Source organism: Zea mays, chromosome 3 (assembly GCF_902167145.1).
Source record: "Zea mays cultivar B73 chromosome 3, Zm-B73-REFERENCE-NAM-5.0, whole genome shotgun sequence".
Taxonomy (NCBI): Eukaryota; Viridiplantae; Streptophyta; class Magnoliopsida; order Poales; family Poaceae; genus Zea; species Zea mays.
The window spans coordinates 199,067,440-199,211,138 of record NC_050098.1 but is presented as its reverse complement, the minus strand read 5'-3'; the positions used below and the strand labels follow the sequence as shown (position 1 = coordinate 199,211,138).

Genomic DNA, 143,699 nt, shown 5'->3' with positions numbered 1-143,699 from the left:
AAAAAAAGTACAAGACAACATGTTAAATATTAACACAACAACTTGTATTGTTTTTTGTATATTAGGTTTTTTCTCTATTTTTAGAGAAAAAACTTGCGTGTTTATTATGACCATTAGATCTTGATCTAGTGGATATGAGATGTGTGTGTTTTGTGTTTGCAAAACGCACAGATTTTCCTTAAAAGAAATCTGCGTGTTTTTTCAGCTAAAAACACACGTGTGTTTTTTGGGCAAAAATTGCCCATGTGCTGTATAGACAGCCCAAAATACCTAGACTCTGCACAACCCAAAAGAAGCAGGATTTAACCTGTCTCCATCGGTGTCACACCTCAATTGTTTTGAATTGTACGTGGAGAACCAATGCATCTTGAGAATAAAGCTCTAGAGATGCAAAATATGTTTATACTAGCTAGTTACACGTGCTTTGCTACGGTTGTTATATACCATACAAATATGTATTGAGATATTTATTCAAATATAATTATTATTTATTTCTAAACACTAAGGCTCGTGTGGTCTGGTGGTTACCCCCAAATTTCTTGAGCAGGGGCATGGGGTTCGAGTGCTCACTTTGCACTATTTTTTGCGCTGCGTGGTAGCTACGCGAGCGGGGTCGGGTGCTGGGCAGGTGCAATAGCTGGCTGTCTAGGGGTCCACATGGCAGTAGCTGAGAGAGTGCTACGTGGGCGCTGGGCGTGGGGCCCATAGGGCACAATGCCGAGACGGGTCGCGTGGGGCGGGAGAACTAGTCGGGGCGGGTGGGACGGGCCCAGAGTGTCAGCGCGGAGGGTGAAGTTGTTGTAGCACCAGGTGCCCACATTAGATTCTTAATAGAGTAGTATAGATAAAATGGAATGCAATCTATAGCTCGCTAAACATATGGCACGTGTTTGCCGCCTCTCCACCAGACGGTTGTGAGAGCACCTAGAGGGGGGTGAATAGGTGATCCTATAAAAATCAAATACTTGTAGCCACAAAACTTGGTTAAGAGTTAGTGCAATAGAACCAAGTGGCTAAGGACCGAGATTTTGTGAAACACGATGATCACAGAGAAGAACAACACAAAAGACACGGTGATTTATCCCGTGGTTCGGCCAAGTATAACACTTGCCTACTCCACGTTGTGGCGTCCCAATGGACGAGGGTTGCACTCAACCCCTTTCAAGTGATCCAATGATCAGCTTGAATACCACGGTGTTTTCCTTTCTTATACTCTCCCGTTTGCGAGAAATCTCCACAACTTGGAGCCTCTCGCCCTTGCAATTGATGATCACAGAGAAGCACAGAAGTAAGGGAGGGGAAAGCAACACACACAAGACTCAAAGCAAGAGCACAATCAAGCACACAAAGCCACAACTTGAGCTCACAACACAACTCGAGGAGTTCTCTACTCAAATGGTGCTCAAGTCACTATCTCAAAGAATCGAATGCGCGAGAGTGGAGTCTTGGTGCTTAGGAATGATCAAGGAATGCTTGGGTATCTCCTCCATGCGCCTAGGGACCTCTTTTATAGCCCCAAGGCAGCTAGGAGCCGTTGGTGGCAATCTGGGAAGGCAATTCTTGCCTTCTGTCGGGTGGCGCACCGGACAGTCCGGTGCACCACCGGACAGTCTGGTGCACCACCGGACATGCACTGTTCAGTGTGCGGTGTAGATCGCCTTCCTAAAATGGCACAACCGACCTTTGCAGAGTTGTAGCCGTTGGCGCACCGGACACTGTCCGGTGCCTCCTGCCGACCGTTGGAGCGAGCCACGCGTCGCCCGCGGATTTGGCGGCCGACCGTTGCGCTGGTGGCCGTTGGCTCACCGGACAGTCCGGTGAATTATAGCCGTACGCCGCCGATGAATTCCCGAGAGTGGCCAGTTCGCCAGAAACCAGCCTGGCGCACTGGACACTGTCCGGTGTGCCAGACTGCGCTGAGTCTTGGCTGCTCCAGCCAAGTCTTTTCCTTTTTCTCTTTTCCTGATTCTAGCACTTAGACAAATATATTAGTACACATAAACCAATGTACTAAGTCTAGAATCATACCTTCCTGTTGATTTGCACTTCTTTCATCATTTGACACATAATTACTCACTCAATATGTGTTGAGCACTTAATCACCAAAATATACTAGAAATGGCCCAAGGGCACATTTCCCTTTCAATCTCCCCCTTTTTGGTGATTTATGCCAACACATCAAAAAGCAACCAATAGAAGTGCAACATCCATATACTTGAGAACAAAAATTGTTTTTGATTCAAATTTGGCATATTTGGATCATTCTTTGCCACCACTTGGATTGTTTTTGAAATCAACTTCATTTTCCTATCTCTAAGTTAAACACACTTGTTTAGGCATAAAGAGAGATATTCCAAGAGAAAATTGACCAAGAGCCAAAAACTCCCCCTTTTCCCATAATCAAATATTCTCCCCACAAGAGACCAAATTTTGCACATTACGAGTATTTTGACAAATCAAAAGTTCTAACTCTACTATTTTCAAAGTTCTCAAGAGGTAGCTGATCCATTTGCTTTGGCCTTAATTTCTCCCCCTTTGGCATTAAACACCAAAACGGGATCATTACTGGCCCTTAAACCCCATTGCCTCACCAAAATCGTCAATTAAGAGTAAAAGGCAATAAGAGTATGGAGATGAACTTGGAATAAATTACCCTCTCATCGGAGTGCAGTGGAAGTCTTGCATGGACCAAGTTCACCTTTCCCTTTCAATCCACCTTTGTGACTAAATTAAGTAAACTCTAGCATACAGTTAGTCTCAAAGGGTCAAGTTGTAGCATTTCTCCCCCTAAATATGTGCATCATTCACATATGGACTTGTGAGGTCCGGGGATCTCTTTCACAAATTGATCACCATAAGTAAGCAATAATATGCATAAAGGAACATGATCAAAGACATAAAACACAAGCATGCTATAGATCAATCCAAGTTATGTGAATCTAAGACATTTAGCTCACTACGCAGCCTGCAAAAGGTCTTCTCATCTAAAGGCTTGGTAAAGATATCGGCTAGCTGGTTCTCGGTGCTAACATAAAACACTTCGATATCTCCCTTTTGCTGGTGGTCTCTCAAAAAGTTATGTCGGATGTCTATGTGCTTTGTGAGGCTGTGTTCAACAGGATTGTCCGCCATGCAGATTGCACTCTCATTATCACATAGGAGTGGGACTTCGCTTAGATTGTAGCCAAAGTCCCGGAGGGTTTGCCTCATCCAAAGTAGTTGCGCGCAACACTGTCATGCGGCAACATACTCGGCCTCAGCGGTGGATAGGGCAACGGAAGTTTGTTTCTTAGAACTCCAAGATACCAGGGACCTTCCTAGGAATTGGCACGTCCCTGATGTACTCTTTCTATCAACCTTGCACCCGGCATAATCGGAGTCTGAATATCCAATTAAGTCAAAGGTAGACCCCTTTGGATACCAGATCCTGAAGCAAGGCGTAGCAACTAAATATCTAAGAATTCGCTTAACGGCCATAAGGTGACACTCCCTTGGGTCGGATTGAAATCTAGCACACATGCATACGCTAAGCATAATATTCGGTCTACTAGCACATAAACAAAGCAAGGATCCTATTATAGACTGGTATGCCTTTTGATCAACGGACTTACCTCCCTTGTTGAGGTCGACATGTCCGTCGGTTCCCATTGGAGTCTTTGCGGGCTTGGCGTCCTTCATCCCGAACCGCTTGAGCAAGTCTTGCGTGTACTTCGTTTGAGAGATGAAGGTGCCGTCCTTGAGTTGCTTCACTTGAAACCCAAGGAAGTAGTTCAACTCGCCCATCATAGACATCTCGAATTTCTGTGTCATCACCCTGCTAAACTCTTCACAAGACTTTTGGTTAGTAGAACCAAATATTATGTCATCGACATAAATTTGGCATACAAATAGATCACCATCACAAGTCTTAGTGAAAAGAGTTGGATCGGTTTTTCCAACCTTGAAAGCATTAGCAATTAGAAAATCTCTAAGGCATTCATACCATGCTCTTGGGGCTTGCTTAAGTCCATAGAGCGCCTTAGAGAGCTTACACACATGGTCGGGGTACTGTTCATCCTCAAAGCCAGGGGGTTGCTCTACGTATACCTCCTCCTTGATTGGCCCGTTGAGGAAGCGCTCTTCACATCCATTTGGAACAACCTGAAGGAATGGTGAGCGGCATAGGCTAATAGAATGCGAATAGACTCTAGCCTAGCCACAAGAGCAAAAGTCTCCTCGAAATCCAAACCTGCAACTTGGGCATAACCTTTTGCCACAAGTCGAGCCTTGTTCCTTGTCACCACTCCGTGCTTGTCTTGCTTGTTGTGGAACACCCACTTGGTTCCCACAACGTTTTGCGTTGGACGTGGCACCAGGGTCCAAACTTCATTTTGCTTGAAGTTATTGAGCTCTTCCTGCATGGCCAACACCCAGTCCGGATCTAGTAAGGCCTCTTCTACCCTGAAAGGCTCAATAGAAGAGACAAACGAGAAATGCTCACAAAAATTAGCTAATCTAGAGCGAGTAGTTACTCCTTGCTTATATCGCCCAAAATCTGGTCGACGGGATGATTCCTTTGAATCGTCGCTCGGATTTGAGTGGGAGGGGCCCGTGGTGCTTCTTCTTCCACAACTTGATCTTCGTGTGCTCCCCCTTGATCACACGTCTCATCTTGAGGAACATGTTCATCATCTTGAGTTGGGGGATGCATCGTCGTTGAGGAAGAAGGTTGATCTTGCTCTTTGTGTTCCTGTGGTCGCACATTTCCAATCGCCATGGTGCAAATTGCATCCGTTGGAACATCATCTTCATCTACATCATCAAGATCAACTTGCTCTCTTGGAGAGCCATTAGTTTCATCAAATACAACGTCGCTAGAGACTGCAACCAAACCCGATGATTTGTTGAAGACTCTATACGCCTTTGTATTTGAGTCATAACCTAACAAAAACCCTTCTACAGCTTTGGGAGCAAATTTGGAATTCCTACCTTTCTTCACAAGAATGTAACATTTGCTCCCAAATACACGAAAATATGAAACATTGGGTTTGTTACCGGTTAGAAGTTCGTACGACGTCTTCTTGAGGAGGCGATGAAGGTAGACCCGGTTTATGGCGTGGCAAGCTGTGTTCACAGCTTCCGACCAAAACTGCTCGGGCGTCTTGAATTCTCCAAGCATCGTCCTTGCCATGTCTATAAGCGTCCTGTTCTTCCTCTCTACCACACCGTTTTGCTGTGGTGTGTAGGGAGCAGAGAACTCGTGCTTGATTCCTTCCTCCTCAAGGTACTCCTCCACTTGAAGATTCTTGAACTCGGACCCGTTGTCGCTCCTTATCTTTTTCACCTTGAGCTCAAATTCATTTTGAGCTCTCCTTAGGAAGCGCTTAAGGGTCCCTTGGGTTTCTGATTTGTCCTGCAAAAAGAATACCCAAGTGAAGCGGGAAAATCATCAACAATAACAAGACCATACTTACTTCCCCCGATGCTAAGGTAGGCGACGGGTCCGAAGAGGTCCATATGAAGTAGCTCTAGAGGTCTTGTCGTGGTCATCACGTTCTTGCTGTGATGAGTACTTCCCACCTGTTTACCTACTTGACAAGCTGCACAAGGTCTATCTTTTTCGAAAGAAACATTGGTTAGACCTAACGCGTGTTCTCCCTTTAGAAGTTTTTGAAGGTTCTTCATCCCAACATGTGCTAAACGGCGATGCCACAGCCAGCCCATGCTAGTCTTAACAATTAAGCATGCATCTAGATCGGCCTCCTCCTTCAAAAAATCAACTAAATAGAGTTTGCCGTCTAGTACACCCTTAAAAGCTAGTGAACCATCACTCCTTCTAAAGACAGACACATCTATATTGGTAAACAGACAATTATATCCCATATTACATAGTTGACTAACAGACAATAAGTTGTATCCTAGTGATTCAACTAAGAACACATTAGATATGGAATGCTCGGATGAAAAAGCTATCTTTCCTAGACCTTTAACCTTGCCTTGGTTCCCATCTCCAAAGATGATCAAATCTTGGGAATCTTTGCTCTTGACGTAGGAGGAGAACATCTTCTTCTCCCCCGTCATGTGGTTTGTGCATCCGCTGTCGATAATCCAGCTTGAGCCCCCGGATGCATAAACCTGCAAGGCAAATTAGGCTTGGGTCTTAGGTACCCAACTCTTGTTGGGTCCTACAAGGTTAGTTACAATATCCTTTGGGACCCAAATGCAAGTCTTATCTCCCTTGCATTTGGCCCCCAACTTCCTAGCAACCACTTTCTTATTTTTACATGAAAGTACAAAATTAGTGTTGCAGGCATGAAAAAAAGTAGCAGATTCATTAGGCATTTTCTTAGGCACATGATGAATAACATTTCCCTTCCTAGGCCTACTCCTACCATGCACAAAAGTAGAACTTGAAGCAATCATAGCATGTGAATCATAAGCACCATAACTCCTGTTATAATGAGTATTCCTAGAAACTTTTCTATCATAAATGAACGCATGATTCTTTTGAATGCAACTAGCCATAGGGGCCTTCCCTTTTTCCTTGTTGAAAATGGGAGCCCTTTGGCTTGTTAAGTTCTTGGCTTCCTTCTTAAAGCCAAGCCCATCTTTAATTGAGGGGTGTCTACCAACAGTGTAGGCATTCCTAGCAAATTTTAATTTATCAAAATCACTTTTGCAAGTCTTAAGTTGAGCATTAAGACTTGCTACTTCAAAATTTAATTCAGAAATGGAAATTAAATGTTCATCACAAGCATCAACATTAAAATCCTTGCATCTATTGCAAATTACAACATTCTCTTCACAAGAACTAGATTTAACTACTTCTAGCTTGGCATTTAAATCATCATTAATACTCTTCAAGCTAGCCATAGTTTCATTGCAAGTAGATAACTCAGAAGATAGTAATTCATTTCTCTTTATTTCTAAGGCAAGAGACTTTTGAACACTAACAAACTTGTCATGTTCCTCATACAGAATATCTTCTTGCCTCTCTAGTAGTCTATCTTTCTCATTTAAGGCGTCAATCAATTCATTAGTTTTATCTACTTTTGATCTATCTAAGCCCTTAAATAATTCAGTATAGTCTACTTCATCATCACTAGATTCATCATCACTTGAAGTAGTATACTTAGGAGTTTCACGAACGCTTACCTTTTTCTCCTTTGCCATGAGGCAGGTGTGGCGTTCGTTGGGGAAGAGAAAGGACTTGTTGAAGGCTGAGGCAGCGAGTCCTTCGTCGTCGGAATCAGAAGATGAGCAGTCTGAGTCCCATTCCTTTCCGATGTGTGCCTCACCCTTTGCTTTCCTATAGCTCTTTTGCTTCTCTTTCTTCCCGCCCTTTCCTTGTTCCTGGTCACTAGAGTTATCGGGACAATTTGCTATAAAATGACCAGTCTTACCACATTTGAAGCAGGAGCGCTTTCCCTTTGCCTTGTTCTTGTTTGAGTACTCCTTGCGTCCTTTCAATGCGGTCTTGAAACGCTTTATGATTAGAGCCATCTCATCCTCGTTTAGTCCGGCCGCCTCAACTTGTGCCACCTTGCTAGGTAGCGCCTCCTTGCTGCTTGTTGCTTTGAGAGCAACGGTTTGAGGCTCATAGATGGGCATTGGGCCATTCAATGCCTCATCAACATATCTTGCTTCCTTTATCATCATACGCCCGCTTACAAACTTTCCGAGTATTTCTTCGGGCGTCATCTTTGTGTACCTAGGATTCTCACGGATTGAGTTCACAAGATGAGGATCAAGAACAGTGAAGGACCAGAGCATAAGTCGGACGACGTCGTGGTCCGTCCATCTCGTGCTTCCATAGCTCCTGATTTTGTTGACCAGGGTCTTGAGCCTGTTGTACGTTTGTGTTGGCTCCTCTCCCGTGATCATTGCGAACCTTCCCAGTTCATCTTCCACCAACTCCATCTTGGTGATCATGGTGGCGTCGTTCCCCTCATGAGAAATCTTGAGGGTGTCCCAAATTTGCTTGGCATTATCCAAGCCGCTCAACTTGTGGTACTCGTCCCTGCACAAGGATGCTAGCAAAACAGTGGTAGCTTGTGCATTTTTATGGATTTGCTCATTAATGAAAACGGGGTTATCAGTACTATCAAAAAGCATTCCGTTTTCAACAATCTCCCAAATACTTGGATGGAGAGAGAATAGGTGACTACGCATTTTGTGACTCCAAAATGAGTAGTCTTCTCCATCAAAGTGCAGAGGTTTCCAAAGTGGAATTGAAAGTAAATGAGCATTGGAGTTAAACGGAATACGAGAATAATCAAAAGAAAAGTTTGAGTTAACCAGTTTCTTTTTCTCGTCGTCGTCGTCTCTTGGGGAAGAAGAAGACTCATCGCTGTTGTAGTAGACGATATTCTTGATGCGCCTTTTCTTCTTCCCGACTCTTTTCTTATGACTCGAGCTAGAGTCTGAGGGCTTATCATCTCTTGGCTCGTTGACGATGGACTCCTTTGTCTTGTCGTTGACCACTATCCCCTTTCCCTTAGGACCCATCTCTTCGGGCGATTAGTCCCTAGAGTGAAGAGAACGGCTCCGATACCAATTGAGAGCACCTAGAGGGGTGAATAGGTGATCCTGTAAAAATCAAATACTTGTAGCCACAAAACTTGGTTAAGAGTTAGTGCAATAGGACCAAGTGGTTAAGGACCGAGCTTTTGTGAAACACGATGATCACAGAGAAGAACAACACAAAAGACACGGTGATTTATCCCGTGGTTCGGCCAAGTATAACACTTGCCTACTCCACGTTGTGGCGTCCCAATGGACGAGGGATGCACTCAACCCCTTTCAAGTGATCTAATGATCAGCTTGAATACCACGGTGTTTTCCTTTCTTATACTTTCTCCCGTTTGCGATGAATCTCCACAACTTGGAGCCTCTCGCCCTTACAATTGATGATCACAGAGAAGCACGGAAGTAAGGGAGGGGAGAGCAACACACACAAGACTCAAAGCAAGAGCACAATCACGCACACAAAGCCACAACTTGAGCTCACAACACAACTCGAGGAGTTCTCTACACAAATGGTGCTCAAGTCACTATCTCAAAGAATCGAATGCGCGAGAGTGGAGTCTTGGTGCTTAGGAATGATCAAGGAATGCTTGGGTATCTCATCCATGCGCCTAGGGACCTCTTTTATAGCCCCAAGGCAGCTAGGAGCCGTTGGTGGCAATCTGGGAAGGCAATTCTTGCCTTCTATCGGGTGGCGCACCGGACAGTCTGGTGCACCACCGGACTGGCACTGTTCAGTGTCCGGTGCAGATCGCCTTCCTAAAATGGCACAGCCGACCGTTGCAGAATTGTAGCTGTTGGCGCACCGGACACTGTCCGGTGCACACCGGACAGTCCGGTGCCTCCTGCCGACCGTTGGAGCGAGCCACGCGTCGCCCGCGGATTTGGCGGCCGACCGTTGCGCTAGCGGCCGTTGGCTCACCGGACAGTCCGGTGCACCACCGGACAGTCCGGTGAATTATAGTCGTACGCCGTCGATGAATTCCCGAGAGTGGCCAGTTCGCCAGAAACCAGCCTGGCGCACTGGACACTGTCCGGTGCACCACCGGGCAGTCCGGTGTGCCAGAATGCGCTGAGTCTTGGCTGCTCCAGCCAAGTCTTTTCCTTTTTCTCTTTTCCTGATTCTAGCACTTAGACAAATATATTAGTACACATAAACCAATGTACTAAGTCTAGAATCATATCTTCTTGTTGATTTGCACTTCTTTCATCATTTGACACATAATTACTCACCCAATATGTGTTGAGCACTTAATCACCAAAATATACTAGAAATGGCCCAAGGGCACATTTCCCTTTCAGGTTGTGGGTTCTCGCTGACGGTAGGCACTAGGGTAGTATTTGGTTCACCATGGTAATGGTATCGTAATGAAAATTAAAAAGCGGTGGATTCCAAATCAATGAATGCCATTGCATGCTTTGCTTGGTTGAGTTTTGTAACACTTTTTGATTCCAATACACTATTGTTTTGGAAACCAATGTAACGTAATGAAATTAAGAATGTGAGTTTTATAACAATTTTTTATTCCAATACATTTTTAATATAAGAATCCATTCAACAACATTCGTGAACATAAAAATCCAGTATTTACCATCATTCAACATCATTCCCTTCGTGAACATTCAACAACTTTCAAAACTCATAAAAATTTAGTTTTTACCACATTGAAGCTATAGACATTCGACAAACCACATTGAATGGTACTGACAGATACAATGCCACATTCAACGCCATTTGTGAACATTCAACATCATAAAATTTACTTGTTACCATCATTCAACAGCAACATATGAAGAACACTAAAGCTAAAAAGATTGAGACTTACTAAACCAACAACAACTTCCAAAGCTCCATCATTCAATAGCAAGACCAGCACCTTCACTTTGACCTCTCTCTCTCTCTCCTTGCTGCTTCATCTGCCACAAATGAAACTGAGAGCACCTAGAGGGGGGTGAATAGGTGATCCTGTAAAATTCAACAACTAATAGCCACAAAACATGGTTAAGTGTTAGTATGACTAAGTAGCGAGCTCTTGCGAACACAAGTATCACAGAAAAACAATCACAAAAGACACGCGAGTTTATCCTGTGGTTCGGCAAGTATAACACTTGCCTACCTCCACGTTGTGGCGTCCCAATGGACGAGGGTTGAACTCAACCCCTTTCAAGTGATCCAATGATCAACTTGAATACCATGTCTTTTCTTTGCTTATCTCTTTTCCCGTTCACGAGGAATCTCCACAAGTTGGAGCCTCTCACCCTTACAATAAAGATCTCGGTGAAAGCACAAGAGTAAGAATGTGAAGCCACACACACAAATCTGCAGCAATACACACGCACACAAGCCAAGACTTGAGCTCAAAATAAAGCACAACGAGTTCACTACAAGAACAGAGCTCAAATCACTAACACGGTCGATCAAGTGCGCGAAGACGGAGTGTGGAAGACTTAGAATGCTCAAAGTATGCGTAGGTGACTCCTCCATGCGCCTAGGGGTCCCTTTTATAGCCCCAAGGCAGCTAGGAGCCGTTGGAGGCATTCTTGGAAGGCAAATCTTGCCTTCTGTCAGGTGGCGTACCGGACAGTCCGGTGCACCACCGGACAGCCACTGTTTATGTCCGGTGCGTGATTTCCTTCCATTCCTGGCGCAGCCGACCGTTGCAACTTCGGGCTGGTTGGCGCATCGGACACTGTCCGGTGCACACCGGACAGTCCGGTGCCCCCAGCCGACCGTTGGCTCGGGCCACGCGTCGCCCGCGGATTGCGCGGCCGACCGTTGCTCTGGCGGCCGTTGGCTCACCGGACAGTCCGGTGAATTATAGCTGTACGCCGCTAATTTCTCTCGAGAGCGGCTAGTTCGCCGGAAGCCAGCCTGGCGCACCGGACACTGTCCGGTGCACCACCGGACAATCCGGTGTGCCAGACCGAGCAGAGTCTTGGCTGCTCCAGCCAAGTCCTTTTCTTCTTCTCTTTTCTCTGATTCTAGCACTTAGACAAATATATTAGTACACACAAAAACCAATGTACTAAGTCTAGAACCATACCTTTGCCTTGATTATTACTTCTCTCTTTATTTAGCACATGAGAGCATATTTAAATGTGTTGGGCACTTAATCACCAAAACAATATAGAAATGGCCCAAGGGCACATTTCCCTTTCAATCTCCCCCTTTTTGGTGATTTATGCCAACACATCAAAAAGCAAATGCAAAACATGCAACATTGATTCAAATTGAAGACCAAATTGTTTTTGACTTTAATTTGGCATATTTGGATCATTCTTTGCCACCACTTGGTTTGTTTTTGCAAATCAAAATCATTTTCCTATCTCTAATCCAAACACACATGTTTAGGCATAAAGAGAGATATTCCACTTGAAAAAAATTGACCGAGTACCAAAAACTCCCCCTTTTTCTCATAATCATAGATTCTCCCCACAAGAGACCAAATTTTGACAATAAGAGTATTTTGACAAATCAAAAGTTCTAACTCTACTATTTTCAAAATTCTCAAGTGGTAGCTGATCCATTTGCTTTGGCCTTAATTTCTCCGCCTTTGGCATTAAGCACCAAAACGGGAATGTCAGTACCCTGGAATAGGGGTACCCCTTACTATAGTAAGAAACCGCGCCTTACCCCACCACGTGGACAACCCCGAGACCACCAGGTAACCTCGGAGTGGTAACATATACTTTGGTATCATCAAGTGGATCCGGACCCCCGTGAGAGAATGCCGGACCCCGGCATACCTAACCGGGGCTTTGGCGGGCCCGAACCCCCTGAGTGAGGTCCGGACCGCCCACGACAAGACCTCGGGGCAAAGAATACCCTGGCCTGAGTCAAAGGCATATAGGGGTCCGGCACAGACACTTGTCTTGATCTTGTCGGGCACGCCTGTGCTCCCCACTCAGGAGGGACCCGGTGCTGCCACGCGGCCTGCGGCCAGTGATGTGGGACAGAGGGTAGAGCCTGACGTAAGGCCTCGGAGCCACGCGATCTATGCATTTATTACAGAGATCGCGCGCCGCCTGACCGCCCTACAGATAGGCAATGTGCTGACTCGGCATTTATTGTGCCCCGTCCAATCTGATGGCAGGCGGCGACCAGACCAGACGGCGTACCTGTCCAATCAGGCAACAGACAGTACGCCAGCGCCACAGCACACGTGCAGTGGTCGTCATGGCTTAGACGATACCAAGGAACCTTCGGCAACACGCCAACGGTACTCGAACGGTGGATGTCGGGGGATAGGGGGATGGTGCAAGGTGACCGACATTAGTTGCTCCAGTTATCTCATCTGTTATGTCTCTGAGCCCACGTGTCGGGGTTCAGAGTCCTTTTGTACATGCCCCCCTTCAACTATAAAAGGGGGAGGCATGCGGACATCCAATCTCAGACTCACTCAGACATTCACAAGTTCATACAAACTCTCAAGCAATACATCACACAGTGGAGTAGGGTGTTACGCTCCGGCGGCCCGAACCACTCTAAATCCTTGTGTGTTCTTGTGTTCTTGTGTTCTTTCCACTTTTCCAACTAACAAGCAAAACGCTTAGGCCCCTCCTTATCTTAGGATTTAGGGCGGGTGCACTCCGCCACCTGGCCGGAGATTTAATCTCTGACATTTGGCGCGCCAGGTAGGGGCCAGACATTAGGTTTTTGCTTGTTACCTTGCCCAAGGATGATGGTGCAAATCGTTGAACACCACACTGAGACTTCCATGGATTTCCTGGTGGAAGAAGAAGTTGTTTCTTCCACACCACAGGTTTCCAACCGCCCAATGATGGGCGCCGCTGTTGTGCATGCTGCACGGCAGCATATGCCTGCACAGACCTCACAGACTCCATCGAGCGCGGCCCCGGAAGCATTATCAGCGGCCAGGGAGTTGCTGCGCCACCCTCCGAGCTCCACGGCCTCACCAGGGGCCATGAAGCAGTGGTGGGACGACGTCGATCGACTACTCAGCATGGCGCATTCTACCTCGACCAGGTCAAGGCCACGGTCATCCCGGCGCCAACATGAGGTGTCGGCATCTGTGCGTTTGCCCTCAGTAAGGGGCGCACAGACTAACGATCTCCAGGCTGAGCTCAACCGCAGACACGCAGGAGAGGACGCCCGGATCTCTTTAGAAAGGGCGCGCGAGCGCCGCCAAAACATCGAAGGCCGCAACCTCGATCAAGACTTCGTCGCGGCAGCACCGCAGACACCAATGGGCACCCAGACCCAAGTGGGTGTCCCCCTGGCCGGCGTGGGCTGCACTGCTCTCGCGGACCATCTCCGTGCAATGTCTTGGCCGCCCAAGTTCAGGCCACATCTGCCGAAAAAGTACGATGGAACGTCAAATCCGTCAGAATTCCTGCAGGTGTACGTCACTGCCATCACGGCAGCAGGTGGAAACACCGCTGTGATGGCAACATATTTTCACGTCGCCTTGTCTGGACCAGCCCGGACTTGGCTCATGAACCTCGCCCTAGGGTCAATCTACTCCTGGGAAGAACTCTGCGCGCGGTTTGTAACAAACTTTGCCAGTACTTACCAGCAGCATGGAGTGGAGGCCCACCTCCATGCGGTGAGGCAGGAGCCCAGGGAGACTCTCCGGACATTCATATCTCGCTTCACCAAAGTGCGAGGTACTATACCTCGCATTTCTGATGCTTCCATCATCACGGCCTTCCGTCAGGGAGTACGTGATGAGAAGATGTTGGAGAAGTTGGCCACGCACGACGTGGAAACTGTCCCCACACTCTTCGCTCTAGCCGACAAACGCGCTAGAGCCACCGAAGGCCGTGCCTGGCACTCGGCCCCACAAACCGGGGCTGCCCAGTCAAGTGGCTCAGGTGCCGTCTCCCAGGATGGCAAAAAGAAGAAGAAGAATCGCGGCCATAAGAGGCTGCCGTTTGCCGCCCCGACTGCCGCAGCCGCGGCTAGGGGACGGGGCGAGCACAGTAAGCGCCCTCAGCCATAGGGAGGCAATAGCGGCTCGTGCCCCATGCATCCCAACGCTCACCACGGCGCCTCGGAATGTCGTGAGATTATCAATCTCACGAAACGCGTCAGTGAGCGACGCGTGCACCGTCCAAGGATGACTCCCTGCCCCGTCGTTGGCCTGGTAAGAAGAGGGTCGACGACGGTGAAGTAGCCACGGGAGAACGAGAGCTCGGGTATCAATCACCCGAGGGGGACCTCAAGGATGTCCTCACCGAAGGTTCCGACTCCGGGGATGACAGCGACCGCCGCAAGAAATTGTACGTCATGTACGGCGAGAGCTGGGAGCTAACCTCCCGCAAGAACGTCAAGTCCTTACGTCGTGAGGTCCTATCGGTAACTCTAGGGGTCCCGAAGGCTGCTCCCCACCAGCGATGGAGGAGCACCACTATCTCCTTCGAGGCACCCGACTGCCCTGACAACATGGCGGGGGCCGGCGTACTGCCGCTCATCACCGCTCATGTCATCGCCAACATGCGACTGCACCATGTGCTGATTGACGGTGGAGCGGGCCTCAACGTCATCAGCCATGCTGCGTTTAAGCAGCTGCAAATCCCGGGATCCCGTCTGGGACCCTCACGCCCGTTCTCCGGAGTGGGCCCGCAGCCGGTGTACCCCCTGGGGAGCATTGCACTCCCGGTTACATTCGGAACTGAGGATAATTTCTGCACGAAGAACGTCATCTTTGACGTGGCAGAAGTCAACCTCCCCTTCAACGCCATCATTGGCAGGCCAGCCCTGTACCGGTTCATGGCCATTGCCCATTACTGGTATTTGGTCCTCAAGATGCCATCCCCAACTGGGGTCCTCACCGTGCAAGGTGACCGTGCCGCCGCACTGGCAGCTATAGAAAAGTTGCACGCCATGGCGGCAGAGACTGCTCGCCCAGACGACGGAAGAAGGGATCCCTCGACCTCTGGCACCAAGGCGCCCCTCAAGGCGCCAAAGGTACAACCATCCAGAACGGATGGTGTCCCCGTCAAAGCCATCCGGCTCGCTGCGGACTCCACCTAGACCACTCGCATTGCCGGTGATCTGGACAAGAAATAGGAACTCGCGCTCGTCGCTTGCCTCCAGGAAAACACCGACGTATTCGCATGGGAGCCGTCGCAGATGCCTGGGATCCCTAGGGAGGTGATCGAGCACTGCCTGAAGATTAACCCCGATGCCAAGCCAGTAAGCTAGAAGCCTCGCAGACAGTCTGTTGAGCGATAGGACTTCATCTGAAAGGAGGTCCAGAAACTGCTGGACGCTGGCTTCATCGAAGAAGTTCATCATCCGATATGGCTGGCCAACCTAGTCATCGTCCCCAAAGCGAATGGAAAACTTCGGATGTGTATCGACTACACCAGCCTGAATAAGGCGTGTCCCAAGGACCCGTATCCACTGCCACGTATAGACCAAATCGTAGATTCTACCTCTGGGTGCGATCTGTTATCATTCCTGGACGCTTACTCTGGTTTCCACCAAATCCAAATGTCTAGGGAAGATAGAAAGCATAATACTTTCGTGACGGTGGATGGGTTGTACTGCTATGTTGTAATGTCGTACGGTCTAAAAAACGCCCTGCCAACCTTTGTGCGGGCGATGAGTAAGACTTTCGGGGACCTGATTAGGGACAAACTAGAGGTCTACGTCGATGACATCGTGGTCAAGACTAAGAGAGGGTCGACCCTAGTGGAAGACTTAGCCCTGGTCTTCGACAAACTGCGGGCAACCCGCACGAAGCTGAAACCGGACAAATGTGTTTTTGGCATTTCCACCGGGAAGTTGCTTGGATTCCTAGTTTTGTACCGAGGCATTGAAGCGAACCCAGAAAAGATTAGAGCAATCGAAGCAATGAGGCCCCCAGCCCGAGTCAAGGATGTCTAGAAGCTTACGGGATCACTAGCCGCCCTTAGCTGCTTCATTTCAAGGTTAGCTGAGAGAGCGCTGCCTTTCTTTAAGCTGCTGCGGAAGTCCGGGTCTTTCTCTTGGACCGAAGAAGCGGAACAAGCCTTCCAGGAGCTAAAGCAACATTTGGTGTCCTTACCAATATTGGTAGCTCCGAAGCCAGAGGAACCGCTATATTTATACATCGCGGCGGTCGCAGAAGCGGTGAGCATGGTGCTGGTCGTCGACAGACCGGCACCAGAAAGCCAGGAACCTGGGGGCTCAAGACCGACTGTGGGGGGTCCGAACCATTCAAAGAACAGTCTACCACGTCAGTGAAGTCCTTCATGAGGCGAAAACCAGGTACCTTGAGACACACAAACTCCTCTATGCTGTGCTTGTCGCGTCCAGGAAGCTGCGCCATTATTTCCAAGCGCACAGAATTGTGGTGGTGACCTCCTTCCCATTAAGGACTATCCTCCACAACTCCAACGCCACAGGCAACATCGCTAAGTGGGCTGTGAAACTCGCTGAGTTCCAGCTGGATTTCTGACCACGCCACGCCATCAAGAGTCAGGTCCTGGCTGACTTCATCGTAGAATGGACGCCCCCTGCAAGCGTCCCCAAGGGTCAGGGCCCTGATTCGGACCCCACGCCTGTGGAACCCAGTGGACCAGTCTTCACCGAGCCCCACTGGACGCTCTACTTCGACGGATCTGCCCGCCAGCAAGTTGGCGGGGCCGGAGTGATCCTCACTGACCCAAGCGGAGATCAAGTGAAGTACATGGTGCACCTTGAATTCAAGGCCACCAACAACATGGCAGAGTACGAGGCACTGATCTTCAGCTTATCGGTGGCCCTGTCCTTGGGGATCCGCCAGCTCCTAGTAAAGGGAGACTCCCAGCTAATTATCAAGCAAGTGCGCGGAGAGTGTAGCTGCAATGAGCCCAGGCTCGCAGCCTACCTTCTTCATGTAAGAAGACTGGAGAAAGACTTCACAGCCCTGGAGCTACAACATGTTCCTCGGGCCGACAACTCAGCGGCAGATGACCTCTCCGTGAAGGCATCAACTTGGGCACCCGTGCCCGAAGGCGTCTTCGAAAGGCGGCTGTTGAGACCCACCGCCCAGCCTGCCGAACTAGGTGAAGGGGGCGATACTAGCACCTCAAAGCTAGCGGTCCTGGTGGCGTCCCAGTACCCACCAAAGACTATGTGCACTACAGGGGGGCCTGCCAGCCTCTTAGCGCCACAGCCAATATCTCAGAGTAGTCCCGATGCATGGATCTCCAAGATCCGGGACTACCTAAAGGAAAATATCCTTCCTGAAGACCATGCGTTCGCAGAACGCATAGTGCGGTTGGCTAAGCGTTACGCGGTGGTGGAAGGGGATCTCTACCATCGCGGCGCCAACGGCATTCACATGCGATGCATTACCCAGGAGGAGGGCCGTGGGTTGCTCACGCAGATCCATGGAGGAGAGTGCAGAAGTCATTCATCATCCCGCACATTGGTCGGTAAGGCCTTCTGGCATGGCTTCTACTGGCCAACCGCTCTCCAGGATGTAGCTGAGATGGTGAAGTCTTGCAAGGCGTGCCAGTTCCACGCAAAGCAAATACACACACCAGCTCAGGCGCTGTAGATGATTCCACCCTCTTGGCCATTCGCCGTATGGGGGGTAGATATCCTGGGACCTTTCCCCAGGGCTATTAGCGGGTACCGGTACCTCTTCGTCGCCATCGACAAGTTCACCAAATGGCCAAAGGCTACCCCTGTGGTCAACATCACCCAAGGTGCCGCTGTCACCTTCCTAAGGTCCATAGTCTGTAGATTTGGGGTCCCAAACCGTATCATTACGGACAATGGAACCCAGTTTACAAGTCGGATCTTCCAGGAATATTGCGAGGGCATTGGCACCCAGCTCTGCTTTGCATCCGTTTCCCACCCCAGAAGCAATGGCCAAGCAGAAAGGGAAAATGCAGAGATCCTCAGGGGACTCAAAACGCGCACCTACGACTGCTTGAAGAAGCATGGTGCGAATTGGGTCACTGAACTCTCCTCCGTCCTATGGGGAAACCGGACAACACCCAGCCGAGCCACCGGGGAGACCCCGTTCTTCCTGGTATATGGGGCCAAAGCCTGCCTTCCCCTGGAAATCATCATGGGCTCCCCGCGGGTCCAAGCCTTTGAGGAGTCTATGCAGGGACAGCTACGACGTGAAGACATGGACTTCATCGACGAGCGGAGGTGGCGAGCAGCCATCCGAAACGCACGGTACAACCAAGCGCTCAGGCGCTACCACCAACGGTTCGTGCATAGTAGGGAGCTCAGGATCGGGGACCTAGTCCTAAGGCGAGTACTGAACCGAGAAGGGCTCCATAAACTCTCCCCTAGCTGGGAAGGACCCTTCAAAGTGACGGAAGTGAGCCGACCTGGGTGCGTCCGCCTCGCCACAATCGAAGGAGAGTCTCTGCCAACCCCTGGAACATAGAACACCTCCGTAAGTTCTTCCCATAAAAGAAAAGCTGGGGGATATAGTTTTCTTCCTTTGTAGCTAGGTAGCACACATATGTACGCCAGCCCGGGAAGGCCCGCCCTTACAAGCTCAGTCTGTCGGTTTGCGCTCATGAAGCTATGAAAAGAAAATTCATTCCACCCCCAGATTTACTTTGTGGTGGCCTTATCCCGTCCAATCTTGCAACCATTATTTTTATCTAACCCACCCACTCGGATTCCCTCTATTACTGGTATATCGCATCCAGATTGAATAAGCATGGGGGCCAGCCCAAGAGAACGGAAAATCGTCCACGGGGAGTTTCGGGGCCGGGTGACCGCTTAGCTAGGTCCAGTAGCCTAAGCCCACCCGCCCCACCACCCCATGACGGGTGCCCTAGTACCCAGGGCTATAAGTCATGTAGGTCTGAAAGCCCGAGGTCCGGCTTCAAAGAAAGGTCACGCGTCTCATAGGGCGGATTGGAGCTACATGACTGCTTAGCCCGGTCCTGTACTCCACCGCCATGCGACGGGTAAGCCGGGGGTCCAAACACACGGGTCGGCCCCCCAGTCCAGGCCCTATAGGTCATGTTATGTAACTCAAAGGATGAAGGATACCAACTAATGGGTCCAATGGGTGCACTACTGAAACTCCCTAGCTAAGACTGTGTGCAGGTCCCCAACTCCTTAAGATTACTGGCATCTAGCCTCGACAAGTCGAGACCGCATCCTAGAGGGGCCAAGTACTAGGGAAGAAGTTGACAACAACATACATAACAAAAGGAAAGTAGCATACAGATAAGTTATAATGTTGCATGACAAGAAATACTTAAATGTATCTTAAAAAACCAGAATATGATAAGCCGATCCCAGTGGAGTCCTTGCTTTCTTTCCACATAGTCGACTACCCATCAGAAGGATCTCGCTAGAAACGCTTGGCCACCACGTCTACAGCGTCCTGCATAGTCCCCCGGGCGGCGTCTTCGGCATCGGCCACCGGACCGGCAATCACCGGTCCTAAGGAAATGGCCGGGTCGTGACTCCGGAAGCATATCAGGATGTATTCTATCACCACCCGGCAGAGTCTGCTGCCCTCAGCCTCCAAGCGGGCGCCAAGGACCTAATCCAGGCATCGGAGGCGGTCAGCGGCGGAATCCAGCACCGGGAGCACATCGGAAATGGACACCGACTGCTTCGACACAGGGATGGGGCTCACCCCTAGCAGCACCATAGCTGAACTCGCCTCGTCGGCCCATGCGGCGATACGCTGGACCCCGATGCGATGCTCCACCCGGAGATCCTCTAGCGTCTTCTTCATCATCTTCGTCGCCTGAGAAACCGAAGCCGCATGCGCCATCTGGGCTACCTGCGCCGCCTGCCCCGCTTGGAACCAGCGGACCCGCTCCTCTAGGTTCTTCTCCTTCTTCTCCGCCTCGAGCTCGTGCTCGGCCAGCAACTTGTCCTGCCTTTCCCACATCTCCTCCCTCCAGGCGAGGTCCTTCTCCTATCGGATGAGATCCATCGCCCGCTTCTCCAGGAAGGCATCCTTCACCCTAAGGTTTTCTTCGGCAAAAGAGATTTTGCCAGCCTTGTCATCAAGCTCCTGCTGCAGCTTCTGCAGTGCCGCCTCGGTCACGGCCTGCTTATCCCGCTGCTTCTCCAGCACTGCATTATAGGCTTTCAACTTCTCATGGAACTCGGTGATGACCACCTCCCGTTGGTCCAAGCGCTCTTTCTTCTTGGCCAGCTTCCCCTCCTCCCGGTTCGCTTTCCGTTCCCGTTCGATCACCTCCTCCAGGTCCTCCTTTAGGTCCTTACGCCCCTGCTCAAGCTCGAACCGCTCCGAAGCAAATTGACAGGACACGACTTTGGTACGTTCCTCCAACTGGGTGCCCCAATCGCCAAGACGCTGGTGCTCAGTCTCGAGCGCCTCCCACTCCCGAAGGATCGCCGCTTCAGTCTCTCGAAGAGCCTGACGGGCACGGGACAGCACTTGAGAGAGGGGAGGCGGCGCTGTTTCTGGCCCGGCGCTAGTCTGGAGCCGCCGCCCAAGAACGACCTCTGGCAACTCCAGAACGGGCGGCAAGACGGGATCGGGCACGCCCCCCATGGGTTCCGCCATTACCGAAGGTATATCCGTCGTCGCCGCCGTTGGGTCTGCCATAGCCGTTGGCAGTGCTGCAGCTGCTGGACTCCTGGCTGGAGTCTGGGGTCCCGATGGCACTGCCTCAGCAATGCCAGCCGGAACCTGGGGGCCCGGCGACGCAGCTACTGGACCCCCGGCGGGAGCCTGGGGGCCCGGCGACGCAGTTAATGGATCCCCGGCGGGAGCCTAGGGGCCCGACGGCACTGCCTCGGTAGTACGAGCTAGAACCTGGGGGTCCGACGACGCTGCCACGATAGCAGCCGGAGCCTGGGGACCCGATGACACCGCCTCAACAGTGGCAATCGGAGGAAGGTCGCCGGCATAAGAGCCAGCAGATACATGCTGCTGGGAGCCGGAGTCGCCAATGGGAGCGACTTTGGAGGCGGAGGAAGAAGAGGTCTTGATAAGTAGGGGATGGGTTAATACCTGTCAACATGGAAGCTAAACCAATAGGGGAAAGGAGAAGGGGGACACTTACTTAGGGCCCTGGACCTTCCAATGACCTTGGAAGCGGGGCGTCCGCTGCCCTTGTTGCTGTTGTTGTTGACGCCGCTGCTCCAGTGGCGGTGGTAGGCCAGATGATGGTGGCGGCAGTGGCGGCGGGACTGATGGTGGTGCTGGTGGAGGACTGGCGCGCCTCTGCGAGCCCTGAGCTGGGGAGCCGGCCTCCCCGGCATCGCCAGTTGTCCTCTGGCGCTTCTGAGGAAGGCCCGAATCAAGGGGCGGATCCCCAATGAAAGATCTGTCGGCACGACGCAGTCGGTGCCGCCTCTCTCCCTCTGACCTCCCGGAACCACCCGGGACAGAAGAACTGCACGGGGCACCCTTGCCCTTGTCAGAGGGGCTGAGGGTTGCCGGGGGAGCTCCGGAGCCGGCATCAGCAGGCCGAGAACCTCCGTCCTGTACACCAGAGATCTGAATCCCGCGATGGGGGTCCCGACCGCCGGTCTGGCGGACCGCTACGCTGCTCTCGTCAAGGGTCGACAGCCAGCCCAAGGTCGCTGCTCTCAACCCTTGGTCATCGCAAAGCGGGGGAATACCCTTGGGAGGAATCAAGGACTCAGCAACGAAGGGCTCACCAGTGATCCCCTTCACCAGAAGCTCTAGCTCCTCCCAAGATAGGTCGGTGTCTGGCCCACGTTGGATCCGACCGAGGTCGTTCGAGCCAGTGAACCAGCAGCTCAAGCATGCCCTTGCCTGCAGCGGCGCGATCCGACGCTGCAAAAAGTCGCCGACCACATGCATTGACGTCAGACCATCGGTCGCCAGAGACTCGATCCTGCCCAACACGGGCTCGAACTCTGGAGCCAATGACGGCTTGGCTCTCCATAGCTTCTTCTCAAGCCTCAGCACGTCACTCGGAAGTGCGAGGCGGTCGCTAGCCTCGATACTAGCAATCACCCATTCGGCCCGCCAGTTTTCCCACCTCGCGCCGCTGAGGGAAGAGATATAGGCACCGGCCGAATCCGCCCTTGACTGGAAGTAATACGCACCGAGATGGTCCTTGGCCTTCCCGGACTTCACCAGCACGAAAAAGTGGCGAAAGAGAGAGGTGCATGGTGCCACCCCCACGAACATCTCGCACAGGTGAGCAAAGATGGCCACCTAGAGTATGGAGTGGGGTGTGAGGTGCTGCAACTGGAGATCGAATTCCTCCAGCAGTAACATGAAGAAGGGGGGAATCGGCAACGCCAGCCCGCACGAGATGTAGGAGACAAAGAGCACAAATTCCCCAGCGGCGAGATCGCCAAGGGGGGAAGCGTCGGCCCGGATCCTCTGGGCGTGCGACGGCGCACTCCACCCGAGCAGGCAGCGCACCGTGTCAAGCCTTCTCTCGGTCTGGTAACGCTCGGGATGAACCAGTGAAGCCATGGCTGCTACGACGGCGAAAAGCAGAGGAATGCAAGTGCAACAGAAGGATAGAGGATAAAGGACGCGGCAGTTGAAGAAAAGTGTGGATGTGAAACTGCTGGCCGCGGAGTGAGTCCCCTTTTCTCAAAGAGGGCTCTTCCGCGTGCGCATCCCAACCCCATCCAGCGCGCACTCAGTACTCACAGTGACTCGGTCCCCGACATTGGGGCCCAGGTCCACATGACACACACCCGGAGAACCAGCCTCCGAGTGTATGGAAGACGGGTCGTCCTCCCGAAAGTGAACCGTCTCGCACGACCGCACGTTGCCTTGGGGCCAATGGAAGATATTTTTTGGGCGGCGGCAATAAGATGCCCCACGCGCACCCCGATGAAACCGGCGGGAGCGGGGGCCACATACTTGCCAGCTGTGGGAACAGACGTGGCCGGCGGCATGACTGAAGATGGATTGGCGACGGTTACGACGGCAAGTGCCCGAAAATAGCGCGCCAACCAGGCTTTGGCCCCACCTGCAGGCTTGTAACCTCCCTGAGGCGGGCCGGGGGCCACTGTCAGTACCCTGGAATAGGGGTACCCCTTACTATAGTAATAAACCGCACCTTACCCCACCACGTGGACAACCCCGAGACCACCAGGTAACCTCGGAGTGGTAACATATACCGTGGTATCATCAAGTGGATCCGGACCCCCGTGAGAGAATGTCGGACCCCGGCATACCTAACCGGGGCTTTGGCGGGCCCGGACCCCCCTGAGTGAGGTCCGAACCGCCCACGACAAGACCTCGGGGCAAAGAATACCCTAGCCTGAGTCAAAGGCATACTGGGGTCCAGCACAGACACTTGTCTGGGTCTTGTTGGGCACGCCTGTGCTCCCCACTCAGGCGGGGACCCGGTGCTGCCACGCTGCCTGTGGCCAGTGACGTGGGACAGAGGGCAGAGCCTGACGTAAGGCCTCGGAGCCACGCGATCTCTGCATTTATTACAGAGATCGCGCGCCGCCTGACCGCCCTGCGGACAGGCGATGTGCCGACTCGGCATTTATTGCGCCCCGTCCAATCTGATGGCAGGCGGCGACCAGACCAGACGGCGTACATGTCCAATCAGGCAACGGACAATACGCCCGCGCCACAGCACACGCGCAGTGGTCGTCATGGCTTAGACGATACCAAGGAACCTTCGGCAACACGCCAACGGTACTCGAACGGCGGATGTCGGGGGACAGGGGGATGGTGCAAGGTGACCGACATTAGTTGCTCCGGTTATCTCATCCGTTATGTCTCTGAGCCCACGTGTCGGGGTTCAGAGTCCTTTTGTACATGCCCCCCTTCAGCTATAAAAGGGGGAGGCATGCGGACATCCAATCTCAGACTCACTCAGACACTCACAAGTTCATACAAACTCTCAAGCAATACATCACACAGTGGAGTAGGGTGTTACGCTCCGGTGGCCCGAACCACTCTAAATCCTTGTGTGTTCTTGTGTTCTTATGTTCTTCCCACTTTTCCAACTAACAAGCAAAACGCTTAGGCCCCTCCTCATCTTAGGATTTAGGGCGGGTGCACTCCGCCACCCGGCTGGAGATTTACTCTCCGACAGGGATCTTATTGGCCCTTTAACCCCATTGACTCACCAAAAAATGTCAATTAAGAGCAAAAAGGCAATAGGAGTTTAAGAATGAACTTGGAAGTTAGTACACTAATACCGAAGTGCAGTGGAAGTCTTTGCATGGTCCAAGTTCACCTTTCCCTTTCAATTCACCTTTGAGACTACATCAAGTAAACTCAAGCACAAATGTTAGTCTCAAAGGGTCAAGTTGTAGCACTTCTCCCCCTAAATATGTGCATCAATCACACATGGACTTGTGAGGTCCGGGGATCCCTTGCACAACTTGAGCACCATAAGTACACAATAAATCTCCTAATTGCATAAAGTAACTTGATCAAGGGCATAAAACACATGTATGCTATAAATCAATCCAAGTTACGCGAATCTAAGACATTTAGCTCACTACGCAGCCTGCAAAAGGTTTTCTCATCTAAAGGCTTGGTAAAGATATCGGCTAGCTGGTTCTCGGTGCTAATATAGAACACTTTGATATCTCCCTTTTGCTGGTGGTCTCTCAAAAAGTGATGTCGGATGTCTATGTACTTAGTGCGGCTGTGTTCAACAGGATTATCCACCATGCGGATTGCACTCTCATTGTCACATAGGAGTGGGACTTTGCTCAGATTGTAGCCAAAGTCCCGGAGGGTTTGCCTCATCCAAAGTAGTTGCGCGCAACACTGTCCTACGGCAACATACTCGGCCTCAGCGGTGGATAGGGCAACGGAGGTTTGTTTCTTAGAACTCCAAGATACCAGGGACCTTCCTAGGAATTGACACGTCCCTGATGTACTCTTCCTATCAACCTTGCATCCAGCATAATCGGAGTCTGAATATCCAATCAAGTCAAAAGTAGACCCTTTTGGATACCAGATCCCGAAGCAAGGCGTAGCAACTAAATATCTAAGAATTCGCTTAACGGCCACAAGGTGACACTCCCTTGGATTGGATTGAAATATAGCACACATGCATACGTTAAGCATAATATCTGGTCTACTAGCACATAAATAAAGCAAGGATCCTATCATAGACCGGTATGCCTTTTGATCAACGGACTTACCTCCTTTGTTGAGGTCGACATGTCCGTCGGTTCCCATCGGTGTCTTTGTGGGCTTGGTGTCCTTCATCCCAAACCGCTTGAGAAGATCTTGAGTGTACTTCGTTTGGGAGATGAAGGTGCCATCCTTGAGTTGCTTCACTTGGAACCCAAGGAAGTAGTTCAACTCGCCCATCATCGAAATCTCAAATTTCTGTGTCATCACCCTGCTAAACTCCTCACAAGACTTTTGATTAGTAGAACCAAATATTATGTCATCGACATAAATTTGGCCCACAAAAAGGTCACCATCACAAGTCTTAGTGAAAAGAGTAGGATCGGCTTTCCCAACCTTGAAAGCATTAACAATTAAGAAATCTCTAAGGCATTAATACTGTCGGTACCCTGAATCAGGGGTACCCCCTCCTACAGTATGAAGGCGCTGCACCCGTACGACACCTCCTGGTCACACGGAGAGTGACACCCGACCCCACCACATGGGCAGGCCTAAGGGCACCACGTGGCGAGGAAGGATGATACATCCCAGGAAGCACCGTTGGGTCCGGACCTCCGCAGAAGAACACCAGACCCCTGTAAGTACGAGCCCGGAGCTCTCGTGGAGACATGCCAGGTCTCCTGAGTGAGGTCCGAGCCCCGGCAGGGTCCCAGGACAGAGAGTATCCCGGCACAAGCAAGGGTCCGTTGCCGACACGTGTCCAGGCCTTGCCCTACACTCCCCGCTCAGGCAGAAACCCGCCGCGACCGTGTAGCTTGTGGCCCGTAACGTAAGCCAACGGGTCGAGCCTGATGAAGGGCCCATGCGGCTGTGCAGTCCTTGCATTTATTGCGGAGAGGACGCGCCGCCTGCCACCACGCTGACGGGTGACGCGTCCCCTCAGCATTTACTGGGTCCTGTCCAATCCGCTGGCAGACGGCGACAGGGTCATCTAGCAGACGGCGCGCCTGACCGGTCTGTGGGCGAACAGTGCGCCCGTGCCAAGCAACACACTGAACTCATCATCCCTTCTACAAGAAGCTTCCCCTGCACGCTGAGGATACGCAGATCTCGGGCGTCAGGGCACAAGAAGATTGCCCCAGCAGCAACATTTGTAGCTCCAAGCGCTATATTCTTTATGTCCCTGGGCCCACATGTTAGGGCCCAGTACCTTTGTACATGCCCCCTTCAGCTATAAAAGGGGAGGCATGCGACGTTACACACAGGCTCACTCAGACACTCACAAGTTCATACAAGCTCTCAAGCAAATACATCACACAGTGGAGTAGGGTGTTACGCTCCGACGGCCCGAACCACTCTAAATCCTTGTGTGTTCTTGTGTTCTTCCCACTTTTCCAACTAACAAGCAAAACACTTAGGCCCCTCCTCATCTTAGGATTTAGGGCGGGTGCACTCCGCCACCCGGCCGGAGATTTGCTCTCCGACATTTGGCGCGCCAGGTAGGGGGCTAGGCATTAGGTTTTTGCTTGTTACCTTGCCCAAGCATGATGGTGCAAATCATTGAGCACCGCGCCGAGACTTCGGTGGATTTTGCGGTGGAGGGAGAAGCTACTTCCTCCACACCACAGGTTCCCAACCGCCCAGTGCTAGGCACTGCTGCTGTGCACGCCGTACGGCAGCACACGGCAGCGCAAGCGTCCCGGACTCCATCGAGGGCATCACCAGGGACGTTGTCGGCAACCAGGGAGTTGTTGCGACACCCACCAAGCTCCACGGCCTCACCAGGGGCCATGAAGCATTGGCGAGACGACGTCGACCGACTACTCAGTATGGCACACTCTACCTCGACCAGGTCGAGGACGCGGTCATCCCGGCGCCAACACAAGGCATCAGCATCTGTGCGCTCACCCTCAGTTAGGGGTGCGTAGACCAACGACCTCCGAGTAGAACTCAACCGCAGGCGTGCGGGAGAGAATGCCTGGGTCTCTTTGGAAAGGTCGCGCGAGCGCCGCCAAAACATTGATGGTCGCAACATCGATCAAGACTTCGCTATGGTTGCACCGCAGACGCCGATGGGCACCCGGTCTCAAGCGGGTGTCCCCTTGGCCGGGGTGGGCTGCGCCGCTCTTGTGGTTCATCTCCGCGCGGCGTCATGGCCACCCAAGTTCTGGCTGCACCTGCCGGAAAAATACGATGGAACGTCGAACCCATCGGAGTTCCTGCAGGTGTACGTTACCGCCATCACGGCAGCAGGTGGAAACACCGCTGTGATGGCAACATACTTTCATGTGGCCTTGTATGGACCTGCTCGAACCTGGCTCATGAACCTCACCCCGGGGTCAGTCTACTCCTGGGAAGAGCTCTGCGCATGGTTCGTTGCGAACTTCGCCAGTGCTTACCAGCAGCACGGTGTGGAGGCCCACCTCCATGCGGTGAGGCAGAAGCCCGAGGAGACTCTCCGAAAGTTCATCTCCCGCTTCACCAAGGTGCGAGGTACTATACCTCGTATTTCTGATGCTTCCATCATCACAGCCTTCCGACAGGGAGTACGTGATGAGAAGATGCTAGAGAAATTGGCTACACATGACGTGGAAACTGTCCCCACACTCTTCGCCCTGGCCGATAAATGCGCCAGAGCCGCCGAGGGCCGAGCATGGCACTCGGCCCCACAAACCGGAGCTGCCCAGTCGGGTGGCTCGGGCGCCGTCCCCGGGACAGAAAGAAGAAAAAGAAGAAGGATCGCGACTACCAGAAGTCGCGGTCCACCGCTCTAGTGGTCGCAGCCGCGACCGGGGGCCAGGGCGACCACAACAAACGCCCATGGCCGCAGAGGGGTAATAGCGGCACATGCCTAGTGCACCCCAACGGTCGCCACAGCGCCGCGGAGTGTCATGAGATCATTGACCTCGCGAAACGCGTCAGTGAGCGGCGCGAGCAGTTTTCCAAAGATGGCTCCCCACCTCACCGCCGACCTGGCAAAGAAAAGGTGGACGATGGCGAGGTGGCCGCGGCTGAGTAAGATCTCGGGTATCAGTCGCCCGAAGGGGACCTGAAGGATGTTTTTGCCGGAGGCTCCAACTCCGGTGAAGACAACTAGGCGGACCCCAGGGGGACCCCGTGCTCTCTAGACTACGGAGCTGAAGCATGCCTTCCTCCGGAAACCCTTCTGGATCCCCCGTAGATCTAGGCAGCCAACAGGTACATGCAGAAGTGACCACAACCAAAGACAAGGGCTCTCGTGTCAAATGCAGGTGGGGACCCAGGGTCGGGACCTAGCCCTACGGCAAGTACCAAACCAAGAAGGGCTCCGTAACTCTCCCCCAGCAGGGAAGGACCCTTCAAGGTAATGGGAATACACCGACCCAGGGGCAGCCATCAAGCTATGACCGGAGGAGTGCCTTACCCCAATGCCGAAACATCTCTGTAAGTTCTATCCATAAAGCAAGTCTGAGGGGTCCAATATGTTTTTTTAACTAGGTAACGCATACGTGTACGACAACCCGGTGGGGTCTGTCCCCATAAACCCGACCTAATGATCTGCACACATGCATGACGAGTTATAAAGAGAAACTACCCCCTCAGTTGTGCTCTTGTGATAGTACCATCTTGCTGCTCTGTGGTCCTACCTTGTAGTCTTTCAGATAGTACTTTTTAGCTAACCCACCCGTACGGTTTTCATCTGTCTGACATAATGACATCCGAATTGAGCAGCCAGGCTTGCAGTTTAGGGCCCATGATACGAAAGTAGGGAGGTCTGACAGCCTGGGGGCCGGATCTAGAGAACGGGACCCCGTTCCATGGGGTGGTCTGGAGCCCATGTAGCCGCTCAGCCTGGTCCCGTACCGTGGGCCTGCATGCTCCGCCACCCCGGGACAGGAACTTAGTATCTAGAGTCATAAGTCCTGCGGGTCCGACAACCTCGGGACCGAAGCTAGAGAATGGACATTAGTCTCCTGGGGTGGTCTGGAGCTCGTGCAGCCGCTCAGCCTGGTCCCGTACCGTGGGCCTGCATGCTCCACCGCCCTGCGACAAGTGTCCTAGTATCTAGAACCGCGACCCAAGGGGGTCCGGACACGCAACTTGGCCACCCGAACTAAAACCTGTGAGTCCCGAGCATATATCAAAGGACGACTAATGTCAGACGGAGAACCTTATGAGGTGTACTGCTAATGCTTCCTAGCTAAAAGTTGTGTACAGATCCAGGTCCCGGCGAGTTTGCCTCCCGAGAATTGTTGACAACCTTTTCAGAAACGCTGGTATCCAACCTCAACACATCAAGCCTGCATCCCAGGCGGGGCCAGGTACCAAGGAGGAGTCAACAATATCGCACACAGTAGGAAACAAGTTGAAAATAGATAAGTGCTAATACTGCTTAACAAATAGTACTTTTGAGTACCAAAAGCGAAAGTATTACATCTGTTTTCAAATGGATCCCTAGTTCCATTTCTACTCTGCAGGTATGAACTACCTCCACACCAGTAAGGGCCGCGGGATAGCTGGCTCCAAGAGCTCGCTAGCACCGGCGACGGCGACCACCTCTGCATCGACGACTCGCCAAGCAGCGGCGATCATCTCAGCATGTACGTCGCTGCGAAAGGGTCCTTGCCTCCGTCTTCCTACGGGGGGTGACAACGAGGCCATGAAAGCCAAAGAGCCGGAGGTCCGGTGGCAGGTGGCACTGACGGTCTCGCCGGCGGAGGCAACCACCGCTGTAGTGGGGAGCCTCACCAGCGGCGGCGACCACCTCAGCACCGACGACAGCGGCCACCTGTGCACCAGTGTCGTACCAGCGAACGGCGGCCACCCCAGCGCGCACGTGAAGAGGTCCTCGCTCCCGTCCTCACTGCGGGAGTGAGGACAAGACCATCCAAGAACGCCGCCATTGCCCCCACGGCGTACGACGTCTTGTACGACCCCCCGGTGCGGCCAGCGACGCGAGAGAAGCCATGGGTGTGGCCGACCTGCGCACGGCGCGACCGTCGCCCGTGCGGTGGACGGATAGCCACGCCCCGTCCAAGCGGCAGGAGGCAGCGCCAGAGGCGTCACCAAAGCCACCCAGGCCGAGGAGCCAAACACGCGGCAGCTGACGGCGCCTCAGACGGTCGACCCCGCGTAGCCAAAGTTGCCTCCTTCGCAAGGCTGGCGAACGCCCTTCTCTCCCGGACACTGAGGGAAGAAGCGGGCCGTCAGCCCATGCGAGAGGCGGGGCCCCAACTCGGCGCGCCCTCCTCCCCAGCACGGATGATGAACATCCTTGAAGCTGAGAGCAGGAGGGAGGTCGCAGCCCGGCTTGCTTCTCCCCACCACAAGGCTGGTGGTCATCCCTCTAGATGACCACCGGTGGGAGATCGCAGCCAGGCTACGTGATGAAAATCCTTGAAGCCGAGCGATGGCGGTAGGATGCCAAATCCCATGGAGTTGCACTCCTCTAACAACAACAAGAAGAAGACAAGATCGGTGGTGCCACCACGAGCGCGAGCTCTTCGGCAAAGATATCGCCGAAGGAGATGGCCCTGACGCGGATCCCTCCAGAGAACACTGGCGCACCCCATCTGGAGGCCCGGAAGGTGGAAGGGCGCGGTGGATGCAAGTGGAGCGAGGCATGGCTGCTACCCAGGAGATCGACCCCTTTTTAAAGGCAGATCTCCCCACTCACGCCCCCGAAGCGCCACGGGCGAAGTCTCCTCCGACGTACACCAAGGTTCCCACCTTTTGACACGGGGGCCAGGCCCCACATGTCATACAGACTGACCCGAAGAAGGAGCGTGCAACTACCCCACAGTTATATGCCCCTCAATTTTCGGGGCAACCGGCGGACAGGAAGGCGAACTGCCGCACAAGGGGCATGCAACTGCCCCGCGGTTAAGCTCCCCTTCATCTTCGCTGTAACCGGCGGTCAAAGAGGCGAACCGCCGCGCAAGAAGTGTACAACCGCCCCGTTGCGCGCCCCCTCAGCTTCGCTGCAACTGGCGGTCCAACACGGGGGCCCAGGCCCACATGTCATGCAACCAGCGCGCCGGTTACTGGGTGCAGAAAAATCACATTGCTGCTTGCGCCAATGCCACGTTTTCTCAGGGCTGTAGCGGAAGTCTAAAAAGTTATGTTTTTCAGAACCAGTGCAGCGACTCGAGGCGCCCCACGCATGGCCCAACAGTGACATTAAGTACGATGGTCACGGGCTAGTCTGCCGTGGGAATAGGCGAGGCAGACGGCATGACCATAGGCGGGCCGACAGTAATTACATCAACAGGCGCACAGGTGCAGCAAGCCAACCGCCAATCGGACTCTGGCCCCACCTGCAGACTCACATCCTCCTCTGAGGCGGGCTCGGGGGCCACTGTCGGTACCCTGAATAAGGGGTACCCCCTCCTACAGTATGAAGGCGCTGCACCCGTACGACACCTCCTGGTCACACGGAGAGCGGCACCCGATCCCACCACATGGGCAGGCCTAAGGGCACCACGTGGCGACGAAGGATGATACGTCACAGGAAGCACCATTGGGTCCGGACCTCCACAGAAGAACACCGGACCCCTGTACGTACGAGCCGGAGCTCCCATGGAGACATGCTAGGTCCCCCTGAGTGAGGTCCGAGCCCCGGCAGGGTCCCGGGATGGAGAGGATCCCGGCACAAGCAAGGGTCCGGTGCCGACACGTGTCCAGGCCTTGCCCTACGCTCCCTGCTCAGGCAGAAACCCGCCGCGACCGTGTAGCTTGTGGCCCGTAACGTAAGCCAACGGGTCGAGCCTGACGAAGGGCCCATGCGGCTGTGTAGTCCTTGCATTTATTGTGGAGAGGACGCGCCGCCTACCACCACGCTGACGGGTGACGCGCCCCCTCAGCATTTAATGCGTCCTGTCCAATCCGCTGGCAGACGGCGACAGGGTCATCTAGTAGACGGCGCGCCTGACCGGTCTGTGGGTGAACAGTGCGCCCGTGCCAAGTAGCACACTAAACTCATCATCCCTTCTACAAGAAGCTTCCCCTGCACGTCGAGGATACGCAGATCTCGAGCGCCAGGGCACAAGAAGATTGCCCCAACAGCAACATTTGTAGCTCCAAGTGTTATATTCTTTATGTCCCTGGGCCCACATGTCGGGGCCCAGTACCTTTGTACATGACCCCTTCAGCTATAAAAGGGGAGGCATGCGACGTTACACACAGGCTCACTCAGACACTCACAAGTTCATACAAGCTCTCAAGCAAATACATCACACAGTGGAGTAGGGTGTTACGCTCCGGTGGCCTGAACCACTCTAAATCCTTGTGTGTTCTTGTGTTCTTCCCACTTTTCCAACTAACAAGCAAAACACTTAGGCCCCTCCTCATCTTAGGATTTAGGGCGGGTGCACTCCGCCACCTGGCCGGAGATTTGCTCTCCGACACATACCATACTCTTGGGGCTTGCTTAAGTCCATAGAGCGCCTTAGAGAGCTTAAAAACGTGGTCGGGATACCTGTCATCCTCAAAGCTAGGGGTTGTTCCACGTACACCTCCTCCTTGATTGGCCCATTGAGAAAAGCACTCTTTACGTTCATTTGAAACAATCTGAAAGAATGGTGAGCGGCATAGGCTAACAAAATGCGAATAGACTCTAGCCTAGCTACAGGAGCAAAAGTCTCCTCAAAATCCAAACCTGCGACTTGGGCATAACCTTTTGCCACAAGTCGAGCTTTGTTTCTTGTCACTACCCCATGCTCATCTTGCTTGTTGCGGAACACCCACTTGGTTCCCACAACGTTTTGCTTTGGACGTGGCACCAGGCTCCAAACTTTATTTCGCTTGAAGTTGTTGAGCTCTTCCTGCATGGCCAACACCCAGTTCGAATCTTGCAAGGTCTCTTCTACCCTGAAAGGCTCAATAGAAGAGACAAAAGAGTAATGCTCACAAAAGTTTGCTAAACGTGAGCGAGTAGTTACTCCCTTGCTTATGTCACCCAGAATCTGGTCAACGGGGTGATTCCGTTGGATCGTCGCTCGGACTTGAGTTGGAGGGGTTGGTTGTGCTTCTTCCTCCATAACTTGTTCTTCTTGTGCTCCCCCTTGATCACACGCCTCTTCTTGATAAACCTGTTCATCGTCTTGGGTTGGGGGGTGCACCATTGTTGAGGAAGAAGGTTGATCTTGCTCTTGTTGTTCCTGTGGTCGCACATCTCCAATCGCCATGGTGCGTATTGCGGCCGTCGGAACATCATCTTCATCTATATCATCAAGATCAACTTGCTCTCTTGGAGAGCCATTAGTTTCATCAAATACAACGTCGCTAGAGACTTCAACCAAACCCGATGATTTGTTGAAGACTCTATACGCCTTTGTATTTGAGTCATAACCTAGTAAAAACCCTTCTACAGCTTTGGGAGCAAATTTAGAATTTCTACCTTTCTTCACTAGAATGTAACATTTGCTCCCAAATACACGAAAGTATGATACGTTGGGTTTGTTACCGGTAAGAAGTTCATACGAGGTCTTCTTGAGGAGGCGATGAAGGTAGAGCCGGTTTATGGCGTGGCAAGCTGTGTTCACAGCTTCCGACCAAAACTGCTCAGGCGTCTTGAACTCTCCAAGCATCGTCCTCGCCATGTCGATAAGCGTCATGTTCTTCCTCTCTACCACACCATTTTGCTGGGGTGTGTAGAGAGCGGAGAACTCGTGCTTGATGCCTTCCTCCTCAAGGTACTCCTCCACTTGCAGATTCTTGAACTCGGACCCGTTGTCGCTTCTTATCTTTTTCACCTTGAGCTCAAATTCATTTTGAGCCCGCCTTAGGAGACGCTTAAGGGTCCCTTGGGTTTATGTTTTATCCTGCAAAAAGAATATCCAAGTGAAGCGGGAAAAATCATCAACAATTACTAAACCATACTTACTTCCCTCGATGCTAAGGTAGGCGATGGGTTCGAAGAGGTCCATGTGAAGAAGCTCTAGTGGTCTTGATGTAGTCATCACATTCTTGTTGTGATGAGTGCTTCCCGCCTGTTTCCCTGCTTGACAAGCTGCACAAGGTCTATCTTTTTCAAAACATACATTGGTTAGTCCTAACACATGCTCTCCCTTTAGAAGTTTGTGGAGGTTCTTCATCCCAACATGTGCTAGACGGCGATGCCACAGCCAGCCCATACTAGTCTTAGCGATTAAGCATGCATTTAGATCGGCCTCCTCTTTCGAAAAATCAACTAAGTAGAGTTTGCCATCTAGTACACCCTTAAACGCTAATGAACCATCACTTCTTCTAAAGACAGATACATCAACATTTGTAAACAAACAATTGTAGCCCATGTGGCACAATTGACTAACAGACAGGAGATTATAGCCTAGCGACTCTACTAAAAATACATTAGAAATAGAGTGCTCATTTGTGATGGCTATCCTACCCAAGCCTTTGACCTTGCCTTGGTTCCCATCTCCAAAGATGATCGTATCCTGGGAATCTTTGTTCTTGACGTAGGAGGTGAACATCTTCTTCTCCCTCGTCATGTGGTTTGTGCATCCGCTGTCGATAATCCAACTTGAGCCCCCGGATGCATAAACCTGCAAGGCAATTTACACTTGGGTTTTAGGTACCCAACTCTTGTTGGGTCCAACAAGGTTAGTCACAATGGTCTTTGGAACCCAAATACAAGTCTTGTCTCCCTTGCATTTGGATCCCAATTTTCTAGCAACTACTTTCTCATTTTTACATACAAGTGCAAATGAAGTGTTGCAAGCATGATAAATTGTAGAAGGTTTATCACATACTCTCCTAGGCACATGATGTGGGGGATAGATATCCCCCGGGTCCACTAAAAGAGTAAAAGACCTCACGAAAGGCCCAGGGGCCCAATAAATCGTAAGGTCATTCTTTCGTGGGCCTGGGGAGGGACAATCAGCAAAGCAGATCGACGTGGGGCCGGATTGGTGCAAACCCGGACGGTCCACAACGCCGAGCGAGCGACCACAACGGAGATCCGACTTTCCCGCGCTGGAGCCCCCATGCAACGGAGCCATGCGAGGATAAGTCGGCAGAACTACAAGGAGATAAACTAAAACAGTTCACTATCTTTTAGCTATACATTGTTATCATATCCACGTGTATTGCCCCACGGTCGAGTATATAAGGCCTAGGGGGCACCCCTTCAGAACGATCGACCCTATTACTTAGCCACCCACTTCGTCTCTCTGCATTCTCAATTCAGAGAGCTCTCTTGTAACCTCATTCACTCAGCATACTCATCAGGACGTAGGGTGTTACGCATCTCTAAGCGGCCCGAACCTGTAAACCTTGTCCAATGTCCCTCGTGCAACTGGCACAAACCATTTTGCTACAGTCGTCGACACCGTCCTACTCCTAAAAACACCTTGAGGGGCAACCCCGGGTGTGCGGTCGGACCCAAAACACCGACAGCTGGCGCGCCAGGTAGGGGTTGTGTCGACGATCCAAGCTAGCTCAATGGCTGTCACCTTCCACAGCAAGATCACCCTCCGTCCCGGATCCGTATTCTGCTTCGGAACAATCTCATCCGTAGCAGATGAAGAGGGAACTCTACACCGCATTGCGGACCCGCCGGAAAAGAAGTCTCCTCCAACAAACTCCGAAAATGTCGGAGAAGCGCAACCTCCAGCCCTCCGAAAAAAGATCGTCTCCGGAAAGTCAGGGGTCGAGGGCCCGCTGACCCGGAGAACTCCACTGTCTACTTCCCCGACAAAAGAATGGACACAGATCGCGAGGAAGAAGGAGACCAAGGGGAAGCAAGTTGTTCTTTCCGTTCCTCCGCCCTCAAAGGAGAACGAAAAGAAGGTCGCAACGACAGCAGCACCATTCTACCCCGACGTCCTCTTCATCGGGAGAGTGGAGTCGCCTACCGTCTTCGACGACGAGCCGACTGCACCCGGAGAAGAACCGCCTCAACGAGAATCCCGCCGACGGAGGAACCGGCGCAGGAACGTTCGACGACATCACGCGGCCGGAGAACGGGATCCGGAGCAACCTGTCTCGCGAGACGAGGTCTCGGAGATAGGAGAAACTCTGGAGGAACGCGTCTTCAGAGAACGAAGGAACTCCCGACGACGTGATCGCCGCCGGGCTCAGGAACAAGCCGAGCAAGACGCGAGGCAACGCCGGGAGAATCCATTCTTCGGGCGCAACCTGAACCCCGACTTCGCCCGAGCCATGAACACGTCGAGCGAGGTCGGAGGAGTACTAGCTCGGATAGCTGATGGACTCCCTCGGACTCCCGACGCCGAGGGCTACCGACGACTGTTCACCCAGGCGGCCAACCATCTTCTACCGCTTGCCCACCCGCCGAATGATCTACGACACGCCATCAACAGTCGCCGAGACGCGCGAAGCTCCATCAATGCTTCGCATGAACGGCGGCATGAGAACGAGATCCGCCGCCGGGAGGAGTACGACAGGGATCATGGCATCCCAGCTCGGAGCCAGGCCACCAGAATTGAATCGGCAACGGCCTCAACTAGCGGTACTACCCGGGGACGGTCGAGGAACCACAACAACTACTCCCCTCCCCGGGACAGACATCATCCCCGACGACAGGAGGACACATGCGGAGTGTCTGCTCTAACTCCGCGCCTCAGGGCCATCCAACGGCCTCCCAACTTCAAGGTATCCAATGTCGACAAATATGAACCTAAGCAGGATCCAGGGGGCTGGCTAGCCGTCTACACCACCGCTGCTCGAGCTGCCGGGGCGTCCGAGGACGTGATGACCGCGTACTTACCCATTGTCCTTGGGCAAGACGCGCTGCAATGGCTGCGACATCTACCCCGACACTGCATCGGCGACTGGGGCGACTTTAGTCGACGCTTCACCGCCAATTTCCAGTCCCTCTCCGACAAACCGGCACAACCGTGGGATCTCAAATCCATCAAGCGTCGGGGGGACGAAACTCTCCGGTCGTACCTCAAAAGGTTCCAGACCATGAGAAATCGTATCCCCGAGGTCACGGAGGCAGCCGTGATCGAGGACTTCTACCGAGGATCCAATGACTCGGCTTTCGTCCGAGCTATATTACAGAAGGCGCCGACTACTTCCGAGGAGCTGTTCCGGGAAGCCGACCTCTACATCACCGCCGATGAGAAGGCCCAGGACCTGATCGGAGGAGCAAAGCCCGCACCGGCAGCACCACGACGCGACGCGAACCAGCAACCCGACAAACGCTGGGAGAAGAGGCCTCGCGAAGAAGTGCACGCCGCCGGACCACCTGCCTCTCGCGCCCGAGGAGGACCTCGCGGAGGCGAGCGCACGCTGGACGACATCCTCGACGCCCAGTGCCCGTACCACAAGGACATGCGCCACACTCTTCGAAACTGCCGGGACTTCAAGCACTCTGTCGGGCACGGTCGACCCTTCCAACCTCTACCTCCTCCGTCGCCGAGAGGAGGACCAGATGAACCACGACAACCCCATCAGCAGGAGGAGGGAGGAGGAGGAGCTTTCCCGCGCGTTGACAGGGAGGTCAACGTCATCTTCGGCGGACATGGGTCGCAGGAGAACAAAAGACAACAAAAGCTCAACGACCGCCAGATACTGGTGGCGACCACCGGTCCTCCCGCCCCATATCGGTGGTCGGAGCACCCGATCACTTTCACTCGGGAGGATCAATGGCTCAACTTCGACCATCCAGGCAAATACCCGCTCCTCGTCGATCCGGTGATCCGAGAGAGCCGGGTGAAGAAAGTGCTAGTAGACGGGGGGAGCATCATCAACGTCACCTTCCCCCGAACACTCCAAGGCTTGGGAGTTCACCTCAAAGAGCTCCACGAGTCGGACACTCCTTTCTTCGACATCGTGCCGACGGAAGGAGAATACCCGCTGGGCCACATCTACATGCCTGTCACCTTCGGAACTCCGGAGAACTACAGAACCGAGTTCCTGAGGTTCGAAGTGGCGAACTTCGACTGCGGGTACAACGCCATCATCGGGAGGCCGGGATTGGCCAAATTCATGGCCATTCCACATTACACATACATGATACTGAAGATGCCAGGACCGCAAGGAATCATAACTGTGCGCGCCGACTTTCAAGGCGCCGCAGAGTGTTTCCGAGTGGCCATCCAAGCAGCCCTCACCACCAAGCCGTCGACGGTTTCTTCAACACAGGCGAACTCTAAGCCTAAGGAGGACCTTACAGTACCTGCAAACGAGGCTCAGGCCGCGACCTCTATGCGGTCGACTGAAGAAACCAAGAGGATCAACCTGGGGTTCACTGATGAACGCAAGAATGCCATCATCAGCTCCAGCCTGGACGACAAATAGGAAAGCGCGCTTGTCCAATTTTTGCAAGATAACCGAGATGTATTCGCATGGCAACCTGCGGATATGCTGGGAGTCCCAAGAGAATTGGCCGAGCACAAACTGAAGGTCTATCCCCAAGCAAGGCCGATTCGGCAAAAACTACGTCGTTTCACGCCCGACAAGAGAGAGGCCATTCGCGCTGAGTTAGCTCGCTTCGTCGCGGCTGGATTTATTAGAGAGGTGTTACACCCCGAATGGTTAGCCAACCCTGTTCTTGTACTCAAAAAGAATAAAGTGGATTGGCGCATGTGCGTCGACTATACTGATCTCAACAAACACTGTCCGAAGGATCCCTTCGGGCTCCCAAGGATAGATCAGGTGGTGGACTCCACCGCTGGATGTTCTGTGCTGTCTTTCTTGGATTGCTATTCCGGATACCATTAGATTAGTTTGGCGAAAGAAGACGAGGAAAAAACAGCGTTCATCACTCCGTTTGGTGCTTTCTGTTATACCTCCATGTCGTTCGGCCTCAAAAACGCTGGAGCGACTTATCAGAGAGCCATTCAAACGTGCTTAGCCGATCACTGGGGCAAGCGTGTGGAGGCCTACGTAGATGATGTGGTAATCAAAACAGAGAATTCAGAAAACTTCATCGAAGACTTACAGCTGGTTTTCAACAGTCTGAGACGGTATAGATGGAAGCTTAATCCCGAAAAGTGTGTTTTCGGGGTACCAGCAGGAAAGCTACTCGGGTTTATTGTCAGCCACCGGGGAATCGAGGCTAATCCAGATAAAATTGAGGCTATCATGAAGATGGAAGCACCTCGGTCACAAAAGAAGGTTCAGCGACTTACTGGATGTATGGCAGCTCTGAGCAGATTTATATCCAGGCTGGGGGAAAAAGGTTTACCATTTTACAAGCTACTCAAGAAGGTGGATAAGTTTCAGTGGACTTCAGAGGCACGGGAGGCTCTAGATGCACTGAAAAGATTCTTGACAACACCGCCAGTACTAAAGCCGCCACGGCGAGCCACATCAACTCAACCAGCTGAAGATCTGCTACTATATATCTCTTGCACGACTCACGTGGTAAGCGCCGCGTTGGTAGTCGAGCGAGCAGAAGAAGGACATGCCTACCCAGTGCAACATCCTGTTTACTTCATCAGTGAAGTTCTAGGCCCCTCAAAGAAAAAGTATCCTCAAGTTCAGAAGCTATTATATGCAGTACTTCTAACTGCCCGCAAGCTACGTCACTACTTTGATGACCACAAAGTCATAGTAGTCACTGGTTTTCCGATAGGGGATATTCTTCACAACAAGGAAGCCATTGGCCGAATAGCCAAGTGGGCTTGTGAGCTGGGATCTCATGACATCGAATTCCGACCTCGTACCGCCATCAAAACTCAAGCACTGGTTGATTTCGTATCAGAGTGGACTGAACAGCAAGTACCAGATAACCCAGAGACTGCAGAAGTGTGGAGAATGTATTTTGATGGCTCGCTGAAATTACAGGGAGCAGGAGCGGGAATTCTCTTCACCGCACCTGGAGGCGAGCACCTCAAATATGCCCTCCAGTTGCTGTTTCCGGCCTCCAACAATGCAGCCGAGTACGAAGCTCTGATCCACGGATTGAACATCTCCATATCATTGGGCATCAAGAGATTGATGGTGTACGGGGACTCTCTGGTAGTCATTAGCCAGATAAACAAAGAATGGGATTGTTCAAGCGATTCAATGGAAAAATACTGCACTACCGTCCGAAAGCTGGAAGATAGATTTGAGGGCCTGGAATTTCATCATGTAGAGAGAGATCGGAACACAGCAGCCGATGTATTATCCAAGCTAGGATCCAGTCGAACTCAAGTCCCACCTGGAGTCTTCGTGCAAGAAGTACTACAGCCGAGCATCTCGATGGATCAAACAGAAGAGTGTAATATTATAGATCAACCCGAGTCAGACTCTGACGACTGGAGGAGGCCAATCATCAATTACATAAAGAATGAAGAGGAACCAGATGACAAGAATTCAGCCGAGCGCACTGCCAGACAGTCAGCTCACTACACACTCATTGGGGAGACATTGTACAGAAGAGGTGCATCAGGTGTCCTCATGAAGTGCATTCTCTCATCTACTGGGAAACGACTTCTGGAGGAGGTCCACGCTGGGCACTGTGGAATACATGCAGCATCCAGAACACTGGTCGGGAAGGTCTTCAGGTCAGGATTCTATTGGCCAACAGCGAAGAGTGATGTAGCCGAGTTAGTTCAGAGGTGTGAAGCTTGCCAATACTTGTCAAAACAACAACATCTGCCAGCACAGCAACTGCAGACCATACCAGTAACTTGGCCTTTCGCATGCTGGGGACTGGATATGATTGGACCTTTCAAGAAAGCTCAAGGAGGATACACTCATGTATTGGTAGCAATCGACAAATTCACTAAATGGATAGAGTTCAAGCCCATTGCCTCTTTAACCTCTGCTAAGGTCGTGGAATTCATACAAGACATAATATTCAGATTTGGGATACCAAACAGCATCATAACTGACCTAGGATCCAACTTCACAAGTTCAGAGTTCTTCGACTTCTGCGAGCAAAAAAGCATTCAGATCAAGTATGCATCTGTAGCACATCCAAGAGCCAACGGGCAGGTTGAGCGAGCCAACGGGATGATACTGGAGGCACTCAGGAAAAAGGTCTTCGATAAGAATGAAAAATTCGCAGGAAAGTGGATAAGGGAATTGCCTTATGTCGTTTGGAGCCTAAGAACCCAACCTAGCCGAGCCCTGCATGGAAACACTCCTTTCTTCATGGTCTATGGGTCGGAGGCAGTGCTACCCGCCGATCTCAAGTTCGGGGCGCCAAGGTTGATCTTCGAAAACATAGCAGAAGCCGAGGCCACCAGGCTGGAGGACGTTGATATACTTGAAGAAGAATGGCTGAATGCGGTAATTCAATCGGCACGATACCAGCAGACTCTAAGGCGCTATCACGACAAGGTTGTGCGGCAGCGATCCTTCTCAGTAGGAGATCTCGTCCTCCGCCGAATTCTAACGGGGGAGGGACGGCACAAGTTATCGCCCTTATGGGAAGGACCCTTCATAGTAGCAGAAGTCACTCGGCCCGGATCATATCGTCTCACTTAGATGGATGGCACAGAAGTCGGGAACTCCTGGAACATAGAACACCTCAGAAAGTTTTATCCCTAGCTGTATTTCAAAAGCTACCGGGACAACGATGTACTCTGTAAAATGGAAATATGTCATCAATAAAAAAGGGGTTTCAAAGATACTCAGTTTGTTCACAATTGACCTGCATTCTTACTTAACTCGGGGTGACCACTATGCCCTGCCAATGGAGCAATCGGCTTAAGTCAGCAACGACTTAAGGCGGTGCAACATGCTCACGCTTACTTAACTCGGGGTGACCACTATGCCCTGCTAACGGAGCAATCGGCTTAAGTCGGCAACGACTTAAGGCGGTGAAACATGCTCGCGCTTACTTAACTCGGGGTGACCACTATGCCCTGCCAACGGAGCAATCGGCTTAAGTCAGCAACGACTTAAGGCGGTGCAACATGCTCACGCTTACTTAACTCGGGGTGACCACTATGCCCTGCTAACGGAGCAATCGGCTTAAGTCGGCAACGACTTAAGGCGGTGAAACATGCTCGCGCTTACTTAACTCGGGGTGACCACTATGCCCTGCCAACGGAGCAATCGGCTTAAGTCAGCAACGACTTAAGGCGGTGCAACATGCTCGCGCTTACTTAACTCGGGGTGACCACTATGCCCTGCCAACGGAGCAATCGGCTTAAGTCGGCAACGACTTAAGGCGGTGCAACATGCTCACGCCTACGCAATTCAGGGTGACCACTATGCCCTATTAACAAAAGCAATCGACTTAAGACAGCAACGACTTAAGGCGATCTGACGTGATTACAATTACTCATATAAGGATGACTTCTATATCCCGCAAACAAATTTCAAAACCATCGCGCATCATTACTGCAAATTTACGAACTGATGAATTCTGAAACGATACAAGAATAACAATGTCGTTTAATTACTGAAATGGTGTCCTCTAACAAATGTCTGACCATGCTAATCGCGCGCTCAAAGCACACAAAATGTTTCTCTACTTGGTGATATTTTTCTCAGGAGCAATCGACGAGGAAGGACGACTCGAGGAATCAGGGGCAGCATTCACATCAGCCCTTATATCTTCGGGAACAACCACGTCGGGTCTCCTCATCAAGATTCGCCCCGCCCGAATAGCCTTGTCCATGGCTCTATCGCGCTGGGCTCTGAGAGTAACAGAAGTTTCTTCGGCGACCTTGGCAGCCAGTCGAGCAGTTTCTAACTCCTGGGCGATGGATTTCTTGGAAGCTCGGAGTTTTTTGATGGTAGTGTCCTTCGCTGATATCAGCTGCTTGAGCCGAGTCACCTCATCCGAAGATTCTTGCAGCTTACAGCGTTGTTTGTCCAACTCTTCCATGGTGAAGCGATGACTCCTCTCCAGGATAGTCAGCGAGTTGCTAGAATCACGATACAATCTGTCAAGACTGTCATGAGAAGCAGCAAGGATACGTTTTTCTTCCTGTAAACAAAAGTCAACTCCCTCAAAAACCAAGCAAGTAATAGGAGCACAACAAGACAAAGCACAGTTTCACAAATCACCTTTTCAGAATTGAACTGGGCGTGAAGAGAAGAACTCAGTGCATTGGCGTCATCTAAAGCAGCGGAGACCTGACCCAGTTCAGTCTGGCTCTGAGAGTACTTTTCCTCAAAGTCAGTGCATCGCTGGACCAATTCAGCCTGATCTCGGGAATGTTTTTCCTCAAGAGTGGAAATCTGCCGAGTCATTCCTAACAGGAGACAATCAAACAAAAAGGGATCAGAATGTAAAGCAGTCCACAGTGAAGACAAAGAGAAGCAAAAAAGCACTAACCAGCGTTGGTCGCCTCCAATTCAGAGACACGACGTTGAAGTGACACTGGATTCCAACATGCAAGAGATGAAGCTACTTCTGGGACAGAAGCACCCTGTAACCTCAGCTGGCTAGCCATCCCATCCACCAAAGCCTGATGAGGAGAACATATGAGTGTAATGACAGCAGTTCATGCAACGTAAAAACCAAGCTAAAATACATCACAGTACCTGGAGGTTGGAAAAGAACGAAGGGATCCCCAAATCAGGAGAGATCAATTGATAACCGGGTGTAAGGCCGCCACTCGAAGCAGCTTGCAACGAACCAGCGAGAATCAACTCGGTGCCATCAACAGAGCCCAACACTCGGTCAGCGGGGACGCTGCCCTCTAAAGCGATTCCCTGGTCCAAAGCTTGGGCTACCACCATACAACCGGAGTGTGGAGGCGATCCCGCATGAACGTCCATGGAAGTACAGGAAGGAGACCCCGCTCGGACACCCTCGGGGGCTGGGTCATAGTTTGCACTGCCCACTTGAGCCGGATCATCCCCGGCAGCACCCTCGGGGGCTGGGCAGTGGCTTACACTTCCCACCCGAACCAAGTCATCCCCGGCAACATCCTCGGGGGCTGGGCATGTGTCAACACCATCCTTGGGGCCCAAGTTCTCTGCGGTAGCCACCTCTAAGGCTGATGGGCCCTCAGTTACTTCCATAGGACCGGGACGATCCAAGTCAGTCTCCCGACCCTCGAGATCGCGCTCCAAGGTCGACGAGGCACGGGATGACCTCAACCCAGCATCAAGCACATCAGCACAAACCTCCATCACACCATCATCTGCTGGCTCCGATAACAAATCCTCTGGAACCATATCCTCAAGAGTCTGATCAAAATTGGCCAGGGACAGTTCTTGCAGACCAATGAGGGCAGACAAAGCAGGAGAAGGAACTCTGTTACTTTCACCGCTAGCAATGAACTGCCGACTGTTTTTCCGAGTCAAAGGAACTTCATCTTCTTCCTCCTTGTCGTCCACATTAGCAACACAGGCAGCACCCCCATTGGGATCAGCAACAGATGGAGCACACCCATTAGGATCAGCAGCGGATTGGGTACACCCATTGGGGTCAGCATCAGTAAATTCAGTCACAGACATTTCTTCAACAGCAGGAACCGAAGTACCAGCATCCCGATCCAAACTGGATACTCGCCGAAGGCGTCTCTTTTTCTTTTTCTGCTCATCAGCAGAAGGATCAGGTTGACTGGCTCGGCAAGGGCGCCTCGGGTGAGTACTGGCAGGCTTCTGAGTATCCAAAGTTGTATCAGCCTCTGGGAGGGGAGCCACCACCGATGTCCTAGCAGGAGCAGCATCGGAAGAGTCCTCAGCCAGCAAATCAAGCATAGCACTTATCTCCGCATCGTTAGGATTCAGGGGCACCTCAAAGTGGACCTGCCGTTCATCATCAGGAATCTCCCCAAGCGAGGCAACCAAGGCACTAACTTCTTCAGCAGAGGGTCGCACTCTAAGGCCCAAACTACCATCAGTGACAGGTGGATTCGACACAAAAGGGTGAAGGCTTTGGGAGGAGGTAGGTTCCAGGCCGAGTATGCCACTGGAGCACCAACATTTGACACTTTGCCTCTAAGAATCATCTCAAGTCGGCTCACCAAGTCTGCAGAGGGAATTCTTCTATCGGTAACCCGAGTTGAGTCGGCTAGGCCTCGATACAGATAAGCTGGGTATGCCCTGTCCTTCAACGGTTGAATATTCTTGAAGACAAAATCAGCAACCACAGCTTCAGCAGTCAGACCCCTCTCTTTCAGCAGTCCAACTTCAGCTAGCAACGCACCTGCCTCAGCTACCTCCTGATCTGTGGGAGACTCAGTCCAGCTTGGGGTGCGAACATCTGGCTGTCTTCCCGACCGGGGGGGAGAGAATTTCCATAATTCTCAACTATGAACCACTCCAGGCGCCATCCCTTGATACTGTCTTTGAGAGGGATCTCGAGATACTCAGTCTTCCTCCCGCGGCGCATCTCCAAACTGGCGCCCCCAACCAACTGATGCTGTCCCCCGGCCATCCCAGGGCGACAGTGATACAAGTACTTCCACAACCCGAAATGTGGCAGCACACCGAGAAAGGCTTCGCATAAATGAACAAAAAGGGAGATTTGCAGGATAGAATTGGGATTCAGATGGGTCAAGTTAAGATGGTAGAAATCAAGGAGGCCGCAGAAAAAGGGAGAAATGGGAAGGCCAAGGCCGCGGAGAAGGAAAGGAGCATAAACAACGGACTCATAGGTATCCTCAGTTGGGACAGTAACCCCATGGCAAATCCGCCAAGAACAGAGTTCCCGCGGAGGAAGAACCCCGATGGACACGAGATGGAGAAGTTCGGGCTCAGAGATGACGGACATGTGGTTACCTGCGAAAGGCAACTGGCTGTTGGGGTTGATTGGAGGAATCACCACAGCAGACGAACTCGAGGTCTTCCTCTTGGGCGCCATCTTGATTCTACCGGCGAGCAGAGTGGGAGGCGAATTGCAGAGAGGATTCGGAAGCGAGAAAGCAAGAACTAGGGCACGGAAAGCAGAGGCGGCTAAAAGCGCAGCACTTATGGGATATTCTCGAGCCAGATACCGTTTCAAAAAGTGCCCAGTCAGCACCCGGCGGTTATTTCCAAAACACCAGCGTGCCACGTGATCACCCGGCAGTTATTTCCAGAACACCGGTGCGCCACCTCATCACTCGGCTATCATCCTCAAAGTGGCCCACGCAGCCTGCTATCACTCGGCGTTACCTCTAAAACGCTGACATCGTGTTCAGTCGCTCGGCGTTATCTCTAAAACGCTGACGTCGCCCTCCAGTCGCTCGGCGTTGCCTCTAAAACGCTGACGTCGACCTCCAGTCACTCAGCGTTACCTCTAAAACGCTGACATCGTGTTCAGTCGCTCGGCGTTACCTCTAAAACGCTGACGTCGCCTTCCAGTCGCTCGGCGTTGCCTCTAAAACGCTGACGTCGCCCTCCAATCACTCGACGATACCTCTAAAACACTGACATCGTGTTCAGTCACTCGGCAGTTACCTCTAAGGCGCTGACATCATCTACAAGTTACTCGGCAGCTATTTCTAAAAGCATTAGTTTGATGCCCGAGTTATTCACTTACTGTTTCAAAGGAATCAGCTTCACAAATGAGCAGGACAATCATCAAGGAGAAACCAACATCATTCCTTCATTAAAGGGAAGATAACATACTTACAAATCAACTCTTTATGAGTTGATACTTCCCTATTACTACTACTACATTACATTACTGCTACTACTACTACACTACACTATACTACTCTACACTATCAAATACTACTACATTATTCTAACTATACTATACTAATATCTAAAAGACTAGTGGCATCTAGCCACTGGCCCTGTTGCTGCCGCTGCTACTGCCGCCCCTGGTGCTGCCTCTGCTGCTGCCGCCACCGCCGCTGCCGCCCCTGCTGCCGCCGCCGTCACCGTCCTTGCTGCCGCTGCTGCCGCCCTTGCCGTCACCGTCACCGTCACCGTCGCCACCGCCTTCGTCGTCGTCGTCGTCGCCGCCGTCCTCGTCCTCGCCGCCGCCGTCCGAGTCCTCCTCATCCGAGGAGTACTCCGACTCATCCGAGCCCTCGAGCCCGGAGCGCTCGACGGCCCGGATGTACGTCCAGACCTCCGCCGCGAGCCCCTGGGAGTCGTCGGAGTCGTCAGACGACTCACGCAGGGGGACGGGAGCCGGAGACCCCTCAGACTCAGAGGAGAACTCCTCCTCTGAGTACTCCGAGTCACCAAACTCCTCCGATGGAGGAGTTGGCTCGCGCTTGCGCTTGTTGTTCTTGCCCATTGTGGAAGCGAAAGGGAGAGAAGAAAGACAAGCAACAGAGAACAGCAAGAGATGTGAAAAAGCCGGAGAGACAACGGCGTTATTTATAGAAGGAGAAGGCAACCGCTCACCTCCAACCGCGGTCACTGAACAGTCGCAAAGCATTCAATAAGCACTTCAACCCGTCTGAAGACACGTCAGGCGGCTAACGCCGTTTCACGCAACACAACACCCATTGGGACTCCAGTCAACAGCGCGGAGGATATGATTACACCCGCCGTCACATCACATTACTACTCAGAAGCAGCCGGCTAAAACACTCAGCGTACCAAGCCGTCCCTTGCCCACACCCATTGGGGGGGACGCCCAGGAATTATCAGTATATTTTTCAAAACGGTCACATCTGTGCAGGGCACGCAGTGAATACCTCAAGACAAAAATGAGATATCAGTAAGGATCAGAGGAAAGCCAAATATAGCCAGTGAAGTACAAAATATGGTCGATAGAAGCGACGTGAAGACTAGACAGAGAACGTCCATCGAATGTCCAATCAGTCACAGAGCAAATAAATTACACTACCTAGCAAGATATGGATGGATTGCGAACTCGGCTGCAAAAGACAAAATATATGCTGACCTCTGAAGCATAATATTGATGACATAATGCTGACCTCCAAAGCATAAAGCAGATGGCATCATGCCGATTTTTACAAGTAGAAAGGATAATCTTCAGCAAAAAGACACAAAAGGAAGACCTTCAAATGGATTATCCTCAAAAATCCACTCGAAGGTCGGGGGCTACACCCATTGGGTGCACCTTCGGTGCACCCCATGGATCATCATTCTAGGCCAAGATAGTGCCGACTTCTAAGGCATGGGGCAAGATTAAAGGCAAGGCTAGCCCTCAACCAAAACGCAGGAGAAAAAATGGAAATAATTTCTGATGAAGACCTTCGAGTAGATTATTTTCTAAAAATCTACTCGAAGCTCGGGGGCTACACCCATTGGGTGCACCTCCGGTGCACCCAATGAAGTTTAGGGTCCTACAAAACGAAATGCCGACCTCTAAGGCACGAACACGAAACAAAGCTTCGGTTTACGAGTGATCAAAGCAGGAGGAGACAGTAAGAAGTCGTTTTCTTCAAATCGCCTGCAAGATGGACCTGGGATCTTTGAGCTGATTACCTCTAAATTAACCCAAAGATCGGGGGCTTGTGGGGGATAGATATCCCCCGGGTCCACTAAAAGAGTAAAAGACCTCACAAAAGGCCCAGGGGCCCAATAAATCGTAAGGTCATTCTTTCGTGGGCCTGGGGAGGGACAATCAGCAAAGCAGATCGACGTGGGGCCGGATTGGTGCAAACACGGACGGTCCACAACGCCGAGCGAGCGACCACAACGGAGATCCGACTTTCCCGCGCTGGAGCCCCCATGCAACGGAGCCATGCGAGGATAAGTCGGCAGAACTACAAGGAGATAAACTAAAACAGTTCACTATCTTTTAGCTATACATTGTTATCATATCCACGTGTATTGCCCCACGGTCGAGTATATAAGGCCTAGGGGGCACCCCTTCAGAACGATCGACCCTATTACTTAGCCACCCACTTCGTCTCTCTGCATTCTCAATTCAGAGAGCTCTCTTGTAACCTCATTCACTCAGCATACTCATCAGGACGTAGGGTGTTACGCATCTCTAAGCGGCCCGAAACTGTAAACCTTGTCCACTGTCCCTCGTGCAACTGGCACGAACCATTTTGCTACAGTCGTCGACACCGTCCTACTCCTAAAAACACCTTGAGGGGCAACCCCGGGTGTGCGGTCGGACCCAAAACACCGACACATGATGCACAATATTACTTTTCCTAGGCCTACCATGCACAAAAGTAGAGCTAGAAGCAAACATAGCATGTGAATCATTATAATCAACATAACTCCTATTATAATGCGCATTTTTAGAACACTTTCTATCATAAATAAAAGCATGATTCCTTTGAATGCCACTAGCCATAGGGGCCTTCCCTTTCTCCTTGTTGAAAATGGGAGTCCTTTGGCTTGTTAAGTTCTCGGCTTCCTTTCGAAAGCCAAGTCCATCCTTAATTGAGGGGTGTCTACCAATAGTGTAGGCATCCCTAGCAAATTTTAGTTTGTCAAAATCAACCTTGCAAGTCTTAAGTTGAGCATTAAGACTTGCCACCTCATCATTTAATTTAGCAATAGAAGCAATATGTTCATCACAAGCATTGATATCAAAATCTTTGCATCTATTGCAAATAACAACATGTTCAACACATGAACTTGATCTATTAGCTACTTCTAGCTTAGCACTTAAATCATCATTCAAAGTCTTTAAACTAGAGATAGATTCATTGCAAGTAGATAACTCAGAAGATAGTAATTCATTCCTCTTAATTTCTAAGGCAAGAGACTTTTGAACACTAACAAATTTGTCATGTTCCTCATACAAAATGTCTTCTTGCCTCTCTAGTAGTCTATCTTTTTCATTTAAGGCATCAATCAATTCATTAATCTTTTCTACTTTAGCTCTATCTAATCCTTTGAACAAGCTAGTATAATCTACTTCATCATCACTAGAATCCTCATCACTAGAAGTAGAGTACTTAGGGGTTTCTCGAACGCTTACCTTTTTCTCCTTTGCCATGAGGCAAGTGTGGCGTTCGTTGGGGAAGAGAGAGGATTTGTTGAAGGACGGGGTTGCCAATCCTTCATCATCGGAGTCGGATGACGAGCAGTCCGAGTCCCATTCCTTTCCAAGATGTGCCTCGCCTTTAGCCTTCCTATAGCTTTTCTTCTTCTCCTTCTTCCCATGTCTTTCTTCTCCCTGGTCATTTTCATTATCGGGACATTGAGCAATAAAATGACCTATCTTACCACATTTGAAGCAGGATCGCTTTCCCTTTGCTTTACTCTTGTTGGGGTAGTCCTTGCTTCCTTTCAATGCAGTCTTGAAGCGCTTGATGATGAGAGCCATCTCATCTTCGTTTAGCCCGACCGCCTCTACTTGTACCATCTTGCTTGGTAGCGCCTCCCTGCTACTTGTTGCTTTGAGAGCAACGGGTTGAGGCTCGTAGACGGGCATGGGGCCGTTTAATGCATCATCAACATATCTTGCCTCCTTGACCATCATGCGCCCGCTCACAAATTTTCCAAGAATCTCTTCGGGCGTCATCTTGGTGTACCTGGGATTCTCACGAATTAGGTTAACAAGATGGGGGTCAATTAATGTGAATGACCTTAGCATAAGTTGGACAACGTTGTGGTCCGTCCATCTTGTGCTCCCATAACTCCTAATCTTGTTGACCAGGGTCTTGAGCCTATTGTATGTTTGTGTTGGCTCTTCTCCTCTGATCATTGCAAACCTTCCCAGCTCGCCTTCCACCAACTCCATCTTGGTGATCATGGTGGCATCATTACCCTCATGAGAGATCTTGAGGGTATCCCAAATTTGCTTGGCGTTGTCCAAGCCGCTCACCTTGTTCTATTCATCCCTGCACAATGATGCTAACAAAACAGTGGTAGCTTGTGCATTCTTATGAATTTGTTTGTTGATAAACACAGGGTTATCTGTACTATCAAATTGCATTCCATTCTCAACTATCTCCCAAATACTAGGATGGAGAGAGAAAAGGTGACTACACATTTTGTGACTCCAAAAAGCGTAGTCCTCTCCATCAAAGTGTGGAGGTTTACCAAGAGGAATAGAAAGCAAATGGGCATTGGAATTATAAGGAATACGAGAATAATCAAATGAAAAATTTTAATTAACCGGTTTCTTTTTCTCGTCGTAGTCGTCGTCTCTTGGGGAAGAAGAAGACTCGTCGCTGTCATAGTAGACGATCTTCTTGATGCGCCTCTTCTTCTTCCCGTCCTTCTTCTTATGACTCGAGCCAGAGTCAGTGGGCTTGTCATCCCTCGGCTCGTTGAAGATGGACTCCTTCTCCTTATCATTGACCACCATCCCCTTTCCCTTAGGATCCATCTCTTCGGGCGATTAGTCCCTTTCATGAACAGAACGGCTCTGATACCAATTGAGAGCACCTAGAGGGGGGTGAATATGTGATCCTGTAAAATTCAACAACTAATAGCCACAAAACTTGGTTAAGTGTTAGTATGACTAAGTAGCGAGCTCTTGCGAACACAAGTATCACAGAAAAACAATCACAAAAGACATGCGATGTTATCCCGTGGTTCGGCAAGTATAACACTTGCCTACCTCCACGTTGTGGCGTCCCAAAGGACGAGGGTTGCACTCAACCCCTTTCAAGTGATCCAATGATCAACTTGAATACCATGTCTTTTCTTTGCTTATCTCTTTTCCCGTTCACGAGGAATCTCCACAAGTTGGAGTCTCTCGCCCTTACAATAAAGATCACGGTGAAAGCACAAGAGTAAGGATGTGAAGCAACACACACAAATCCGCATCAATACACACGCACACAAGCCAAAACTTGAGCTCAAAATGAAGCACAACGAGTTCACTACAAGAACGGAGCTCAAATCACTAACACGGTCGATCAAGTGCGCGGAGACGGAGTGTGGAAGACTTAGAATGCTCAAAGTATGCTTAGGTGACTCCTCCATGCGCCTAGGGGTCCCTTTTATAGCCCTAAGGCAGCTAGGAGCCGTTGGAGGCATTCTTGGAAGGCAAATCTTGCCTTCTGTCGGGTGGCGCACCGGTCAGTTCGGTGCACCACCAGACAACCACTGTTCATGTCCAGTGCGCGATTTCCTTCCATTCCTGGCGCAGCCGACCATTGCAACTTTGGGCTGGTTGGCGCACCGGACAGTCCGGTGCCCCCAGCCGACCGTTGGCTCGGGCCACGCGTCGCCCGCGGATTGCGCGGCCGACCGTTGCTCTGGCGGCCGTTGGCTCACCGGACAGTCCGGTGCAACACCGGACAGTCCGGTGAATTATAGTTGTACGCCGCCAATTTCTCTCGAGAGCGGCCAGTTCGCCGAAAGCCAGCCTGGCGCACCGGACACTGTCCGGTGCACCATTGGACAGTCCGGTGTGCCAGACCGAGCAGAGTCTTGGCTGCTCCAGCCAAGTCCTTTTCTTCTTCTCTTTTCTCTGATTCTAGCACTTAGACAAATATATTAGTACACACAAAAACCAATGTACTAAGTCTAGAACCATTCCTTTGCCTTGATTATTACTTCTCTCTTTATTTAGCACATGAGAGCATATTTAAATGTGTTGGGCACTTAATCACCAAAACAATATAGAAATGGCCCAAGGGCACATTTCCCTTTCAGAAACAATTAGAGAATTAAACCAAGATCAAAACTAGCCATGTACATTTCTACAAACACAATTCTAGTTACCACGTAGCATGCCGACAATGTGTTCCCTCCTCCGTGGTTCTGGAAGTGCAAACAACATCCCCATTTGATCTAGCATCCTGACAAACATAGCAGCTGCTTTGAAAACTTCTGAGCATGTAAATTCAAGCCTCCGGACCTCATTGATCGCCTTCTCTCTTAGCTTTTGTTGTGGATTCTCATCCCTTGCCTTCTCTTGGTTGGATGCCTCACGATCCATAGCTTGCGCCATTTTTCCAATTGACATGGTGGCAACCTTCAGATCACCAGTCAGTTCATTGAACACGTCAAGAAGCGGGTCACTTTTGCAGTCTTCATTCCTTTCCACTCTTTCTTCTTCATCTTCTTGTAGCTAGATGATGTTGAGTCAATAGAACGCATCGGTGTATCTACAGATGTCATATCCTCTCCATCCTCTTCATCATTAGCACTTCACGAACTAACTCTTCTTCCAAGTTTTGAATAGCATCTGTCATGTCTTCCGCACTTCACCTGTGGCCATGTCATTGGAATATACCATTGAAAGTTCATCATAGTGAAAGGAGACGCCATACAACCCTTTTGCATCTAGATTATTCTATGAAAAAAACAAAGACACATCATCACCAGCAGATACAATACTGACATAACTGTACAATTTAACCTCATTATCATCACCAGCAGATAGATTAATTATATATAATATACTAGAAAAAATAATTGCACGATTATCGCCAGCAGATACTAGAAAAATTATAACTGTACATAGATACTAGAAAAGTCAGAAACACATATATAGTCAAAAATAGTAATAGAGAGCCATAAAAAGTACTTAAGCATCAAAAGTACCATGAAAAATAATCAATGAGAAGCCCTATAAGCATTATACATCCCCTCCACATCAATGAGAAGCCCTAGAAGTCTTATAAGCCCTATAAGCAAGAGTGTCTCGAAAAGTACTCCACACATTTGTTGTGGAGATACCCATAATGAATTCTGGTTCACCAATTTCTCACTCGGGCATTTTAGAATCTACCACAGATTGTTCCTCACTTTCCATAGGGTCCCTAGTCATTTTTTGCAAAATTAGATTGTGCACAAGGGCACATGCCACTATTATACGACATTGTGTCTTTATAGGAAAATATGAAGGGGATCTAAGAACCACCCATCGCCCCTTCTATGATATTTCTTGCTCGAGCATGACACATATTGAAATACTCCTCAGCACTATGTGGTGGATTCTGCGCTGTTCAACCACCGAAATGGTACCGCTACCCTCGATAAGGTGCTACAAATCATTGATGTTTGTATAACCCGCGTCAACAAGATAATAGCAACCTAAAAGGATATTTTGAAGTTAATGTTCGCACTTAAAACATTATACCAATAAACCAAATGGAAGTTATTGAAATAAAACTCGCCTTGAGGGACACACAATCTGTTTGGCATCGAGATAGCATCATGCAGCACACGACTGTCATGCGTTGAACCCTCCCAACCAGGCAACATATAGATGAATTGCTCATCGGGTGCACAAACACCCAATATATTTGTCACAATGTCTGCTTTCCTCGACCTATATCTTCCTTTTAGATGTGTTGGCACGATTACCTTGATAGTGATTCCGTCTAATGCACCCAAACAATTCTACAGACATGTCATAAAAGAAATATCACTTCAATGCGTCTATTTATAGTTGAAGAAAAACTAAAGAACCCTATAGGTCTTATGTATTTACCTTAAAGTGTTTCCAATTATTATCTGTGTTATTCTCTAGAATTGGCTCAGGGGTCTTAAGAAGTAAATGATGCAACTTTAAAACAGGTAGAAGGCATAAGTTGAACTGCCTACTAACTATCTTGCTGCTTCGAAAGAAAAACCTTCCTATTATTCGGTTCCTCAAATGATGAGCCAATGTATACAAAAACTGAGCCACTATCTCCTTTAGGGTCATATTGCGTGTGGCCCTTAGCCCACCAACATCTCTAAGCATCTCACACAAAATAAAGAATGTTCTTCTATCCATACGAAGCTCACTAATACATTTTCTATCAATCTCATGAATGAGTTCATTTAAATTCTCCATCCTACGCTCCCTATTTCTTAACCTTCTTTCTATTCTCAGATATTTTCTTATATATGCTAATCCCATGAGCAACCAGACATAATAGTACGTGATAAGGAGAGAACTCAAGATACCCATAAATGCCATATTTCTTCATTGAGTTCTTGAGGATAAATCTAGAGGTCAACAAATGAGTTTCATATAATTGTGGAGATCAACGTGCACATGAAATAAAATAAGCAGAGCACAGAGGTAAGATGAATCAAACAGCTGATGTATGGATCATACAGTCAAATAAAACACTAGAATAGCAGATGACTCAACATATCAACAAATTGAGAGACCAGAAATGTATGATCGTTGAACGGTAGTGATTTGGCTTGATGCTCCCTAACTGGAAAGACAAGCTAGTCACTCTATCACACAAGATATAATGCCCAAGAATGGAAATAACAGATAGGAGTATCGTTTTGAATAAGGCTAGAGGCAATACAAATAACAAAAACAAGAAGTTAACAACATAGAACAAATCAAGGTTATACATGATATTTAGGCAATTTTTATCACATGGACAAGGGCTATGTCCCATGAAACTCTAAAAAACTTTACAAGGAATGTGCAGATAACAATTGTCATTGGAATATGTTATGCTTTCAGTAGGGACCATTTAAAGTGTTGCTAGTGCACATTAAGTTTACAGAGAAAATAACTAACTTGAGATCGCAGAAAATCAACAGATAGTAAGGTTCCCTTAATTCCAGAGAAAATAGAAAATCAATGGGAACATTTTTTGGGACAAGCCTTTGTTCCAGAGGTTCCTTAAAGGACATTTCCTATGCCACGACCCAGTACTGCAGTCCAATATCCAATCCTTACACCCATGACCACCTAAACCTCCCAACATCTGCTGCTGGTGGTGATGAGGGTATCACCGTACTGACCAACTATTTGACACACCAACCACAGGAAAACCCCGGCCTATTCGTTAAGATCTGGAACCCCAACGAACCGGAACCACCAGTCCGCGGGATCGCGAAGCAGTCTATCTAGGAGCGAAGAACATGGGCAAATCCGTGGAGTTTTTGCGCGAAGAAAAAGGGAACAGGGTCCAAGAAGGCGTGAGCTAGGCGTGGAAGCGCAGGCTAGTGGATCTGACCAGACTAGAGTCCGGACTCTAGGGTGATTGGAGTCGTTACATGGACGGAGGCAATCGAAGATTCGGAAGGGTGGATGGACTTGGCGTTGAAGGGAGGGAAAGGGTGGAGAGTGGAAGGGACACCGGTAGCCACGTCGGCGGGGGTTATGGCGGGGGAAGGAGAGGGTGGAGACTTGGCGCCAGCTGCTGGCGTCCGAGGAGGAGGGAGGCCCACGTCCGTGGAGGGAGGCCTGGGTGGCGGCGTCGGCGTCGGCGCTGGTGTCCGAGGAGGAGGGAAGCCCGGGTGACCTAGCGTTGATTTCGGCTGGGGTTGGAGGGTTTGATATTTCTATACGGTGGTATCTGATTCCGATGTATCTGATTCCAATGGAACCCATAACAAACACATGTAACAGTATCGGATACCCGAATCTGATACCATTACATTACGTGGAACCAAACATGTCGTAGATTGTTAAAAATACATTTAGATTTTTGCGCTTCCTAGTCAGGCGGTAGGCACCTAAAATTGTAGTATTATAAAGTGGAAGTTTGATTTCATTTAGTTCGTGTCACGTCGAATGTTTAAATATCAATTTTTATAATAATTAAATATAGTATAATTATAAAACTAATTATAGGACAAAGTCTAAACGGTGAGACGAATTTATTAAGCCTAAATAGTCTATAGTTAGCAAATTTTATTGTAGTATCATATGTGTGAATTATAGACTAATTAGACTTAACAAATTTATCTTTGATATTTACTTCTCATATTTATAATTAGTTTTATAATAAGACTGTTTCAATACTTTTAACTAGCATTAAAATATCTGATACGACGGGACTAAAATTTAGTCCACGATCCAAAGGGTACCGAAATCGGGATATAAAATTAAAATTTTCATTATTTTCTGTATAAAAAGGAAAAAGTTACCCGTCGCTGTCATACGGATGGGCCGAGGATCACTTCTAAGCCCACGTACTCAGACTTAGCCCAGGCGATGCGATTTGATGGGATTGCATGCGCGGCGGCATATATAAAAAGGAGGGAGGGAGAAACAGAGATCGAAGAGAATCAGGGTAATGCAGATGGGATCGATGGAATTCGTAGCGCCGGCGTTGGAGGAGCTTTTGCCGGAACTTTCCCTCGAGGAGCAGCCACGGTTGCAGAACCAATCCCACGAGCGTGACCGCATCCGGAAGCGACATAACAAGCACTCTCCTCCTCCCCGTCCGTCGTTGACCTCGGTACGGTACGTGATGGATATGGGATCGATGGGAATGGATTTCGTGGCGCCGGCGTTGGAGGAGCTGCTGCCGGATCTTTCCCGCGAGGAGCAGCTACGGTTGCAAAACAAATCCCGCGGGCGTGACCGCATCTCGAAGCCACGTAACAAGCACGCTCCTCGTCCCCGTCCGTCGCCGTTCTCGGAATGGTACGTACGGTCGGCGTCTAGTTCCTCATCTCTCAATTTGAATTCATCTGTGCAATTTCTCTCTGCCAAAATTTCAACCTGGGTGAGGAACAAAAAAGAAATCTAGCGTTATTTCGGCCGGACCGATACATTTAGTATTTTATTTTATTTACCGAAATAATTATCATATACCGTCTTATTATTGCATTACATAAGAACTTTGTTTTTTTATATATTGTGATTTGTGATGTATCATATGATGAATTATTGGCATGAACGCACAGTGTAATATACCCATCGATTGCTCCTAATTGCCTGCTTGAATTTGGATGGTTTCTAAATGCATATACGCAGGGATCAGTGCAACTTCATCAAAATTCCCCAGGTCCTCCACGCTCTCGCCCACTACAATGCCAGGCACCCTGTACGTCTGCCCTTTAGTACTAGATCGCAAATATCTGCATTATACTGCAATGCCGTGGACATGACCTAGCTTAATTGGAGTATGCATTGCAGGGTGGCGAGTTCGATGTTGTGAAGCCCCTGAAGCAGAGCCGCGTGGGATTCCGGGGCCAGGCATGGTTCCATGTCAACTTCTGGGCTCGCCCCAGCAGCAGCAGCAGCAACAATAACAAGACAATCAAGCGCTTCTTTGCTGAGGTGCACTACAAGCCAACCCCGATCAGCAGCCCCTCCTCGTCTTCGTCATCACTTGCAATAACTGCAGTTCCTATAGTTGAAATATGCATCATTATCGGTAAGCTAGCAAGATCCTCCTCCTAAACTTGTAGAGATCAGATCAGACATACTGTTAGTTTGTAAGCTAATGTGTGTTGGTTGCATTGTGTATTGTGATATGCTACATGCAGAAGAACCTCTATCCCAATATAGGCGTAGCTGTGCCTTTTGTCCCAGCTACCGAGACATTTTACACCCTAAGGGCTGCCGTAAGTTCGTCTGTGGAAACGACAAGGACCGGTTTGAACAGCGACTGGACCCTTGCTGCTGCACTGGTATGGGGATTGGGAAGATGCCATTCACTGCCCGCCCAGACATGTCTGCTTTTCTCAACATCAGTCCTAAGTAGGAAGAAGAAGACAAGAAGAGAGTCCGGGGGTTCAATGTCAAGGCTGACCACGGGGTCCTTCATGCCTCCTCTCGTATCTTTAACTTCAAGACCATGCATGTCCATCATGTCATGTGACACATATGTATGGAGTGGAGTATATAACTAGCTTAGCAGTGAGATTGAATGAAGAATAAATATACTTTACTAGGTGTTGTTTTCAGAAGGAACAATTGTGGGTCAAATTTCCACGGTTAATGGTGATAAGCCACATATTAATGTACTACGCATTTTGATCAGATCTGTACGGTGTGATTCACCTGAATTATTTGCTAATTTTGGTATTAGTCTAGAGAGAAGGGGGCAAATGGTGTTAGTCTAGAGAGAAGGCCGGAGAGAAGATTAATATTTAAGCCTAGCAATCCATGTTTATTCTGAAGAAGTTTCGAAAAGCAAGGGGTATATCCAATTTTGGTATTCAATTTCTTGCCATCTCAAGATGTGAGTAAACTATATAAAGAACTGTATGATTGTACCTCTGGTTGAACTTCAAAATCATGTTGGCTATTTACTCCTGCTCGTTGCTTCTGGTACATATTTGTATTTATACTATTTTAAGTTGAGGATATAAAGAGACCCCTGTTCCTATCCTATGTATTATTCTCAGTTTGTCAGGAAGAGTTTCTCCCCCAAGTAGTTTGTCTTATAAGGCGAACCAATTCGAAAGCACTATTATCCATTGAATGCTGGTCAAAACCTGCATTTGGTGTTCTTAGATGGGATTGAAAATCAATTGGACCTCTGTTTGCAGTTCTTAGATGGGGTTGAGTTAACACTTGTACTGGGGAACATATATTTGTTCGCAACCCTATGCTTGGTGAAAAGTAGATGTAATGCAAGTGGAATTTATAAGAGCCGAAAGAGCTCATGTAGTAGTGTAATTAGAGAATGTTGTAGTGCAAGCTCTTAGTTACTTGAATAACAGACCTTTACACAAAAGATACTCGAAACTATTTCACTATCTGTCATATACAATCTTGTTTAGGGTCAAGAGTTTATTTAGTTGTACTTTTTCATACGCCATCTGTTTAATGGGATGAATATTCTATCTAATGAGGTCTCTCTTTTGCTCTCATGTCTGGTGGATGGCGTCATGGCTTGCCTCCTACGTGTTACCTTGGTTGTATGGCGATCGGTAGTTTAAGAATATATGTTGGTTGTCCTGCTCTGTAGTTGTTGCTTGTTGCCTCTGCCTTTTTCCTATAGTATTGGTCGAGTACACGAAGATAGTGTTGATACAATAGCTTCCTCAGGTTTTCACTTTCACTGATACAGTAGAGGCTCCGATAAAATTACCGAACATAAGAATGCAACCATAAAAAATAATAACATGACAACTAGGCACTGCATGATTTAATGAGAGCTCCTAATAGTCTCGAAGCTAGCAAAAAAGACTAAGCACTGCATCGTTTTTATTTAAAATGCATTTATATGGCGTCAGTTCAGTTTTCTTTATAAATAGTTGCCTTGAACTTGTAGCTAAACCCAATAGACCATGTAATCCCGCAATATTAGTTTTGTTTGATTCAAAGTGCAGACTAAGTGTTGTCATAACATTCTCTCGACATCACATCAAACTTGGTGCTTAAATGCAACTATGAACTAAGAAAAAAATCATCCTCAAACCGTGGTTTTGCCAACGAAGGATTCTTTTACAACGCAATGAGAGAGGTCAAGCTATTGCTTCACATTACGGTGACCCAACCATTGAGTCACAGATTGATTGTAGTGATTCACTTAATGTAGTTAAATGGTTGTGAAATACAATGAATTCAGATGCCAATTTCGTTTTGGTGGAAGGAATATGACACAACAAATATTTATGGAGCTTTTATACTCGTATTCTTGTATTTGTTGTTTGCAACCTCGAGAAGCCTGGAGTTTGAACTCATGACCAATTGATATGCTTGCCTTTTGTGGATGAGTTGTTTGCTCACTTTTGCTATCTTGGGCTGTTCTCTTGGCTTTTGTAGATGAAGTGGAGGTACACTTGTAGTTTTCTAAGGTTTATCTACATCAGGCTTTGAATGGTTGGAGGTCTGACGGGGCTTCTAATCATCTAGGTTGTATTCATTATCTGTAATGGAAGGAGGAAAAACCATCTACATGAAGTGTTTGTGGATGTATCAGGTAGTGAATCTGCTGCTTTTTATTCCATCACCTATTCACCTTTCTACAGCTAAACTTGTTCATTTGCTAAAAAATACAGCAATCCGCATAATTTCATCACGTCTGAAACAAAGAAATGAAGTAATAAGTTAAATAAGATAATGTAGTGTGCTGAAGCTAAATACACTATTAGTGATTCAGAAAAGCGTGATTGATGCATGATTACTTGAATTAAATTTTATCAGTGACATGAGAACATGTTTTAACAATTTGGATCCTTAATAGGTTCAAGACCTAAATAAAGGAATGAAAACAGCTGCAAGATCCGCTTACTCACTCTTTGAACGCAGGAGTGTTCAGTCTGCTCACTTTAACTGCCTATGAAGATATGTTTCTTTCTCATAGTGATAGAATTTAGAAGTTTCAATAGGCCAGTGAGTTGGATTTCTTTCTGCTCTGTTGGGGAGAGCTGTGAGGGCTGCTGCTACAGTCTTAGGAATGATGGTAAAGATGTTGAGCCTTTTAGTTTTATTCCAAAGATGCTCTTTGTTACTTGTCAACCTTACACAACCTATATTAACATTAGTTTCTAATGTCTTTTCGTCTAAATCTGGTGCCTGATGTGTTTATTCAAATCTTACTATTACCATCAAATTAGTATATATAGTTGCACAAAACCATGTTGGCTCCACATTAGCTTCTTCCTTAAACTACTGTAGGGCGCCCGAATGGGCGCCTAATGTTCTAGTATATGAAAGATGCACAGCTCTCTTGCGCGTTCGAGAAAATATGTTTTAATTGCCATAATATTTGATTTTTTGACTAACAAGATTGAATCTACAACAGAAAGCTTGTTTAACTTTCTGTTTAAAATGTATTGTGCCTGCAAATGGAAATGTGCAAGCAGTTCTACCACTTTGAACCTAATTCAATGCTACATAAAGTTAACAGCTTATAGGCTTAGAAGATGGTGTACTCAACCTGCCTAATTAGCATTGCGAATTTATTTTTATGTGCACCTGGAATAAATACTGCAGTTGATAGGTGTGTTTCAGTGAGTCAAAGCATTCCATCTTGTAAGTGGTTGCCAGGGTTGCATATGAATTTGTTTTATGTGCACCGGGAATAAATACTGCAGTTGATAGGTGTGTTTCAGTGAGTCAAAGCATTCCATCTTGTAACTTTAAGTGGTTGCTAGGGTTGCATATGAATTTGTTTTATGTGCACCTGGAATAAATACTGCAGTTGATAGATGTGTTTCAGCAAGTCAAAGCATTTCATCTTATAAGTGGTTGCGAGGGTTGTATTGAATTATTTTGCATGGTCAAGTTATATCCAAACGATTGAATGCTGCACAGATGCCCTCAACTGAATATGAAGTATTGCCTTAATCATCAGAGAATGTGACCAAAGTATATTCCAGTTGCAGGAAAGTATGGCCCGTGAATTGGAAAAGGAATTAACCAAAGCGACTGAAGAATTTACAATTGAAATACAATCATTAAAAGGAAAGATCAGCGGACTTATTTCAGAGAAGGTAAAGCAAACCAGTCTTAGCTAGCCGACCCTGACTGTGAATCTTATAAACAAATGGTTTGTTTATTTACTTTAAATTTTCTGTAATTTTTGGTTACATGTTTCTTTGGTAATTGTTGCAGGAATCAATATATGATGAACTGAAGTCTACTCAAGAAAAGGTGCAGCTGGAAATGAGCCAGAGAAAAGGCCTTGAAGATCAAATTCTAAGGTTCAAACAGTCTGTGTCTGATAGTTGTGCTGAAGAGGTACAGTTCTGTTGTACCCTTTGCTATTTTGATGTTTATATTTTCTTATATGTATTTTTTCTCTTTGACAGTCTAAAACATCATGTAGTATGGTTAGATCAGGATCTGGATTAGGCAACACAGCTTTTGTGTCCAAATCAGAAAAATTAAGAGAGGCTCTATCTGGTCAGAGAGGTACCATATCAAAGATATTTGAAGAAGGTAACTTTGCTTCAAGGAAGATTAGCAGATCAGATATTTGTCTTTTTTGAGTCCTTACCTTTTTTTGTCTTGGCATATAAGAGGATATCCCTTGGTATATGTTTTTTTGTGGACGATGTACTAACTAGTAGAAATAGAACACATCCTGGAAGTGCTCTCAAGTCTTCTCTCCAGGTGAAATGTGACTCCATCTTTTCTGAGTCGATTCGACTGATAGCAGGATCTGTAAGTATTTGCCAGTGGCATAGTTTGTTTGTTGTTGCCCAAAATAGGTTCCTTGATGGCTTTTGGTGTCCTGCAAGTTCACTCTGGCACCAATGTGGGATGCTAGACTGGTGGTTGCGGTGTTGTTTGCTCCAATTCAATGTGCATGGAGATTCGAGGACGGAGGAGAGCTTCGTGTCCTGGCCTCTGATGTGCTTCCCATCCTCATGTGTTGCTTCAAACCTGAAGGTGTATGTGGTCTGTTTCTCTGTGCAACTTGTTCATTGTAAGGTGTTATAGTACGTACGACTATTAGAAATTCTTCTTTGAAGTACAGATGCCGGTCTAGCTAGCTCATGTTGATTTTTTAGTGCTTCAGTTGAACTAAATTCTATAATATATGTGAGAATGTGAGATTAAGCTTAGCCTATAAGTAGATAGTGTCGCTTGCTATGCAATCCCAAAATTAAGGGCTGATTGTCTCAGGTTTTATCTAATTAGCTTTTCTGAGAATCTAGTTATAAGAATAATTTGGCTATAGAGAGAATCTGAGGAATTACGTGTAGATGAGGATGAAGGAGTCCGTAGGGTTTAGTATCTAGGAAGTAATAGATTCCTACTATCATGATGGCTCAGCCGATTCTGTGTCCACGTTGATTTTCGACGGTTTTCACCAAAGCGGCTCTCACAAAAGCAGGTCGAAAAGCTGAGTGTTTAGCAATCTACAGCGGTTTCTGGCGGCCATAAGTTGAAAAAAGATGAAACAAACATGCCCTGAAACCTGGCTACATTAAATAATCTAGTTTAAATAAGTTGAGAGGCAAACAAACAACATAGATTATTAAAGTGAATTATATAATCTATATACCTATAGTATGATAATTCATAAGTAGATCATTAGGTGCTTATTTTAGAATATTGTTTGACTTTCTACCCACTAATAAATTATGTAAACAAACATCTCTAATAGTATTATATAAATTGGATTGTATAATCTATATAAGGTAAGGTGGATTATATAATCTTGTAAGGAAACAAACATGCCCTAATAACTTTTGTAATTTTAGCCAGGCATTTAGAAACTAGTGTAATCTTCAAGTTTCAGGTAAAATACCCGGTAAACCTTTTAAAAGATTGAGTTTTGACATGACACAAATTTCACTTTTCAAAATTTTAAAAATCCCACATTGATGTCATACGATCACTGTCACTGATTCATTGGTTGCCAAACTTGATACACATGCTATTTTTTGAAACGTAACGGCAAGGGTTTGCCTTTCAATTAAGAATAATAATAGAATTGAATCAGTTTTAAGGAAAATCGGGCATGAAACCTATACAGAATGCATAAACAACCCATACAATAGAAACCCCACATATAACCTATCCAAAGTTATCGTTGCCGAGCTTGACCTAAGGGACAATCAGTTCCGACTCCGCAAGACGAGCCGTACATAGCCAAACAAAATACGACGATGCCTACATCCAAACACCAGCACAGAAGGAGGAAGATTGCAGTACGACGTCATTGCCAAGCCTCAACACACCACATGCGAGCCAGCACCAAGGCAGCACCGATATTCACCAACGAGCTTAAACCTCCGTCCTGCCTCCGGCAGATGCCCAAACCTCCGAAACAATCCGGTCCACGAATAAGGGGGTCTCGACAACTGTCATCATTACCGAACCACATCTCTTGCTGCAGCAGCTTCGACTTCATGTGCTATTATTAGTTTGTTAGTTCTTTAATTTCTTTTTTGAATGCTTATGTTGTCATATCTTGGATATTTTGAGCTCAGCTGGATATTGTTCTTGCCTTGCGTCCGCAGTTGTGTGGACGATGGAAATCTACAAACATCACAACTCTTGTATTTTTTTAGGGTATCAGGTCTTGCGTTCAAGTTCATCCATGAGCTTCTGCTCTTAAAGAGCTACTCCTACGTAAACTCACCTTGTTGTCCTAGTCGGGTTTAGTGTTGTTATTAGCAGATCTCATATCCTATCCCATATTTCAAGTTTCACTCAGAGCGTCAAACGGTATTATCTATAGTTTCGTGTTCTCTATTTTACACGATCCACTGAAGCAACCTTAGTATGACCGAGTGTGGCGCGTTTTTTATGTAAACTGGGCATGGTTCTTATACCAGGAGTTGATATGTCTTATTTCTCTCTTTTTTTTCTTCTTAATGAAATGATAGAAATTTAATGAAATAATAGAAATGATACGTAGAGCGTCGATCAAGAAAAAAGATGTTATTGCAAAATAGTATTGAATAAAAAAGGTAATAGAATACCTTGGGCACAATGACATTGAATATAATTAAAATAATAAAATAACTTGGAAATGATGGATGCTACAAATCATATATTAGCATGTGAAGAAAAGATTCAAATATTCTTGATGCACGGCATACACTCTATTAGTAGTTCAGGCAATAGAAATATATTCTTATTCATCAGTTTATTGCTGATTTTTAGAAGCAGCAATAGTATCACACTTCCATGACACATTGCAGCAGGACTAAGTGGAGTATGTAATTATATAATTTTAAATTCCTATAACAGATCTCTGAAATCTGAAATCTAAGCAAAGAAAATGTTAGGACCTATTAGGTTCCCCACATTCAATACTACTATGAACCAAGCAGGAGGTTCATGTTCTCATATTGGACTTTATATGCATTATTTATATAGGAAAAAAAAGAAGCTGATACAGATAAAGTAAAAATATTATGATTCAGAATCATGGACAAATCCAAAGGCAGGATACGCTGACAGTGACATCTTTTAATTCAGTAAAGATTGAACTGCAAACTGAACACTTTAGGATGTACTTCCCCATGAATAAGAATTCATTTATGACCTAGAAATGCAGAAAAAAAATATGTCTCACAAAGGCCAGGCAGCATAATCTGGCAATGTGTTACCCAAGCAGTAAATAGCAATGAAGAAGAGAACATTGCAGGCAAATTTCTTGGAAGAAACATGAACATGGAGAATGTTCAACGCAAGAACACAACAAATGCACCTATAATTTTCGATAGCAACTTTACACAATGAATACCAGCTGCCACCAATTATCACAACTTGTCTACTTATCTCCACGCTGACATCAAACTTTGGGAGCTATCTAAGATGCAATGATGCTAGAACTATGGTACACACCAACGGATCAGCAATATCGCCAGCCTTACATAATTTAAAATGCGATCAGGCTGGCAATTACAAGCACACCAACTACCAGTAGAAGCACCTTTAAGTACGCATCAACCTGCTGGCCTTGTGGTGCCTGGCGCGGGAAGCCATAGCCATGTCCATGCCACCCATGGAAAGAATGGCCGTATCCATAGGGAAACCCTGCAGCAGGCCCATAGGCAGACACCTGCGGGAATCCATGCACCTGGAAGCTCAGCAACGGGAACAACCCTCCAATGGCCGCCGAGAAAGTGTAATTCCCCCACCGACCACCAGCCACAGGGGGGGCGCCAGCGCCCATGAACCAGGGGTTCTGGGGCGGGTAATGATTACTGTGGTCTGGCTGCGGGGCAGTGGAGGGCCGCTGCCCGGTCGGCCTGCTCGGGATTTCCACACCGGCCACCGACCTTGCACGGGGTGAGGTGGAGTTGCCACCACGGCCGTAGAGAGGGACGAGCTTCCCCTCCTCGACGACGGCCTTGCAGACGGGACACTCCTGGGAGTGCGCGTGCACGTGGAGCCACTCGTAGAGGCATGGCCAGCAGAAGAGGTGGCCGCAGAGGGTGACCACGGGATCCTGCGCCAGGTCCAGACAGATGTTGCACTCGAAGCTGCCCGAATCCTTGCTGCTGCTGCCGCCGCCGCTGTTGGTCCTCGCCACAGGCTCGCCTGCGCGGCTCCCCATGCCGCCGGAGTCGGATCTGCGGGATGCGGAGATCAATCAAGCCACGATCCGACGACACGAGCAAAATAAAAAAGAGCAAGCAGGAGTCGTCGCTGCCACAATCAAGAGTAGATGCAATTCGTTCAATACCCAATGCGTTATGCGTGGATCAAAGAGAGAGTTATGTGGACGGAACAGATCCGAATAAATAGGCAATGGAGCGACCATCGCGCAAACAATTGCTTGAGAGAACGTACTCAAATCCGTGCGAAGGGAGCGGCGACCACGCGTTACCACCAGACATCACTAGGGGCAGACGAGGAGCGAGCAGCCGAGGGGGATGCGGCGGCGAAGTTGGGGCGAGCAAGGAACGGGACGACGGGGGTGCGACTGCCGTACTCCGTACTCCGGCTTGGGGCAACGAGATAGCGGGGGGACGAAGAGGAAAGGGTTGCAGGTTTGCCCGATCGCGAACGGACACGACGAGACTGGTGAACCGTGAACGTGAGGGGTTGGCCCGCTTCGGACGTGGATCATATGTAGCGTGTCTGTGTTCGCTTCCCCGTTCACCGACGCGTGCAATTCAATTTCGTGACAGCAGACAGCACTCGCTAGCGTTGTTCCAGGCTAATGCACGGTTGGTTCATCGAAACGTCGCGTTCTTTATCTATATTTTCTTTGCGATGACACTGACACACACAGTGACCTATGTTAATTTCACTTGAGACTTGAGAGGGGAAAAAGAAAGAAAGTTGGGTGAGGTTTTATAGACAAAAAACAAATGGATAATAATGACTAGAAAAGCCGTTCCGTGGCCTAAGTTCCCCGCGGTAGTTGGTCTTCAGGCGTTGCAACATGCTTGTCACAGTAAGTGCCAAGAAATTTGCTACATGCTTGGTTATTTACATATGATCGAGGGGTTGTTTGCAGTTGCCATACCTTAGGTCAGAGTTACCAATACTGTTTTTATCTGAATTTTGCACCGCGCCGAAAACGGAATTTAACCAAATTTCGCATCTTCTGGTCGCTTTACGACTTCAAATTTGACTAACCGAATTTCGTATTTTCCAACCGGTTTTCGCTGCTTCATAACCGAATTTTGGTGATTTTTGACAGGAAACGCAGTTTGGCTAGAAAAAAAATATTTTTTAGTAGAATTTGTCTATATTTATTCAAATCATGTTGCACAATGAATAACAATATTATCGGTGTTTGAACTAACAGTCCTAACCAACTAGTGAAATGATGTCGCGTGCCCATAATCTGGATGATGTGCGAGTTGACACAAGCAATTATCCTGGTTCAGACAATGCGAGGCCCTACTTCCAGCAGAGAGGGCATGAAGCTTATATTACTCGCACCGTGGTGCTTGCAGTATGGATTACAAGCCAAGCGAGAGAGGGGAAGTCCCCAAGTCCCTAGAACTGATTGAGGCAAGTGTCAATACCGAAAGACTTGAAAAAAACTACCAAGTGTTCGCCTGATTCCTTGGAGGAGTCATGACTGCCCTATTTATACACCTAGGGGATGCATGTTGTTGAGCCAGAGGCCGTCACGCTACCAGGGGAGACGTCTTGGTGCCCTGTGGATGACACGACCTTGCAATGCATTGTTGACTTGAGCCTGTTGTTTTTCCGCTGAGAGCCGAGGCCGTGGCCGAGGCCAAGCGGTCGGCCACACACCCGAGCCCCCAAGGGAAGGGGTTCCCATACCGTAGTGGTTGTAACATGAGCACATCATGGGTAAAAGTCTGCTTACAGGATGCGTCAACGTCCTTGTGCTGGGTGACGTTTGGTGTCCTTTGCTGCAGATATCGAGGTCAGAGCCTAGCTCGGGCGAGGCGAAAGTCTTCCCGAGGCGATGGTTGAGCATTCCTTGACGTGCGCCATAGTTAACGGAGTGGCCGCCTATCGGATTCGCGGTGGAGCAGGTAGCCGAGGCCGAGCTCGGGCGAGGCAGAGACGACTACCTGCTCTACAATCTCAATGGTTAATGATGCATGTCAGTATGATGTTACTAATCTAATACGTGAGACAAAATCTACTAATGTTTCTTTGATCTATATCTCGTCTACTAGTATTTATAATACTTGAGGAGCTAATGAAACTATTTTAGTAAAATTCAATTCTCTTAATTCTTCGGCAACCGCGCCAAAAACTCGAGTTCCTTTTGGATTTCCTTTTTGATCAATGATAACTGTTGCGTTGTCATCATAGCGTATTATTATACTGTCGTCGCCTTTAAATTCTTTACGTGTACGTATAATTACAGCTTGAATTACTTCGGAACTTTCTAGAGGCATTTGGAGCATTGCGTCTTTGATTACGGCAATAATAACATCACCAATACGAGCATATCTCTGATTACCAGCGGCTCCTATGACTCGAATACACACCAATTTTCGAGCTCCACTGTTATCTGCTACATTTAAAAGGGCTTGAGGTTGAATCATATTATTTTGATTTCCATTCGTTATTTCAATGCAAAAGGATGAAAAAATATTGTCTTTCCAGAAAGAAAAACCAGGGTTTTTTTATCTTCAATATTCCTTTGGATATCGTCACGAATCGCTCTCGGGGTCTCGGATATGTCTTAGGGTGCGTTTGGTTGCAATGACAGGACGGGATGGGATGGGACGATCCCTCAAATAAGGTTGTTTGGTTTAGGATCAAGGGTTGGGACAGGATTATCCTAGTGTTGTCCCTAGTTGTCCCTCAAAATTGGAGGGACGATAGAGGTCGCCAAGGGATGGTCCTGTCCTTGGTGTCTCGCAACCAAACGCACCCAGTGTATCTCAGGTCACAACCCGAGCTATAGACATCCGGGTACCCCTAATTACCACACCCGACAAGAAGCTAGTTAGATATATACATATACCTTACTATTTTTTATAACATAGCATGGTTGGCTCACTAGGATACACGTACGTACTTTCATGACTGCAATTTTGATTTTAACTGTTTGCACTTTTAAAATATAATATATGTTCATGTATTTTTTTTAAAATAGCTATATTTTAAGTTATGGATGACAATGTTTATTTTAAAAAGTAAAAAAGACTAATAAACTAAATAAAAATGTTACTCTATTCATCCCAAAATATAATTCGTTTTAGACTAATTATATATCCATTAATATCCATTAAGTAACATATGAACACAGTTTTTATGTATGCATATGTTCATTATCATTTTAATGAACGTGGCAGAAAAAAATAGGTTAGAAAGAACTATATTTTAGAACAGATGGAGTACGTGATCAGTAGGTCGACCCATGTACTCATTAGATCAACGGGGTTTGATCTTATCACCCTATTTTAGATTTTGAGACAGATCGTTGTGGCCCATTGATCTTACTTTTATGTGGGCCAGTTAAACTAATTAACAAAAATCGGCCCGACCCATTCCCATGATTAATGATACTCTACCTACGTAGTACGTACTTTCCAGAGATCGACGATTCGACGGCTTCCTGTGTCGCACACCCGCACCTGATCGTCAACAAATTGAAGGAAAGCTTACGAACGACCTGCGCACGCCACACGGCACGGCGCCGATTCCTTCGTCCGGGAAGCCATCGTGAAAGCAAGCATTACTGACTGACTGACTGACAGATACGTCGGTGCAGAAAACTCCCAAAAGTCACTGCACTTCCACATCAATCATTGAGAAACGCATAGAAAAGCTGTCGCTGGCACTGACGAGGCGCGTTTTCTATCGAGGAAACGATAAAATTTTGCGCGGCCGCGCTCAGCACCGAGAAATGTCGTGCACGGGCGGAGGAAAAAAAACGGTGCGGGTCGAGAAGATAGGAGTCGTGTCAGTTACCGCGTGCTGCCCCATCCTAGTCTGGACCCAAAGAAACCTCGCTTCGCCCGTGTGTTTCAGCGTCAGATCGATCGTGTCGCCGTCTCGTGCAGCTTCGAGAATCATGCGTGGAGATACACGTATTGTGCAAACGCTTAGCGCACAAGAGGTTATTGTCTGCGCGCCGGTGTTGGAATGGATTACAGCTGCAGAAGAAGCTGGAAGCGCAAGTAAAAATGAGATTGCAAGGTGTCCGGAGTCAAATTGTGAGCATCGGAACGGCCCCGTGTTTGGATCCTGTGGCACCAGATTGTCCCGTGTCAACGCTCAGATTGAGTTCAGCTTGGATTTCATTTTAAATGTTGTCTCTTTGTGTCTACGACGATTTATGCTACAATACAAGTAAATTGTCTATCTCTTCATCAGATTATGCTTTTAATTTTAACTGATTGATGTATATAGTTTAATATGGTAATCAGTGGCCCAAAATGTACCCCTCCAACCCCCTTGCTTTTCTGGTTTATCAGCCTTGTAGCACATTTATGATTCCTCTTCGCTCCAAGGTGGATGATTAATGGAATATTCAGGTGGGAAATTCTCTTCCTCCATATAAAGTCAAAAAAATATGGTATCAATGGCATAACTAGGATTTTTTCATGAGATATGCCATAAGATTTTTTTACAAATAATTTAATATAATCTATAATGATTTGACATATAATTTAGAATATAAAGATAAAATTAATATATAAAACTATGTATCTATACTATACCCTGTTAAGAACCTAATGTGGATGGACGAACCTAATGTGGATGGACGTTTGATGCTATCACGGCTTTACCTCCGCTCTGACACTCTATACCTGTCCCACGCGTCCTGCCTCGACGTCGTGCCCTGTGGGCGCCCAGCTCTCGTGCAACGCTCTCTCAGCGAGCCCTCGAATCCACGCCTCAATGCTCTAGAAATATAGGACTAACCACCAACCCACACATACCATAGTGTTTAAAAATAAACAATAATTGTATTTGAATAAATATCTCAATACTAAACCTTAAACCCTAAAACATATTTATATGATATATAACAACCATAGCAAAACATGGGCAACTAGTTAGTTTAACATTTAAGTACATAAGAGTTTGTTCGGGAGCAAGAGTAATGAAAGGGATTGATGGAACTAAAATCTTTTACTATTCAAAATTGAATAATAAAGAATTTTAACTCACTCATTCTCCTTCAATCTCTTTGCTTCCAAATAAGCCCTAGGTGTTTTCTCACATCGGGACTTTGCGACAGGAGCTATTGGAGTACTCTCTCTGTTCCCTATCATAGAGTCACGAAAGTTTGTCCTAAGTCAAAGTTTTGAAATTTTGACCATTAAAAACAAAATATTCATAAACATTGATTACAAAAATTGTTTAAAAATAAAACTATTATATTTATTATTAAAAAATCTAGCACAATATATAATTTTGCTTTAATTTAAAAATAATTGTTTTTTAGATATTATTGATTAAAGTTTTAAAACTTTAACTTAGATAAACCTTCGTTACCCTAAGATAGGGAAGAGGGAGAGGAAGTAGTGGTCGGAGATCGGAGTGTTAGAATCAAACCCCTATTATAAACGTAGCATTGCGTGTTTAAGCTGTCGTTATACTAACCAGGGCATGAGCATGACCATCTAAAACGGTACTTGTGGAAAATTTCTGGTAATCAAATCACACTCATGCATAGATTTCGTAAAGATACACTGCTCTCGTAGTTATCCCTAGAGTAATTTACACGTCAAGCTATAGACAGAGAGACGAGAGAAGGAGGGAGAAAAGTGGCGCCATGACATAAGGGATGACTCGAAGCTGATTCTGCAGTGGCAGGGCGATCGTAGCCGAATGGGTCAGCGCGCAAAGACGTCGCCCCCCGCCTTGACGGCGACGAAACCCCCGCGGCGCGGCGGGTTGAGCGAGGGGACAGGAGCAGCGCAGGCGCCACCGCCGCCGTCCAGTCCGACGAACTCGCACGGCGCGTCCTCGGCGATGGTGCCCATGGTGGCCGCAGCGGCCCTCTTCCGCGCGGGCGGCGCCCTGACGGGCAGTCCTCCGCCGGCGCTGCCCACCTTACGGGCCTCTGCTGTCGCCGTGTCCGGCTCGGCCGCGACGCGGCGCTGGCGCCTGGCGGCCGCGGCCGCTGCCGCGGCGCGGACGAGGTCGTCGTCGGCCTTGTCCGAGCTGACCCGGAGGCGCAGGGTCGCGGCGCCGGAGCCGCCGCCGCCGAAGCCCCGCCCCACGATGCCCGCGGACGACCCCCGCGGCACGCCGCGCGCGCACCCGGACATGCCGCGCACGTAGAGGTCGCAGGCCGAGTCGCACGCCCGCGACAGCGCGCGCATCGGCGCGCCGAGGCACCCGCCGCCGCCGCCGCCCTTCTTCTTCATGCACGCGCGCCGCGTGGACTTGGCTACGATTCCCCGGAGAGAGAGGGACAAGGCAAGGACGAGCACTACAAGCTGCGAACTATTGTGTATGTGTGATGAGTACGATACGAGCCGAGGCGTGCCGGTCCGGCTCGCGGTCGCGGCACTTTTATAGAGCTGCAGTGACAGAGAGGAGGTCTGCGCGCGCGATGGCTATACGTCGGCATGTGTGGGGCAGTGTGATGAGCTCATGAGCACAATGATAGCGACCCTGGGTTGTTTCCTCCGGGCTGCCTGTAACCTTTTGTACGTACGTACTCGTTTGAACGCGGCAAAATCCTTCCATTTCTTTTTCATTTTCACTATCTGAAATCGAGGTGCGGCCAAGTCCAGGTTCTGATCTTGGAAAAGTAGCAGCGATTTGCTTCGCTTGATGGGGTTTGTGTGTGTGTGTGTGTGTGTTTTTTTTTTTTTTTTTGTTTAACGGTGTCTCGCTTCGGCGAATGGCGTGGCCGCGTGTGGGGTGGGGGCCGGCGGTTTTCGGTACGGGCCGTGCAGGGAAATGGTCAGAATTCGCGCATATTTCTGCTGCTGGAAATCGAGAGGGATTCGTCCACGGTCCCATCCCAGTTGTGATTTGTGAAAGCCGTTTGAGAGTTGATCCGGCCAAAGCGCGCGGGCGGCGGCTGATGGGCCATCGGCCATCGCCCATTGGTGCAATGGTGCCAAGATGCGGTCGTTTGTGTCGGTCGAAGTTGATGGTTTTGCTGTAGCGGGAGCCGGGAGGGAAGGGAACACTGTTCTCCTACGGTAGTGTTGCCTTGCCTCTAGGGGGTGTAGCGTTTCTTCAACGCTGGTACCTACGAAGAAAAAAAAACACAGATTTGTCAAGTGTCAGCGGCCCAGTTGGGGCTGTACTAATCATGCCACGCCAGAAATCGCCGTGAGCTGGCCGCTAGTTTTGGAATTTTGGAACGAACGGAGAGAGACTGCGCGGACAAATGGCACAGCCGCGGTCATGCTCATGCGTGAGTGACGGTTATTGGCGACTTGGCGTCTAGTTTCAATCGAGAAAACGGGGGCGGACGTCGATATCCGACAAAACCACTCGACAAAGCTGGAGGGACCGAGGGAGGCAGAGAGCCGACTACTTTCTTCGTGTGGCAAACCGATTTCATCACCGGACAAATTAATCCAAGAGAGGAGCACTCTCCCAGTCTCTCCCACCGGATACATTCCAGTGTAATTGCAAACTGTCTAACTCAGACTTTTCAATTGTTTTTTAAGCTGCGTTCTCTTTTAAACTTTTTGTGTGATGTCTTGAGTGCTCTCTTTTAAACTTTTTGTGAGATGTCTTGAGTTTACACGACACCAGTTTTCACAAGTGTGCACCACCGTACATAATTAGACTCAACTAGATCAAGTTACTCATCCCATGTCTCTCTTTACAGTATGACTAAATGGAAATAAATGTCCCATGTCTCTCTTTATAAGTGCTCATACGCATTTTGATGATTAATAAGCACCTAAGTGTTGGCCCGGTTTTTCACAGCGGAATACAGTCAGGGGTGAGTTAGGCTAATTTTATACGCATTGTGATGATTATTAAGCACCGGGGTGCAAAATGGTCACTAGTTGAGTTGGTTGTATGAATTGAGTAGCATTTCTCATGTTCTGAATTTAATTCCCAATGAAAACGAAATTTAGATTGGAGTTAAAAAAAATCCTCTCATGTATCCTACACCAAAGCATGCCAGAGCATATGAGCCTTTGCAGTTTGAGTTTTTTTTAATAAGCTCTGAAGTGTTTTGTCCGGTTTTTCACAGCGGAGTAATCGAGGTGAATTAGGCTAATTTCTTGAAACAACTAAATCATATTGGATAGCCCACACTGTTCCTTGTTTCTACGAGTGTTTTCCTTTCTACCATAAAAATTATATATATTAGGTTTCAACCTTGTTCTAGCATATCAATTGTAGTAATGCAAGGTTAAGCATTAATTTTCTCAAATGCAAATGCTCAAAGTAAAGGGCTAGAAAGAAAGCTGCCACTCAATACTAATTCTTATTGGAGCACTCACGTGTAAGGAAAACAGACCAAGACTAATTCGACAATTATGTTTTGATGTTTGATGATCAACGTAACTGTTTAAAATAATTTTATACACTAATGTTGATATAGTTTAAAAGATGTAATATAGACTTGGACGAAAGCAAAGAGGTGATCATGATAATCAACACCTGAAAAAAGACATTAGAAGGCTCATTGATGACCTACAAGATTATGCAAGAATCTAAGAACACAGGATAGAACCAAGCTGAACACAAAAATCATAAATAAACAAAACAAAAAAAGGATTTAAAGGAACTATACGGTAGAACCAAACACTAGTCGACTGAAGAACAGGACATCTGATGTGATCACAAGACCATTAATCATTAGAGCATTAGACCATACAGTCATACTATTCATCTCACAGTAGCTTAGATCGTAACTGTTCATGGACGTGAGAACACTTTAGACGAGTCTAACGATCACGCAGAAAGGTTCCAGATAGAAAAGTGTGGTGTCAAATTGGTCCAACGACGTCGCACTATACACTACAGAGCGTGGCCCTGACAGTCGGGCAACAGCCTGTGTTGACACAATACTGACAAGAGCCGTTGTGAGGCGTTGGTCCAACAGTGCAACCATTGGACGATCAGATGGTGAGTGGAGTTGGCTTTTATTAGTACAACAGCTATATCTCTCCTTAAGGCTATTAATAGGATCCTAAACCAGCCATTTGAGATGTGTAGGAGCTGAGAAAAAATAGCCATTGAGTTGAGACTCAAACACAATAGCTCTAAACATCTAAATGCTTAAGAAATTACTCGTTAATTAACGTAGTTGTTTTGCGAAGTGCTTAGATTAGTAAGACCACTATTATCAGTGCTTGTTCTAGGTTTTTTCTAACGATCAAAAGTAAGAAATAGACACCCCTCGTGTTTGTGCGCATTATTATATTATCTTAGGATAGTCTTGCAATATCATAACAGTTATGTTTATGGTGTAGCTGCCACTGCATAGAGAAAACGGCTCGTAACGTTTTTTTTACCGAGAAACACGATAACGGAGATGGGAGATGACATATAGCATCATCCGGAGAGGCCACAACCAGAGACCAGACCAAGACCACTCATTACTCGTGGAGAAAGCCTAACTGAGGATATATAGATAATTTTTACCTATTCATCATCTATACATTTCACAACGGCATTGCCGAAAAGAATTAACCGTTCCGAATAGGATTTGACCAATCAAGGGCAAATACTACACTAGCTTGACACAGATCAAGAGCAGTTCCACTGGTAAAGACTGTCCAAAACTCCAAATTGCTCACAGGCGAACTAAAATCAACTCCGCAATGCCGTGTATGAGATTGTTCATCAAGATTCAAGAATGCCCTGCATTGGCCACACCATATTCTTCGACGAGCTTCGTCACGAGTCCCATAAGATCCACAAATGAGCTGAACGATGCTCGCAGGAAGCGGGCCTCCACGGCTGCGAAGTGGCTGAATTCGCAAAATAAGATGGACTTCAGTCTTTAGCCTTGACACGGGAACGCGCAGAAAAACAGTTAGAGATGACAGAACGGATATACTAACACGGCCAGCTTGCTGCCTGATAGAGTCATCTCCCTCTTCACCTTGTCAGGCTGCAACTGCAATATAAAGTTGCAAAGCTGTCGGCAAGATGAAAACTGGACGAGTTCACAAAGTGCCAGTAGAATACGGCTACTTTACCTCCTTGTCAACTGCTAACGTTCTGTAGACTATGGATGCATTTTCTTCAGACCCATAATCGACTTCAAGGTTACTGCCAAACGATATGTCAGTGGTGCGCTGTGAGTTCTACCCAGAAATCATTCACAGCAGAAGCAAAATACTCCTACACGGTAGGGAAGTAGTGGTAACATGTATCAAGTCGTTGCGTTTTTCTTTTTCTTTGACCCATCAGGAAAATATCATCTCAAATTATCATCAGAGCACGGTGTCGAGGTCAATCGGGGAACCAAGCAAAGCTATGGACACTGATATCGAGTTACCCCTCCCTGGAAATCATAATAAGGATGGACTTGCCAAGCTACATCTACATGCTACCAATTCCCACAGGTTCAGTCGGTTTTTCCCCAACAATCATTCATGAAAATACACGGTTTTCCTATGTACCTTCATCCCATTGATTAAGGCATGCGTGTATTTTAAGAAGTCTAACCTTTTAAATCTTTGACTAACAATTATAGAGTGGAAACATAGTCTGGTGATACATTAATAAATCAATTTCCACGCTTCATCCTATCAATTTGAGATAAACTTATATCTAGATTTTAGAAAGTGGTGGAATGTCAAAATTCCAAGCTAAATAGCCTACTCTATTAAGTAGATCCTAATTCCTCCAAAATAAAGGAATCCAAACGGCCCCTAAAGAGAGTCCGAACTTAGGTGGTCTAGACATTCGTTTATACACTGCCATTTTCTGCCTAACAATAACCGTTAGTTTCTCTCCAAGGAAATCCGTCGAACATGAAACAAGCATGGCGGTGCAGCCTCGCACAGGGCAGGGCACAGCCGTCAACAGCATTCGCAGTGCACAAAGGAATCGTAACAGCAAATTAGCTGAGCAAGGAAGCTACGTACCTAAACAGTACGCAAATCTGACTGCATCCGCACACTGCCGGCCAGGGATAGAAGGCAGGGAGACTGGAAGACGGGCAGGGAGGGAAGACTCACCAGGTGAAGTCCCAGCCGCCGGATGAAGATGTTGGCGGAACGGAAGCAGCAGCCATAGCGGCAGCGGTTCACACACCGGTCGCCCCCCTGGCTGCAGCTCCGCGAGTAAGAGTTTTCGAGGCAGAGGCGGCGCTCGGAGTTGGAGGCGCCGTTGGTGAATGGAGATGGGTTGTTCCTAAACCCCTTCCCCAGTTCCCCTGATACCCTGTCTCTCTCCACCATCACTGCTGGACAAGTGGGCTGGAAGATTACCGTTCGTGAGCCGCATGTGATCTGGGCCCATGTAGGGCCACTTAGTCGATAATGCTGTCGACGGGCTTAACTCTCAACTCTCCTGGACGAGCCCAGCATGGCAGTAGGTAGCAAGTACCATACAGCATACACGAGGTGAGGACCGAGTAGAGATTGAAAACGAAAGCGGAATCGATCGAGATAACCTCTCCTCTGATTTTATTTTTACGATTTATTTTGAAAACGGGATGTTGTCCGTTAGGCTATTTTATCTCTAATAGTTTATTCATTCTCATCTTCATACATATATTTAAACTCCACTTTATGAACAAACTGTGCAATTCTACACTAACAAATTCTACACTGACAGTGTTTTGAATGTGAATTATTGGACATGGTCTTAGCGACAAATTAAATGCTATCGCCAACCACTTCTATCGTCGGGGTCAAACTCATCTTCCTCCTCGTTAGCTTCACCCCACCATCACCGATTCACCGATCGTCAACTGCTTTGACGGCAATAGCAGTAGTCGCTCATACTTGCGCTCTTGCATTCACAAACAGAGCCCGTAGGCATTCTACTGATGCACTCATGCAGAACATCTTCTTCCCTTTTTCTGGGTTCCCCTTAGCGCAATCCTTTATCCACATGTTAGAATTCAAGAAACGAACAAGTATCATTCAGTATGCATTCGTACTAACTGGCCAAATTACATGGATCCCAAACAGTATCCCCCTTTGAAGGTAAACTGTCAAGAAAGCAAAATGACCCCACTGAAAGATTTTCTTACAAAAGAATCAGACCCCAGTCCACAGTCTCAAGCCATATATCTACAATCCACAGTACACCGTTTCAAGTATCCCTAACCATCTATAACCCCTCTTAATCCGGAACCAAATCTTCTCGTGTTTGCGTTGAATCATATACCGTGCCTGCCTTTACCTGAAGTGCTCCCTGTTCGCATTGCCACCGCTCGCAGCAAAAACAAATACCGCCATTACTCTCCCTTGTATTCCCGTCACTCAACTTGCTCGCCGATCAGATCGAGCCCAACGACCAAAAACGATACCCCTTGGAACAGAAGGAAGTAGAAGTGTATTCCTTGCACCGATATCAGGCTCCGAGCAGCTGCTGTTAAGAGAAGGAAGGAGAGCGCCAGCTCCTTCCTGTATATCCTATTGTGTTTCTTCCTTTGGGAGTCCTTTCTGAGACTGGAGGAAGGCTCCTTTGCAAGGGAACCAAGGTTGGATGCGGACCCTGCCCTTTGCTGTCTAGGCTGCTTCTCGACGACGAGATCGCCCTCGGAAGAACGGCCTGATTTCTTGGTGACGACCCACTCGTGGGCGCTCCCGAGCTGGAACAGGCCGGAGACCATGGCGTTGAACTTGGTTACCGACATGGTGTTCTCGAACAGGAGATAGGGCACGATAAACGGGAACGATTTCGGGGCTGGGAGGATGTTCAGCAGGGACATGGTCGCCGGGATGTAGCACACGACCCAGGCAGGGAGCTCGGCTTCGGGAATAAACATCGTCATGGGAAGGATGATGCAGAAAAGGGTGAAGGAATAGAAGGGCAGAATGAGCTTGCGGAGGAGAAAGAAAAGAAATATGAGGTTGAACTTCTTCCAGAATCCGATCTGCAGCAAAAAAAAAAGGAATGAAAGGTTAGCGGTTAGCCCCAGCATAAAAAAAGGTTCAAAATTTTCCGAAAAGCAAACATGTTAACTTATTGTTGAGCATATAATCATAGAGAGCAAGGAAAGGTCCACACCTTCGACTTGATAATATCCACAAAGCAGAGTCTAAATAACTGCATGGGACCAGAATGCCATCGGTGTTGCTGCTTTCGATATGCCTCATATGACTCCGGCAATTCACACTGGCACTGAAAGAATAATCATGCAACACAGCTTCATTTGTAATCACAAGTCTTAACACAATATAATATAACCATAAAGTAAAATGTTATATATGTGTAAGTACCTCAACATCGTTAAGGAACAGAAACTTCCAACCCTTGAGGTGTGCTCGGACAGCAATATCCATGTCCTCCACTGTTGTCCTCTCCATCCATCCACCTGAATCCTCGAGTGCCTTTATTCTCCACACTCCTGCCGTTCCATTGAATCCAAAGAAATTGAGGAAGATCCCATTAACCTGCTGCTCCACCTCAAAGTGGAAGCAAAGGTTTATGTTTTGCAGCCTAGTTAGCAAGTTCTCATCCTTGTTCACAAAAGACCACCTTGCCTGAACTAACCCAACGTCCTCATTGCCCTAGAAACCTCTCGCACAATGAGTCAGACAATTGAATTCACATGGACTCATCCTTAGATGAAAATGCAAGCAAAAGATGTCCGCCAAACCTTGAAATGGGGCACAGTTCGCTTCAGGAAGTCTGGCTGGGGTTGAAAATCAGCATCAAAGATAACAACAAACTCATAATCCTTTACATAGCTGCAGTTCATGGCTGACTTGAGATTTCCAGCCTTGTAGCCATCACGAATTAACCGGTGTCGGTACAATATGCGAACGCCTTCCCGTTGCCACTTCTCCACCTCCTCTTTAATAAGTGTTGAAGTGGCAGCGTCATCAGAATCGTCTAGCACCTGCACCAAGAAGTTTGGCCTTGGCCAGTCCAGACCGCAAACAGCACCAATAGATTGCTGGTACACCTGCAACCATATAAATCCCCGCTTCAAGATTGTTAAAAAAATGTAATCTTAGACTTTTCTGAAGTAGTAATTTAGTAAGATGTAAAAACATGCTAACATAACAACCATTGGTTTCAGCGGTTTCCTCCTCCAAGCCTACGATCAGTTCAATGTCCATTAGTCCTCTTTTGCAAAAGACAAAATTTGAGAATTTTCTATTCCTCCAACTTCCTAAGGGGCCATTCGGTTTTCCGGTGACTCGGAACCGTTCCTAGCTTGGATTGTTTCCCTCGTTTATATAAATTTTGATCACCTAGAACGATTCATGGTGTATTCTTAGAGAAACGAACAAGGTCTAAATGTGTTTTGGGAGGCCAAGGTGCGAAACAAGAGAGACAGGAGTGTATTCTAGAATCCCGTCCCCCAACCCAAAACAGACTTTATTTTCCTTTGACCAATGACCACAGATTCCAATTTCAGAATCGAGTTTTTAACGAACTTTGAGAAGAAAAACCTCACCAAAATGTCGGTAGCAACTATAGTAGTAACCATGTACTGGTGCTTTCGGGAGTTGTTGCCAGAAATTGAAACTGCCACATACCATTTGTATGCATATGCATCAGTCCAATCCCCAAATGGTACGTAGAACTAGAGCCCTTTGTGTTTCCGCTAGTGGCACTAGAGCCAAGGTTTCCCCAGTCTAAAACTACCCATTCCAGTATTCCACCATCTGTTGAGTCCTCCCAGTTTCAGCTTGAAAATCGAATCTTTCGATCTCTGCGACCACCAATGCTTCTAGGGCACTCAAGGCCCAATCCCAAATGCATGAACACATCCCGAATCCGGCAGAGAATCGAAATGCTTTTGTTTCCAGCTCACCTCCTTCTCGTTGCGCATTGGAATCTGCACGAGCACCATGGGGAAGTTCCCGGTGCCGGCCTCGACGTCGTCTGACCCTTTGCCACCAGCCTTGGGGACAGGCCTGATGCCCCTGTGCTTGATCCAGAGGCAACCCAGGCAGAGGATAAGGCGGTCGGCGCTCTGGACCAAGAAGAGCACGACGCACGCGTTCGCCAGGAACTGCAGCGCCGGCGCGAGGTACTCGAGACGGACGCGCGCCCAGGACGCGTACCCGGCGGCGAAGAGGCCCTCGACGGCGAGCAGGTCGGGGACGTCGACGGCGAGGTGCCAGCCCTGGAGGTGTGCGGCGACGTCGGCGGCGAGGAGGAGCACGGACAGGACGAGGGAGGCGCGGAGGAAGCCGTAGAACCTGCTGCGCAGCGCGGGGCTCTCCCCGGGCGGCGCGGCGCCGGCGTCTTCGTCTTCGTCTTCGTCGGTCCGCCCCGCCGCCACCCGCCTCCACGCGGCGCCGGCGATGGAAAGCACGGCGGAGGCGGCGCCCGTGAGCTTCCCCGCGGTGCGGTGCGCCTTGAGCAGTAGCACCCACGTGATCTGGCGGGCGTTCTTGCCGCGGCCGGCCTTGCCCCCCGCCGCCACCTCCGATTCCGCCGGGATGGTCCATTCCGGGCTCTCCATCTTCACCACCACCGACGTCCCCCGGCCACCCGACGCCTCACGGCCCCACCACTGCACCATTGGCACCTCGCGGCAAGCGTAGACGCCGCCGCTTTTAGGCTCCCCCTGAGCACAGCTCCTCACCTCATCAATGAGACCGCCTGTGGCCGAGGTGAATGACGAGGCACACTCGCACAAAGAGAAGGGGGGCCAAAGATTAATACGAGCTGGGACTAGGGAGGGAAATGCTGGTGAGGTAGGGAGGAGGCCGGCCGGACAGGACCCCAGGAATGCGGGAGCGCGCGCGCGCACGAGGAGAGGCCGAGCCGAGAGGGAGAGCAGGTAGCAGCAGAGCTAGGAAGAAGGAGCTCACTGCTCACCACGTCGCGGCGGGGGTCCTGTCCGCGTCCGCCTGGGCTCGGACAAGTCCAACCTTTACGAGCCCCTATGATTACCGCGACCACCACCACCTCCTAATAATCAATTACTATCGCGTCGAAATTTCATGTCTTCCTTTCCTCTCTTATTTTTTTTTGTCTCCCTTTGTCTCTGCTTCCAGCTGGAGGAAGAGAGCAGTAGCACTATACATGTCTAAATGGACAGGTCAGTCCAACCTGACTGGCTAAGTCTGGTATGGATTGGGATTGTGCTGACCTAGTCCGGATTAGAAAGCGGGTCATATCATGCCAGTCCACGGGTCTCAAGTGAGATCCATGTACGACACATTAAGGTATTAAATGTGCCGGACCGACTGGTTAACCAACAAACAAGCATGTTTCTTGTATTTTATACTATATATTTATATTAAGTATATTGTATGTATTTGTATGAAAAGGTAAAAAAAGATCATAAAGTGGCTAGTCACCTGTGATGAGTCTTAGGTCTAGACACGGCACGATGATCGTGTCGGTTTTCGAGTCGCCCGACAAGACCGGCCTATCTAGACATCCATAAATAGCAAGGCAGGAGAGGAGAGGATAGAGGGCGGCCTTTACGCTAATCAGCACGATCAATTAAATATGCAAGGAGTGATTAACCGTGCGAGGACGGTGGTCTCGTGATCCGGCAAGTGTCACTTGGGCGGTCAGGCGCCTGGGCTCTCGTCGCGGGGCCGCGGGGGCACTGGCAGTGTGGCAGCGACGACGAGGTGAGGCGTCGTGAGGGCGATCGTGCGACGCAGACGCAGACGGAGCGCGAGCGCAACCAGCCGCACCGGCACCGGCTCTGCTGCACATCACATCAGGCAGCGGAGGCGATGGGCCGACGGGGCACGTGTGGTGCGGGCGCGAATGATTCGTTGCGTTTGCGTGGAGGTGGAGCCGGGACGGGGGGCTGTCGGTGGCGAGCAGGCCCCCAGCCGGCCGGCATGGCATCTGCTGCTGCTAGCTAGAAACTGGTGGCTGGGGCGCTGCACGAGCACGACGATATGCTACGGCCGCGGCTGGGTCTGGGGCGTGTCGCGTCTGGCTGTCAGTGTCACCAACCGTCGTTTACCCGTCCAGGAAAAGCGCGGGGCCTCTTGCCTTGCCCGGCGGCCGTGGAGCAAGCAGAAGCTGCTCCTGCGGACCGCAGCGCCTCCCTCCTTCCGGAACGGCGGGCTCCGGCCGTCCGCCGTTCTGGCCCCGACTCCGAGCAAGCAGACCCAGCGCCTCTTCACTTCACGTGCTGGAGTTGAACTCGGCAGATCGGACCGACACGAACAGATCAACCCCAAGGCGTCATTCGTGCGATCGCGGGAACCATCTTACCCCCGTCAGCCAAGAGCCAATAGGAGTAAAATAACCACAAGCCAAGCCAAGTACCAACAAAAAAAAAGTACGTACCAGAGCATAAATAAGAAGGGACCAAAGTTTTTTTTTAAAAAAAAACTGGGGGTAGCGGCGGGATTGGCCAGTTGGCCTTGTGCGAATGTTTCTTTGACACCCTGTGCAGGGCACACCCTGACCCCCCATGACCCAGCCAAAACAGCTGCCGTGCTGTACAAAAACGACTGCGAAGCTGACGACAGTGGTAGGTAGCAGACCCACAAAACTGAAGTCTGTGATGAAGGTGTGAGCTCGCCCGCGTCAGTCCTTTTCTGGACCCTCCTGTTTGGGTGGTTCCGTCCCGTGTGAAGGGTTTAGGGCGATGGGCATATCTATGTCTATCTCTATCTGAGCACAAAAAAGAATAGCAGACAGACAAGTAGGAAAAATGTTTAAAATACGTTGCGGTAGTCTTCAAGTGGCGGAGCGGGATAGCAAGCAAGATGGCGAGATCCAATCAGGGAAACGAGGATCAAACATGCAAGGAATCCGTCCAGGACAGTGGTCTCAGGGAACGGAGCAAAAATAGTATTACTAGTAGGGTGTTTGAATGCATTATAACTAATAGTTAGTTGGCTAAAAATTGTTAATAAAATTAGCTAGCTAATAAATAATTACCTAATTATTAACTAATTTACCAAAAAAATAGCTAATAGTTGAACTATTATCCAGAGCGTTTGGATATATCAATTAATTTTAGCCACTAACTATTAACTCTGGTGCATTCAAACATCCTCTAAATACGTTTTGTTGCAGTAGTCTCTTTCCCTCGTTTTGTTTCCGACGCAAATTAAGAGAGAAAAAAATGTTAGTGTTGACACCTTTTTGGAGGCGCCAATTACTCAAGAGAACCAGCGGCGGTGCTCTCTGGTCAGGCGCGGACGGTCCGCGGCACAGGGCCGGACGGTCCGCGACCTGGCGCGATGCGGCGGTGCTCTCTGGTCAAGCGCGGACGGTCCGCGGCACGGGGCCGGACGGTCCGCGACCTGGTGCAGGAGCTCGGGTTCCCTGCCTGACGGCCGGACGGTCCGCGCCCTAGGGCCGGACGGTCCGCGCGTGCGCAGGGGCGGCGGAAATCGCCGGCGGCGGCCTGGATCTCGCTCCCGGGAGGGACCCCGTCGGGGAGGAGAGATCCTAGGGGTTGTCTAGGCTCGGGCCGGCCGACCTAGACTCCTCCAATCGGCGTAGAGTCGAAGAGAGGCGGAGAATTTGGGGATTGAGAGGCTAAACCTAAACTAGACTAGAACTACTCCTAGGATAAAATGCGAATAAAAGTTGTATTGATTCGATTGTTGATGATTACAAATCGGCCGTAGACCTCTCTATTTATAGAGGAGGGGGGCTGGACCCTTTACACAACTGATTCCGAGCTAATCCCGCGAATATAGCTAACAACCGTAGCACAAAACTCGGAACCCTAATCTGTTCTGCGCACGCGCGGACCGTCCGGCCCACAGGCGCGGACCGTCCGGACCGCGGACCGTCCGGCCTCAGGGCCGGACAGTCCGCCGGCTCATTTTGGTGTCAAACATATGCCCCCCTGCCTTTTGGTGGAGCTGAGCGAACCAAAAGCAACTAACTCGATGTGATCTCATCAGTTTTCTTAGGCATCTTGACACTTGCTAGGATGATACGTAGTGGCCTTAGTCCCGATGGTTGACTCAACGGACGTGACTCTTTTAGCTTTGATCGAACTGTCAGTCCCAACACCGTCGAGCGTCATAGCGATCCTGACCAATCTGTCACCTTACTTTTTCTAATTTTCCAAGTGTTCTGGCGTAGCTTCGTAGTCGACCAGGTCTTCCCCTTGTAGGTCATCTTCCTCCATGGGTGTCGGTACATCGTTGGTGGTGTCTTGGTGTAGTGCGGATGGTTCGGCCTCAGGGGTCAGATGGTCCGCGTCCTGTATGGTTGGTCTGGTCTTTATAGCCGGACTGTCTGCTATACCTGCAAAAAGCTGCACAATTGCTGTTTTATTTTCTGTCTTTATGGCCGTTTGATTTTCCTCAACGGCCTTTGGTCTCCATCTCTTTTGTGGTGGCGGATACTGCGGATGTGTGTCATTGAATATTTTTTCCGCCTCCTTCTCCTGATTCTCCTTTACTCTAAGGCGTTGTAATTTTCGCTTTTGCGATCGTGTCAATCCCGATGGGCACCATCGGGGCATGGAGTATTTTGGATCGGCTATTTTATTGACAGTCGTACTTTCTTTTTTGTTTGTGTTGGCCGATTCACCAAAAATCATCGGCCCTTCGTTATTTTGTTGTACGATGACATTTGTCGTTCCTATTTTAATGACGTCTCCCTTTTTCGTACTGTTGGAGGTTGTAGCTGTATGCCCCCCTGCCGGATTAGTCAGCCTTTGTGGCCGAATTGTTCGGCAATCTTGCTGGGCCTGTGCTCGTGGACCAGATTGAGGGGCTCTCAATCGGTCTTGTACTGGAGGTGTCAACCTATTGAATACAGATGTTTGGGGTGCCCCCCAAGCGGGGTACTGTGGTATCCCAAATGGGTATGGTGGCATGCCCCACATTTGATTCGGGACATATGGTGAAGGTATGTATGTGTATGGATATGGCATAGGTGGATATGATGGTGGAGGTGTCCATGCAGGTACGTTAGGTCTTAATTGAACATTATGACCTTCCGTCCTTTCCGATTGGTGTGGTGGTCCAATTGGCCTAACCTGCCGTCGCACCTGGGTGGGTAAGCGAGGTCCCTTTGGTGGCCGGTCGCTTGGGCCAGCCTTCCTTTTCACATATTTAGACAATAATTGATCAAAGGTCGGGCTAGATTTTACCAACCGACCAGTTGCCTTGAACGTGTTAGTTTTCCACGTACCTATTTCTGGTCGTCGTGGTTTGAAGGTATGTGGTCGTCGTGGCTCTTCGGCGTTGCCGGACCGTCCGCTGGAATGCTCCGGACCGTCCGATAATGTTACGGACCGTCCGCGCCTGGGCACCGGACCGTCCACGATGCGTAGTATGGGTTCTCGCTCATGTCCCTTTATCTGCGCTTGCCCTCCAGCGCTGGAGTTTGTGATGGTTACCTTCAGTGTCTCCCCTCCATCAGGAGTCTTCTCGGCCATCACTTTCCTGCAAGAAATTTTGTTGTTCCCATCGGCCTCCCGTGCGTTGCCGATGATGACTTCTTTGTCTTTGCCCTTATCGGCTGTGTTGGGCCGAATTAGGACCTTTTTGCCATTAAAGTCGATCACATTCATTGGGAAGGGCTCCGTGTCCTCCTGAAATTTCAATCGTCCCTCATTAATGGCCGATTGAATTTGTCGTCGGAACACATTACAATCATTAGTGGCATGGGAAAATGAGTTGTGCCACTTGCAGTATGCGCGACGCTTTAGTTCGTCGGCAGGTGGAACGATATAATCAATTTTAATGTTACCATTTTTTAGTAATTCATCGAATATTTTATCACATTTGCCGACATTAAATGTAAACTTAACCTCCTCCTGTCGTTCCTTTTGAACTGACTGCAAGGAGTAGCAAGCCGAAGATTTGGCCTGCTCGGGCCAAACTATTTCGGCAGTGTAAACTTTCTTTGGTTCATCATCCGAACTATTTTGATTGTGTTCTACTATAGGGACATTATGATGAACCGTTCTGACTAGTTCTTTGCTTCGGCTTTCACAAGCCGAAGCTCTCTGATGTAATTGTGCTAGAGTAAAGAACTGGATGCCTTCTAATCTCTCTTTTAAATAATAGCGCAATCCATCAAAGGCTATTCCTGCCAGTTGTTTATCTGTTAAATGAATTTGAAAGCATCGGTTTCTCGTATCCTGGAATCTCCGGATATAATCACTAACCGATTCATCCTTTTCTTGTCGTAGGGTCACTAAGTCTACTAAATCTAGCTCATAATCACTGATAGTCGCCTAGAGGGGGGGGGGTGAATAGGGCGAAACTGAAATTTACAAATATAAACACAACTACAAGCCGGGTTAGCGTTAGAAATATAAACGAGTCCGCAAGAGAGGGCGCAAAACAAATCGCGAGCAAATAATGAAGTGTGACACACGGATTTGTTTTACCGAGGTTCGGTTCTCTCAAACCTACTCCCCGTTGAGGAGGCCACAAAGGTCGGGTCTCTTTCAACCCTTCCCTCTCTCAAACGGTCTCTCGGACCGAGTGAGCTTCTCTTCTCAAATCAAAGCTGGGAACAAAACTTCCCCGCAAGGGCCACCACACAATTGGTGCCTCTTGCCTTGATTACAATGGAGTTTTGATCACAAGAACAAGTGAGAAAGAAAAGAAGCAATCCAAGCGCAAGAGCTCAAATGAACACGGCAAATCACTCTCACTAGTCACTAGGGTTTTGTGTGGAATTGGAGAGGATTTGATCTCTTTGAATGTGTCTAGAATTGAATGCCTAGCTCTTGTAAGTGGTTGAGAAGTGGGAAAACTTGGATGCAATGAATGGTGGGGTGGTTGGGGTATTTATAGCCCCAACCACCAAATGTGGCCGTTGGGAACCTGTCTGTTCGATGGCGCACCGGACAGTCCGGTGCACACCGGACAGTCCGGTGCCCCCTGCCACGTCATCACTGCCGTTGGATTCTAGCCGTTGGAGCTTCTGACTTGGGGGCCCGCCTGGGTGTCCGGTGCACACCGGACATGTACTGTTTGATGTCCGGTGCACCGGTATGGGCGTGCCTGACGTCTGCGCGCGCTGCGCGCGCATTAAATGCACCGCAGGGAGCCGTTGGCGCCGCAGGGAGCCGTTGCTCCGCTGGCACACCGGACAGTCCGGTGCACACCGGACAGTCCGGTGAATTTTAGCGGAGCGGCTGCCGCGCGAACCCGAGGCTGACGAGTTCCGAAGACCGCGCTTCCTTGGAGCACCGGACATGTCCGGTGCACACCGGACAGTCCGGTGATTTATAGCGCGCCGGCTTCCAAGAAATCCCGAGGGCGAGGAGTTTGAGTTGGTGTCCCCTGGGCGCACCGGACACTGTCCGGTGCACACCGGACAGTCCGGTGCCCCCAGCCAGAGGTGCCCTCGGTTGCCTCATTGCTCCTTTGTTGAATCCAATACTTGGTCTTTTTATTGACTGAAAGTGAACCTTTAACACCTGTATAATCTATACACTTGGGCAAACTAGTTAGTCCAAAGATTTGTGTTGGGCAATTCAACCACCAAAATTATATAGGAACTAGGTGTAAGCCTAATTCCCTTTCAATCTCCCCCTTTTTGGTGATTGATGCCAACACAAACCAAAGCAAATATAGAAGTGCATAATTGAACTAGTTTGCATAATGTAAGTGTAAAGGTTGCTTGGAATTGAGCCAATAAAACTACTTACAAGATATGCATGGAATGTTTCTTTCTTATTTAGCATTTTGGACCACGTTTGCACCACATGTTTTGTTTTTGCAAATCCTTTTGTAAATCCATTTCAAAGATCTTTTGCAAATAGTCAAAGGTAAATGAATAAGAGTTTGCAAAAGCATTTTCAAGATTTGAAATTTTTCTCCCCCTGTTTCAAATGCTTTTCCTTTGACTAAACAAAACTCCCCTTAAAAGAGATCCACCTCTTAGTGTTCAAGAGGGTTTTTTATATACTATTTTTGAAATACTACTTTCTCCCCCTTTTGAACACAATAGGATACCCATTGATAAATACTTTTGGAAAGCACTAAGTGTTTGAATTTGGTGGTGGTGGTGCGGTCCTTTTGCTTTGGGCTCATTTCTCCCCCTTTTTGGCATGAATCGCCAAAAACGGAATCATTAGAGCTCTCGAAGTAATTTCTTCCCCTTTGGTCATAAGTAAATGAGTTAAGATTATACCAAAGACGAAGTCCTTTTCATGATGCTCATTTCTCCCCCAAAGAATAGAGAGATGGTTGGAGTGATGGCGAAGGATGAGTTACGGAGTGGAAGCCTTTGTCTTCGCCGAAGACTCCAATTCCCTTTCAATATACCTATGACTTGGTTTGAAATAGACTTGAAAACACATTAGTCATAGCATATAAAAGAGATATGATCAAAGGTATTCAAATGAGCTATGTGTGCAAGCTAGCAAAAGAAATTTCTAGAATCAAGAATATTGAGCTCATGCCTAAGTCTGGTAAAAGATTGTTCATCAAGTGGCTTGGTAAAGATATCGGCTAATTGATCTTTAGTATTAATGTAAGAAATCTCGATATCCCCCTTTTGTTGGTGATCCCTAAGAAAATGATACCGAATGGCTATGTGCTTAGTGCGGCTATGCTCGACGGGATTGTCGGCCATTTTGATTGCACTCTCATTATCACATAGCAAAGGGACTTTGGTTAATTTGTAACCGTAGTCCCGCAGGGTTTGCCTCATCCAAAGCAATTGCGCGCAACAATGTCCTGCGGCAATATACTCGGCTTCGGCGGTGGAAAGAGCGACCGAATTTTGCTTCTTTGAAGCCCAAGACACCAAGGATCTTCCCAAGAACTGGCAAGTCCCCGATGTGCTCTTCCTATTAATTTTACACCCCGCCCAATCGGCATCCGAATAACCAATCAAATCAAATGTGGATCCCCGAGGGTACCAAAGCCCAAACTTAGGTGTATAAGCCAAATATCTCAAGATTCGTTTTACGGCCGTAAGGTGGGATTCCTTAGGGTCGGATTGGAATCTTGCACACATGCAAACGGAAAGCATAATGTCCGGTCGAGATGCACATAAATAAAGCAATGAACCAATCATCGACCGGTATACCTTTTGATCCACGGACTTACCTCCCGTGTCGAGGTCGAGATGCCCATTTGTTCCCATGGGTGTTTTGATGGGTTTGGCATCCTTCATCCCAAACTTAGCAAGAATGTCTTGAGTGTACTTCGTTTGGCTAATGAAGGTGCCTTCTTGGAGTTGCTTCACTTGAAATCCTAAGAAATACTTCAACTCCCCCATCATCGACATCTCGAATTTCTGTGTCATGATCCTACTAAACTCTTCACATGTAGACTCGTTAGTAGACCCAAATATAATATCATCAACATAAATTTGGCATACAAACAAGTCATTTTCAAGAGTTTTAGTAAAGAGTGTAGGATCGACCTTGCCGACTTTGAAGCCATTAGCAATAAGGAAATCTCTAAGGCATTCATACCATGCTCTTGGGGCTTGCTTGAGCCCATAAAGCGCCTTAGAGAGCCTATAAACATGGTTAGGGTACTCACTGTCTTCAAAGCCGGGAGGTTGCTCAACATAGACCTCTTCCTTGATCGGTCCGTTGAGGAAGGCACTTTTCACGTCCATTTGATAGAGCTTAAAGCCATGGTAAGTAGCATAGGCCAATAATATGCGAATTGACTCAAGCCTAGCTACGGGTGCATAGGTTTCACCGAAATCCAAACCTTCGACTTGTGAATACCCTTTGGCCACGAGTCTAGCTTTGTTCCTTGTCACCACACCATGCTCGTCTTGCTTGTTGCGGAAGACCCATTTGGTTCCTACAACATTTTGGTTAGGACGTGGAACCAAGTGCCATACCTCATTCCGCGTGAAGTTGTTGAGCTCCTCTTGCATCGCCACCACCCAATCCGAATCTTGGAGAGCTTCCTCTACCCTGTGTGGCTCAATAGAGGAAACAAAAGAGTAATGTTCACAAAAATGAGCAACCCGAGATCGAGTAGTTACCCCCTTATGAATGTCGCCGAGGATGGTGTCGACGGGGTGATCTCGTTGTATTGCTTGGTGGACTCTTGGGTGTGGCGGCCTTGGTACTTCCTCATCCTCCTTTTCTTGATTATTTTCATCTCCCCCTTGATCATTGCCATTATCTTGAGGTGGCTCATCTTCTTGATTTTGCTCTTCATCAACTTGAGCCTCATCCTTATTTTGAGTTGGTGGAGATGCTTGCATGGAGGAGGACGGTTGATCTTGTGCCTGTGGAGGCTCTTCGGATTCCTTAGGATACACATCCCCAATGGACATGTTCCTTAGCGCTATGCATGGAGCCTGTTCTTCACCTATCTCATCAAGATCAACTTGCTCTACTTGAGAGCCGTTAGTTTCATCAAACACAACGTCACATGAGACTTCAACTAGTCCAGTGGACTTGTTAAAGACTCTATATGCCCTTGTGTTTGAGTCATATCCTAGTAAAAAGCCTTCTACAGTTTTAGGTGCAAATTTGGATTTTCTACCTCTTTTAACAAGAATAAAGCATTTGCTACCAAAAACTCTAAAGTATGAAATGTTGGGCTTTTTACCGGTTAGAAGTTCATAGGATGTCTTCTTGAGGATTCGGTGAAGATATAACCGGTTGATGGCGTAGCAGGCGGTGTTGACCGCTTCGGCCCAAAACCGGTCCGGTGTCTTGTACTCATCAAGCATGGTTCTTGCCATGTCCAATAGAGTTCGATTCTTTCTCTCCACTACACCATTTTGTTGTGGCGTGTAGGGAGAGGAGAACTCATGCTTGATGCCCTCCTCCTCAAGGAAGCCTTCAATTTGTGAGTTCTTGAACTCCGTCCCGTTGTCGCTTCTTATCTTCTTGATCCTTAAGCCGAACTCATTTTGAGCCCGTCTCAAGAATCCCTTTAAGGTCTCTTGGGTTTGAGATTTTTCCTGTAAAAAGAATACCCAAGTGAAGCGAGAATAATCATCCACAATAACAAGACAATACTTACTCCCGCCGATGCTTATGTAAGCAATCGGGCCGAATAGATCCATGTGGAGTAGCTCAAGCGGCCTGTCGGTCGTCATGATGTTCTTGTGTGGATGATGGACTCCAACTTGCTTCCCTGCCTGGCATGCGCTACAAATCCTGTCTTTCTCAAAATGAACATTTGTTAATCCTAAAATGTGCTCTCCCTTTAGAAGCTTATGAAGATTCTTCATCCCAACATGGGCTAGTCGGCGGTGCCAGAGCCAACCCATGTTAGTCTTAGCAATTAAGCATGTGTCAAGTTCAGCTCTATCAAAATTTACTAAGTATAGCTGACCCTCTAACACACCCTTAAATGCTATTGAATCATCACTTCTTCTAAAGACAGTGACACCTACATCAGTAAAAAGACAGTTGTAGCCCATTTGACATAATTGGGAAACAGAAAGCAAGTTGTAATCTAAAGAATCAACAAGAAAAACATTGGAAATAGAATGGTCAGGAGTTATAGCAATTTTACCAAGTCCTTTGACCAAACCTTGATTTCCATCCTCGAATGTGATAGCTCGTTGGGGATCTTGGTTTTTCTCATATGAGGAGAACATCCTTTTCTCCCCGGTCATGTGGTTTGTGCACCCGCTGTCGAGTATCCAACTTGAGCCCCCGGATGCATAAACCTACAAAACAATTTTAGTTCTTGACTTTAGGTACCCAAACGGTTTTGGGTCCTTTGGCATTAGAAACAAGAACTTTGGGTACCCAAACACAAGTCTTGGAGCCCTTGTGTTTGCCCCCAACAAACTTGGTAACTACCTTGCCGGATTTGCTAGTAAGCACATAAGATGCATCAAAAGTTTTAAATGAAATGGCATGATCATTTGATGCATTAGGAATTTTCTTCTTAGGCAACTTAGCATGGGTTGGTTGCCTAGAACTAGATGTCTCACCCTTATACATAAAAGCATGATTAGGGCCAGAGTGAGACTTCCTAGAATGAATCTTCCTAATTTTGCTCTCAGGATAGCCGGCAGGGTATAAAATGTAACCCTCGTTATCCTGAGGCATGGGAGCTTTGCCCTTAACAAAGTTAGACAAGTTCTTAGGAGGGGCATTAAGTTTGACATTGTCTCCCCTTTGGAAGCCAATGTCATCCTTGATGCCAGGGTGTCTCCCATTATAAAGCATGCTACGAGCAAATTTAAATTTCTCATTTTCTAAGTTGTGCTCGGCAATTTTAGCATCTAGTTTAGCTATATGATCATTTTGTTGCTTAATTAAAGTCATGTGATCATGAATAGCATCAATATCAATATTTCTACATCTAGTACAAATAGATACATGCTCAACAATAGATGTAGAGGGTTTGCAAGATTTTAATTCTACAACCTTAGCATGCAACATATCATTTTTAGTTCTAAGGTCAGAAATTGTAACATTGCAAACATCTAGTTCTTTAGCCTTAGTAATCAACTTTTCATTTTCTATTCTAAGGCTAGCAAGAGATACATTCAATTCATCAATCTTAGCAAGCAAATCAACATTATCATTTCTAAGATTGGGAATTGAAACATTACAAACATGTGAATCAACCTTAGCATTTAAAATAGCATTTTCATTCCTAAGGTTGTCAATCATCTCACGGCAAGTGCTTAGCTCACTAGATAATTTTTCACATTTTTCTACTTCTAGAGCATAAGCCTTTTTAACCTTAACATGTTTTTTGTTTTCTTTAATTAGACAATCCTCTTGGGAATCCAAAAGGTCATCCTTTTCATGAATAGCACTAACCAATTCATTTAATTTTTCTTTTTGAGCTATGTTAAGGTTGGCAAAAAGGGAACGCAAATTATCTTCCTCATCACTAGCATTGTCATCACTAGAGGATTCATATTTAGTGGAGGATTTAGATTTAACCTTCTTTTTGCCGTCCTTTGCCATGAGGCACTTGTGGCCGACGTTGGGGAAGAGGAGTCCCTTGGTGACGGCGATGTTGGCGGCGTCCTCGTCGTCGGAGGAGTCGCTTGAGCTCTCGTCGGAGTCCCACTCGCGACAAACATGGGCATCGCCGCCCTTCTTCTTGTAATACCTCTTCTTTTCCTTTCGTCTCCCCTTCTTGTCGTCACCTCGGTCACTGTCACTAGATATAGGACATTTAGCAATAAAATGACCGGGCTTACCACACTTGTAGCAAACCTTCTTGGAGCGGGACTTGTAGTCTTTCCCCCTCCTTTGTTTGAGGATTTGGCGGAAGCTCTTGATGACGAGCGCCATTTCCTCATTGTCGAGCTTGGAGGCGTCGATTGGTTGTCGACTTGGTGTAGCCTCCTCCTTCTTCTCCTCCGTTGCCTTGAATGCAACGGGTTGGGCTTCGGATGAGTCGCCAAGCTCGTTGATTTTCCTCGAGCCTTCTATCATGCACTCAAAACTTACAAAATGCCCGATAACTTCCTCGGAGGTCATTTTAGTATATCTAGGATTACCACGAATCAATTGAACTTGAGTGGGATTAAGAAAAATGAGAGATCTTAAAATAACATTTACCACTTCGTGATCGTCCCACTTCTTGCTCCCGAGGTTGCGCACTTGGTTCACCAAAGTCTTGAGCCGGTTGTACATGTGTTGTGGCTCCTCTCCTTTGTGAAGCCGGAACCGACCGAGCTCCCCCTCGATCGTTTCCCGCTTGGTGATCTTGGTGAGCTCGTCTCCCTCGTGCGCGGTTTTGAGTACATCCCAAATCTCCTTGGCGCTCTTCAACCCTTGTACTTTGTTATACTCCTCTTTACTTAGAGAGGCGAGGAGTATTGTTGTTGCTTGAGAGTTGAAGTGCTCGATTTGGGCCACCTCATCCTCATCATAGTCCTCATCCCCTACGGATGGTACCTGCGCGCCAAACTCAACAACATCCCATATGCTTTTGTGGAGCGAGGTTAGATGAAATCGCATTAAATCGCTCCACCTAGCGTAATCTTCACCATCAAAAGTTGGTGGTTTGCCTAATGGGACGGAAAGTAAAGGTGTATGTTTGGAAATGCGAGGGTAGCGTAGGGGGATCTTACTATACTTCTTGCGCTCTTGGCGCTTAGAAGTGACGGAGGGCGCATCGGAGTCGGAGGTCGATGTTGATGAAGTGTCGGTCTCGTAGTAGACCACCTTCCTCATCCTCTTGTGCTTGTCGCCTTTCCGATGCGGCTTGTGGGAAGAAGATTTTTCCTTCTTCTCTTTGTGGTGAGAAGAAGATTTCTTCTCCTTCCCTTTGTTGGAGGAGCTCTTCTTCTTCTCCCTCCTTTTGGTGCGGGACTCTTCCGATGAAGTGCTCCCGTGGCTTGTAGTGGGCTTTTCGCCGGTCTCCATCTCCTTCTTGGCGTGATCTCCCGACATCACTTCGAGCGGTTAGGCTCTAATGAAGCACCGGGCTCTGATACCAATTGATAGTCGCCTAGAGGGGGGTGAATAGGGCGAAACTGAAATTTACAAATATAAACACAACTACAAGCCGGGTTAGCGTTAGAAATATAAACGAGTCCGCAAGAGAGGGCGCAAAACAAATCGCGAGCAAATAATGAAGTGTGACACACGGATTTGTTTTACCGAGGTTCGGTTCTCTCAAACCTACTCCCCGTTGAGGAGGCCACAAAGGCCGGGTCTCTTTCAACCCTTCCCTCTCTCAAACGGTCTCTCGGACCGAGTGAGCTTCTCTTCTCAAATCAAAGCTGGGAACAAAACTTCCCCGCAAGGGCCACCACACAATTGGTGCCTCTTGCCTTGATTACAATGGAGTTTTGATCACAAGAACAAGTGAGAAAGAAAAGAAGCAATCCAAGCGCAAGAGCTCAAATGAACACGGCAAATCACTCTCACTAGTCACTAGGGTTTTGTGTGGAATTGGAGAGGATTTGATCTCTTTGAATGTGTCTAGAATTGAATGCCTAGCTCTTGTAAGTGGTTGAGAAGTGGGAAAACTTGGATGCAATGAATGGTGGGGTGGTTGGGGTATTTATAGCCCCAACCACCAAATGTGGCCGTTGGGAACCTGTCTGTTCGATGGCGCACTGGACAGTCCGGTGCACACCGGACAGTCCGGTGCCCCCTGCCACGTCATCACTGCCGTTGGATTCTAGCCGTTGGAGCTTCTGACTTGGGGGCCCGCCTGGGTGTCCGGTGCACACCGGACATGTACTGTTTGATGTCCGGTGCACCGGTATGGGCGTGCCTGACGTCTGCGCGCGCTGCGCGCGCATTAAATGCACCGCAGGGAGCCGTTGGCGCCGCAGGGAGCCGTTGCTCCGCTGGCACACCGGACAGTCCGGTGCACACCGGACAGTCCGGTGAATTTTAGCGGAGCGGCTGCCGCGCGAACCCGAGGCTGACGAGTTCCGAAGACCGCGCTTCCTTGGAGCACCGGACATGTCCGGTGCACACCGGACAGTCCGGTGATTTATAGCGCGCCGGCTTCCAAGAAATCCCGAGGGCGAGGAGTTTGAGTTGGTGTCCTCTGGGCGCACCGGACACTGTCCGGTGCACACCGGACAGTCCGGTGCCCCCAGCCAGAGGTGCCCTCGGTTGCCTCATTGCTCCTTTGTTGAATCCAATACTTGGTCTTTTTATTGACTGAAAGTGAACCTTTAACACCTGTATAATCTATACACTTGGGCAAACTAGTTAGTCCAAAGATTTGCGTTGGGCAATTCAACCACCAAAATTATATAGGAACTAGGTGTAAGCCTAATTCCCTTTCAATCACCAAAGAAGAAATGTTCATGAAATTTCTGCTCTAAGTCTCCCCATGACAAAATGGAATTAGGAGGGAGCGTGGCATACCATGTGAATGCAGTCCCTGTTAAGGATAATGAAAATAAACGCACACGGAATGCTTCGGTGTCGGCCAATTCTCCTAATTGTGCTAGGAACTGGCCTATGTGCTCACGCGTGCTCTTTCCTTGGTCACCCGAAAACTTTGCAAACTCGGGTATCCTGGTTCCCTGTGGGTATGGGTGGTGATCAAATCGGCTGTCATAAGGCTTCCGATATGATTGCCCCCCAGGGATCATGCTTACTCCGAGCTTATCTCGGAACGCCCCGGCTATTTCTTCCCTCACTATACCAATGGCAGCCGGTGCAAGACCACCGGCTCTCTGGTCAAACATAGGTGGGGTTGGTTGCATGTTAGTATGTTGTCGTTCCCCCCATTGGTTTGAGCTACGTGGTGCATTTCCATTTTCCCTATATGGCTCATATGTTTGATTGTTTCTTTCCGGCCTTCTAGGTGGGGCCGGAAAGCTTTCCTGGGCTCTGGATCCTGAATTAATGGGTTGGTGCATTGCATAATGTGATGGGAAGTGTTGTTGGGACGAGCGAGAATTCAGGTAATAATCCCCCTCAAAAGACTCATGCGCGGACTGTCCGGATACGTACCCGGACCGTCCGTGATTATATGCGGACCGTCCGTCGTTGTATGCGGACCGTCCGACTGGATAGTTTAAATTCGGTGCCCTATGTGGTGGCTCGGGTGCGTGTCTAGGTAATTCATTAAAAATGGGCCCGGCTGTGGCTGACCCGGACAGTCCGCGCTCGCGAGCGGACGGTCCGGACATGTGTAGATCGGCTGGTTTACTGCCGATTTGCGTTTGCTCAGGGTACGTGTCCATCGGCATCCCATAAGGGGGTTGTGACTGGTCGTGACAACCTCTAACCGATGTATTACGTGTATTATCTCCTAATTCAACCTCGTGTGAAGGAAAATTTGCTATACTAGATTTATCAAATGCACGTACTAGTCTCCTACAATCGTTTTGCATAACCCCTATGATATTTTGCATCTGTTCTCGCTGTTCGTCTATGTAAGCTTTAAGAGATTGGAGTTCGTTGGTGCTACTTACATTTGGGGTAATCGTAGTAGGTCGGAGCGAAGCCAGATCTGTCGCCCGTTGTCGAACGACTTTGTTGTTCCTGTCCACTTTGAAGTCAGCCAGGAATTTCGCCTTTGTTTCTTGGATCAGCTGCTCCTGGCGCTCCTCGAACAGGAGCTGTTCTTCAGCCGGCAAGGCTTCCCATGTCGGTGTGATGATATTGCTGGTGGAAACCTCAGAGCTATCTTTTGAACCGGCCATTGAAGGCCGATTTGATAGATCTATATGTGTTTTCCCCAGCGGAGTCGCCAAAAAGTATGTTGACACCTTTTTGGAGGCGCCAATTACTCAAGAGAACCAGCGGCGGTGCTCTCTGGTCAGGCACGGACGGTCCGCGGCACAGGGCCGGACGGTCCGCGACCTGGCGCGAGGCGGCGGTGCTCTCTGGTCAAGCGCGGACGGTCCGCGGCACGGGGCCGGACGGTCCGCGACCTGATGCAGGAGCTCGGGTTCCCTGCCTGACGGCCGGACGGTCCGCGCCCTAGGGCCGGACGGTCCGCGCGTGCGCAGGGGCGACGGAAATCGCCGGCGGCGGCCTGGATCTCGCTCCCGGGAGGGACCCCGTCGGGGAGGAGAGATCCTAGGGGTTGTCTAGGCTCGGGCCGGCCGACCTAGACTCCTCCAATCGGCGTAGAGTCGAAGAGAGGCGGAGAATTTGGGGATTGAGAGGCTAAACCTAAACTAGACTAGAACTACTCCTAGGATAAAATGCGAATAAAAGTTGTATTGATTCGATTGTTGATGATTACAAATCGGCCGTAGACCTTTCTATTTATAGAGGAGGGGGGCTGGACCCTTTACACAACTGATTCCGAGCTAATCCCGCGAATATAGCTAACAACCGTAGCACAAAACTCGGAACCCTAATCTGTTCTGCGCACGCGCGGACCGTCCGGCCCACAGGCGCGGACCGTCCGGACCGCGGACCGTCCGGCCTCAGGGCCGGACAGTCCGCCGGCTCATTTTGGTGTCAAACAGTTAGCTAGGAAAGGGAGAAAGACAGGGAGATCCTTTTGCAGAGTAGGAGCAAGGCCAGGGAGAGTTATTACTAATGCTCTCTTAGTATTACGGACGGAAAGGCAGAGCAGACGAGGAGCTAAGGCTATCCGCACTCATACTACCCTATTTCTCTACTCTAAAAGAAATATTCCATCCTGGTCAGCGAGGTTTTCTACTCTATCCAACAATACTCTGCAGTCATGTTTACTCTAAATATCTACCCTATACCAACTACCATATTTGTTATTATTATTTTTAACTGCTACCCCTATCTCTCTCTTTCCTCCCTCCAATCCACGCATGCACACGCAAGATAGAGTTGATCTCCGTACTGCACTACATCTGGGGTGAGAGAACGTGAACTCTACCGTAGGGTGCGATTTGAAGTCCTTCACTGCAGCTGTTCAGTCACTCTATACGTACTCTATACCTTTAGAGTAGGCATTCACTGCGGACAGCCTAACGCCTTGCCTGCCTCCACGAATCCTGAACCCAGCACCGGCACTGACTTGGATTACTAGCTAGTTCTCCATTGGTTGCGCGCCTAGCCGATGTAGATTCATGGAACTTTTTTTTTTTGCAGACATGCTGCGTGGTGCGTGCATCAAGCTGGGCATTGTCTGTCAGGTGCAGCTAGCCTTGCAGGCAGAGGTGGAGGTCCCCGGACGACGGGCGAATATACGGCGTGGGCACGTACGTACTGGCCCGCAGGCGCGGCCATGTGCGGGTGTGCACAGCGTACGTGAACCTTCGTCCTCCTCTGGCGCCAACTGTTGAGGTTTGTTCCAGGCATGCAGCATGGCTTTCCATCTCCAGTACTACTGTAGAGCCCCGTCACGTCGCCAACGGTGCAAGGAAAATGTAATAATGACACATTATACCGATGGTACCACACGCGCCACATCTGAATCGCAAGTGCTTTTATCAGCCACCCAGGGTGCCTGACTACTCTTCTTCTTCTTCTTTTATCTTTGTTTCTATCTTCTTTCTATGAAATGAGACGAAAGCCTGACGTATCTGACCTTGTAAGCGTACGTGCTACGCGAAAACTCCGGCAACGCGCAGCGCTACGCTATCCGCTCCGAGACGAAGGCATGAAGTTGACGATGCCGGTTGTCCTTGTGTTGGCGCACCCGAGGATTCGTGTGTGTGCGCCATCCATGATCCATCGTCCTACAGGTACTCCCTCCAACTCGTTTTGAACAAGGTTTGAATCAAACTTGAATCATGGTAGCAACCACTGTTACAGCTCAAACAAGCAACACAAACGCGAGCACTAACACTTGGACCATGGTAGCAACCACGCAGGCTCATTTTCACACCAACCCGGAAACTGTCAATCACTTTACACACGTCTTCCTGCGGACAAGATAAACAGGAAGAAAAAAAAGGCATGGGTGGTAGTAGGTGGGGGAGAGACAGTCCACAGCGCCTTCCAAAGCCACCGCGCTACTCACAACACCCGAAGCACACAACCAAACCAGTACCTTCTTCCACCTCTACTACACACCAGAGGACACGCCATGACAAAGCCAATGAAACTAGTAGAGCTTTGGATGCCTAAGTGGCCTCCTACCATCATATAGAACCTACAGTTAGCCGTGCTATTTTTTATCGTACGACAAAGATAAATAAATCATGTGATGAGGAAACGCCACAGCTTCTTCGCCGATGACGTCTTCTCTTCCTCCTCGTCCTCGCCTTCATCGTCAGACTCCTCATCTGCTCCATCCTTGTCCTCAGAGTCCACAACACCAGGTCCGTTCGACGGTTCAGATGCAGACTGCCAAGGCAAAAATAGCAAAACAGTTAGGTATGCACAAATATTGAGCTTTTACCGGTGCCTCCAAATTTGTACAGTTTTCTGAACATGGGGTGCCATAAGTTCGAGCAATATCTACGAGACTAATAACAATGTTCTGACTAATGAAACCTAGATGAATTCCTTATCCTCGTATCTACAGATAAATGGAGGCAGACGGCTCCACCATTCATGTGGGGGTCTAGAAAAGGGATAAAACCGAGGCATGCCTTCCCTCCAAAATACGGAGAGACTGTTTCAAACCGACGACCTAGTGACTCAGTGAGACAGCTCTCACTACTACTGCACCACACCAGGCTGCTTTGTATGTAGATGCAAATACTAAATAGAGGGATGATGTGATGCTGCATTAAACATTACTCGTTCACAAAACAAGGTGGAAAACGTTGACCAAAAATGTATAATGAGCATTGAGTAGCTACCACTGAAATATCCTCTGAATGCTCTGCTTGGGGATTTTGTGGTCCCTTCCCACACAAACCAACTGGGACTGCATCATGTTCATTCTTTGAACATTTTTCTTCTAGAACTGATGGGCTGCTGCCATTAGACAAGACAATACATACTTACATAGTATAAAAAACAAAATTTTCATGATAACTTCAGAACAGTTCAGTAAAATAAAAAAGGTACCAGTTGGAATCAATTTCTCCTCCAATCACTCTCAAAATCTGAGTAGCGCTCTTTTGCTGCTTGCGTTTTGGCTGTGAAATTTCGGAGTCACCATGAGAGAGTGCATTATTAAGCCTCTTTTTCCCAACTTTCAGACCGTCGATAGCTTGTGGTACTTTCTCAGCACCATTTTCCAGGTGACAAGCAAACAATCCATCTGAATAGGCAGTAGCTAAGGAGGTACAGTCATTGACATTTCCCAACTTTGGAGGTATATCATTGTTGGGATCAGCACTCTTCTCTGGAGAGCGTTTGAATATCACCTGAGCACATTTTTTAACCCAAGAAATTGGTGTGGAGACTGAAGGGGACACTTCCAATTTCTTTACAGTAGTTTGTTTTGGACTAGCATTTTGATCCTCATCAGGAGACAGGTGAACACCGTTGTCTTCCAGGTTTTCCACACCAGCATGCTTTGATTTCCCACACTGTCTCAAAGACAGTTGCCTGTTCTCAGATTCAATCTTCAGCTCTTCTAACTCATTAAGCAGCTGCATTTGCTGTGTAATTGATTTTCGGTCTGAATGAAGCAGTTTTCTTTGCTCTTGTAACTTCTCGCGTTGCTCATTAAGCGCGTCTATAGTCTTCTTTGTTTCAGACAGCTCTTCCTCTCTTCTCTCTCGCTCCAGCATAGACCTTTTCCTCTCCTCCTCAAGTTTTTGCAATTCAAGCCTGACATGTTCTAGTTTTGAGCTGATAGTTTCCTTTTCAGAATTGATGTATTCAAGTTCCTTGGATTTTTTCTGTTCAAACTCCTCTTCTTTTTCCCTCAAATATGAATCTATTTCCATCTGCCTAGCCTTTGCAGAATTCAGTAACTCGGTTCTCTGGATATCAATATCTTTCTTCAGATCTTCTCTTTCTAATTGTATCCTGCTAAGCCAACTAGCATGCTCTTGCTGCATCTTATTCATGAATTCAGCATGTTCATGAGCAAGGGATTCTGTACTAATTTTTAACTGAACACGGAGATCTTCCTTTTCTTGTTTGATAATATCAAATTCGCTCTTGAGATGCTCATCTATTACTCTTCGTTCTTCAGCAATCCTGGCTGCCTCCTTTTGTAGTTCCTCCTTCTTCTCATCGATCAACTCCCATTCAATCTCAAACCTTTCTTTTTCTGATAATAGCCTTTCTGCATCAGCCATTAGGTCAACCTTTTGGGCTCTCAGACTATCAATTTCATCTTTAAGTTTCACCTGCAAACTTTGTAAATCTTCTCGCTCATTTTGGGTTATTGCTAGATTCTCCTGAGCTTGAATCGCTTCACGCTTCTCCTCCTCAAAGAAAGATTTTTCCTTCTCTAAATCCAATTTCATGTTATGAATTTCCTCCTTTTCTTTTTGCAGATCAATGTGCAGTGTCTCTCTCTCAGAGGAGAGCCTTTTCTCTTCCTCCCTTAACTCATCTGATTTCTTCACCAAAGATTCTTCCTTGTTCGCTAACTCAGCAAACCTAAGGTTGAGATTCTGTTCCCTTTGCGCCACTGCATCCTCCTTCTCATTGATGGTGGTTTCCCTTTGATCGAGCAAGGCTTTCCTTGCATCAATCTCTTCCTCAAAAGAAGTGAGCTTAATTTCCATGTCAGTGTCAAATTCCTGCCTCCTCCTCACCAAGGCAATTTCTTCCTCTTGACGGAGCCTTTCTATTTCAGCCTACAGCAAATATCATAATGATTCAGATTTCATAAGTGTGAAATCAAGATAAACACTGATTCAGAAGTATGGACTCAAGATAAACTGTGCCACATTGGATGATACTAGAAAATCATACCCTTTCTTTGCTTGCAATGGTCTCTTGGAGAATCAATAGTTCACTTTCACGTTTGTCAAGTATGGATTCCTTCTGAATTATAGCCTACAATATAGCATTTTATGTCATAATCTCAGTAACAAACTGCTAAGAATAGAAGAGTGAAACAAACTTCTGTCATAAGCTTCATAATGCAATTCTGCTAGCTAAAAAAGAATAAAATGAAACAACACATACTTCCTCCCTGGATATAATTGCCTGCATGTTCAGATCCAGCTTATTTTTCTCTTCCAAAAGAACCTTTCTTTCATCTTCGAGATTTAACTTTTCCTCCTCCAACCTTTTCTCTGAGCTAGTTATGTACGCAAGTCTCTCAAGGATGCTGTCATCCCTCTGATTAAGAAGTACTTGTTCTTTCAGTAAACATTGCTCCTTTTCATGCAAAATTTTTTTGGTATCATCCAACGATTTCCTCAGGAGGTTAATCTCTTTCTCTTTCGATGCATTCCTGCAATAATATGTTGATTTAGATAAATCGCACAGAAGATATTTCGACAGATAAAAACATCATTCTGAACAAAATATCTGACTGCACAATTCACAAATTACTAAATCGGTAAGACATGCAATTGGTAATGAACTCAAAATAAACTAGGAACTCCAACATAATTTCACAAGAAAGTTGATACATACTCAAGTTCAAAAGATGTTTGGTATCTTCTTAGCTGATCTTCGCGATCTTCAATGTCTTGCAGTCTTCTCAGAGAGGTGTTGCGAGTTCGAATGCAGTCTGCTTCTAATGATTTTGCAGTGAGAAGTTTCTCTTCTGCTTCATCAAACTTTTTCTGTGCCGTCTCCATCATTTGAAGGGATTCAGCCAGTTTTGCTTCATATGAAACTTTTATTTCAGCTGTTTCCCCGCGCATATCATGAAGTGCCTTTTCAAGCTACATTCAAAACATGATGTCAGTACCAGAGTTTAATTTGAGAGTTTCACGCAGTTCTAACTGAGAAATCAAATACCAAGACAAATCAAGAGTAACCTTTTGCTAGCATCCTACAGAACTTACAACAAATATTGCTTATATGACTTTTCAAAAATAATCCTTCACTCATGTTCAGCAAGAAACAGAAGTTTTAATCGCACACAAAACTAAGATACTAGTGGAACAAGGGATTTTACTATCAGACATTCTTGTGTTAGATCTCCCAGACTTCACTGCATCACTGCACTTTTACATGAACAAATTGATATCACTATGTTAGCATGCACCAAAACCACAACAAGCTTCTCTTCAGAGACGTCTGACTAAAAAAGTACAGCAAGCAGTGTTTTTAAGGTGTCGCCTAGGCGTCCAGGCGGTGGGCCAATGCCCAGAAATCCTAGGCGCCTTGCCCGCCTAGGCGCCACCTAGGCGTCCAGGCGGCGGTCCAACACCTTGCCTCGCCTTAGGATTTAAAAACACTGACAGCAAGCTTACATTTGATGTATAATCTGACAAACCTAATGAGAACATCATCTTACACGTTTATGACATTAGCTTTTAGTGTACATTTTGACAAACCAAGGGAGAACATCATATTTCACGTCCATAAAATCTCGATGATTAATTGAAATGGAATCTTACATTTGATATGCACTCCTTCTGAATGGCTAGATTTTTTTTTAGGTTTTCTTCCCTCTTTCTTGTTTCAGATAAAGCAGACTGCTGCGAAGCTCGCTCTCGCTTGAGTATGATCTCAGTGGCTTCAAAAGAAGCTTTGAGTTGTTCGTATTTGGACGTCAACTCCTTCCGCTCCAATAAAATAAGCCCAAGATTGTGCTGATATTCATAGATCTGCAGGAAAAAAAGTTTTGGGCTCAATTAAAAACCAAGCAACTAATGGCAAAACACACGCTGTCTATCTATCGAGAGAATAAAGCATGCAAACCTTAAAGATGCCTAACAAAATAAGCAGAAACAGCCAGTTAAACAATATAGTGCATAACAAGATAACTTTTTCACCACCCAGGCACAGAAAGAAACACATCGCAATATCAATCGGAATACCACGTAATATTTTCAGTTAATATGTAAAGAAGGTTAAGTGATACCAAAAACATATAATATCCAGAAAATAAATCCATATGTTATCACAATAACTGTGGCAATTAATTATTTTAAACGACTCATCCGGTAATGCACATAGCCAAATTGTAGGAACCGGTGGACCCAGCTTATGTGGCAGCCTCCAGAAATAGTTCGTAAACATGTTTTTGCAATATGCTAGAAAAACAAGTGCATCCTACCTAGCTCACATGGCGAGCTAGCTGCTGTAGCTACAGCATTTGAAAACGCGTATCATCGCGGCCTATACCGAAAGAAACCCAGGGAAACACGAGACAAAACAGAAGAGCTTGAACGGTTACACCCCTGAAACTCAAAGTGCAAGATCCATAGAAGAATCGTTACGAATACAGGAATACCAACAGCTAATGGAAAATATGAGCTTCTTTCAGACTTGACCAGCTCATCGTCGTACCTAATACATTTGGGGTGGGGGGAGCAACAAGCCAACGAGAAAAAAAAACGCCAAAATTAAATTTCCCTCCCCTAAATCCCGCCCTCCCCCCGACGACACAATATCGCCATTGTTCTTTCTACAAAACTTGACGGGAAAATCCTACTCGCCTCCCTTCGAAAGAACCGGACTAGTTGAACTGCTAGACCAGGTAACAAAGAACCGCACACTACCAAGCCAATAAAGCAATAAACCAAAATACCGCGCCTGACGGCCTCCTTGTCGCGAGGAGATTTACCTCGGACTCGAGCCGCGAGATGTAGCCGATGAGGGCCGCCTTGTCGCGGCGCCTGACAGCGTCCTCGTCGAACCCGGCCTCGCGCAGCTTCATCCAGATCGCCTCGTCACCGCCGGCCGAGCGCGGGCTCGCCATGGCCAGGACCCCACCGGCGGGGAACCCTAGCAGATCCTGAATGCGCCGCCCGCCCAGCCGCAACAGCGCGCGGCGAGGTCACGCGTTCCTCGCGGCGGGCCGCTCGGAAGCTCAGTGCTTTCCGGCGGGGGCTGAGTCCGTGAGTGGAGGTCTCTCTTCCCCCCGTCCTGTCACGACCCTGCTTTTCTTTTCTTCCTCGCTTTCTTTGGTGCGAATGCGTCTGCGTGTGTGGGTCACTCGGGTTCGGTGGTGGGCTGAGCCGCAGGAGAGAGAAAATGTGTTCGGTTCGATGGGTGGACTGGATTGATTATCAGGGGATTCTCTGATTTATTTCCGTTTGTTTTTGCGGGCCAACGCCAGCTGGGGGTGAACTGTGGTGTGTTACCGTTGCCTTTTGTATGAATATACGATTCTGGTTTTTTTTAATTTCTCACTTTCGCTCTAATTTTATAATATACTCACTCTGTCTAGTATTTATTTTAGCTCATGTTTTTATATCTATATTCAAATAAATATGATAAATTTAATATATATATATACTAGGTCAGTGCTCGTGCGTTGCAACAGGATTATATAATAGCTCGATAACTTATATATACAAATGTGTGTTATACTGTTATGAGATGGAGGACGACATCCACGAGCCGTCCGGGATAACGTTGAAGAGAAACTCGGACCTATGACGCACGAGCACTCTGAGTAGTGTAGTATACAAGATTTAACAAGACAATTTAAAGGCAAAAATTCAAGAATGATCTTTCATAGAACATCATAGTTTAGATATTTAAATCAATAAATATAAAATAAACATAAGCATAACTGTTTATTTAATCTATTTTTTCCATAATAGGTTGAGGTACTCTTGTATATTTCCATAAATGTTAAATCGCGAGGGGAATGGAATGGGAATGGCGAACGCACGAACGTGGAGAGGGCCACACATGAAACCGCTGCCAGAGATCGACATCATCGGTTGGAAGAAGACTCTGAGCGTCCCTAGCGATGCGGGTGGGCCGCGGGCGGAGGTGGTTGCGGCTGGCAGAGCAAGGATTGCGCGTGATTGATTCAGAGCTCGAAGGTTACTGGGCGGCGGTCAGCTGTGGGCCCATGTGATCGGACGGTCCAGATTGACCGAAGGCAGAACGACAGAACCAGAGAGGCAGGCTACCCTTGCAGCCTTAATAAGTAGTAGAGAAAAACAGGTGCAGTCTTAGTGATATCCAGAGCAGCTCCATTCTTTAATCATATATCCATCAGAGAAATTATACAATGAGTCAGTGACATCATTTCCGCAGGAGTAATGTTGCAAGATGCAACGAACACCACTACCTCGTATTAATATGATAAGAGCATGCTGGAAAAATATATAAAAATACATGAGTAGGAAGCTCGTTTCAATGAAGGATTTCCAATATTCTGTATAACATCCCATTTGAAATTGCTAGAAGATATGTAAGTAATCTGAGCATAATATGAGAGGTAACAAATTTAATTTAATAATCAATGTGTTAATAGATGAGGCTCGTGCATTGCAATGAGAACATATAATATCACAATAACTTATATACAAATGAGTGTTATACTACTATGAGATGGAGGACAACATCCGCTAGCCGTCCGAGATAGCATCGAAGCGAAACTCGGGTCGCGGTCGAGTGCGCTGGCCCTATGGCGTGAGGTCGCTCGTCTAGGTGCCGCGTGAGGTGGAGGGGACAATCTCGAGGAGGGAGCAATCTCCGAGGGCCAGTGGTGGAGTGGCGGCGCGCGATCACCGAGCCGCTCGCCTTGCGGCAGCGGAGGGATCAGATATACACACGATGCAAAATTTAAAGTTAAATGAGTAGAGTTGAATGTTGTCCATGTATGTAAATTGAGAGTTGAGACCTTTGACTCCGATTGTAAATACACGAGTCCATACAGAAAGCAAAAGTGTCGACAACAACACGGCGCCACTTCGTCGCATGACACCATGACAGCAGGATCTGATTCCTCTGGCTAAGAGAAGGCACTCTGTATTGGAGGGATCAGGCTCTGTTGAATCATGATCTTCAGGTTCAGAATAGCATGAATGAAGGTTTGCAAGGGGCTGCATTCTTTGATATGAAAAAGCAAACGCATACATCAAATGAAGGTAAAGCTAAGGTGAAATTCTGTAAAAAAAATCTTGAAATGCCTCATGTAGCAACAAAATGATGGAATGGCCAAACAAGGAGTACCACCTAATACTTGCATAACTTGGTAATACACAGTGTTATTGATATCCACAGAATTAACGTATTTCTCAACCAGTCATGCTAGGTGCAGAAGAACCATCCAAATAGCATCAGACCATTATATTGTTAGAAAATGGAAGATGACTCACAAACTTCTAAGAAAACACTGAAACCAATGTTTTAAAAATAAAATACAAGGAAAAAAACCTAGGAGGAACAAGGTACCATGGACAAATATTTCATTTTAGAGGCCATCTACAATCAAAAAATACAAACGAAAAAATACTCGATTTTCAATTTTTCCATGTCAATTCAAGCAAGAAACACTTATTATTTATGATGCTAGTTGGCCAATGTCATAAAAAACATACCTCATTAGCCTGTCCAAATAATACATGGGTATGATGCTCTATCTTTAAGCAACTTGACCCTCAGAGAGAGAAAACCTTCGTACATGTTCAAAGTTGTGTTCTCCACGACAAATGTTTCTGAGACACCAGGTAGCATGAGGAAACAATATTAACAGCTCTGTAACTATATAAAAATTTCTAACAAAATAAAATACAATAAGTTTAAGACAACTTTGGTTGCATAAACATATAAAATCAAATTAGAAAGGAACATTTGGATAGAATACAAAGAAAAGATCCATGTTAACGCATAACCAAAGAATAGATGAACCAAACTACTGCAAATTCATGACTAAAAGCTCACTGTAATTGACTTGCTTGAAGAACACAATAATACTACTGTGAATATGTGATACAACTTAATCACAATAGTAAAATTACATTTGATGTTGCATTTGGTAAAAAAATATTTTTCAGAGTTCAGAGCCAACAACTAAACTCAGGTGTTACAAGGTACAATGAACCTTACTATTCAGATTATTAATATAAAAACTCAAGACAGGTGTAATCCTCAAACAATCATAAGCAATGTGTATAGGAAATTTAGACATAATGGTGCCTACCACATGCTTTAGTATTCAGATTATTAACACAAACTCATGACATAATGACCAAAAAATATTAACACACAAACATGGACATAATGTTGTTTAGGAATTTCAGACATATATAGAGGTCAAATAGAGGAATTTCAGACAATGAACAATTATCATCATCAATAGGCTAGAGTTCAAATTCTTAATATATGAACTTGACATATAATAGTGCCTCTAGCAGTGTCGCCTTAGTTTAAAAGCAGTAATGTGGCATAGAGAGGAGAGGAGGGAGAGGAGAGAAGAGAGGAAATAAACAATACCTATTGTCCAACCGAACTCTGAATGAAAAAAAAGGAATCGCATTTCAGGAATGATTGATGAGTTAGCACAATGCAGGTTCAGAACCTTTGGTTATTTCCAAAATAAAGACTTGCATGTATGGCTATAACAATTTATACTTTTAAAAATGGATACTTATTGAGACCTGATAACCACATTCAGCTAGCTTAGCAGGAGGGAGCATGCTAACTCATAATGCCTTGTAATTACTGAATACCGATGAACCAACGGAGCCATACCTCATTGATATCCTCAAGTAGCTCTGACAAACAAATTAGTGGACATGACAAACAAATTAGGGGACACTACCTCTACGTATCTGCACAAGGGCCCAAGAGAGGTGGGGCTCGGCCATAGGAACGGAGCTCTCAGCTCCCACACCGTGCACCAGTGAATGCGAGCAGCTGGTCTGGCCTTCAAGTAATCCGATTTGCATGCAGGGTGATCCAGGATTCACGTGGATAAGGATGAAATCAAGAGAGCGCTAGCTAGGATCACACGCCAATAGCACAAGGAAGGAAGGAATGAGCGAGCGAACCTTGAGGAAAACATCGCCGACGGGCTTCTTTGTGTGGCTCTCCGTCGTTGGTCGCAACCCCCGCCACCGCCCTCACTCGTCGCACATCGCGCTGTGGTCACGATCGGGGCTGCATGCCCTTCCGTCCGGTCGACCGGTCAAGCATGGGGCGATCAAGCAGGACTCGAGGAGGAGGTAGCGGATTTATGGCGACGGATCGGGGTAGCGGGGCCGAGTGTGGGTTGTTGGCTTGTTGCGCCCGTGGGCGTGGCAGGCGGGGAGTGGGGGCAGGAGGAGGGATCATGGGCTAGAGGGGGAGATTGTGGAGGGAGTGGGTAGTTTGGAGGGAGATCGTGGGGGATTCCTTTGCGCGGGCGTCTGGGAGTGAGCGGGTGCTCCTGAGATGGCTGAGATCGACGATGAACAGGAGAGCACGGGACGGAGACGGCGCTAGCAGGAAGAGCTAGAGGGCGAGGGCTCGCTGGGCAGAGAAAGTAAGGGAGACTGACCCAAAAGCCAAGCTGGGTCAGGGTAAGAAGCATGCGGCCTCCTGGCAGCTACTTGGGCCGCACCAAAGAAACATAGCCCACGCGACCTATGTCGCCGTCACGACTTGCACATTTTTATGACCATACCACTATACCAGCCAGCCAACATAGCTTCTACCGGCTTATAAGCCTTCCTTCTTCAGAGAAAGCAATCGTGGTCAAATGCTCCTGCCAGTGTCAAATTGAGGCAACTTTTTGCGCGAGCAGACGTGGGTCCGGTGTGTGCAAAACTAAGGGTGGCTGTCACGTGGGCGGTCGTAGTCTGCAATGTGGGCCCAACGTCCGGAGTGCGTGATGGCTTGCACGATAGGAATGGCTGAATGAGAATGGGGGGTTTTGTCACATGGGACCGGAGTGCCCCAATTCAGGAGTTGCTCGACGTCCCGCGTCACAGAATGTGATGGTTTGCCGGACAGCAGCGGCGGAGGAGCCATTATGGCTTAGTGTGACATCAGCCATACCTTACTTTTAATAACTCTCATATCTTCTACTATAACAACAAAATAAGACGTGGTGTGGTGGATATGTTGTCTCTAATGTAGCAACAGGTCTTAAGTTTGATTTATAATTCTTGCAGATTTCATTTTTTGAGCCATACCACATTTTTTCTTTGCCCTCCGCTACTGTCGGACAGTGATGAGGGCAAAACAGGAAATGAAAAAAGGCAGGACAGAAAATAGAGGCTACCCTTACAGCCTTAATAAGTAGTAGAGATTATTGTATGAATCTATTAAAAACTAAAATGAATTTTAATTTGGAATGTATATATGTATCAATTATTGTATGAATCCATTAAAAACTAAAACGAATTTTAATTTAGAAAAAAAGTATGCAATACATTTAAAACAAACTAGTGGCTAGTTAAAATAACAAAATCATGAACTTTTGGGCAGGGGCGACGCCACGTTCACCTGGTGCACAGGGTTGAATAATGTTTTCCGTTAGCTAAATATTTTTTGACCATGTATTTCTAAAACCATGTGTATATTTGTTAAGGTGTGCACCACTATGTGGCGCTAGATTTGCCCTTGCTTTTGGGTGCTTTAGACCATATCTGGAACCCTAGAACTAATAATTAATCAGCTAATAAAATATTAGCTGGAGCTGAGTTGAGCCACCATACGATATTAATTGATGGTGTTTGAAACCTAAAAATTAATTTTTAATAGCTAATTATTGTTTTTAGAGGTTTCGAACAGGGTCTTAGTTTTGGGACCGAGACTGTGGCGTGGTCGCGTGGATACCATGCACAACTCTGTAACGGAATGTTCGTTGAGAAGAGTTTTGTCATATCCTTGCTTCCTTGGTTGAACTGTGTCTAGAATCTCGTGTTTCAGCTTCTTGCAGGTGTTGTTGAAATATTTGGACGAGGGAACAAATTGGATACCCGGTCAGCTTTCACATGATCAAAGAGAAATGACTCGGAGGAAGACTTTTGGTGATTTGGTGAAGCCGTTTCGGTTGTTGTAGTTTTTGTTTGATCGTTTTGTAAAATTTCTTATGTTCTTGAGTGCGTGTTGATCCCCTCGGTCCAGACTGTTTTGGAGACGTAAATGTTTTTTAGCTTGCCTTGTTTGCTTCCTTTATTGTAATCTATAAGTTATTTGGATTTTTGAAATTTATAGCCTTATGTATATTCACGTAGACGCATGACAAAGATAATATACCATAGATTCAATCCCTGATAAAGCGATCATAGTGGCCTCATTCTCACAGCAGAGGACGACACGACACTTGAACACCATCTTAGCTCTCTATCTACTCTATTAGTACGGTGGTGTTTGGTTACCTATAGATTTTGAGAAGTTGGATACGGCACAAAATCCAATGTAAATTCAATTATCAACTTATGTTTGAGTTGCGAGATTTTGGCACAAAATTCAATATAAAAACCTGAAATTGTTTGGCTAATAATAATAAGTTTGTAGAATGAGTTTTTTTTTAAATGAGGAATAAACCAAACGGCCCTATATATGTTTTTCAATAATAGATAACGCGTCACATAAACGGTAAGCTAGAGCATTTCCAACAAAAAAATTATATTTTAAGTTCGAAAAATCAAAATAAGAGTTGATTTAAAGTATTTAGGGCGAAAAAACATTTACATTAGAACTAGTGTACAAAAGGAGGATAGGGCTCCACCATAGGAGGTCCTATAGGAGATGAGTCATATAATTATTTGATTAATTTTTGAGGTAGGACCCTTGTTTTGGATCAGGTTGTTTGTGTTAAAATCATATAATTCAAAAAAATACATGTGAGGCAGAACTCATCTGAAAATGATTTTAATTTAAGATATTGAGTAAATAATATTAATTAGTCACGATTATAGTTTCACTAGGTCAGTACCCGTGCGTTGCAACGGGAACATATAATACCATGACAACTTATATACAAAATGTGTCTTATATTGTTATAAGAAAATATTTCATAATCCATTTGTGATCTTAGCCATACATAAATTTTGTTATTTTAATTTAGTTGTTTCACTACTACATTGCAACCATCAGTATCATGCAGACTTCGATAGATGTCATGATTTGCATGGTCTCATCATTGTAAAGCACGTGCCACACCTGCCGGTAGAAGTTCCGTCGTACATCGTTAGTCATCAGGCACGCACCACCATACACGCTTGCTTAAACAAAAAATGCAAGTGTGTGTTTGCGAAGAGAATTAAAGGCAGGTCGGCACAAAAGCTACCCCGACGATGGCGAGTGATCATTGTTGTCGGACCACCTCTGCTCACCTCCGGTGTCGAGATGACGCCACAATCCTTGATATAATAGTCGTCGAACACGCACGATATGGTGAGTACCGATCACTCTTGGCTAGGCTGCCAAATGAAGTGCACCCCGGGCTCATCAGCGAGGTAGTACACCTGGTCGTTGCACCACCGGATGTGCTACTCCTCTACATACATCTTGTTCGAGGACACTCACACAACAACAACAATAGTCGTCATTCCAGCGCACAAGAATTCATGGCCGGTCAGTAGCGACTTATGTGGCAGGTTAGGCTTCAGGTGGATGATGAGCTAGACGGCGTGATGGCGTCGTCGTAGGTTGCGGTGCCCAGAACAACCCGAGAGTCGTCGACATTGGCGACGACTATGAGGTCCCCATGTTTGACGATGGACAGCGCGGTGCAGCCACTCTGGACCGCGTCCAAGCGGTGGCTGCGCCGGAGCTTGCCGTACACAGCGGCGCATGGGCCATGTAGGACTGCTTCCAGAGGTCGAACTGGCAGTCGCCAAGTTTCTTCTCGTTGTCGGTGAGCGACGCCAACGCGAGCGCCTCGTGCTAGTGGTGTTTGTTCGGGGTTTCCAAGTAAGAAACATGGATTCATCTTTGGCATTGGTTTATGAAAATGATTTATAAGTTAGATCCATGGAAAAAATTACGGAGAATAAATGTTACACATGCAAAAAAAGTATTTAAGTTGAAAACATTATTCAAACAAAAGAAATTGCATGCAAGGCTCTTCTTTAAATACTACTCCCTCAATCCAAAAATATAATTTAATAATCTCGGTGATACTTATCTACTACTACACATTGTGCAAGGGTAGCAGTTGGGCTTCAGGTGATATGTAGTATATGTTTTTACTATAATAGATGTAGACATAAACACACATGAGGTCCTCATGTTTGACGATGGACAGCGCAGTGCAGCCACTCTGGACCGCGTCCAAGCGGCGGCTGCGCCGGAGCTTGCCGTACACAGCGGCGCATGGGCCATGTAGGACTGCTTCCAGAGGTCGAACTGGCAGTCGCCAAGTTTCTTCTCGTCGTCGGTGAGCAACGCCAACGCGAGCGCCTCGTGCTAGTGGTGTTTGTTCGGGGTTTCCAAGTAAGAAACATGGATTTATCTTTGGCATTGGTTTATGAAAATGATTTATAAGTTAGATCCATGGAAAAATATTACGGAGAATAAATGTTACACATGCGAAAAAAAGTATTTAAGTTGAAAACATTATTCAAACAAAAGAAATTGCATGCAAGACTCTTCTTTAAATACTACTCCCTCAATCCAAAAATATAATTTAATAATCTCGGTGATACCTATCTACTACTACACATTGTGCAAGGGTAGCAGGTGGGCTTCGTGAGAGATGTAGTATATGTTTTTACTATAATAGATGTAAACATAAACACACATGTGGCGTAGTGGTAGCTACAAACACATTTACTTGAGGGGTCGCGGGTTTGAATCCCCTTGGAGCCTGTTTTTTTAATTTAATTTTAGTTAGGCGTGGGATGCACGTGGGAATGTGAATGGACTTTGTGAGAGAGGGAATGCGAAAGACACGTGATAGCCGGGAATGGAAATGTGAATGGGCTTTGCAGGGAGGGGGAATGAGAAAGACAGGCAGCTAGGAATGTGAATGAGCTTTGCAGTGAGGACGGAATGGGAATGACAGAACACGGAATGGGGCAGCCTACCTCTTACCGTCTTAATAGGTAGTAGAGATAATGGAACCTATATTTTGAGACATAAAAATTGATTTTAATTTCATAAATTCAGCCCGCTTTAAAGAACTTTAAATTGATTCTTTAAACTAGATGCTTACAGAGTACTCCGAATAATCGTTTCCGAAGGGAAAACAAAGCTGCTTCCATACTTTTCTGTCCCTGGTGGTCCGAGCAGACATGAGAGCAAGTATAACAATAGATTATAAGCCTGTTGATATGATATTTTAGCTTGTGTACAGGAGAGAGATATCAAAACGCAGGGGAATGGACTCACATGCAAGAGCTAATAGCTGCTACGCATGCTTCAAACCGAAAGGGTGAAAAATAAAGAGGCAAAAGAATAATCTAAAAGCTAATTTTGTCGTTAATTTTATTATATAAATGTTTTTATTATTAACTCTAGATGACATGGTAAGCAATTAGAGCTGCTCTATTATTAAATTGCTCGTGTACCATAAGCATCCAAGGAATGAAATTTTTCCACGAGCAAGTAGCCATGACAAGCGGGGTCCAACAGTTTGTGGGCCGCACGTCAGATTCCGGGGAAAAAGCTGCTGCCGCTTCCTTTAACCGGGAAAAGAAAAAAAAAAGGCATCTCCCAAGTTCCAGGTCGGCTGCAGCAACCAGCAAGCCGAAGTCGGTGGTGCTGCGCGCGTGGGCCCAGGCAGACTGGCAGAGAAAAGGCCGACGAGAAAGCGGCACGGACGGCGGAACCGCGCCAGGATGGAAGGAACTCGCCAGGTTGTCTTGCCGTAGCTGGTCACTGGTGCCGTGGTGCGGCGCGGCTGCCGGCTGGTGGAGGCTCGTGGCTGGTTCTGGACTTCTGGTGGGTTTCGGCGTGCCGCCCCCGGCCCCGCGCCCGCTGCGTTTTGAGTTGTGAATTGTGATGGCGGAAAATGGACGGGAGGGGCGGATTGGCCGGTGCGGTTGTTGTGGCGCTGTCTGGCTGGCACCCCATCCGAGTTGATTGGATAAACTGCTGTATTGAACTTTGCTTATCTCACTATCTGGATGAGAGAGAGAGATAGAGCGGCTCGCATCCGAAGGTGGGGTTTTTGATTTTCACGTCTCCAACAGATGGCGGCTCGTCATCTTTTATTCACACGCCGCGTCGTGAACTACTCGACAGCGACACCAAACGGCAAACGCACACCAGCAGGTAGGCTTGCTGAGGTTTGTGGGCCGGCTCGGAGAGGCTTGTAAACCTAAATAAAGCTTAGACCAAATCTACTTTGTGGCTTAAACAGTAAGTCGAGCTGAGTCTCAGTAAGCTTCAGCCGGCTCGTGGGCTAACCTAATGGTACAGTGTTATATTATGATAATATTATATTCCTATGTTTTTTTATTTTTTATGGACCTAATACTAGATATAGCTTAAATATATATTGTTGGATTTTTATTTTATATTTTTTTTATTTTATGTATAATAAAAATATATAAGTTATGCTCTACATAAAACTTTGTTTGGCGGCACATGAGCCTAAACTAGTCCGAGCCGAGCCTTATCTTCCAACTTATAATGTGAGCGTCCAGAGCCAAGCTTGGCTCGACTCATTTCTAGCCCTACTAGCAAGCATGTCTAGGGTTTAATGAGTGTTTTGTCGACTAAAGTTTAGAGTGTGTCACATTAAATGTTTGGATATCGATTATAAATATCAAATATATGCTTAATTAGATTTAATATATTTGTATAGTATTTAGTTTTTCTAATTAAACTATACTCCCTCCAGTGCAGTAAAGGTAGTCGTTTAGGACATGATTGTGCATACCAAGGAGTGATTAATTATCATAGAGTTTTCCCTGTTTGCCCCTATTAAATAGGGATATGAGTGCATTAACGTCACTAAAACAATCAGGCTTGATTGGTTGCTGCAGCAGCTCCAATGCATTCTAGACTAGAGGTCCAAGTTCAATTCCTCTTAAATGCATCTTTTTTTGTGCAATTACTAGGGGCAACAACGTCCAAATCCCAGACCCATGCGCGCTATGACTTCTTTTTGTGCACGCTCGGTCACGCGCAGGATGACTTCTTTTACTGCACCGGAGGGAGTACTTAATACATGTAATTATTATTTAAAAAGTCGATGCGATAGGAACTAAACACTCATTTAGCCTTGTTCGGTTGCATGGGGACGAAGGGGATTAAGTGAGATTAATTCTATTCCTATTTAAAATTGAATTGAAAGGGATTTAATCCCCTTCAACCCCTCTAAATCCACTCCTAAGGCCGACTCCAGCTGATTACCCAAAATTTACCTATATGTACTGTTTTGCACTATATAATACACTATTAGAGTTTAAATATAGGTATGAGGATGGGTAAGCTGCTGGATGTAGTCTAATCGAACAACTCTTAGTGGGAAACCATGGGTTTTAAAAACTCGCCTTAAAATCGACAAACCTCACAAAATATGTCTTATAATATTATTGATTGAATATGTTCTGGTTGAATTAAACTACATGTAACAAAATTTAAGGTAAAGTTAGTTATCACTTGTTTCTTTTCATCCTTGCTTATTTGTCTGTGTTTAGAGTAAACATGTGTGAGTAAATTTGTGTATGCGGGTTTCGGGCTCGAATAACATGCTCAGTGGACGCAAGATTTATATTAGTTCGTGTTTAATGTCTCTACTCCAGTCTTTGGTGTCTCGTACTACCGGTACATATTTGCTTGTAGTAGGAGATTACAACCGAGCGAGAGAGGGAAGGTTCCCATGTTGTTCCCATGTCTCTGTGTGGTGTGTGTTACTATCGTACTGCATGACTTTGTTTACCTTGTGTTCTTGTTCCTTGTATTGTGCTTTGTTTGTGAGGTCAACCCCTCCTTTTATAGAATAAGGAGGGGGCTTCGTACAATGTATTCTTCTAGAAGGGAGCGAACTGGTAACTTTTGTCGTGTGTCAGTGCGTTTCCGCGCGTGGGTCTTTAGCCCTATACTGGTGATCCTGTGAAGATGGCGTGATTCGTATCGGTGTTGTGTTCCCTAGGTGGTCATTATTGCTGGCTCTGTCGTTTTCTCTCCATACGACCTTTTCCCTTCGTAGCTATAGTTCCTATATCCGAGAGAGGACCGCAGAACCCTCAATAGACTGTGGTCTAGGGGCGTAGGTCATGAGTGGAAAAAAGGATGAGCCATGTTTGCACGTACCTCCTCGGCTGACGCAATGGTGAGGAACACGCAAGACCGATGACTTGGTCGGTCTCAGCACGTCATATTTGTTAAGTAACCCTAGTTAGGTTTATGTGGGCAAATACCTGCTTTGCCCCTGAGGGGTCTCACATCTCTATATAAGGAACTTGTACACCCCCTCATAATACAGAGATCAGAAAGAGGCCAGAGGCCCAACCCTATATCCAGTGTCTCGTGTGTTTCCTCTGTCGTGCTTATGGGAAGGGAGACGAGTTCTCTACATCTTCTTGCGTCTTTACTGCTGACGGGAGAGAAGGGAAAGGATCTGGTGATCCGTGGTAACGTAGTTCTCAACACGTTATCAGCACGCTCTACCTCGACGTTGTTGCGAGATCAGATCTGCATCAACTCTCCGTCACGCCGGCAGGTCCCCGGCCTTGCCGAACTGTCCTACGCGACAGACTTCGTTCCCGTTTGTCGAACCAGAAATCACGGTATGAAATTTTAAATGGATCTGCAATTTACTGTTCATCGCGTATATCGTCTGCGAGCCCGTATGCATGCTGCCCGTCAGATCCCGCGGCGGCTCGGCCGCCCTCAAGCCCCAGCATGCAGCATGCAGATCCTCCATGCGGCGGCTGGGACACTGCGAGCCTGTATGCATGCTGCCCGTCAGATCCCGCGGCGGCTCGGCCGCCCTCAAGCCCCAGCATGCAGCATGCAGATCCTCCATGCGGCGGCTGGGACACTCCCTGGTGGAGTAGAAGCGGCTCTGGTGGCTGGGCGGTTAGAGACGTGAGAAAAAATAGGCGTTCCTCTACGGCACTGCACACATGGCATGTGGACCCCGCGTGGGCGCTGGACCCGGCACTCTGTGCGACTCGGTCACGCGCATGCCGTGCGGTTTCGTGATTTCGTCTCTCTAGTCGTGTACGACTCAGCAGCCAGCATTCGTTATTTCATCAAGCGCATGTGTGAGTCTCCACGTGGGCTCCACTTCCTAGTCGTGAGGACAGAGGGCACGTGACGTTAGTGGCTGCTGATCCATTGTGTGCGCAATTGAATTGACATGCCCCACGCATGTGCATGATGCCATGCCAAGGCTTCTATTATTTATTTATCCATTCATTTATTTAAAAAAAAGTAAAAGGAAAAGATTCTCTTTATGCAGTTTTTCTTATATTTTATATGAATACATTTCTTCTAATTTATACAAGTTGTATGCATGCTTTACGTTATAATTTCTACCATAATAAATAATTAGTAGAAAATGCATGCTTCAGTATAAGAAATTGACTTTTACACCCGATGTGTTATGTTTATATATTAATTCTGGTGTTTATTTTTCTGCTGTTATTTTCTGTAGTAAATACTTAACAGAAAATTATTAAAATGTATATGAAGGCTATAATATGCATACTTAAATCGCTCTAAATATTTATTTTGCATTGAGATTTTAGACTCACGCTGGGCGATTAAATTATATATTGGGTACTCGTACGCCAATCTGACTACATAATTAATCGGCTGAGCTATGGTATTGGCTGAGCCCTGGCAACACGATACAGTATTTGTGTCATATGAACTTGGCTGCGTCATGTGATTGTTAATCGCACTCTCGCTTAATCGGACCACTCCCGTAGAGTTGGATTGCCATCGCCGAGTCACATATTTTTCGCATGCCCTGTAGGCATTGTTCGTCTGTCGTGATCATCGAGCCACAATTGCGCATATTGCGCATGTTGCGTGGACTTATCTTGTACCCGACTATTGAGCCACAACTACGCCTGTTGCGCTTATTACGAAGGCTTGCCATGTTGCTTAGCCCTGATGGTCGCACACGCGCTGACGCCAGATACACTAGAGCTTTTACTCGCGTGGATTGTGTTGGGTCGTTCAAGCCCCTGAAGTCACAAAATCACATTATGCGCAAATTTCATAAACAATTTTATTTGGCTCTATATTTTATTTAACTGTATTGTGTGGCATCATATATTTATTTATATTGCCAAGTGGCCATAACAACTATATCAAGTTGTATAGTGCTTGGAAATCTGGGAAATTAAATTGAAATATAAATGAAACACGGATAAGATAATTCTCTCATCTTTCCTCACGCATAAAGTTTTACCCGAAGTAACCCGAAGATATATAATATTGAAAGGGAAATGTGCCCTTGGGCCATTTCTAAGTATTTTGGTGATTGAGTGCCAACACAAGTGCTTAAATGTGAATCTATGCCCATGGATGAACAAAGTGCAAACCAAGAGTAAAGGTATGTTTCTAAGCCTTAGTACATTGGTTTTGTGTACTAATATACTTGTCTAAGTGTTAGAAACAGAAAGAAGAAGAAAAGGAAAGAGGTGAAAAAGGCTTGGCTGTGTACAGCCAAGACTCAGCTCTGTCTGGCACACCGGACTGTCCGGTGGTGCACCGGACAGTGTCCGGTGCGCCAGGCTGGCTCGGGCGAAGTGGCCGCTCTCGGGAATTCACCGGCGACGTACGACTAAAATTCACCGGACTGTCCGGTGAGCCAACGGTCGGCCGGGCCAACGGTCGGGCGCGCAATCTGCGCGAGACACGTGGCTGAGCCAACGGCTAGAAGATGGCACCGGACTGTCCGGTGTGCATCGGACATGTCCGGTGCGCCAACGGCTCCAAGTCTGCCAACGGTCGGCTTCGCTATTTAAGGAAGGAAATCGGGCACTGGACAGTGTCCGGTGTGCACCGGACTGTCCGGTGCCCCCGATGACAGAAGGCAAGAATGGCTTTCCAGATTTTCTCTCAACGGCTCCTAGCTGCCTTGGGGCTATAAAAGGGACCCCTAGGCGCATGGAGGAGGAAACCAAGCATTCCTTGAGCAATCTTGATCACTCACACATCATTCTTGCGCACTTGTTCGACATTCTAGTGATTTGAGCTCCATTCTAGTGTGCTAGTCTCTTGAGCTCAAGTCTGGGTTTTGTGTGTGCGTATTCGCTGTGATCTTTGTGTCTTGTGTGAGTTGCTAATCCCTCCCTTGCTCCGTGATTCTTTGTGAACATCTTTTGTAAGGGCGAGAGGCTCCAAGTTGTGGAGATTCCTCGCAAACGGGATTAAGAAAAGCAAAGCAACACTGTGGTATTCAAGTTGGTCTTTGGACCGCTTGAGAGGGGTTGATTGCAACCCTCGTCCGCTGGGACGCCACAACGTGGAGTAGGCAAGCGTTGGTCTTGGCCAAACCACGGGATAACCACTGTGTCATCTCTGTGTTTGATCTCTTGTGGTATTGTGTTTTGTTGAGACTCCTCTCTAGCCACTTGGCGATTATTGTGCTAACACTTAACAAGTTTTTGTGGCTATAAGTTTAAGTTTCATAGGATCACCTATTCACCCCCCCTCTAGGTGCTCTCAATTGGTATCGGAGTCGTTCTCTTCACAAAGGGACTAACCGCCCGAAGAGATGGATCCTAAAGGGAAGGGAATCGTGATCAACGACAAGGAGAAGGAGTCCTTCGTCAATGAGCCAAGGGATGACAAGTCCAACGACTCGGGCTCGGGCCACAGACGCAAAGATGGGAAGAAGAAGAAGACAAGACGCATCAAGGAGATCGTCTACTACGACAGCGATGAGTCTACTTCCTCCCAAAAGGACGACGACCACAACGAATACGAGAGAAAGAAACCGGTCAATTTGAACTTTTCTTTTGATTACTCTCGTATTCCTCAAAGTACTAATGCTCATTTATTATCTAATCCACTTGGTAAACCTCCTCATTTTGATGGAGAGGACTACGGATTTGGAGTCACAAAATGCGTAGTCACTTGTTCTCTCTCCATCCTAGCATATGGGAGATTGTAGAAAGTGGAATGCACTTTGATAGTACAGATAGTCCCATGTTTATTAATGAACAGATTCATAAAAATGCACAAGCTACTACTGTGTTGCTAGCCTCTTTGTGCAGGGACGAGTACCATAAGGTGAGCGGCTTGGACAATGCCAAGCAGATCTGGGACACCCTCAAGATCTCTCATGAGGGGAATGATGTCACCCTGCTCACCAAGATGGAGTTGGTGGAGGGCGAGCTTGGACGGTTCGCAATGATAAGGGGCGAGGAGCCAACTCAAACATACAACCGGCTCAAGACTCTTATCAACAAAATAAGGAGCTACGGAAGCACGCGATGGACGGATCACGACGTCGTCCGCCTAATGCTAAGGTCCTTTACCGTTCTTGATCCTCATTTGGTGAACAATATTCGTGAAAATCCTAGGTACACCAAGATGTCGCCCGAAGAAGTTCTTGGGAAGTTCGTAAGCGGGCGAATGATGATCAAGGAAGCAAGATATGTGGACGACGCGTTGAACGGTCCTATTCTTGAGCCTCAACCCATTGCTCTCAAGGCAACGAGGAGCAAGGAGGCGCTACCGAGCAAGGTGGCGCAAGTTGAGGCGGCCGGGCTAAACAATGAGGAGATGGCCCTCATCATTAAGCGCTTCAAGACGGCGCTTAAAGGTCGCAAGGGACAGCCAAGCAAGACCAAGACAAAGGAGAAGCGCTCGTGCTTCAAATGTGGTAAGATTGGTCATTTCATTGCTAACTGTCCCGATAATGAAAGTGACTAGGAAAAGGGGAACAAAAGGGAGAAGAAGAAGCATTACAAGAAGGCCAAGGGCGAGGCACATATCGGAAAGGAGTGGGATTCGGATTGCCCCTCCTCCGACTCCGACAATGAAGGACTTGCCGCCACCGCCTTCAACAAGTCATCCCTCTTCCCCAACGAGCGTCACACTTGCCTCATGGCAAGGGAGAAGAAAGTAAGCACTCATGATGCTAGTACTTATGCTTCTTCAAGTGAGGATGAGTCTAGTGATGATGATGAGATAGATTACTCATGCTTATTTAAGGGATTAGATAGATCTAAAATTAATAAGATTAATGAGTTGATTGATGCTTTGAATGACAAGAATAGATTACTAGAAAAACAAGAGGATCTTTTATATGAGGAGCATGATAAATTTGTTAGTGCACAAAATTCTCTTGCTCTAGAAATTAAAAGGAATGAAATGCTCTCTAGTGAATTATCTACTTGTCATGAATCCATCTCTAAATTAAAAAGTGTTAATGATGATTTGAATGCTAAGTTAGAAATAGCTAGTAAATCAACATCTTGTGTAGAAATTGTTGAAACTTGTAATAGGTGTAAAGATTTTGACATTGATGCTTGTAATGAACACCTAGTTTCAATTTCCAAACTTAATGATGAATTGGCTAGTCTTAATGCTCAACTTAAGACTAGCAAGAGTAATTTTGATAAGCTAAAATTTGCAAGGGATGCCTACACAATTGGTAGACACCCCTCAATCAAGGATGGACTTGGCTACAAGAGGGAAGCCAAGGACTTGACAAGCCATAAGGCTCCTATCTCCGCCAAGGAGAAAGGGAAGGCTCCTATGGCTAGTAGTGCTAAAAAGAACCATGTTTTTATGTACCATGATAGGAGACAAACTAGAAATGCTTATAGGAGTTATAATGCTTATGATGATTTTGATTCTCATGCCATGTTTGCTTCTAGTTCTTCCTATATGCATGGTAGAAATATGTCTAGGAGAAGTGCTATTCATCATGTGCCTAGAAAGAATATTATTCATGCTCCTAGGAAAGTAATGAATGAACCTTCTACAATTTATCGTGCTTTAAATGCTTCCTTTGCTATTTGTAGAAAGGATAGGAAAATAGTTGCTAGAAAATTAGGGGCAAGATGCAAGGGAGACAAAACTTGCATTTGGGTCCCTAAGGATATTTGTGCTAACCTTGCAGGACCCAACATGAGTTGGGTACCTAAGACCCAAGCCTAAATTTGCCTTGCAGGTTTATGCATCCGGGGGTTCAAGCTGGATTATTGACAGCGGATGCACAAACCATATGACGGGGGAGAAGAAGATGTTCACCTCCTACGTCAAGAATAAAGATTCCCAAGATTCAATAATATTCGGTGATGGGAATCAAGGCAAGGTAAAAGGGTTAGGTAAAATTGCAATCTCAAATGAGCACTCTATCTCTAATGTGTTTTTAGTAGAGTCTCTTGGATATAATTTGCTATCTGTTAGTCAATTATGCAATATGGGATATAAGTGTTTGTTTACAAATGTAGATGTGTCTGTCTTTAGAAGATGTGATGGTTCACTAGCTTTTAAGGGTATTCTAGACGGCAAGCTTTACTTAGTTGATTTTGCAAAAGAAGAGGCCGGTCTAGATGCATGCTTAATGGCTAAGACTTGCATGGGCTGGCTGTGGCATCGCCGCTTAGCACATGTGGGGATGAAGAACCTCCACAAGCTTCTAAAGGGAGAACACGTGATAGGTCTAACCAATGTTCATTTCAAAAAAGATAGACCTTGTGCAGCTTGTCAAGCAGGGAAACAGGTGGGAGGCTCTCATCACACCAAAAATGTGATGACAACATCAAGACCCCTGGAGCTGCTACATATGGACCTCTTCGGACCCGTCGCCTATCTGAGCATAGGAGGAAGTAAGTATGGTCTAGTTATCGTTGATGACTTTTCCCGCTTCACTTGGGTGTTCTTTTTGCAGGATAAGTCTGAAACCCAAGGGACCCTCAAGCGCTTCCTCAGGAGAGCTCAAAATGAGTTTGAGCTCAAGGTGAAGAAGATAAGGAGCGACAACGGGTCCGAGTTCAAGAACCTTCAAGTGGAGGAGTTCCTTGAGGAGGAAGGGATCAAGCACGAGTTCTCCGCTCCCTACACACCACATCAAAATGGTGTGGTAGAGAGGAAGAACAGGACGCTAATCGATATGGCGAGGACGATGCTTGGAGAATTCAAGACCCCCGAGTGTTTCTGGTCGGAAGCCGTGAACACGGCTTGCCACGCCATCAACAGGGTCTACCTTCATCGCCTCCTCAAGAAGACTTCGTATGAGCTACTAACTGGTAACAAACCCAATGTATCTTACTTTCGTGTATTTGGGAGCAAGTGCTACATTCTAGTAAAGAAGGGTAGAAATTCTAAGTTTGCTCCCAAAGCTGTAGAAGAGTTTTTGTTAGGTTATGACTCAAATACAAAGGCGTATAGAGTCTTCAACAAATCATCGGGTTTGGTTGAAGTCTCTAGCGACGTTGTATTTGATGAGACTAATGGCTCTCCAAGAGAGCAAGTTGTTGATCTTGATGATGTAGATGAAGAAGACGTTCCAACGGCCGCTATGCGCACCATGGCGATTGGTGATGTGCGACCACAAGAACAATTGGAGCAAGATCAACCTTCTTCCTCAACAATGATGCATCCCCCAACTCAAAACGATGAACAGGTTCATCAAGAGGAGTGTGATCAAGGGGGAGCACAAGATGATCATGTGATGGAGGAAGAAGCACAACCGGCACCTCCAACCCAAGTTCGAGCGATGATTCAAAGGGATCATCCCGTCGACCAAATTCTGGGTGATATTAGCAAGGGAGTAACTACTCGATCTCGATTAGTTAATTTTTGTGAGCATTACTCCTTTGTCTCTTCTATTGAGCCTTTCAGGGTAGAAGAGGCCTTGCTAGATCCGGACTGGGTGTTAGCCATGCAGGAGGAACTCAACAACTTCAAGCGAAATGAAGTTTGGACACTGGTGCCTCGTCCCAAGCAAAACGTTGTGGGAACCAAGTGGGTATTCCGCAACAAACAGGACGAGCACGGGGTGGTGACGAGGAACAAGGCTCGACTTGTGGCAAAAGGTTATGCCCAAGTCGCAGGTTTGGACTTTGAGGAGACATTTGCTCCTGTGGCTAGGCTAGAATCAATTCGTATCTTGCTAGCATATGCCGCTCACCATTCTTTCAGGTTGTTCCAAATGGATGTGAAGAGCGCTTTCCTCAACGGGCCAATCAAGGAGGAGGTGTACGTGGAGCAACCCCCTGGCTTCGAGGATGAACGGTACCCCGACCACGTGTGTAAGCTCTCTAAGGCGCTCTATGGACTTAAGCAAGCCCCAAGAGCATGGTATGAATGCCTTAGAGACTTTCTAATTGTTAATGCTTTCAAGGTTGGGAAAGCCGATCCAACTCTTTTTACTAAGACATGTGATGGTGATTTGTTTGTGTGCCAAATTTATGTTGATGACATAATATTTGGTTCTACTAACCAAAAGTCTTGTGAAGAGTTTAGCAGGGTGATGACGCAGAAATTCGAGATGTCGATGATGGGAGAGTTGAACTACTTCCTTGGGTTCCAAGTGAAGCAACTCAAAGACGGCACCTTCATCTCCCAAACGAAGTACACGCAAGATCTGCTAAAGCGGTTTGGGATGAAGGACGCCAAGCCCGCAAAGACTCCGATGGGGACCGACGGACACACCGACCTCAACAAAGGAGGTAAGTCAGTTGATCAAAAAGCATACCGGTCAATGATAGGGTCTTTACTTTATTTATGTGCTAGTAGACCGGATATTATGCTTAGCGTATGCATGTGTGCTAGATTTCAATCCGATCCTAAGGAGTGTCACTTAGTGGCGGTGAAGCGAATTCTTAGATATTTGGTTGCTACGCCCTGCTTCGGGCTCTGGTATCCAAAGGGGTCTACCTTTGACTTGGTTGGATACTCAGATTTCGACTATGCTGGATGTAAGGTCGATAGGAAGAGTACATCAGGGACGTGCCAATTCTTAGGAAGGTCCCTGGTGTCGTGGAACTCTAAGAAACAAACCTCCGTTGCCCTATCCACTGCTGAGGCCGAGTATGTTGCCGCAGGACAGTGTTGCGCGCAGCTACTTTGGATGAGGCAAACCCTTCGGGACTTTGGCTACAATCTGAGCAAAGTCCCACTCCTATGTGACAATGAGAGCGCTATCCGCATGGCGGAAAATCCTGTTGAACACAGCCGCACAAAGCACATTGACATCCGGCATCACTTTTTGAGAGACCACCAGCAAAAGGGAGATATCGAAGTGTTTCATGTTAGCACCGAGAACCAGCTAGCCGATATCTTCACTAAGCCTCTAGATGAGAAGACCTTTTGCAGGTTGCGTAGTGAGCTAAATGTCTTAGATTCGCGGAACCTGGATTGATTTATATCATACATGTGTTTATGCCTTTAATCATGTTCATTCTGCATTGTGTTGCTTATTATGGTGCTCAAGTTGTACAAGCACTCCCCGGACCTCACAAGTCCTTGTGCCAGTAATGCACATATTTAGGGGGAGATGTGTTACAACTTGACCCTTTGAGACTAACCGTTTGTTTGAGTTTGATTGTTTTAGTCTCAAAGAAGGTTTGAAAGGGAAAGGTGGACTTGGACCGTGAAAGACTTCCACTGCACTCCGATGAGAGGGTAACTTATTCCAAGTTCATCTTTAAACTCTTATTGCCTATTTGCTCTTAATTGAAGATTTTGGTGAGGCAATGGGGTTAAAGGGCCAAGATTGATCCCGTTTTGGTGCTTGATGCCAAAGGGGGAGAAATTAAAGGCCAAAGCAATAAATGGATCAGCTACCACTTGAGAAACTTTGAAAACAGTAGGATAGAGCTTTTGGTTTGTCAAAACTCTTGCATTGTCTCTTTTGTCAAAAGTTGGCCTCTTGTGGGGAGAAGTGTTGATTATGGGAAAAAGGGGGAGTTTTTGGAATCTTGAATCATTTTTCTTTGGAAAACCTCTCTTTATGTCTCTACAAGTGGATTTGACTTAGAGATAGGATTTTGAGTTTGATTTGCAAAAACAAACCAAGTGGTGGCAAAGGATGATCCATATATGCCAAATTGAATCAAAATAAATTTGAGTTTTTATTTGAAGTGATATTGCACTTGTTCTAGTTGCTTTATGTTATGTTGGCATAAATCACCAAAAAGGGGGAGATTGAAAGGGAAATGTGCCCTTGGGCCATTTCTAAGTATTTTGGTGATTGAGTGCCAACACAAGTGCTTAAATGTGAATCTATGCCCATGGATGAACAAAGTGCAAACCAAGAGTAAAGGTATGTTTCTAAGCCTTAGTACATTGGTTTTGTGTACTAATATACTTGTCTAAGTGTTAGAAACAGAAAGAAGAAGAAAAGAAAAGAGGTGAAAAAGGCTTGGCTGTGTACAGCCAAGACTCAGCTCTGTCTGGCACACCGGACTGTCCGGTGGTGCACCGGACAGTGTCCGGTGCGCCAGGCTGGCTCGGGCGAAGTGGCCGCTCTCGGGAATTCACCGGCGACGTACGACTAAAATTCACCGGACTGTCCGGTGAGCCAACGGTCGGCCGGGCCAACGGTCGGGCGCGCAATCTGCGCGAGACACGTGGCTGAGCCAACGGCTAGAAGATGGCACCGGACTGTCCGGTGTGCATCGGACATGTCCGGTGCGCCAACGGCTCCAAGTCTGCCAACGGTCGGCTTCGCTATTTAAGGAAGGAAATCGGGCACTGGACAGTGTCCGGTGTGCACCGGACTGTCCGGTGCCCCCGATGACAGAAGGCAAGAATGGCTTTCCAGATTTTCTCTCAACGGCTCCTAGCTGCCTTGGGGCTATAAAAGGGACCCCTAGGCGCATGGAGGAGGAAACCAAGCATTCCTTGAGCAATCTTGATCACTCACACATCATTCTTGCGCACTTGTTCGACATTCTAGTGATTTGAGCTCCATTCTAGTGTGCTAGTCTCTTGAGCTCAAGTCTGGGTTTTGTGTGTGCGTATTCGCTATGATCTTTGTGTCTTGTGTGAGTTGCTAATCCCTCCCTTGCTCCGTGATTCTTTGTGAACATCTTTTGTAAGGGCGAGAGGCTCCAAGTTGTGGAGATTCCTCGCAAACGGGATTAAGAAAAGCAAAGCAACACTGTGGTATTCAAGTTGGTCTTTGGACCGCTTGATAGGGGTTGATTGCAACCCTCGTCCGTTGGGACGCCACAACGTGGAGTAGGCAAGCGTTGGTCTTGGCCGAACCACGGGATAACCACTGTGTCATCTCTGTGTTTGATCTCTTGTGGTATTGTGTTTTGTTGAGACTCCTCTCTAGCCACTTGGCGATTATTGTGCTAACACTTAACAAGTTTTTGTGGCTATAAGTTTAAGTTTCACAGGATCACCTATTCACCCCCCCTCTAGGTGCTCTCAAATATAATGCATGAAAGCCTTTTTTGGCATAGAAGACATCACAAATTGGGACTCTATTAGTAAGCAGAAAGACCTTACCAAATAATTTATGACTAGAAATCTCAGTCATACATTGCTCAACCAGATGTTAGCACATTGCTCTCTTTGTTGCTGAATGACATGAAGCAAACTATGAGATAAAAGGACATGTAGACGCTAGCAACACGAAGTTGCGAGTATACCGAGAGGTTATTCTGAGAAATTTTTCACTATGTTGGTGTGAAAACAATTGTGTGTTCCCGTCGAACCACTTTGCTCGTCCTGTCTAGGACCTTTACGCTTGTGTTGCATACATCTCTCAGAATTGTAAATACTCATAGTCGTTGAATTGACTCGAGATAGTCCCTTGACGAGTATGGTATACATTATAAGTCAAATGGTAACGGTCAATCCTGAATGGACATATAACTGGGGTTTTGTAGCAGAACTACATAGGATTCCACCCCTTGGCATGCTTATCATAATCTTACTCTAATCTACCAGAAGTAAAAAAGAGTAGAAAAATAGTCGTGAAATCCCACATCACCACAGAGCTTGAAGCTACAATAGACATTAATTTGTCCTTGGTTCTTGGCGTTGGAAGAGCCACAATTCTCGGCCACAATAGCGTTAGTGATGATAATTTGTGATAGAAATATGAAGATCTTGTGGAGACCTGTTGCATTCTCCCTAGTCATGATGACTCCTTCGTATGAGAGCAGTACTATATGTTGTTGAAGATGGATCCTAGGCGGATACCAGTATTGTTTCGTTCTTGCCAAGCAGTTATCATCATTTGCTTCATCAAAAGCTAGTTATATGGCGCTTTTCCCAGATAAAATGAATTCTTGGCCTTGTCTGTTCTATTCCAAAGCTTCTCTTTTTGCTGAACAACGAAGAGATCGAAATAATGCTTTATAGAACAAATTGGTATATAATATGAGGAGAAATGTTTGTCCTGCTGGCAGCATCACAAATTATTAACTATTGTTATAAATTCTCTCTCAAAATTATAATACCTAAAAATGTTGCACAAATTGATACCCAATTTCAGAACAGTATGAGTAATTGGGTAAACTATGGGCAGTGATAAAAACGAGCTGGACTATACATATATGCATATAAAAATATTTGTTTGGCAGCATTGGCCTGATGTCGTGCACTTTACTATCATTATCTACACACACATTTTTCCTATGTGCTTAAAAGCACAATGCAACCAGTGAATGTCTTTGTGAGCGTTAGACCCTGATGGTCATTTTACTTGTTGATCTGAAGTCAACTAATGGCTCCAAATGACGAATGGTATTCATGAGCCCCTGAAGAAGCCTTATGGATAAAATAGTGTTGTGCATGTTAGTATAAATCTTAATGATTGACTGTGCATTTGGTAATGATAACAATAAGTTTGCAGAATTGTAACCATGAAGCAACTTGTTGTTGCGTGTCTCGCTGGATGTTGAGACTATCCCTTCATGTGAAGGACAAATATGTAGTATTCATGCCACTACATTAATCTAAGTCCAAAGCTCACTACATAAAACCCCTATCTGTAATGTGCGTAAGGTTTCCCAAATAAATCACCACAATAGCATACATTGGCCACAACTGGATGATTGTGGTTGGGGATTTTATATGTATGCTTTTAGAACATCTCGGCATTAGGGGGAGGAATGCCCATATAGTGTAATGCCTCAATATTCTATTAAACGCACAAAAGTCAAACTGAATATGTCGTTCAGTGTGTACTCCTGTGTATATGGAGTTTGCCAGAAATCGTTGAGGAGTAATCGTATTGGTCTGAATGCTTCTACCTGATGTAGATGTGGATATACCCGGGATTAATATCATATCCACATTTGACTTATTGGCATTTGATCTATTCTCGGGGACGCCTGCGAATATGATCCATTGGCCTTAGTCAAAGCATATGTTCTGATTGCAGATTCACGTGGTCTGTGATAACTCTCCTCCGACTAATTCACCCTGATGGTGATTTGCCTCACGAAGAGGTTCATCTTGATGATGAAATTCCTAGCAATGCGCGCAATATCATTGTGTTGGGAATACGGAACAATGAATCTTTCGTTTTGGGAAATGACGGAGATCGTTATTAAATGTGGGAGACAAATGTGTCGACACCTATCTTGCCTCTATAGATTGCAATGGGATCCAAAACAAAGTCCTAGGCATGGGTGCTTGAAGCTCTCTTATCGAGTCACTGATAAATGCAATCGAGGCTGAACCAATAATCGCAAAATGAAAGTCGTGAGCTTGAAGTTCGGACATTTATGGACACTATTGAAATAATGTGTGGTGAATGCGATGGTTCAAGTGGTCTTGTGAGAGATCCATCCCACATATGTGTTGAATAAACGCTGTTCCGCTATATGATATAATCTGGCAAATGGCATGAATTAAACTATGCAGTTAATAGGATTCAGAAGATCCGTCATGAGATCCAAGGAGGACTCATATTCTTGAATTATAAATATGCAACATATAAATCTCATATTGAATAATGCGTTCCTGATGAATGACCATTCTCAAGTGTAGAGAGAATATCTACTAGTTGAGATTACAGTTCCCTGATGGAACCTTTCTAGAAGAAATAAAGTCTGAGTTGAACACCAAAATTTGTTAATCCCGATAGAGGGATAAAGACCCATACAGACCCAAAAAGGAATAAGATGAGGTACCAAAGGATTTGAAGTTTACCGAATAAGCACATGTGCATTCCACGAGTTTTACTCATGGTATTTTCCACTAGATGTGGAATTACGGTATCCTCTAAAGCCACGATGGCAGAAACCTATAAGGTTTAGGTGTTACTGGCAAAATATCCCCATTGTGCCAGAATGACAGACTATAACGATATATCTGATCAATGAAAATCCCTGATGGATTATGATCTTTGATGGACTTTTGTTACACCATCATAGATGTTGCAATGGATGAACGCCTAGAGCGATGTGTCATATTTAAAATATGTACTATTGCAACTATATTATCCCCTAAGTCCTATTGAAGGACATGTTATTTGCATTGCACAACTGTTGGGACTAAGCTTCGTCGCCGAAGGTCTTGTAGGAAGAAACAGCTTCGGCTGAAGCTGTCCGCATGTGATGACTGAAGGTTCCTCTTCATGAAGCTTCGGAGTTACAAACCGACATAAAAATAGAATGACCTTTTAGTCCATAAATGTTTGAGTCGCTGTTGTAATCCCTTATGAGGGGCATAATTGTAATTCCTCACAGGCTGTGTCCCGTGTCTATAAATAGTGAACAGTATTCCTTTACTGTTCACGAATTCCGGCAATAGCGATCACACCATTCGGGAATCAATCTTTTGCCAAGGCAAAGGTATAATTGTATCCAATGCTTAAATGCGTTAAATTGATATAATATAAAAAGTAATGTTGTTCGTTTATAATTTATTCACCTTTGACGCTTCGTATCTTATATTACTTTATTTAATCTATTAGGATTCAATTACAAAGATTAACCTTCGTAATCATATCGTCTTTAACCTTCGTCCATGGCTCATTAATCCTTAAGGGAATAATGCTTCGTTGGATGAAGGGCATTAACATTTAACATTTTATGTTGCCTTGTTCTTAATTCATAGCATTTGAGAACAAGTCCCCAACATTGACGCCCACCTCCGGTGAACTCATTTCCACTTTCCTGAGACAATGGCTTCGTTCAAGAACCAAGCTGGAGCTGCTTCGGCTCCGAAGCTGATTCTCCCGATAACAGGTGGTTCATGCTCAGAGCCAGCTAACAAGAAACAGAAGAAGGAGGCACAGAGAAGAGTACAACATGTTGGAGTGCAGGGACCCTTCATCAAGTCAAGATGGTCCCACATTCCAATCACTTTCTCCCAAGAGGATCTTCAGCTCAAGGATTTTCCTCATAACGATGCTATGGTTATTTCTTGCGTTATCAAAGGGTTTCTGGTCCACAATGTCTTGGTTGATACAGGCAGTGCAGCTGATATTATATTTGCTAAGGCCTTCAGACAAATGCAAGAGCCAGAAGATAAGATTCATGATGCTACACACCCTCTCTGTGGCTTCGGAGGAAGACAGATTGTAGCACTGGGCAAGATCACCATGCCAGTGACCTTCGGATTCATCAACAACACCAAAACTGAGCAAGTTGTGTTTGACATTGTTGACATGGAATACCCTTACAATGCAATTATTGGTCGTGGCACCCTCAATGCTTTCGAAGCAATTCTTCATCCTGCTTACCTTTGCATGAAGATACCTTCGGATCAAGGACCCATTGCTATTCATGGAAGTCAGGAAGCTGCTAGAAGGGCCGAGGGAAACTGGACTGACTCAAAAGCAATCCATAATATAGATGGAGCTGAAGCTTGTGAACAGTACAAATTCAGAAGGGAGAAAGCAGCTTCGGCAGATCAGCCGAAGCCCATGCTCTTATGTGAAGACATAGCAGAGCAGAAGGTGCTGTTGGGCTCCCAATTATCCGAAGAACAGGAGAAAACCTTGATAAGGTTTTTGTTCAACAACAAAGATGTTTTTGCATGGTCAGCCAATGATCTTTGCGGAGTTAACAGGGATGTTATTGAACACTCGCTCAATGTTGACCCATCCTTCAGACCCAGAAAGCAGAGGCTTCGGAAAATGTCTGAAGACAAGGCCGAAGGAGCTCGGAATGAAGTCAAAAGACTCCTCAGTGCAGGAGTTATCAGAGAAGTAAAGTACCCAGAACGGCTAGCTAACACTGTTATGGTAAAAAAGGCCAATGGCAAATGGCGAATGTGTATCGATTTTACGGATCTCAACAAGGCCTGTCCGAAGGACGAATTCCCATTGCCAAGGATAGACTCCTTAGTTGATGCAGCAACTTCGTCAGAGCTTATGAGTCTTCTAGATTGTTATTCAGGCTATCATCAAATTTGGATGAAGAAGGAGGATGAGCCGAAGACCAGTTTCATAACCCCTAGTGGAACATATTGTTACCTTCGGATGCCTGAGGGGCTAAAGAACGCTGGAGGAAGTTTCAGCAGAATGACTGCGAAGGTTCTTCAGTCTCAGATAGGCAGAAATGTGCTAACTTATGTTGATGATATCATTGTAAAAAGCACGAAACAAGAAAATCACATTGCTGATTTGCAGGAGACCTTCGCCAGTTTTAGACAAGCTGGTCTAAAGTTGAATCCAGAAAAATGTGTCTTCGGAGTAAAGAAGGGGAAATTTCTCGGATGCTTGGTTTCAACAAAGGGAATTGAAGCTAATCCAAGTAAAATCGAAGCTATACTTCGAATGGAGCCACCAAATACAAAAAAGGGGGCCCAAAGACTGACAGGGAGGCTGACATCTCTCAATAGATTCATATCCAGATCAGCGGAGAGAAATTTACCATTCTTCGAAGTGCTGAAATCAGCCGAAGTCTTTCAATGGGGACCAAGCCAACAAAAAGCCTTTGAGGAACTGAAGCAATATTTGATAGATTTAACAACATTAACTCCACCAACACCAGGGGCTCCTTTGTTATTATATGTGGCAGCTTCACACTCAGCGGTAAGTGCAGCACTTGTCCAGGAGAAGCTTGATGGCCAAGTCAAGAAGCAGGTCCCAGTATATTTTGTATCTGAGGTTCTTAGTTTATCGAAGAAAAACTATACAGAATTGGAGAAGGTGTTATATGCTGTTTTGATGGCATCCAGGAAGCTTCGGCATTACTTTCAAGCATACAATATTGTTGTTCCTTCTTCGCAACCGTTGAAGGATATTATGAGAAATAGAGAAGCTACTGGACGGATTGGAAAATGGGTTGCAGAGCTCAATGAATTTTGCATTGATTATGTGCATAGATCTTCGATCCAGTCTCAAGCGTTGGCAGATTTCATTGCTGACTGGACGCCAGGGGCTCAGGATGAAGAAACGAATAAAGATGCCAAAGTATGGACAGTGTTTTGCGATGGGTCTTGGGGAACCTTCGGAGCAGGAGCAGCCGCTGTGTTGGTCTCACCATCCAAAGTTAAAACTTGTTATGCGGCAAGACTCGATTTTAGTTGTACAAACAATATTACTGAGTACGAAGCCCTGCTTTTGGGCCTTCAGAAGTTAAAAGCAATGGGAATCAGTAGGGCCATTCTTAAAACTGATTCCCAGGTTGTTTCGGGTCATATCGACAAGAGTTGTAAGGCTAAAAATCCGAAGCTTGAAAAATATCTAGACACGGTCCGAAGGATTGAAGCTTCCTTCGAAGGATTTTCTATCAAAAATATCCCTCGAGGACAAAATGAGCATGCTGATTTGCTAGCTAAGTCAGCAGCACAGGGGCTGCCCTTACCTTCGGATGTGTTCTTCGAAACAATAAAAGCCCTTTCAGTGGAACTTCTTGAAAGAGCAGTCCTCAATATATCTCCTGTTTATAGTGAAGACTGGAGAACTGAGATCATCTCTTACCTTCAGGGTAACTTCCTTTCAGATGACGAAACTTATAACAGGAGGATAGAGGCAAGAGCTCGTCCATATGTCATGATAGAAGGGGAGTTGTACAAGCATGGAGTTTGTGCTCCATTACTCAAGTGTTTATCTAGAGCCGAAGGCATAGAATTAATGAAAGAAATACATGCAGGCCTGTGTGGATCTCACATTGGATCCAGGCCGTTACTTGGAAAAGTTTTCCGTCAAGGGTTTTATTGGCCGAAGGCAGCTTCGGATGCAGCGGAATTAGTTCAAAAGTGCGAAGGTTGTCAGAAATGTGCAAGAGATCAAAAACAACCTTCGTCTCTAACTCAGCTGATACAACCCATCTAGCCATTGCAAAGGTGGGGCCTTGACTTGTTAGGTCCGTTACCACCGGCCCAAGGAAACTTAAGATATGTTGTAGTGGCTGTGGAATATTTTTCTAAATGGATTGAGGCAAAGCCTTTAGCCACAATAACTTCGGCCACCATTCAAAAGTTTTTCTGGCAGAATATTGTTTGTCGTTTCAGAGTACCAAAGGCCATCACTGTAGATAATGGAACACAGTTCGACTCCGAAGCTTTCAGAGAATTCTGTGATCAAATTGGCACGAAGATCCATTTTGCATCAGTCAGGCATCCGGAGTCAAATGGACTTGTTGAAAGAGCCAATGGCATCATAATGACAGGAATAATGAAGTTAATCTTCAATCAACCCAAGGGAAAGTGGCCAGATCAATTAATCAAAGTGGTATGGAGCCACAACACAACAACATCAAGGTCAACAGACTTTACTCCATTCAAATTATTGTTTGGTGACGAAGCAATAACTCCGGAGGAAGCTAAAACTGGATCAATAAGGGTAGTAGCTTCGGCAGAATCAGATTCTGAAGCTGATCATTCTGTGGAAAAAGATGCTATAGAAGGGATCAGGCTTCAAGCTGTGGAGAACATCAATAAATATCAAGCCGAAACAATCAAATGGTGTGATAGAAAGGTTCGGCTAAAGAATATTGAGCCAGGACATTTGGTGCCTCGGAGAGTGGCTAACCCAGATACAGTGGGCAAGTTGCAGTTGAAATGGGAGGGACCTTTTTTGGTAGTATCTTCGTCAAGACCCGGTTCATACAGATTGAAGGATATGGACGGCAACGACATTCCTAGATCTTGGAATGCGGATGAGCTTCAGCGATATTATGTATAACTTGATGTAATTTTTTATATTTTTTTAATTTTTTCTTTCATGGCACCCTTTTCCTTTCTGAAGGGGAGAAAGGTTTTTAATGGGGCCATCACATGTAATTTTCTTTTTTAGCTCTATAAGAGCAAAATCCCCCAAAGATGTAAATGTAAAAACTGAGAACGCACCATCGAGTGCCGAAAAGAAACAGGGAAGAAGCTCGAAAGCCGTCCCTAAGGGGATGCGGAGCACGACGAAGCTACTAAAGAAGTCGTTCCAAAGGGAATGCAGAGCTTACAGCGAAAAGTCAACGCTGATACCGCCGAAAGTAAAAGGCGAAGAAGCTCCTAAGGGAGGCTTACAGTGAAAAGTCAACGCTGATTCCGCTGAAGTAAAAGGCGAAGAAGCTCCTAAGGGAGGCTTACAGCGAAAAGTCAGCGCTGATATGTGATTGTTTCTAAGGAAACAACGGTTGTGATCATGGCTTCGGATATGTGTTTGGACATTCATTTGCACACTACATTACATCATAACATTTGCATTCATAAACATTCATCCAGGCATATGTAGGATAACCATCATCATAGCATAAGTGGTTGCTTCGGCAAAAAGGAAAAAACTGTCTTTTGTACTTCGTCGTGTACGAAAAGAAGAGCTTCGGCAAAAAGGAAAAGCTGTTTTTTATGCTTCGCTGTGTACGAAAAGAAGGGAAGGTGTTTTTTTGCCTTCGGCTCAAAAAGACAATTTCGTCCACATCAAAGCACCTCATACATTAATGGAAGGGTAAGAGCATATTACAAGGTATGAACAAAATTCATTAAGAACTGTTTAGCCATATTTACAAAAGTTATTTCAAAAGTTTCTTGAGTTTTTCTACAGTCTACTCCTACTGATCTTCATGGGGCCTCAGCTTTGGCGTCATACTCTTTAAGCATCGGTCTCGGCTTCGTCATCCTACATGAATTAAGTTGTTGTGAGTCAAAACCAAGTTTGAAGGAAAAGGTAAGCACAAGGTATGATTTCTTACTGGTTCAAGATGACTCCGAGCTTCGTCTCCAGCCTTTTCTCGCCCGCCTTTTGTCCATATCATCTTTACAAATCTATTAGAAATGCTTCGGGCGAGGTCAGGAATATCATCTAAAATTGATGGTGATAGAGTGAAATTGGGCCTATTAACAATTTTTCCATGGTCGCAGCCAGCTTTCAGAAAAGCTGCAGCAGTGCCCCGAGAAGCTACCCAGGCACAGAAGTCACCGTGCCCGGCTATAACTTCGTCAAGCTCATCAATTTCACCCTCAATATGTTCGAAGGTCTTTGGTAAATCTTCAGTTGACGGGGTGAACTTCCCACTGCTAGCCCCGACTGAGTGGAAAATTTTTCTCAGTCGTTGAATACATTTATTGCTAAACTCCAAACATTTGTCTTGAAGGCTTGCCAATAATTTTTTCAAATCTGAAATTTGTTGGACTTCGGCTTCAAGTTTCGCATTAAGTTCTTGTTTTTCTTGTTCAAACTGTTCAGATTGGCAGAGAAGCTTCGTATTCAATTCTGTTATTTTAGCTTCGGCTTCTGCCAATAAGCCTTCAGTTGCCTGAAGCTCGAAGTTCTTCTTTTCAATAGTAGCTGATTGCTCTTTTATTTTGCTCTCTAAATTTTCAATTATAACCTCATGTTTTTTGTCTTCCAGATCCTGCTGCATTTTCAAAGCCTTACTCAACAGCATACTCTGCACATAAACAACCTTCGTTAGAAATATCTTCATTATTAAAAACAATAAAAGTCAAGGGAAAAGTAGTTCACCTTGAAATTGGAATAAAATAAACTACCAACGATATGTTGTCGTCGGTAGCGACTAATATCCGTTTCTAGCTTCGGAAAACCGATACTCTTTGATAGAGTACCGATAATCTTAGCTCCAGTTTGATCCCGGATACAGCCTAATTTTTCATCGTCAATACCCCCGAAGAGGAGTGCTCCTGGTTTATATCCGCAAGATTTAGCATATTCTTTAAGCTCTTCTATTTCGGTTTTTGACAATTCTTGTCCAACTAAATTTTGAAACATGAAGGTTTCGTCCTCCGAAGTATCGTCAGCTATTTCCTTTCCTTTCCCAGACACTGCGGCCATGGTCTCTTCGGTGGCAGTAGTAGCTTCTTCTGCGGCCATGTCTAGCAGTATTTTGTCGATATGTTCGATTGTGGTTTCCAAGTTCAAATCTTTGGGTGAGGTAGCTTCGGTAGCCGCGATTGCCGAAGGTGCGACTTCAACATTTGATATTTCCTCAGCCGCTGGTGTCTTCTGAGCTGAAGCTCTCGGTGGTGTCTTGTCAATGACTTCGGTCACTGCGATGATTCTTTGTCTTTTTGTCTTAGTTGTTTTCTTCGTTTTTCCGGGCTCCTTTTCCTTCTGAAAAAGCTTTGTCAGTTGAGGCCCTAATGGACTTAGCTTCACAGGCAGGGATTCAGTCATTACCTTCAAAATCTCTTCCACGTCAGTGGCAGAGTGTGATGCGGGAGTCTCTTCTTCGTTGGATACTTTTCGCTTTGGAGATGATACTTTTCTCTTCTTCGGAATATTCTTCTCTTTTGGTAGTTCTTTCTCATCTTCATTTAAAGCTTCGGCTACCCTTTTCCTTTTCCGGCCTTCGACACCTTTATTCAGTTGTTCGTAGTCAGGGTATTCAAAACCCAAGGCGTCCAGCACTCGATTCAGTCTTCGCTTTGGACGGGTACCGAAGGCCGCAGTCATCAACTGATCTTCTTTTTTGGAGTAATTACCGAGTATTTCATTGCACATTATTTCAATTGTGCCCAGCCACTCTTGGCAAGGTGTTTTAAAGTATTTCTTAAACTTGTAATAGTAAGGTAACCGCACAAGTTCCCCTTCTTTCTTCTCCCCCTCTAGCTTCGGCATTTCCCATTCTTTTAAAGTAGGAAAAACCCGGAAGGCCAAGAACTCTTGAACCAGGTCTCTTGTGCCGATATGCTCTGAAATAATTTTGAACTCAGCCAGTGCAGCCCAAGTGGGACCTTCTAATGACATTTGGCATCGCAGTCTTGTTTCTCCGAAGATCAATTCAAGAGGGCTTTGTACCAGCTTCTCTTTGTCTTCGTCAACCTTCACATAAAACCATTCCGACTTCCAGCCTGCCGACCATTTGCTTCGGTAGCTGATTACAGGAAACTTTGTGGTTTTCCGATAAGCAAAATTATAGCAACCAAAGTTATCATGCAATCCATCTTTTCTAGCCTTCGTCTGGTAGTGCAGCTCATGAACTCGACAAAAGCTGTCGGCAAACGGCTCCACCGCTTGGCTTCGGAGGGCCCAGATATAAACACTAAGCCTAACGATAGCGTTAGGAGTCAGCTGATGAAAGTAGATCCCAAACTTCTTCAATACATCTGCAATAATCCCATGGAGGGGGAATCTCAACCCAGCCTTTAGAAAGCTCTTGAAAATGACTATTTCATCCTTCTCCGGCTTCGGGGTAGTTTCTTCCCCCCCGAAGTGAAGTAGTTTCTTCTGACTCTCATTGAAATAACCCGACTTCACCATCTTGGAGAGATCAGCCTTAGAGACAGTCGACTTTCCGAAGTCCAAGTGGCTGGGCTTACTTGGCATGGCAATATGATAATCATCTTCGGAATCAGTTTCCTCAATGTCTCCTTCTTCCGCTTCGGCAGTTACCTGTTCTGTTTCAACAGTGGGGATTTCTTCCGAGATTACCAGTCCGGATCGTTGCATCGCTTCGGAGATGGAAACAGTCTCCGATCCTTCAGCTTCGCCTCCCTCACGCTCAACCCTAGCGGTAGAACGCACTCTAGCCATTTAATTCTGGATTTTTTTGGGAACTAAATACTTTTCTTCCGAAGCGTTTTTCTTCTGACGAAGTAGGCTTCGAGCTGGAGCTTCGTTTGATTTCGAGAGTCAAGCTTCGGCTATGGTTAAATATTTTGGCAGCAAAACAGTGCAAAATAGCAATGAATGCTGTGGTAACTTCACACCTACCTGTCTGTTTATATAGTGATGCAGGTAAGAAGGTGAATCGCCAGGATTTTTACACCAGGCGAACAGCTGCTTACACCCGCTGCGCGGTGGACCGCAGAGACCAAATAGTAACTCTGCAAGGTGGGACCGCTACGCGCTCGGAAACTGAATCGTTTCTCGACAACGAGCTCAGGGAAGGTGTTTTTCGGACCTTCGGCTTCCCGAAGCCTAAGATACTTTTTTCATGGATCAAGCTCGTTACGAAAAACGATCTAGCACCGCGAAGGGGCTACTGTTGGGACTAAGCTTTGTCGCCGAAGGTCTTGTAGGAAGAAACAGCTTCGGCTGAAGCTGTCCGCATGTGATGACCGAAGGTTCCTCTTCATGAAGCTTCGGAGTTACAAACCGACATAAAAATAGAATGACCTTTTAGTCCATAAATGTTTGAGTCGCTGTTGTAATCCCTTATGAGGGGCATAATTGTAATTCCTCACAGGCTGTGTCCCGTGTCTATAAATAGTGAACAGTATTCCTTTACTGTTCACGAATTCCGGCAATAGCGATCACACCATTCGGGAATCAATCTTTTGCCAAGGCAAAGGTATAATTGTATCCAATGCTTAAATGCGTTAAATCGATATAATATAAAAAGTAATGTTGTTCGTTTATAATTTATTCACCTTTGACGCTTCGTATCTTATATTACTTTATTCAATCTATTAGGATTCAATTACAAAGATTAACCTTCGTAATCATATCGTCTTTAACCTTCATCCATGGCTCATTAATCCTTAAGGGAATAATGCTTCGTTGGACGAAGGGCATTAACATTTAACATTTTATGTTGCCTTGTTCTTAATTCATAGCATTTGAGAACAAGTCCCCAACAACAACTATGTATAAATTGTGGTGTAAGATAGAAAATGATAGCATCCCAACCTCATCCATTCTCGTTATTCCAGATGAACAATGAGACATATATCTTGAAGAATATGCTTGAGTTATGAGGGATAACGACTATGACAGATGTCATCGTCAGGGGGAGCGAATGCTTATATTGATCACAATCGTGAGACAATAAATGTCATATTCTATGCCCTGAAGGCGTGAGCTTGATGATCAATATGTGAACCTTTATGGAACTTTCTATCAATAATATATACCGTCGATCGAACACCATCAATCAAAGTGTTTTATTTATATTGATACGTGCACTTACCTCGTATATCCTAGAAGTGAGTAAAGGTAAAGTCTCTGAAACTGTTTGCTAAATCTTTATGTGCATATACTTCCAGAAGAAGATGTTTTGCCTTATTGATACGATTTTGCAAGGATCAGGGGGAGCACATTTCTAAAGTTAGCCCTTGTAGAAGATTCGATAGAATCTAGATCCGAGAGGATCGAAATCTGTTCCGATGACAGCTGTTGTACTCTTTTTCCCTTGGTGAGTTTTCTTGAAGTTTCTCACATGAGGGTTTTAACGAGGCAACAAAGTGCAAATGCAATTTGTATCACCATGCACTCTTTCTCCATATTTTTCCCACTGGGTTTTTCGGAGTTTTAACAAGGCATGTGTTGGTCGCGGTATTCGCCCAAGGGGGAGTGTTAAGTAACCCTAGTTAGGGTTATGTGGGCAAATACCTGCTTTGCCCCTGAGGGGTCTCACATCTCTATATAAGGAACCTGTACACCCCCTCATAATACAGAGATCAGAAAGAGGCCAGAGGCCCAACCCTATATCCAGTGTCTCGTGTGTTTCCTCTGTCGTGCTTATGGGAAGGGAGACGGGTTCTCTACATCTTCTTGCGTCTCTGTTGGGGACTTGTTCTCAAATGCTATGAATTAAGAACAAGGCAACATAAAAATGTTAAATGTTAACGTCCTTCGCCCATGAAACATTATTCCCTTGAGGATAATGAGCCTTGGACGAAGGTTGATGAGAATATAATTACGAAGGTTAGGCCTTCGTAATTAAATTTTAATAGATTGTATAAAATAACATAAAATAAAGGGTACAAAAAGGTAAATAAATCATAAACGAATTATATTATATTTTCTTAATATATTGAATCATTGAATACAATTATACCTCTGCCTTGACAAAGATTGGTTCCCGAAAGATGCGATTGCAATTACCAGAATCCGTGAACAGTAAAGGAATACTGTTCACTATTTATAGACACAGGACACAGCCTGTGAAGAATTACAATTATGCCCCTCATAAAAGTTTACAACATTGACTCAGACCCTTATGGACTA

The 143,699-nt window shown here is 47.0% G+C and overlaps 6 protein-coding genes across 8 annotated transcripts; 1 reads left to right on the top strand and 5 right to left on the bottom strand.

The window, feature by feature from the left end:
* Positions 1–57,057: 57,057 nt before the first annotated feature.
* Positions 57,058–59,145, top strand: LOC100276217 (uncharacterized). Its single transcript, NM_001150058.2, has 4 exons — positions 57,058–57,433; positions 57,770–57,832; positions 57,925–58,165; positions 58,278–59,145. The coding sequence occupies exons 1-4, from the start codon at positions 57,254–57,256 to the stop codon at positions 58,493–58,495; spliced, it is 702 nt and encodes a 233-aa protein (NP_001143530.2). The 5' UTR covers positions 57,058–57,253; the 3' UTR covers positions 58,496–59,145.
* A 6,588-nt stretch (positions 59,146–65,733) lies between these two features.
* LOC100194240 (uncharacterized) lies at positions 65,734–67,207 on the bottom strand. 2 transcript variants are annotated; one of them, NM_001349856.1, is made up of 2 exons: positions 66,949–67,190; positions 65,734–66,728 (listed from the first exon to the last, which is right to left on the bottom strand). In NM_001349856.1, exons 1-2 carry the CDS (start codon positions 66,993–66,995, stop codon positions 66,032–66,034), a joined length of 744 nt encoding a protein of 247 aa, NP_001336785.1. In that variant the 5' UTR covers positions 66,996–67,190; the 3' UTR covers positions 65,734–66,031. The 2 variants fall into 2 exon arrangements, with proteins under 2 accessions (NP_001336785.1, XP_023157598.1); XM_023301830.2 differs by having other exon boundaries at positions 65,768–66,804; positions 66,949–67,207.
* A 4,998-nt stretch (positions 67,208–72,205) lies between these two features.
* Positions 72,206–73,048, bottom strand: LOC100275330 (uncharacterized). Its single transcript, NM_001149430.2, has one exon. The coding sequence runs from the start codon at positions 72,927–72,929 to the stop codon at positions 72,393–72,395; it is 537 nt and encodes a 178-aa protein (NP_001142902.1). The 5' UTR covers positions 72,930–73,048; the 3' UTR covers positions 72,206–72,392.
* A 3,043-nt stretch (positions 73,049–76,091) lies between these two features.
* LOC100276896 (uncharacterized) lies at positions 76,092–77,862 on the bottom strand. The gene is made up of 4 exons (NM_001150595.2): positions 77,682–77,862; positions 76,695–76,767; positions 76,557–76,612; positions 76,092–76,463 (listed from the first exon to the last, which is right to left on the bottom strand). The coding sequence occupies exons 1-4, from the start codon at positions 77,735–77,737 to the stop codon at positions 76,343–76,345; spliced, it is 306 nt and encodes a 101-aa protein (NP_001144067.1). The 5' UTR covers positions 77,738–77,862; the 3' UTR covers positions 76,092–76,342.
* An 816-nt stretch (positions 77,863–78,678) lies between these two features.
* Positions 78,679–82,902, bottom strand: LOC100383102 (putative xyloglucan glycosyltransferase 12). Its single transcript, NM_001175773.2, has 5 exons — positions 81,446–82,902; positions 80,279–80,587; positions 79,899–80,189; positions 79,687–79,800; positions 78,679–79,552 (listed from the first exon to the last, which is right to left on the bottom strand). The coding sequence occupies exons 1-5, from the start codon at positions 82,160–82,162 to the stop codon at positions 78,932–78,934; spliced, it is 2,052 nt and encodes a 683-aa protein (NP_001169244.2). The 5' UTR covers positions 82,163–82,902; the 3' UTR covers positions 78,679–78,931.
* A 17,768-nt stretch (positions 82,903–100,670) lies between these two features.
* Positions 100,671–106,874, bottom strand: LOC100216960 (uncharacterized). 2 transcript variants are annotated; one of them, XM_008674055.4, is made up of 8 exons: positions 106,440–106,874; positions 105,268–105,477; positions 104,333–104,586; positions 103,877–104,147; positions 103,661–103,744; positions 101,849–103,542; positions 101,638–101,752; positions 100,671–101,176 (listed from the first exon to the last, which is right to left on the bottom strand). In XM_008674055.4, the coding sequence occupies exons 1-8, from the start codon at positions 106,572–106,574 to the stop codon at positions 101,030–101,032; spliced, it is 2,910 nt and encodes a 969-aa protein (XP_008672277.1). In that variant the 5' UTR covers positions 106,575–106,874; the 3' UTR covers positions 100,671–101,029.
* Positions 106,875–143,699: the final 36,825 nt, after the last annotated feature.

Excerpts from the sequence above, each read along its gene's own strand:
- LOC100276217 (NM_001150058.2), top strand. The coding sequence starts at position 57,254 with ATGGATATGGGATCGATGGGAATGGATTTCGTGGCGCCGGCGTTGGAG. Across the intron at positions 57,434-57,769 it reads CGCCGTTCTCGGAATGGTAC|TGCAACTTCATCAAAATTCC; the intron begins GTACGGTCGGCG and ends CGCAGGGATCAG. Across the intron at positions 58,166-58,277 it reads TGAAATATGCATCATTATCG|AAGAACCTCTATCCCAATAT; the intron begins GTAAGCTAGCAA and ends TGCTACATGCAG.
- LOC100194240 (NM_001349856.1), bottom strand. The coding sequence starts at position 66,995 with ATGTCTGGTGGTAACGCGTGGTCGCCGCTCCCTTCGCACGGATTTGA. Across the intron at positions 66,729-66,948 it reads CTCCCTTCGCACGGATTTGA|ATCCGACTCCGGCGGCATGG; the intron begins GTACGTTCTCTC and ends CGCATCCCGCAG.
- LOC100275330 (NM_001149430.2), bottom strand. The coding sequence starts at position 72,929 with ATGAAGAAGAAGGGCGGCGGCGGCGGCGGGTGCCTCGGCGCGCCGATG.
- LOC100276896 (NM_001150595.2), bottom strand. The coding sequence starts at position 77,737 with ATGGCTGCTGCTTCCGTTCCGCCAACATCTTCATCCGGCGGCTGGGAC. Across the intron at positions 76,768-77,681 it reads GGCGGCTGGGACTTCACCTG|TAACCTTGAAGTCGATTATG; the intron begins GTGAGTCTTCCC and ends ATCGTTTGGCAG. Across the intron at positions 76,464-76,556 it reads TCAGGCAGCAAGCTGGCCGT|CCACTTCGCAGCCGTGGAGG; the intron begins GTTAGTATATCC and ends TTGCGAATTCAG.
- LOC100383102 (NM_001175773.2), bottom strand. The coding sequence starts at position 82,162 with ATGGTGCAGTGGTGGGGCCGTGAGGCGTCGGGTGGCCGGGGGACGTCG. Across the intron at positions 80,190-80,278 it reads GAACTGTGCCCCATTTCAAG|GGCAATGAGGACGTTGGGTT; the intron begins GTTTGGCGGACA and ends AGAGGTTTCTAG. Across the intron at positions 79,801-79,898 it reads TGTTCCTTAACGATGTTGAG|TGCCAGTGTGAATTGCCGGA; the intron begins GTACTTACACAT and ends TTATTCTTTCAG.
- LOC100216960 (XM_008674055.4), bottom strand. The coding sequence starts at position 106,574 with ATGGCGAGCCCGCGCTCGGCCGGCGGTGACGAGGCGATCTGGATGAAG. Across the intron at positions 105,478-106,439 it reads TCTCGCGGCTCGAGTCCGAG|ATCTATGAATATCAGCACAA; the intron begins GTAAATCTCCTC and ends TTTTTCCTGCAG. Across the intron at positions 103,745-103,876 it reads CAATTATATCCAGGGAGGAA|GCTATAATTCAGAAGGAATC; the intron begins GTATGTGTTGTT and ends GCTATATTGTAG.